Source organism: Pinus tabuliformis, chromosome 4_1, assembly GCF_031772625.1.
Source record: "Pinus tabuliformis cultivar Carrire ecotype Pingquan chromosome 4_1, CPIR1, whole genome shotgun sequence".
NCBI lineage: Eukaryota > Viridiplantae > Streptophyta > Pinopsida > Pinales > Pinaceae > Pinus > Pinus tabuliformis.
Genome location: NC_142303.1, coordinates 266,105,503 through 266,249,681, shown reverse-complemented (window position 1 = coordinate 266,249,681; position 144,179 = coordinate 266,105,503). Strand labels below are relative to the sequence as shown.

The window sequence follows — 144,179 nt, the reverse complement described above, 5'->3', positions numbered from 1 at the left end:
TACGTTCCCATCCATAGAACCATAATGTCTCATGACCAGAAAGTTCTTTTCACTATCACAGTTGAGTCCATTAATGAAATGTTGTAATTCCAACCAGGGCCAAACCTATCTCCACTCTCAATTGGACACCTGTTGGACCAGTATCTGAAGCTTAGCCCTACAAAATTGTCCTAGTTGTTCCAAACCTTCATTAGGGAGGAAAAATACATCCCTAAGGACCCCCCTCCATATGTAATAGCTATTTTCTCTTCATGGGGCCAGAACATTGTAGTTGTGATATCATGTGTGTTAAGTTACACCACAATTGAGTACATTGATGAAATCATCCTTGCTTTCATGTCCATCTATACTCCAGGACAACCACCTAAAACCATATATGACTTTGTCACATTCATAGCTGATATAATGCATGAGAAATTCACAAGAATGGGAAATGAGAGGGTGTTCAAATACTCTTATGTATTGTACCATCTATTTTTGTACTATCAGTCAGATAAGTTTCCTTTCACTCTCCAAAAGCTTGACACCAGGGGCCAGCCCAGATCTGTCATCTTTTGGACCCCACTTTTCCATGAGTTTAGATCACCTTATACATACTCTGACTTCATAGACTCTTTTGTGCATCCAATCATGACTATGCTCACTAGGAATCCTCCACCTAGGATAAGCCCAGAGATAAAGAGAGTCCTCCATCTTTCCAAGCAAACCAAAGTGGGTGATTGGTACCTTTACCAAAACCACACAAAAATCAGAATATATGGTTGCCTGCTTGCACCATATAAGTTGCCAAGATACCTCCCCATGAGGTTGTTTGCCTTAGAATATTACAGACAGATCATCAATGCAGATGAGGTCAACTTTTTCAATGCCAAGAAGAAGGCCAATTTCAAAATCAAAGACCAATTAGGTCCCTTCATATGCAATTCCAGAGAGGCAGGGAAAGAGGTAGACCTAATCTTGCAGAGAATGAAATTCCAAAGGATTTTTGTATGGAGATATGAACCTTTGGAATTCATTACCAAGAAAATGAAAAAGGTCAAGCTAGGACCTTTCATCCACCAACCCATACCAGAAATAGAGGCATATGCAAATTAAATAGAATGGGTGGAAAATACATTAGTAGACAGAGACAGCACAAGAGTAGATGTAGAAAATGCTCTGATTGATTTGGAAAAGGAGCATGATGAGATCTCTTTTCTACATGTACCAGAAGAGCAAGAAAGAGCCATCAGTACCCCTCCAATCATGCAGACTCCTCAAAATGAGGAGAAAATTCCAAAAAGAAATAGTCAGGGAGCTTCCACTTCAGGAATGGATACCTCTAATTTGCAACAGGAAACAAACAAGACCCAACAACTCAATCTCGCCTCTGAATAGGAATACATAGAAGAATCAACATAGGTTACCAACACATAGGTAGAAGGAAGTAGGCCCACTACTCCACCTAAAGGAATGCAAGAGCCTTCCACATCAGAGACTCAGATGTTGGAAAGGCAGCTTAGTGTAGAAGTATCTTCCTTCAGCAGGCCTGCTAACAAATACTAGGACATAAAAGATAGGTACAAGGAAATCAAAGCAAGAAATGAGAGGCTTAAGGGTCAAACATATGCGCAGTACCTAAAGATGACTCTCACAAATCAAACAAGACTAATGTCAGCCTTTAACATTAAAGATGGAAAGCCGCAGATGTCTTTCATCAAACCTATAGTACAGTAGCTCAAGGCAACATCTGATTTCAAAAGGGTTGATTTTGAAGTATTGGCAAGGGATATTCATCCCATAGACCAGATTGAACTGCTCAAACATGCTAGAGAAATGATATACTCCACCCTGACAAGTAAAGCCATAGCTGCTCATCAGCTACAAAACTCTTTAAACAACATCTCGGCACAATTTCAGTTAGAGAAGGCCTCCTCACAGGCCAAGGATACAAGGATCAAGTCCTTAGAGGACTTAGTAATTGAATTGGGACACGATCCCAAGGATATAAAAGCTACAGAGCAGCTTATAAAGAAGAAAAATGATGATATTGCTACAGTTAAAAGGCAATTAAAAATACCCCAGCTGCAACATCCTGAAACTCTAGAAGTCTTAGAGAGCCAAACTATACATGAGGAGTTGATGGACTTGGTCCTAAAGTTGAATGATCAATTAAAGGAGATAGAAAAGGAGTTGGACGCTTTAACTCAATTGAAGCAAAGCGACTTGGCCACAACTTCTAAAGATGTCATCCCTACAGCATCCACAACAGTCCCTTCTGCACTGGCAGCTTCACTGCCACCTACAGCTTCACCTGCCACAACATTGCCAGTCATAGCAGAATCTACAACAACAGGTGCATCAGGAGAGAAGGTAGCAGAATTAGTAAAAGCCATGGAAGAGATGTATATCCAGGCTACAGAAATGAACAGGCTAAGAGAAAAGGTGGCAAGTTTGGAAACTGACTACAAACATGCCTAACTTAAGCAAAAGGAAGAGGCACAAAAGGCCCAAAGAATGAGTGAAAGAATCAAAGTCTTAGAGAAAGACTTAACACTGGAGAAACCCCTTGGGCAAACCAAGGAAATGTTGTGGGCAAATATCATTAACTCCGTCCGGGATATTTGGCCATCAATTCAAGTTATTTTTTAGAAGATAGAAATAGTAAAGATAGCTACAAAAGCTATCCAAAAGGTCAAAGAAGAATTAGGAGACATTTTGGGTTGTGTTATATTCTTTCCACGACTAACCCAAGCAGTTAACCGGGGGGTTAGAGGGGGGGCGGAGCCCCCCTTCATTGCACCGATTTCGTAGTGGGGGGGTCAAAGGGGGTTTGAGGGGTGCAGGTAACCCCACTTTATGGGGTCCGGGGCAATGCCCTGGAAACTTTTGGTTTTGGAACCTATATTAGGTTGGGCAGACCTACTTATGGTTTTGTGCATGATTTTCGCACATGTTTTTTGGATGCAATGGTTTTTGGTCCATGGTTTTGGATGCGATGGTTTTCGGTCCATGGTATTGGATGCTTCAGCATGTATAAATATGTATTATAACATTGAAAGGAACATAATGAAAAATCAAGCTGGTAGTCCCAGTTTTGGGATTCGGGGGAAAATATCTGTGTATATGTGTTATGCTCTCGCATTGTTTATTTTATTTGTTTTAGAATTCATATACAGGTAATTTATGTACGTGATTAAAACCTACATTTGGTATCAGAGCTGTTTTGGCTTCAAGGGGACGCCTTTGTTGCTGAGGGGTTTCACTCAGGCCTGTGGTAGACCCTATTAAATGGGAGATCTGCGAGATCAATTCTGGTGGTGAAAGAAGATGGCCAGCAGTGGAAAGATAGAGATCGAGAAATTTAATGGTCAAAGTTTTGAGTTGTGGAAACTCAAGATGGAGGATCTGTTGGTGGATAAAGATCAGTGGATCGTGGTAGATCCCGGTACTAAACCAACGGGAGTGTCCGATGAAGAATGGAACAAGTTGGATTGGAAGGCAAAGAGCACAATACTATTGTGTGTCTCAGATTCAGTATTGCTAAATGTATCAGGGGAAGCTACAACAAAGTCTTTGTGGGACAAGTTAGGGACTTTGTACCAATCTAAGTCTATGGTGAATAAATTATTATTGCGGAAAAAGTTGTATAACCTGAGGATGAAATATGGAGACTCTGTGATAGAGCATCTGAACATATTTCATACTGTGGTAAGTCAGTTAGCATCTGTTGATATTAAAATTTCAAATGAATATAAGTGCATCAGTTTGTTGTGTTCTCTACTAGATTCGTGGGATAGTCTGGTTATTGCAATAGGTAGCAATTCAACTACCTTGTAGTTTGATGAAATAGTCTCATCCTTGCTAACGGAGGAGGTGAGACGGAAAAATATGGAGAGCTAGAATAGTGATGCCTTGTCTGTACGAGGTCAGTGTTAAGCATTGGAAAAGGTATGTAGTTACCACTTATTTCTCTATCTTTTCATTTAAATCATAACTTCTTTACATTCTAAGATGGTCATATGATAAAGGATTATGATAGAATTAATGGGACTTGCGATTGATGTAAAATGATTAATTATTGTCTTTTTCTATGCAGAAAGTGAAGAAAATGGAAAATCGCCACTTCAGAGGAAAAGACAAAGCAGGACCAACTGTTGTCCCTTTGACAGGAAACCGCATCCAGATGAGGAAATCAAGATCAGAGTGCATGGACCAGGAACAGGAAGAACAAACGCGGTATCAACGCAAGAGGATGAAAAGATAATTGAAGATTAAATATATGGTGAGTCCCTCAAGATCCTTTGATCTTGAGGGATCGCTACCTCAAGGCTATCTGTATTTTTGGTATTTCTGCCTGGCCATTATAAAAAGGGACAATGCTGCTAGCCCAAGTGGCAAATGTTATTGTTGATTTATAGAATTCACTGTTGTAATATGAACTTTGATCATCGACTCTCTTTAAAGAGCGATAGCTGTAACTTTTCTTTTATGATTAATACATAACTTCGTTGTTGTTCCGTCTTCTGATCCTGGAGTAACCACAACAGTGCGTCCCTGGTGGCTAAGGGCCCAGTCCTAGTGGATCACTTGTTTTCTATATCATTATTTTCTGATTACAGTCGTGTGTGGTTTGATTTACTTTACTTGCTTTATTTAGTAATCTTCTGTTCCTGAACATTTCTTGCTCTATTACATTGAATTCATAATTGAATACTAAGATTATTATTTGCAACTACAAATGTTATGTTGTTCATTATGAAACAATATCACATTGTCTAATTCGGATACTGCTATTCATTTACAGATTGATATTGTTGTTCATTTACAGATCGATGTTACTGTTCATTTACAGATTGATATTGTTGTTCATTTGGCTATGGTTTACTTACAACTGTGATTGTTGTTCATTCAATCACTATTCCATTACAACTGCAATTGTCGTTCCTTTATAATTGTGGTTAATACTCCTTATGTTAGAATAAGATTACTGATTCCATAGTCGTTGTGTGTTTACATTTGATTAAGTTTGTTGTTCAATATTCCGTAGACTTACTTAGGTTTGTTGTTCTTTCCTTAAATTTTTGTTCAATCCCTTTATTAGTCAAAGGTTGATGTTCAATTCCTTTTGGTTAAGATTGCTGCTTAATTCATTCCTCTAGATTAAGCCTTGTTGTTCGATATTTTCAATAGATTAGTTGTTGTTCCTTTTCTGTTAATTGAATTATCATTTCAATTATTTTCTTTGGTGTGAATAGAAAGATCTATAACTGTAGCGAACATTGACTACCGCTGTCTAGTTCCCAGATTGGAGATCTTGCCTTTGATTGATTTTCATTTACATTAGTTTACAGAGGAAAGAGTTATCATCACTGCATCCTTGACTGATGATTATTGTAGTTTCTTAAGTAAATGATTTAGTTACAAAGCATTTAAGTTTCTTGTCATTCCATTTAGAGTTTGTTTCCAGCATTCATTTACTTTGTAAAGCACTATACTGCAAGCATTACTCTTGAAAAAATTACCGCCTCAGACTGAGTACACTCTTAAGATAAAAAATCATACCTGGATTAATAATTAATGTAGGGTAAATAGAGGTTAAAAATACCCTTTTTATTGCTCAACATTTTGGCGTCGTTGCTGGGGAGAGTGTAGCCATTTGTTTCTTTTGAAGAGAGAGTAGTGTAAGTACCTACTAGGAGAGAGTTGGGTTTTAAAAATAGAAGGTAAGAACTTGCGTACGGAGCATGTAACAGCCCTGCTCCCCCACCCGCTTTCCTGTAGATTTGTTGTTATTTTGGGTAGAAATAAGTATTTGATTTGTGTGCATGACTAAGCAGAAAAAGCTTGAAAAGAATCTTAAACCACTACCCAAGCTTGATAAAGCTAAGGGGCCGGTGACCCTTGGCCAATCGACCTTTATAGATGAAATCCTTAAAAAAACAGAATCTCAGCCTTCAGTAGGACCTAAAAAAGCTGCTTCTAGACAACCTACTAGTTCCCTTCAAGCCATAGAATCACCATTTGTAGCCTTTGTTGAGGTGCATAGCCAAAAAAAGGAGCAATATTTTCAATAAATTGAGAATTTTATCCCAAAATCATTACAAGAAGGGAACCTTAGTAATCTTTGCGAAGGAAGAGGAGAAATAGGGGAAACTGGGGAACCAAGATCTCCTCTTGGAATAGTTCAACCATTAAGCAGCCCAAATAAGGGAAGTGCTATTAAAATTATCCATAAAAAAGTTGAAGAACCTGAATCCCCCCAGACATTAGTTCAGCAAGGAACTATCATCATCCCAGATAAAGGAAGTGTTGTTAAAGCCATCCCTGTTAAGGCCACTCCTGCTCCTTCTAGCCAACCTAGGAATACCCTCCTAGAAATCCCAGAAGGTTATTTGCACATATTTGACCAAATGGCCTAGAACCAGCATACCTCCCAAACCTCCACACTACAATATCCCATTGTAGATACTGTAGTTAATGCACCTATGAAGGCCATTCCTCCCCAGCATATCCCTACATTCCATGGCCTAACATCGGAAGATCCCGATGCATTTTTGTTTGAATTTGATGTGCTATGCAGGGGATACGACTATACCACCGATCCCCAAAAGCCAAAATTATTTCCCTCTACATTGAAAGGGGATGCTTTACGATGGTTTATGGGGTTAGGTGGAGGTGTTATAAATGATTGGGATCAGATGAAAGGTGCTTTCCTAAAAAAACATCAGGATTATTGTAGGTCTAGAGAATTAAAAGATGAAATATTTCAGATGGTAGCTAGACCTAATGAGACACTAGAAGAATATGTTGAACATTTTCAGTATAATCTTCAAAGATATCCTTATGCATCATTACCCTTACCTGACAATGTATTAAAAACAACATTAATTAAAGGCATGAGGGAACAATGGGTTGAAACACTAAATATTATGGGAAAAGGAGACATTTATCAAGAAAATTTTGTTGACATTATTGACTTATGTATCAGGAGTTCACGAGGCAGCACAAGGCTAAAACCAACGGAACATGACAGGTTCACAAGGGACAACAAGATCTCTGGAGAAGGAGTAACCCACACAAAAATCGGAAATTTACTGGAGAATTTCAAAACTGATATATTGGGGACTCTGAAAATGCAACTCAATATTATGCAAGTGAAATAGAAACAAGCAGAAGCAGAGAAAAACCTAGCAATATTCCGCCCCAGATGCAGAAAGAAACATAGCCACAAAGAGTGCCCACTAGATGCAGTTCAAGTCTACGTTATCTGTACAAAATATCACTCCACAGAGAACTGTCCCTCACTTACTAGTTTGAAAGCAGTATACAAAGAAGCAGAAGAAGAATCAGAACTGGTGCATCTACTTAATTAGCACCGTCAATGGCAACCGCAACAATCAGGTATGTCCTCTGATCCATCTTCTTCTTTCCAGCCTCTGCAATATCATGCTCAACAATAAAACAAAGTGGAAAAATCAACCTCCCTTCTCAAACTGGTCACAATAACGATTTCCTTCATCATCACCATGGTCGAATCAAACAAGCCAACCTAATTGGCCAAATTTTCCCTATGCTCCACCATATTGGCAAAACAATGCATATCCAACATAATGGTCCCCTCCCACTTCGCAGAGTCAAGCCTGGCAGACAAACTAGCAAAGACCAATGAATCAGCCAGCAAGAATCATTCCACTCCCTCAACCTACACTGCTAGCGCCATATGCACTACAACAAAATCCCCAGTCCAACTTAAGACTGCAACTCCCAGCCCAACCCAACCCAAACCCAAATAACAGACCAGTTCAATCTGTTCAAATAATCGAAACACCAGAACTAGAAACCGATCTAAGGGAGTGCAACGACCTTCAATTAAGGTATGGACGCATTATAGAAACTGAGGGAGACAAAAATGTTCAAGTTGAAAATCAGTTACCCATACAACAACCATTACAAGAAGAAGATGTGGTTAGACAACATACTCATTACCAAGCAACCACATCTTCTCCCCCATTCCCAAAACGATTAATCATACCACGCCCTATAGAACATCCTAACTTTGATATTCTGGGAGAACTAAAGAATTTGTATATAAAGATCCCACTCCTCCAAGCTATCCAAGATATCCCAATATATGCAAAAACCATCAAAGAGCTATGTATAAAAAAACCAAGGAGGAGAATAATAAATAACACAACAGTCCAAGTAGTTGGCACCCTATCTGATCTGTTATCAGGAAGAGAAGCACTTGTCAAATATGAAGACCCAGGAAATCCAATAGTGACAATGAAAATCAATGGACAAACCTTTTCAAATGCCCTAGTTGATTTAGGGGCTACAATTAATATTTTAACAACCACTACTTGTCAAAAACTAGGCATTACATCCGTAGAACTAACTTCCACCTTATTATAACTGGCTGAACGATCAGTAGTTAGGCCAGAAGGTACACTACACGATGTAATGGTATCAGTAGATTCTTAGGAATATCTTGCTGACTTTCTCATCATAAACCCCAAAAACCGACTCGATGGACACCCGTTAATTTTAGGCAGACCCTGGCTTGCCACTGCAGATGCTTACATTGGTTGTTGACAAGGCAGTATGACCATAATTAGATGGAGTAATATCGAGAATCTAGACCTATACCCTCCAGCCTAGCCAAGTGTAACAATAATAAAAACTAACAAACATCATGTATCATACCTCACAGAAAACATTAGATCCCCATTAACAATAGAAGATGCCATCGATTTTAAAGATCAAATGGAGGATGATGTTATTAACAACTTCATTAACCAATCTGAATCCATATCCCGTGTACAATGTCACATGATAGAGGCAACATTTGATAATGAACTAGAAGAAGGTCCTCTCAAAGACACTCATGATCAAACAATACTCACTACCTCTATTTCAAACAGAAAATCTATAGAGATTGAGCCAGGAAAAACCTTGAACATTAATAATAACCTAACTCTTGAACAAGAAGAAAAGTTGTTCCAACTACTAGAAAATATAAGGAAGCATTTGCATGGGATTATCCAGACATGAAGGGAATTGATCCCCAACTATGTACACACCACATTTATACAGAAAAAGATGTGAGACCCGTTCGCCAATCCCAACGGAGACTCAACCCTCACCTGAAAGATATTGTGAAAGCTGAATTACAAAAACTTTTAGATGTAAACTTTATTTATCCAATCTCTGATAGCAAGTGGGTCTCTCCACTAGTGGTGGTGCCAAAGAAGAATGGAAAGTGGAGGATTTGTGTAGATTATAGAGAATTAAACAAAGAAACCCAGAAAGGCCACTTTCCCCTTCCATTCATTGATCAGGTATTAGACAAATTAGCAGGAAATAAATTCTTTTATTTCTTGGATGGCTTCAGTGGATACAATCAGATTCAAATTGCCCCTGAAGACCAGGACAAAACTACTTTTACCTGTCTTTGAGAAACATTTGCCTACAGAGTCCTACCCTTTGGCCTATGCAATGCTCCTGCCACATTTCAGAGGGCCATCCTAAGCATCTTTTTAGATTTAATAAATGAATAGCTCGAAGTATACATGGATGATTTCACACCATATGAAGATGATTTCAAGCCAGCACTACACATTGGAAAAAGTGCTACAACGATGTATCGCCACCAAGCTCTGCTTGAGCCATGAAAAGTGTTATATGATGATGACCGAAGGGCTCATCCTAGGTCATTATATCTCAGCCTCTAGAATACAGGTAGATCCGGCCAAAATTCATATAATTTTGCTAATACCTACTCCTACCACACAGACAGAGGTACGCAGTTTTCTTGGATTTTCTGGTTATTATAGGAGATTTATAGAACATTTTTCTAAAATAGCTACACCTCTATACGCACTGACAGGGAATGTTGATTTTGTTTGGATAGATAAATGTGATCGTTCTTTTCATGATTTGAAAAAGCTCGTGTCAGAAACTCCAGTGCTTAGAGGCCCAAATTGGGACCTGCCATTTCAAATTTCATCAAACGCTTCAAACACAGCTATCGGAGCAGTCCTTGGGTAGGAAGAAGACAAAAAACCATATGCAATCTTTTATATCAGCAAGAATTTGTCTCCTACTGAGATAAACTATACTATTACTAAAAAAGAATTTTTAGTTGTAATACATGCTGTAAATAAATTTAGGCATTATATCATTGGATATCCTGTTGTTTTTTATACAGATCACTCTACCCTAAAATATTTAGCAAACAAACCTATTACAAATGGTAGAGTAACAAGAAGTTTTATTTTATTGCAGGAATTTGACATCACAATAAAAGATCGATCTGGGAAAGAGAAACCTGTAGCTGATTTTCTCTTACGAATGCCGAAGCCAGTGGATGCAGCAGCAGTTGAAGATCAATTTCCAAATGAACATTTATTTGTTGTTACTATCAAAACACCCTAGTATGCTGATGTTGCAAATTATTTAGTAGTAGGAAAATTACCAAAGCATCTAACCCCTAATGAACAAAAATAGATTGTGCAATGTAGTATCTGATTTTCTTGGATTGGGAGCTACCTATTTCATACAGGGACAGATATTCACATCAGAAGATGCGTCCATGAAGATGAAATATTTGACATTCTAAAAGCCTGTCATGATGGACCGTGTGGTGGACATTTCACAAATCGAAGAACTAGTCACAAGGTTCTACAAACAGGGTATTACTGGCCCACAATCTTTAAAGACGCTAAGAAATTTGTTCAAGCCTGTGACAGTTGTCAAAGAGAAAGACGCCCTGGACAGTCCAACGAAATTCTTTTAAACCCACAGTTAGTAATCAAACCATTTAAGCGTTGGGCGCTCAATTTTGTTGGTCCAATCAACCCATCATCAAACCAGAAAACATATATTCTAGTAGCAACAGGGTATGTTACCAAATGGGTTGAAGCAGAGGCACTTCCAAGAGCTACAGAGGACTCTGTGATTCATTTCCTGTTCCAATTATTATGCGATATGGCATCCCAAGGGACATAATCACGGACAGAGGACCATAGTTTGCAGGTAATAAAATTGCTGCAACATTAAACAATTATCACATTCAACACAAAATTACCACTCCGTATCACCCACAGGGAAATGGCCAAGTTGAGAGCACGAATAAAGTGATAGAGGCAATATTAACAAAAAACATTGCATCACACAAGCGTAATTGGGCTTCAAGATTGTCGGAAGCCTTGTGGGCATACTAAACAACATGGAGAAACACCACCGGTTATTCACCATATCAGCTAGTATTTGGAAAGGAACCCATCTTTCCAATAGAGTTCGAAATACAAACATTAAGAATAGCACAGGAGATCGGTCTGGATTTAAATGAGGCCCAGACTAACAGATTACAACAAATTAATGAGCTAGATGAAATTAGGCTCTTGGCTCTTCAACACACTAGATTAATCCAACAGCAGAGAGCAAAATGGCATGACGCCCTAATCAAAAAGAAAATCTTCCACGAAGGAGATTGGGCACTCCTATACGATTCTAAGTTTCATGATTTTACGGGAAAAATTCAAACTCGATGGCTTGGACCGTATGAAATCCAGAAAGTGCATGACAATGGCACCATTACTTTGACTACTATTGACAGATCTGGACATACCTTTAAACAAAATGGCCACCGAGTGCGACTGTACCATAAACTGCTTACTCGAGAATCCTTCTACTAGTAGCTCTGGGAAAATTTTGATATGCAGATCCTTGCCGAGGAAAATAATTCTTCCTCAGCATTGGTTCACTAAGTAATTTCACTGCTCTTACATTTTGTACATAACTTTTTCTTTTCTACTTGTATAAATTACTTTCTGTACAGAATTTTGCATTTCTGCATTTTTTTGCATTTTGTTGTTCCTTTCCGAAGGAATAGCATTTCTGTCGTTTTGTTGTTCCTTTTCGAAGGAACAACACTTTTGCATTTTGTTGTTCCTTTCCAAAGGAACAACATTTCCGCCTTTTTACTGTTCCTTTTCGAAGGAACAACACTTTTGCATTTTGTTGTTCCTTTCTGAAGGAACAAAATTTTCTCCTTTTTGTTGTTCCTTTCCAAAGGAACAAAACTTTCACATTTTGCTGTTCCTTTATGTTCCGAAGGAACAACACTTCCGCACTTTTACTGTTCCTTTCCAAAGGAACAACACTTTCGTTTTTGCTATTACTTTCTGAAGGAACAACATCTCTGCATTTTCGCTGTCCCTTTCTGAAGGAATAGCACTTTCACCTTTTGTTGTTCCTTTCCGAAGGAACAACACATCCGCATTTTTGCTATTCCTTTCCAAAGGAACAACACTTTTCATTTTTGTTGTTCCTTTCCAAAGGAACAAAATCTCCACGTTTCTATTGTCCCTTTCTGAAGGAACGGCACTTCCACCAGATTGTTTTGCCGTTCCTTTTAAAGGAACAACCCTCCTTTGCATTTTTTTCCTTTCTGTCGTTCCTTCCAAAGGAACAGCAGTTTCGAGTGTGTTTTTTCTTTTTCTTGTTGTTCCTCTTAAAGGAACCACAGTTTTTGCATACAGATGTTCTTTTGCAGTCCTTATAAAGGAACAATAGTTGTTCCATCTAAAGAACAACACTTTTTGAGTACATTTTTCTTTTTTTGTGTGTGTGTGGTTCATCATTTTGAGGATTTTTGTGAATGATGGTCATTTAAGGCATAGCAATACATTTATCCAAGAATACAAAAACTAGAGGATACTGAAATTAGAAAACCATAGAAAAATCGTTATCTTTAGAGAAATTGCTTTGAATCGATAAGATAAAAGAGGAAAGGACACAACTATTTATATCACTTTGTTGTCTTTACTTTCACGAAAACCATTTAATTGATTATTCTTATCATGTTGGTTCTTCCTTAAATCTTCATAATTCTCTTTGATCATTATTATTGAATAAGAATAAGGGCATATATTCTTCTATTGAGATGTTCAGACTTCTTCCACATTCCCTAGTCTTAAGTAGTGTTGAGCCACTCTCTGTATATAAATGGGAAAGTGCTATATAAAAGAAAAGAAAAAAAAGAAAAATACATATCTATATGATTACTAACATGATTTGTCAGATGAAGGATAAGGGGTCTCATCAAGGGCCATCCTACCATGATCATAAGGAATAAAGTGAAGTGGCATTCCCACTATGACCACCACACCAGGGATATGATCCAAGAGGCACATCAAAAAAATAAAAATTCCATGGCACAGGAGGTCTCATCATGAGCCGGCATGCCCACCTTTCACTCCTTCCTGGTGAATGGAATTTTGATTCATCTGGTTACCAAACCAGCACAATGGCCTCCATTCTGACATCGCACAACACTTTCCTAGGCATACACAAAGGATTATGGTTCCAAGGCTGAAATAAGCAACTCTATCAAGGTTATAGACACCTGTGGGCAACAGAGCTCTGTTGATGGTATTGAAGTCATATGTTTCATACACCAATAGTCATTATAAACCCTTCTTCTTATATCTTTATATTGATTTCAAATGAGATTATGTTACATAACCCTTTTGAACCTTTTATACATGAAAATCATTTATAAATCAATCATAATGGTTAAAGTGGATAATGACTGCATAAGAACTTTTACTTACATCAGCTGTCCTATCCTCTATTTTTCGCATCATATCACGACATTTCCATATTTATTAGAGATTTCCATCATAAGCATCGATTTCAGTAATCTGCTCATTTTTGTAAACATGTCATGGATCTATATGTGGTTCCTTTATTCTACTATACGATTGCAGTTCGTCATGTCGCTCCTTTATTTGCCGGTCGAGGATGGCCTATCACATTTCAGGGGGGGCACGGGTGATCTCCATAATTCACTGGCATATATGTCAACTCATTTTTGGAGGTATTATGACTCCATCAAAACTCGGGAATAGCAAGTTTAACGGTATTGTATTTCCCAATATGCACGGCTTGCTGTTCCAACGCCATTTCTGTTTTTTTGCTCTATAAAAATTAACAGTGAGCTAAAGTTTGAATAGCTTGCTGTTCCATCAACACCTCTATGTTTTTTAATAGTGAGTTAAAAATTTGAACAAGTTGTTGTTCCATCATTATCTCTGTGTTTTTTTAACAGTGTGCTAAGCTTGAACAAAATAGGAGGCAGATCAATTCGCAGTGAACCGCAGGTGTTAATGGTCTCTAACGCTGCACGCGAAATCTTAGTAAGGGCAAGATGGATTGCCTACCTTAACCGCCTATAGCAGTCTAATGAGATGGTGGCAATTGAATTTCTACAGAATCTACAGGAAGATCATTCCATGGTGAGGGTAAGACAAATAGCAGTAATAGATGAGATAATTGTTGAAGTGTCGAGACTACCAGCTGTTGGACTAGTATGGACCCTGAAAAATATGAGACTGCAAGACGCTATAACCATCTTCCGGGACGAAGGACAGAACCTTACTGTCAAAGGAAAAGGAGTCCTGTCAGTAACCCTTAGAGAGCCTTGGGCAGAATTGGCCAGAATTGTCCAAAGCTACATCACTTGAGATGGCAGAAAAGACATGGTAAGGCCACGCCATCTCAAACTGTTAGTTGTATAAAAACAAAAATGTGATGTGAATTTTCCCGCGTACTTAAATTTTTTTATTGCATGATGCTGCTCGAAGTATGAGAAAATATCACCATGTAGAATTAGTAGTAAGTCATCACGGTTTAATTCGGCTGATAGTCAGTTATAGTCTCGCCCAATAGCAGAGTAGTTGGGAAGAATTGATCTTCTCAATAGATGGGGGACTGGCCTTACCGGCCCCAAAATGAAAAAACATCGCTAGCACATCAATTAGACCACAGAAACGAAGATAATCTGTCAAATTGGGGATAAGAGAGGAATGTTTGGAAATTCCCAAGGAAACAGTAGCCAGCTTGTAGAAATACATGACTCAGAGGACGAGCAACCCCCACAACTTGAAGGAGGGGAAAATGAAGAAGAATTAGAAGAAAATGAAGAAGAGGAACCGGAAGAGGAAAATGAGCAATCCGGTCAGGAAGAAGGGGAGGAAGCAGAGCAACCCAGCGAAAGCCCATTGCAAAACCCTCTACAAGAAGATGAATTGGCCCAAATTTTGGCCAATATGGGTGAGTATGTCCAACCCCATATCCCACTCAACCCCGATATTGAGGCGAGACCATCGTAGGAACACTCTTCTCACAGTAAGAGTGCATCTAAGGATATGAGTGATGAGGAAGAAGAAGATGGACAATCCCAGGAACAATCTACTCATGATAAGAGTGTATCTGGGGAGATGGGTGATGAGGAGGAAGAAGAAGGACAATCTCAGGAACACTCTACTCACAGTCAGAGTACACCCAAAGAAATGCACGATGAAGAAGAAGTAGAAGAAGAAGCTGCCCGGGAGACAACAGATCAACCCAGGGTTTTCACCCCTAAAAAACCTAATCAGCAGGACAAAAACACTAAAGAAGTGTTCCAAGCAGGAAACATGGAAATTGGCCAAGGCGAGGGTACAATCCCTGAAGAACAAAACCCAAGCCCAAGAAAAGTAATAGCTATTCCTTCGAAGAAAACTAATGAAATCAAAAAGTTGCGAAAGGAACAGCAGAGACTGCTTAATGTAATTAAACAAATTCAATAACAAATAAGGGTCCTAAAAATGGGGAAAAGCTCAAAAAGAACCCCTGGAGCAAAGCATGCAGCCACCCAGGAAAAACCCCATAAGAAGAAGACTAAGAGGACTCAAGTCAAACTCGTTATTATTCAGGACCGCAAGGAATAGCGTGTGGTTGTTACAAATGCAGAAGCACAAACAGAAAACACACCAGTCTGTGATAAGGAAGTCCAGACAGAGGCATTGTCCTCTAGCATCACGACCAACCAGACAGTTCATGAGAAGGAAACACAGACTATAAAAACTAGATGTCACAATAAGGAGATCTAGGTAGATCTCCAGCCCAAAAATGTCATGATGGATAATGACCCGAGGATAGTGAAACTGCAAAAAGATCTGGCACAGGCCCAACAAATGATAGAAAAGCTCACAGAGGAAACTATTCCTCAGGAGAAATATCAAAAGTTACAATAGCAGGTAAAGAACATCAATGCATCGGAGAGCGAGGCCTTCGATGGATGGCGAAGGGCAGAGGAAAAAGTTAAAAAGGTAACCAATAGACTAGACACAGTTATGAATCAAACGGATACCTTATGTTCTTTGTATACTGATGTTCTAGCATGTAGGGCACCTACCAAAAACTATGCTTTATTTTTTATGGAAAGGTATTTACAATTGAAAATTAAGGCTGTCAAGGTAGGGTTGCCTATAGAGATAAAAACCATTGATGATTTCATAAACTGTTGTAAGCATTATGGGGTGAAAGTCCAATGATTGCTATGTGAGTTTTATTTGCATAATCTTGTGTTGGACGGTGAAACGGAAAAGAACCCTAGCCCTTTTGTGGGTGATATCCAGCTTCAGGCATTTATCTCTTTTGCTATTAACCAGACAAAGTGGCTTAAAGCCTACAATACCTTCTAGAGACAGGAGAACAGGTTAGATCTATGGGTAAGGGTTGAACCTAGAAACCCATTGCAACTGTGGAATAAACATAGAAGCTTAATGAGAACGAAGGGTGTGATCCAGACATTGGGACCTATTCACACAACAGTTGTCTGGAAAGGGGTAGAATACTGCCTAACCATCAAAGACCTTGCCATCGTAGTAGCAAAATTCTGATACCAGACCTCCAATCGAAATATCCAAAATAGAGAGCCATTCAATTATGAGAATTTTAAGCTAGCTATTGATCGCTTGGTTACCTATGGTGACCTCATCTTGGGAGAAGTCCCGTCTTGGTTAGGCTATAGGTTTCGAAGTCCAATCATCTGGTATCCTACACCAGGGTATAGAGCCTTATATGAATTTCCTGATGGTCAGACAGGGCATATTTTCGAAGTCTTAGCTAGAAATCATGGTTTTAGACCACTGACTGAAAATCATTCTCTAGCCTATTCCCTAACTACCTTGCATGTCAATTACAATGTTTTCATGAGGGCACGAAAAAGAGTAAGCAGGGGGTGTGTTGAGCATTGGAAAAGGTATGTAACTACCACTTGTTTCTCTATTTTTTCCTTTAAATCATAACTTCTTTACATTCTAAGATGGTCATATGATAAAGGATTATGATAGAATTAAGGGGATTTGTGATTAAAGTTAAATGATTAATTATTGTCCTTTTCTATGAAGAAAGTGAAGAAAATCGAAAATCGCCATTTCAAAGGAAAAGACAAAGCAGGATCAACTGTTGTCCCTTTGACAGGAAACTGCATCCAGATGACGAAATCAAGATCAGAGCGCATGGACTAGGAAAAGGAAGAAGAAACACGGTATCAGCGCAAGAGGACGAAAATATAACTGATGATTAAAGATATGGTAAATCCCTCTGGATCCTTTGATCCTGAGGGATCACTACCTCAAGGCTATTTGTATTTTTGGTATTTCTGCCTGGCCATTATAAAAAGGGACAGCGCTACTAGCCCAAGGGGCAAATGTTATTGTTGATTTATAGAATTCACTATTGTAATCTGAACTTTGATCATCAACTCTATTTAAAGAGTGATAGTTGTAACTTTGCTTTTATGATTAATGCATAACTTCGTTGTTGTTCTATCTTCTGATCCTGGAGTAACCGCAACAATGTGTCCCTGGTGGCTAAGGGCCCAACACTAGTGCATCACTTGCTTTCTGTATCATTATTTTCTAATTACAGTCTTGTGTGGTTTGATTTCCTTTACTTGCTTTATTTAGTAATCTTCTGTTCCTGAACATTTCTTGCTCTGTTATATTGAATTCGTAATTGAAAAGTAATATTATTATTTGCAACTGAAAATGTTATGTTGTTCATTATGAAACAATATCGCATTGTCTAATTTGGATATTACTGTTCATTTACAGATTGATATTGTTGTTCATTTACAGATCGATATTATTGTTCATTTACAGATTGATATTACTATTCTTTTAGCTACGATTTACTTACAATTTTGATTGATGTTCATTCAATCATTGTTCCATTACAACTGCAATTGCCATTCCTTTATAATTGTGGTTAGTACTCCTTATGTTAGAATAAGACTACTGATTCCATAGTCGTTGTGTGTTTACATTTGATTAAGTTTATGTTCAATATTTTGTAGACTTACATATGTTTGTTGTTCCTTCCTTAGATTATTGTTCAATCCCTTTATTAGTCAAAGGTTGTTGTTCAATTCCTTTTCGTTAAGATTGCTACTTAATTCATTCCTGTAGATTAAGCCTTGTTGTTCGATCTTCTCAATAGATTAGTTGTTATTCCTTTTCTGTTAATTGAATTTTCATTTCAAGTATTTGCTTTAGTGTGAATAGAAAGATCTACAACTGTTGTGAACATTGACTATTGTTGTCTAGTTCCCAGATTGGAGATCTTTCCTTCGATTGATTTTCATTTACATCACTTTACAGAGGAAAGAGGTATCATTACTGCATCCTTGACTGATGATTGCTATAGTTTCTTAAGTAAATGATTTAGTTACAAAGAATTTAATTTTCTTGTCATTACTTTTAGAGTTTGTTTCCAGCATTCATTTACTTTTGTAAAGCACTATATTGCAAGCATTACTCTTCAACAAGTGACTACCTCAGACTGAGTACACTTTGGAGATAAAAAATCGTACCTAGATTGATAATTAATGTAGGGTAAATAGAGGTTCAAAAGACCCTTTTTACTGCTCAATAGTCGGTCCCAGAACAAAAACAAAAATAAGTCATCGAGTGGGAGATCTAAATCTCCAGGAAAACCTGTAAAGGTGGTGTGCTAGAAATGCGGAAAGGAATGGAACTACAAAATGGACTGTAAATCTAAAGCTCCTGATAAAGGACAGGGATCTAATGATGCTCCTTCTGCAGAGGTGAAAACCACCTACGATGAAGGTGGGGATGTTTACTTGGCTTCTTCAAGTACACATGTAGATCATGAGGCATGGTTGATTGACTCAGGTGCATCCTTTCACTTCACTCCCCATAGAGAGTGGTTCTGTGAGTATGAGAAATACGATGGTGGTGATGTCTTCTTGGGGGATGATAGGAAGGCTAGAATCATTGGTCGTGGAAAAGTAAAGTTGAAGTTGCAAGCTAGAAGGGTTAGAACACTTTCGGGTGTTCTACATATTCCTGCATTGGCCAGAAATCTTATTTTTGTGAGCAAGTTGGATGATCCAGGTGTAAAAACAGTGTTCGAGAAGGATACATTCAAGATGGTTCATGGAGCACTGGTATTGATGCAGGGAGTTCAGATTGTAAATCTATACAAGCTGCAAGGTAGCACAGTTATTGATGGGTGCAACAGTTTTGTGGTTCCTGAAAGTGGAGCAGAAAATCTAGTGTTCTCTGGAGAGAAGACCATGTTGTGGCATCAAAGGCTTGGACATATTGGAGATAAGGGCCTTCAAATACTTCATGGTAAAGGTATGGTAGAAGGTATGAGTAATAGCTCTTTGGATTTTGATTTCTGTGAAAATTGTGTATATGGGAAGCAGAATCGGGTGAGTTTCCCCTCTGGTGGTAAGAGGGATAAACATATATTCGAGCTTGTGCATAGTGATGTGTTTGGACCTATGAAGGTTCCATCACTGGGTAAGTCTATGTACTATGTATCATTTATAGATGACTTCTCAAGGACTACATGGATATATTTCCTTAAGAAGAAATCTAAAGTCTTTGATAGGTTTAAATAATTCAAGGCTCTGGTGGAAAACCAGACAGAGAGGAAGATAAAGGTGCTCAGGATAGATAATGGTTGAGAGTTTTGCAGTAAGGAATTTGAAGAATTCTGTAAGAAGTGTGGTATAACATGGCAAAAGACTACTCCATATACACCTCAGCAAAATGGAGTTGTAGAAAGAATGAATAAGACGTTGATGGAAAGGGCAAGAAGCATGCTCAGTGATGCTTGGTTAGGACATGAATTCTGGAAAGAGACGGTGGAGATAGCATGTTACCTGGTCAATAGATCACCTTCATAAGCATTGGAGGATAAAACTCCACAAGAGGTACGGACTGGTAAGAAACCCTCTCTTTCACATCTGAGGGTATTTGGATGTGATGTGTATGTACATGTTCCAAAGGAGAAATGAACCAAGTTGGATAGTAAATCTAAAAAGTGCATCTTTATTGGGTATAAGGATGGTTTAAAGGATTATAAGCTTTGGAACCCATTAACAAGGAAGGTTGTGTACAGCCGAGATGTAGTGTTTAGAGAGGTGAAAGATGTTATTAAACGTGAAGTCCAACCAAAGGAACCTGAGAAGATAGAGTTTGAGCTAAAGGAGGAAGAATCAAACTCTACAGTAGAGGAGGAATCAGAAGATGAAGAGCCACAAACTTCGGGTGTGAGAAGATTAGCTAGGAAAGAAGGCAGCCAAAAAGATATAGTCCATCTACTTTCTATTCAAATTTTGCTTTATCTATTACTAATGATGATCCCAGAATTGTGAAGGAAGTAGTAGATTCAGAGGATGAAAAACTCTAGAAAGAGGCCATGGTTGATGAAATGGCATCTTTGCACAAAAATGAGGCTTGGGATCTAGTGGAGTTGTCGGCTGGAAGGAAACCCATTGGCAACACATGGTGTTCAAGAAGAAGACAAATGCAAAAGGAGAGGTGGAGAAATACAAAGCTCGGTTGGTAGCAAAAGGTTATTCCCAGGTGTCGGGTATTGATTTTGGTGATATTTTTTCTCCTGTTGCCAAGGTAACTTCTATTAGATTACTTTTATCTATTGCTTCTGCTTTTGATTTTGAGGTAGAACAGATGGATGTGAAGACATCATTTCTTCACGGGGATCTCGAAGAGAAAATCTACATGAAGTAACCTAAAGGCTTTACGGTGAAGGGTAAGAAATAACTGGTATGCAAGTTAAAGAAGTCTCTATATGGGTTAAAACAGTCACCAAGGATGTGGTATTAGAAATTTGATACATTTATATGGGGACTTGGCTTCACCAGAAGCAAAGTAGGTCACTGTGTGTATTTTAAATTAATTGGTGACCATGTTATTTATTTGGTCTTATATGTGGATGATATGTTGCTGGTTGGAAATGACAAAGAAATTATCCACGATCTGAAGACCCAATTGTCCTCCAAATTCGACATGAAAGATCTTGGTGCTGCAAACTATATTTTGGGCATGGAAATTAAAAGAGATCGGGCAAAGAGGAAGCTCTGGTTAAACCAAAGGAAGTATGTCGAGACAATATTGCAAAGATTTAATATGTAGGATAGTAAATTGGTGAAGGTTCCTATTCCTGTAGGTGTAAAGTTATCTGCTAAACAGTGTCCCAAGACACAAGAAGAGGAAGAGGACATGTCCCATGTTCCATATTGTTACACAAAAATATCGTCACCATGATTATTTGCAGTCAGTATGGGTCTATCATCACTTGTACTGTCCTCTTAATAAAGTCTCAGACCTCAGCTCTTCAAGTCAAGCTTTGAAAATGGGAGAAAGACATTGAAAATCAATGAAACTCTGGTTCCGCACTTTCTCTCACTGTTGCCTGCGGTCTCGCACCTTCTGTTTACAAAAATTGTGGACCTGCCCGCTCTGTCCCTAAAGGTGTGGGCACGGACCCCTGTAAAAGTCAAAAAGGCACAAGTTTATTCTAAAAAACTCACTTTGGGTTAACTCTAGATGATTCTATAAGGAATTTTGACGTGGATTTGCCGCTCTTAGGTGATTCATGCATCCCAAAAGAGAAGGAGCTAATCCCTCGATGATAGGAGCTATCCCTTTGAAGGAGGGCTTTATCCCTTTGAAGGAGGACCTAGTAGCCTCCCTCCATTGCACTATATATTCAGGCATTGGACTAGTTGCTAAAGAGGTTAGAAGCTGAACATTTTTTAGGGTAAATGCTGGTGAAATTAAGACTTCCTAGCTTAAGAGGAGAGATCACATACCTTTTTGGCTTCATTGGGAAGTGAGTGAAACTTGTCAAAGTAGAGGAGACTTCTTGCTGGACCCTGGGAGGAGCTTGTACAGCGTCAAGGCACAGGTTGTAAAGTTCTTCTTCTTTTGAATTAATACAATCAAACTCATTTTTCTCAAAAAGTATCTCATGTTATTTGTTTCATGAACTCCTTGACTTTCATGTTAAATATGTTTTATGATATTGGCTTTTCAGGTGCTATTTAATTTGTTTGCTTGTTTGTGTTCGCAGATTTGCGACAAAGGAGCTCATTTGGATCGAAGGAGCGAGGGCATCCACAAACTTGCGTTGGACCTAAGGTAGACCCTAAAAACACTTGTTTGCCTTTGTTTATTAAAGCATATTTAGAGAAAGATAGTGTCTGGTTGGTTTGCTTGTCATTAGGTCTTCTTTAGATTCTAGGAAGGTCTATCTTGTCCGCAAGATCAACTTATTCCGTGTGACAAAATGGCGACTCCACTGGGGACTTGATTTTTTTCCTTATTTTTACTTTGACCTGAGAAGCTGTGTTTTTATTTCTGTTTTTGGCTTGTTGTGTGTAAAATTGGGTAGAGTTTGTAGATCCAGGGTTATTTTTTGTTTTTCATAGCTTTGGGAGAGGACTGCACCCTAACCTTTTGACACAGTACGTACCTATCCGCACCTTTGTTTTTAGCACAGAGCGGGACCGCACCTGTGTTAACTGTGGGCCTGCGGACCCTGTCAAAATTTTGAAAAACCTAAGATTTCCTCTGTTAGTCAGCTTAGTTTTTGTTTAGAAATTGTTATCCACTTCCCAGACCTACATATAACTTGTCAAAAGCTTTCCTTAGGTTGATTTCATTAGTGTTAGGGTTTTAGGTGAAATTCCTAGGAGTTTTGCTTGTTGGGCTTGTTTTTCATTTTGGTTGTGTAGTGGCTCTGAGCTTAGAAGTTGTAGGGACTTCAGATCACCTTGGTGTCTACCAGCCTTCTTATGAGTCTGACCATTTGTGAAATCTCCCCTTGTTGAGGAATCCGCTTTGAGTTTTCTCTTTACAAAACTTAGAAAAGCTTGTGTTTAAAAGTTTGGATTTTCATTTTCAAAAAGAAAACAAAATTGGTTGTTCTTGACTGATTTGTGATTCTGCATAAATTGGTCCTTAGATTACATCTACCTAAGTAAAACATCCTTAAAAAAGACATCTTGTAGGCTTTGACTTCAAATAGGTTTTTATAGTTTATAGATCTCAAAGTTAGTTATTTCCATAGTTTTGAGTGTTTTATAAAAAATAAAAAAAAAATCTCTTTTGGAAAAAGTTTGTTTTTGTAGTGGTTGAGTGCTTTGAAACGAAAAAGGGAAATTTTTGTGAAATAACTTGTTGTCTCATTTTGAGTGCATTGGAAAGGACAAAAGCTCTTCTTTTAATTTGTTTCTTAAGAAGGATTTGTGTTTACAAAGCATTTGCATTTTCAAACTCTTTCTTAGTTTAGAAGTTCATCGAAAAGAAAAAGATTGTTTAAATCATCTTAGGTGCATTTTTAGTGATTTTGAGTCGAGTCTTCATACCACGAGTTTCATCTCCGCACCTTTTGACTTAAACAAAAACCAATAAAAAAATAACGCTTAAAGTAAAATTCATCTAGTAACATTCTTATTTCTAGGGCTCTGATACACCAACTTAGCTTAGGCTAGTGTCTTGGAGTAGGAGAGTAATTAACTCTCCAAGAGAGTAAAAACAAACAAGTAGCTGTATCTTGTGGTAGGGAAGAAATCCAATTGTTGCATTTATGCTCTGGGAAAGCTCCTCTTAAAGGAGAAGCACGAGATCGTGTCCGAACCAGTGTGGGAATCAATCCTTCCTCATTGGGAACGACGCCAGATATTCACGTATTAAAAACGGTAAACCTCAGATTAACCATTGTCGAGGAGCCTGGGGTCACTTGTTGGTAAACCTTGGATTATGTCAAGGAGCCTTCAAGGGGATTGAGCTTGCTACTCTGCCCTTGCGTGCATATCGGATCGTAGACTGTTCCCCCAGGTATATTTGTTTCAGTTGGTAACCTTAGTGGCCATATTCTTTAGGATTCTTCCTAAGGTGACAGTGGTGGGAAGATCCCACTGTACCTGGAGCAGACGTCGGCTAGACTCACTTGGATTTTCTGGGGGGTTCTCTTCACTCGAGACGGTTAAGTGGAGGAACTTGTGCCAGTCTATTCATTAAGCAAGTTGCCGAGGTAACTGTTCCAACTGCCATTTTTGTATTGAACTCTACGACATTGGATTTCATCACCAACTAGTGTTTTCAGTACAGAAAGTTAATGTTTGTGTTTGTTTGATTTCCTAGATTCTTTAGGCCTGTGATTCAAATTTGTTTGGTTCTTTAGAGGCTTTAGGTGGTTTTCATTGAGATTTTACTTTGTTTCCGTGTGAAGTAGTTAAAAGTTTTTAACCGTGGCTGAATTACCGAGGAAGTCCCGTAGACTTCGGGGCCAACCTCCTGAGTTTTCACCGAGCCAGCTTGAAGGCTTAAAAGTCCTCGTAACTCCTATAGACAGTAGAGTTGGATCACCTGAAGAAGGAGAGTCTTCTTTGGTGGTACATCCTGATTTTCAAGCGTTAGTAGCAGATTACAATCCACGGTCAGTGTCTGTTTCCGAAGTTACTGGTAGCTTTTCATCTACTAGTGATATAGGTGAGGAACCTGAAATATCCGAGCCTGAAAGTGAATTTGCTGCTACTCCGACATCGGGGTTTGCTTCTCCAGCTTCTAGTGGTCCTGGTTCACCTAGGGTAGAAAGAGTAATCACCCAAGATCTTCCTTCTGGACTTATAGCTATTGAAGAACTTGCTACTCCGGAAGAAGAAGTAGGCATCCCTGTCCCTGAAAATCAACCTATTATTGAACTAAGGGAGCGTGAATCAATTTTTTACAGTCTGCCTAGGAGCAATAATTGGTATCTTTCTTTGACTAATTTTTTAGAAAACCCAGGATTAAGTTTTTCACCACCTCGCGTTCCTTATCACCCAACACCTAGAGGTTATTATCCTCTGTTAAATATGTCAATACAGTCGTCCATGTTTACTCAATCGCCTGAATCCTTTTTGTACGGTGGTCCTTCTGTTCCCTCTGGGTATCAGTCACTTTCTGGTACTTTTTCGGGAGCATCTCCTCAACCCATTGATCAAGGGTTATTAACTGGAAGCAATGGTACTAAGCCGTTGAGCGTAGAAGACATTCTCATGATGTCAGGTTCTATTCCCAATCCTCAACCTCAAGGTGGCCAGTTACCGCCTAGGGGGCAACCTCAAGGTACCCAATTTGCATCTGGGGGGCAACCTCAAGGACAGTACATACCTACGGGACAGTACGTTCCTCAAGGTCAACCCCAGACTAAATATGTACCCCAAGGTCAACCCCAGTATCAATTTATACCTTAAGGTCAACCCCAGTATCAGTACGTGCCTCAAGGGTATCAACCTCAAGGTCAGTACTGGAACCAAGGTTTCCAACCACCCTCTGGTCAAACGTATGTTCAAGGAATAGGAAATGTACCATTAAATTATCAATCCTACCCTCAACCCGGTTATGGTCCTCAATATTCTCAACCTGTTATGGGTCAGTACCCCGGAATGAATATAGTGTGGGATCCATCGCAAACTCAACAGGTGTTGCAACCAAATGTACAGTTGTCATCTCAAACTGGACAAACCTTAGTTTCTGGTACACCCCAGGAACCAGTCCAGTCTAACATTCAAACTTTTGTACCTTCGGTAGTTTCTTAGCCTGGGCCTAGTACGCCTCGTACTCCGCCTCAAACGACTGCTACAACTGCCACAACATCTGTTCAATCTACCCCACCTACTTCCGGAGTATCGACAGCTCTGGTTTCTACTGTTCCTGTATCTACTCCTCAGACATCTTTACCACCGTCTGGATCTACGATTCAAACTTCGGTTCAGATGCCTGTAGGACAACCTGGTTCAAGTACGGTTGTCACAAGTCAACCACAATTTACTTATCAATCGTACCAGGGACAGTACCAATTCGGCCCTGTTGTGCAATAGCCAGTCTATCAGTATCAACCGTACCCTAGGTACACTTATCAACAACCTCAACAACCCCAGTACGGTCCGGTTAATCCTAGTTTTCCGGGAGGATACAATATCCCAAATGCAATTCCTATTCCTAGTTATCCTGGGTATCCTCCTCCTCGGACTGGTCTCATGACCCAGAATTTTAGTGACCCTAATCGTCAGTTACCGTTTATCGCAACTTTGGACTTACCTGACTTTTCGCGCCTAAAGAACAATCCCATTAATTATCTTCCGTTTTGGCCGCCAATGTCGAACAAGTTGCCTAGTGACATTCCTAAGTTCGAAGTTAAATCAGGAGAGGACTCGTCGAACCATGTGATGAGTTACCACCTCTGGTGTGCGTCTAACTCCATTTAAGATGATTCAATCCATCTTAGACTTTTCCAACGCACTCTAATTGGTCTCGCAACCAAGTGGTACATTGAGTTACCGCGAGGCACTTTTTATAATTTTAGTCAGTTAGCTACCTTGTTTTTAACTCATTTTCAGTTGCCAGTCCGATATGACAATGGCACGGAATTGTTAACTTCGTTAAAACAATAAACGTCCACTTACATTTCAGATCATATTCATGAGTGGAGACATCGACGGCGTTTAGTGAAGGTTTTTATTCCGGATCAGATCTTGGCTTAGTGGTTTGTAAAATCTTTGTTGCCAAAGATCACTGAAGATGTAGCTAAAGCCGGAGTTGTTACTGAGGAGCAAGTAATTGCTCAAGCACAGTACCTTGACTTGGTCTATACTCAGTTAGGTACATTACCGAGAAAATCCCCAATCTTCCCAAGCAAAATCAAATCGCTGCAACGCCTTCGGGATCTCATGCTGCTAATGGTATGATTGGTACAGTTAACACTAAAAGTAAGAAGAAGTCTTCCAAGAATTCTTCTCCTATCATAACCTTGCCTGATTTCCCGACAGGAGATTCTTCTGCGGAGATTTCCGCCGATATTCACGTTGTAGAGTCATCTACAGCCAAATCAAAATCCGGTGGGAAGAAGAAAGGAAAGAAGAAGAATAAAACGGACAAAAATTCAAAGGAGAAACCTGAAAAATCGAAATCCAATGATGAAAAGCGCAAACCTCATTATCCTTGTCTCATTTGTGATGATGAACATTTTACAAAAGATTGCCCTCATCATGCAGAGGTTGCGAAGATTGTCAAAGGTTCCCAAACTCCTACTGTTTTGAAGGATCCTTTTCCAGCTCAAGACAGTAAGATGATAGGTTCTTTCTCGAATTCCAATGAAGAACCCATACTGATGATGTCCCATGTTCGGATTGCGACTCGATCGCAACATTATGGTAGTAAAATTCCTGTTGATGGTAAAGAAGCAGAATCTTCTCATTCTAATCCATCAACCTCAGCTCCCGGTTCCGATCCACTACAGATCAAGAAACCTAATCCAGACTTGGTAATCAAACCGCCCGCCAAGGGTATACTTCGAAAGTCAGCTTTCAATCCACATGCGAGAGCGGCTCAGAACTATAACATTGTTGAGGATTTAGCTGTTTCACCCTCAGCAATGTCGGCTTTGGAAGTACTGCAATCATGTCCAGCACAGCGTAAATTACTTTTGTCGGCTAGGAGCTGTTGACATTCAGGACTCGAACCTAATAATTTTCAATCTAGAAAATAGTCCACCGCATTTACCTCATCAAATGGCTTTCCAGATTCCAGTGATAGTCAAAAACAGGTCTATTCATCGGACTGTAATTGATGAGGGAGCCTCAATGTGTATTATGTCGATACAGTGTTGGAGATTGCTTGGTTCTCCTTCGCTAAATCAATCCCCGATGATTCTAAAGGCCTTTGATGGCTGTGGGTTTCATCCTTTTGGCATTCTATAGGATTTGCCTATAGGGGTTGAAGGAAAAACCGTTAATCTAGATGTGGATGTGGTTGATGCCCCTCTAGATTACAACCTTCTCTTTTGTTGAAGTTGGTCTTACGCTATGACAGCGGTCGTTTCATCGGTCTTTCGGGTTATGAAGTTTCCTCATAATGGAAAGATTGTAACAATAGACCAGCTGGCTTACTTTTCATCCGACCCAGCCTCTTCTGAAAGTATTCAGCATGTCGGTAAAACGGCTATCCCGTATAAGGATGTTGGAGTAGGACTAGTTAAAGATGCCGGTTTACTGGGAACTTTTCCTTTTCCTTCAATCAACGCATCGTCTTCATTTGCATCCATTCATATGATTGCGTCAGACACCATTATTTATGATAATCCTTAGATCATTCCTTTTGAATCTGAGATAGACTCATTTGGGGATGTCATGCCTTTGAGTCCATATGAAATTGCATATGAGGCCGTGCAATCGTTTGCCGAGCCATTTTCAACCGAAAATGACTTCATGAATGTGGTCCGTGAGGAATCACTTTTCACATCCAGCTCGGATTTAATCACGTTTTCTGAACTTGTTCACTCTGATGAGCAAATTCGTGAAATCCTATGTGTAGATGATTTACCATAGGAAGATCTCCATCACAGATCTTCGTTTTTACCCGAGAATGATCGTTTTGAAAATGATTTTTCATCAATTTTTACGACTAAATATGTCAAGGAACCTCAAAATCCAATGAAACATCTCAATTCAGAGTTAAATTTGGGAAACATCTCTCGGACTATTCCTATTGATATTTCGGTTAAGCCTGGAATTGTTGAGAACATTCATATAGGTGCCTCGTGTACAAATGACGAAATTCAGATATATAAGGCCCTATTTCAAGAATTCCGCGACGTTTTTGCCTGGTCCTATGAGGAAATGCCAGGAATTGATCCCACGATTGTTGTTCATGAGATCAAGACTTACCCGGACACTAAACCCGTCCGACAACGTTTGCGTCAGATTCACCCAAGAAAAGCTGCTGCAATTAAAGCAGAAGTTGAAAAATTACTGAAAGCAGGTTTCATTTATTCGATCCCGTTAACGGATTGGGTATCGAATATTGTTCCGGTTAACAAAAAGCAGGGAACAATAAGAATATGCATCGACTATAGGGACATTAATCGAGCCTGTCCAAAGGACAATTACCCAACTCCCTATATCGATCAAGATTGTGCCAGCAGCGAAATATTCTCCTTCATGGATGGTTTTTCTGGATACAATCAAATCAACATTCTACCTACCGATCAACCAAAAACGGCTTTCATTTGTCCATGGGGGATATTTTCTTATTGCAAGTTACCTTTTGGGCTCAAGAATGCCAGAGAAACTTTTCAAAGGGCCATGTCTTATGCATTTCATGAAATCAATCACATTGTGCAACCTTATCTCGATGACTTGCCTGCTCATTAATTACATCGAGATGATCACCTCATCCATTTACGAGCAATCTTTATGAGGTGTAGACATTATCGGATTTGGTTGAACCCACACAAATGTGTCTTTTTTATAGAAACGGGTCAATTGTTGGGGTTTGAGTTTCGAAAGTTGGCATTCACGTCGATCCCTCGAAGGTCGAAGCTATTGTCAAATTGTCTCCTCCTTCAAGTCTTCGCCAACTCCAAAGTTTTCAAGGGAAAGCAAACTTTTTACGACGATTCATTCCTAGCTACGCCGAGGTTACAAAGGGTTTTACCCAGTTGTTGAAACGGAATACTCCATTCTATTGGGACAAGATAGCTCAACAATATTTTGATGCACTCAAACACGCGTTGACCCATGCACCGTTATTACATCCTCCCAACTACAACCAGGATTACTTCTTGTATCTCGCTACCTCTCATTCCACCATTGGAATGGTCTTAGTTCAGGAAGATGAATTCGGAACTGAACATGTGATATATTACCTTAGTCGAACTTTAAATCCAACTGAGCTAAAATACTCACATGTGGAGAAATCGGCATTGGCAACTGTTCAAGCTATCCAACATTTTCGTCACTACATTTTACTACGTAAAACTACAGTAATTTCGAATTGCAACCCTATGATCTACATTTTGACCAAGCAATTGCTAGGGGGCAAGTACTCTAAATGGATTTTTATCCTGCAGGAGTTCAACTTGGAATTTGAGAAATCTAAGTCTGAGAAATCTTTAGTCTTTGCAGAGTTAATGTGTGACTTCCCGCGTGCTGACACGGAAACTGTGGCGAAGGAGCCCATTGCGGACGAATCCTTGTTTCTAATCAGCACTTTAGATCCGTGGTATGGGGATATCATCATTTATCTCCAGACCCATTCCTTTCGGCCAGAAATTTCAAGGTCATAACGTCAGAAAATTCGATTCCAGTCCCAACAATTCAGGATTATTGGAGATACTCTTTATCGCCATGGGGCGGACTCTGTTTTTCGACGTTGCTTAACTCACGAGGAAGATGAAAGGGTTCTAGATGACTGTCACTCTAGAGCGTGTGGCGGTCATATGTCTGGGTATGCCACAGCCTAAAAGATATTGCGCACCGGCTACTTTTGGCCGTCTTTGTTTAAAGATTGTATTACGGCAGTCCGAAAATGCCACAACTGCCAAATATTTGATCGAAAGATGCACGCTCCACCTGCTCCTCTCCACCCTATAATTTCCATTGGTCCTTTTGCCAAATGGGGTATCAATTTTACTACATGTAACCCTCACTCGGCTGAGGGGCATGCGTATATCATCCTTGCGGTAGATTATTTTACCAAGTGGGCTGAGGCGATGCCTACATTTGAGGCAGACAGCAAGACAGCTGCAATTTTTGTGTTCAATCATATAATTGCTAGGTTTGGTGTCCCGCAAGCGATAATCAATGATCATGGGCGTCATTTTCGAAACATTATGATGACCGAACTTACAGGCCAGCTTGGTTTGCGTCACGATAGTTCAACTCCTTATTCTCCACAAGCTAATGGTCTGGCTGAATCCATCAAAAAAGTTTTAGTCATCATGATCCGACGAATCATTGGGATTCAGCGGTCGAATTGGCATAACATGCTATTTTCAGTGCTTTGGGCGTACCGAACTTCAGTGAAAACATCAACAGAGTTCACTCCTTTCGAACTAGTTTATGGTCTGGAAGCTGTGTTACCCATTGAATGCGAAATCCCGTCACTGCAAATGGCCATCGAGTTACTTCCAGCCACTTCCGAAGAGGAAAAGTGTTTGTTATACTTGGCTCAATTAGATGAGAATCGACGTGATGCTGCATTGGTGATCGAGACTCACGCAAAACGTATGAAAGCTCAGTATGATCGAATGTGACCCCTCGAAATTTTTCGGAAGGACATCTAGTCTTAGTTCACGATCAAGCTAATGATAAATTAGGCACTGGAAAATTCATTCCTATGTGGCATGGTCCCTATATTTTCAAGCGAAAGCTAGCAAAAGGGGCCTATGAATTGGTAGACTTTGACGGGGACTCTTTGGGTAAACCCAGAAATGGTCTTTACTTAAAGAGGTATTATGCTTAAAGAATGGGTATGGAGATTTTTAGTTAGGATAGTTTTTCTTTCTAGCTAGTGTGTTTTAGTTTAAACAGTGTGCTTAGCTTAGAGAGCATTTTTTTTTCATTATTCCTGCTTATCTTGGTTTTACTCTTGATATTGCAGATGTCGATGCCTCTCCAAACATACATTGGTTTTGCGATGGTGCTTGTCGTAATACACAGAACATTTCTTCCGTAGCTTGGGTTATCTATTCGCCCTCTGACGAGTTAGTATTTATGCATCGGGTAAGCCTCGATCAAACAACGAACAACATTGCCGAGTATAGTGCAGTGATTGAGTTATTATCTGAATCTATTTCATTTGGGATTCAAAGTTTGATAGTGAGGTTGGATTCTGAACTCGTTGTATTATAGCTTAATAGAGTGTATGCCATTAGAAATCCAGTGTTATTAAGATTATTTTTGAGAGTGCGTCTCTTGGAACGTGAATTTGATTATATTGAATATCAGCATATTCCAAGATATTTAAATACATTAGCAGATGCAATTGCTTCTCGAATGTTAAGTAGACATTTGCAATAATCATACATGTAAATTTAAAACCATTCCATAACATGATTTACAAGATAAGCCAGTAATAGTGATATATATATATAGGAGTGTGTCAAAAAATACATCGTCCTCGATCATAGGTTGAAAAAAACCTTATGATTGGCAAAAATGATAAGTACAAAAAACAAAAATGTCATATGTGCCCACAATAGGCGATCATCCTATCACTGGTGATGATCTTGATAAGAAACCACTGCACAGGCCACCTTGCAAAGGAACCTCCTAAAAGGTCCTGGGACCCCTATCACATAGCGCTGAAGTCGACGAGGAATGTCATCTATAGTGGTCTCTGGAATATCTCCTGTCAAGCGCTCGAGATGACCCTCCAACTCGGCCAAAACCTCTATTGATTCCTCTTGTGGGGCTGGCGCGGCTGCAACTGGTTGTTTCGTCTCGTAAGGCCAGAGAGCAGCTGGTCATTGTGGAACCACATCTACATTTGAAACTTTTGCTATCAGTTTTGGGACGATGGAAAAAAAAAAAAATTAAAATAGGAAAAATGTTGAAAATGATTTTACTTGAGTCATCCCACTGCTCTCCTGGTGGAAGAGCCATGTCTAGGTCACCACGAAAATCTACCCCAGCGTAAGGGAAGTCCTGAATAGAAAAGACCTAGTTTTCCAACCATTGGAAATACTCAGGTTTGAATCGAGCAACCTCTGTCCTCTCGTCCGGGTGACGGGCCATAACTGTGACCCATCGCATCAGTTTGGGCTCTCAAGGAAGCCCAGCTCCAACAGTAAGGTGCTGCGGGATCAACATGGGAACCCTCTCCAGGAAAAAACTCACAACCAAAGCCCCATAACCAAAGGTCTTTAGCTGTCCGTTCTTGGCCCTAGTGAGTTGGTCTTTCACATTGGCCAACACAGCATCGCACCAGTTGAAGATGGTGCCTCGAAAGCAATCAACTGCCATACGCATCCGGGATCCGGTGGCAATATGTAATGCGGCACTCCCGCAAAGTCTGGTGACAGTAAACGCGATCACCATGAGTTCAGGATGGGATATGGTTTTTATGTCTATCCCTTTGTCCCTAGCCTGGCTGTTGCAGAACTCTAGCCAGAGGCTATCAGCAGACTGGCCACCTGGCCTAGCGCCGAACAGAGTCAAGTCTTCGCCTTTCTTAGGCAAACCAGTCAAGAAATATATGTCCGCCAGCTCGATTTCGAGCTGGTGGCCACCAATGAAGAAGCACTGGTCCTATATGCTCCATTTGTCAACCAGCCACTGTAGGAAATCCACCTGAGCCCTCATGCCAGGAATGGCCCAGAATTTGTACAAGCCGCACGCCCTCAAAGCACCAAGTGAAGGCTGATGATTCCATGCGGCAGCATCCACGTCCTTATGCTCTCGTTCACGCCAATATAGCATGATGTACTCTCTGCATCAAGTAAAAAGATAAATTAAAATGCTAGAAATTATTTTGTTTGGTCCAATTTTGAGATTTTTTGGGTTAAAAACCCTTGTGGCGGGGACCGCACCCTCCGGGTTAGACACAGTGCGTGGGACCGCACCTTGTCTACATGGAAGGTGCGGACCCCTAACTTTTTCCCAATGGAGAAAAATTCGGGGTCCGCAGGCTAGCAGTGGTACACCTGCGGGCCCCCGCGCGCGGGTTTTAAGCCTAAAAACCCTCCAAAAAATGAAATGAATGACTAAAACAAAAAATGAAATGGTTAAAAATGAAGAGTAGGATGATGTGGATTACCTGGAGAAGACGGCGTTCGATTCTAACGGCTGGATTTTCCGCAATCTTCACGGGAAGTTTTCTGAACAAAAGCACTATTTTCTCACCCAAAACTCAAACAGTAAAAATGAATTGACAAAGGCTCTTTTTATAAGTTTTTTGAGTAAATAAATTGCAAATTTGTTTATGTTTCACTTTGAAAAGGCATTTTTGCGACATTTTTATCCATTTCAAACAGGTATGAGTAATGTTTACGTTTTGTTCAGGATAACGGATTATTCAGCCGAAATCTATCATTTTCGACGAAAAAACATTTAGAGTCACCTTTAAGCTCTTTTCTAACTCCTGAAACATGAAAAGATTGCCGAGTTTTTCTTTTAAACTTGTTAAAACGGAATTAAAAGACGGTCCACTTACAGCTCTTTTCTGACCGTAAAAACATGAAAAGATTGCCGGATTTTTGTCGTTTCAAATTCGATATTGGTTATAAAACAACGTGTCGTTGATCGCTTTTTTACTTTTTCGGGTCAAAGGCACTAATGACGAAAAGTACTCCTTGGTCATAAAAGATCAAGCGGTTCTCTCAAGCATTATTTTATACTTTTTCGGGCTTGGGAGACACAAATTTACGAAAAAGGTCAACCCTCGAGTTTTCTTAAGTTTTTTCAGATTCTCTAAAATTGAAAAACGTCGAGTTTCTCCTATACTGGACTCGTTAAAATTTCACAGTAAAGGACCTGTTCAATTACAAACAGGAACGAACCACTCCTTCTTAGGGTTCGAATTTAAACTAAGTTGGACTCATCCGAAGGATGAGCTTATAATCAAGCAAATGTTATACTCCTCAAGCTTGTCAAAAATAAACAGGTACTTGCCAGAAATGGTGGGGGAAAAGAGAGAAAAATGAGCCTGTTTGTCATATTTTGTAACCACTCTTGAACACGAAACTTTTATTCACCTGGGTTGGGAAATATTTTGCCTAACAGTTGATCAAACCACATTGAAAGTCTTCAGCCGGTTTCTGGGTATTAACTTTGGGTCAATTGTCACCAAGCCATCTGTCGTGTCGTTATGTGTTCAAGAGGTCACTACCAATAAGCCATTCATCTGCAAAATATTTGTCATCCATCTTGACCATCCCTGAGTCAGTCCTTGCAACTAAATTTCTTCAACTTGATCTATAATTTCGTGTTGTGGGCTTGCCTGCGACGGATCGCTTTCTATCGACTTCAGCTCATTATCTAGAAAGATAATCTAGAAATCGTCAGTACCTTGAGATCTGCATGCCTCAATGACAGGTTTCTCGCCTTTGACGACAGGTTGCATCATTGACCTTCGATCAAAGGACTCCGTGACATGTTCGACATCAACACATTTATTCGCATCTCATGGATTGTACTGCGTACTTGACATCACTGGTGGTTTCTATCACACTTGTTAACAGTTTACATCATTGACTGGAAATCAAGTGGTTTCTACCATGTTCGACATCAACACATTCATTCGCATGGATAGAATCGTACTATTTCGGGAAGTAGACATGAAGACCCTGGATCTAGTTTCCACAATCCAGGCTGCGAGGAATTTTGTATTCATTATATAATGGACTATTCATAAACAGATGGTTGCATCCGTACTGTGTCCACATGAGTCTATACTTGTGATGTTTTACAAGATCATTCCTGTGTCAGAGCAGTAGTTAGTCTTCTAAGTTAGTTTTGACCTGAGTATGGGAATGCCTACCTCAGCGATGATATGATCTCATATATATATCTTGCATTGAATGTTTTTACAGGCTCCAACCGGGTTCTCCACAAGATGATCCTCGAAATGATAAAGTACTTCACTCTTCCTAAATGATAAATGAAATCCTCATCTACTACAGACTTCGCACTTTAGGGGGCAATCTGTTACACAAAAATATCATCACCATGATTATTTGCAGTTAGTATGGGTCTATCATCACTTGTACTGTCCTCCTAAGCAAGTCTCAGACCTCAGCTCTTCAAGTCAAGCTTTGAAAATGGGAGAAAGACATTGAAAATCAATGAAACTCTGGTTCCGCACTTTCTCTCACTATTACCTGCGGTCCCGCACCTTCTGTTTACAAAAACTGCGGACCTATCCGCTCTGTCCCTAAAGGTGTGGGTGCGGACCCCTATGAAAGTCAAAAAGGCGCAAGTTTATTCTAAAAAACTCACTTTGGGTTAATTCTAGATGATTCTAGAAGGAATTTTGACGTAGATTTGCCGCTCTTAGGTGGTTCATGCATCCCAAAAGAGAAGGAGCTAATCCCTTGATGAGAGGAGCTATCCCTTTGAAGGAGGACCTAGTAACCTCCCTCCATTGCACTATAAATTCAGGCATTGGGCTGGTTGCTAAAGAGGTTAGAAGCTAAACATTTTTTAGGGTAAATGTTGGTGAAATTAAGACTTCCTAGTTGAGCTTAAGAGGAGAGATCACATACCTTTTTGGCTTCATTGGGAAGTGAGTGAAACTTGCCAAAGTAGAGGAGACTTCTTGCTGAACCCTGGGAGGAGCTTATACAGCGTTAAGGCACAGGTGCACCGAACACAGCATTCGGGAAGATTGACTGTTGTACGGGAAGTCCTTGGTTTTCATATGACTGCCAAGGTGTATATGCAGTTTTACGGATTTGTTTGGTAAACCTTTTTTCCTAGCTCTCCAGAGTAGTCACTTTTGATCCTTTTTAGACTCCTTAAATGAAAAGGCTCATCTGAGCATTTGTCACTTCGGGCTCACTAAACATTCGAAGGAGACTAGAGTCATCTTTTTGTCCTTTTCTCGACTCTTAAAACAAGAAAAGGTCAAGTTGTGTCCTTGCATCTTAAAATTTATTTGGCCGCGTTCACATTTACCCGATTAGATCTTGTTTGCGTTAGCTTGAGTAGGCTTCTTTTCGTTCTCGATGGCAACTTTTCCGGGGTTCACCAACCCAGGGATCCCCTCTGACGGGAACCCTGGTCATTTCGCTCCTTTTGGAAATGTTGGTGCTCCTTATATGGCAACGTTGTCCCTCCCAGGGTTAACTGTTGGGTTGCCGGTTTGGTTGTTCTCAACCTCTTTGGTCCCTACCGTCTCATCGTCTAGTCAATCTATCCCTCCACCTGAACAACATCATGTTGATTCTAAGGTGGATCTCTCCCCTTCTACTCCCACTTTGACGTCCTCATCTTGTACCTCACTTGGTGAAAGTCTAGATTCGAGTAACCAGGTGGCTAAGAAGAAGAAGAAGAAGACGAAGAAGAAGAAGGCTCCTAAGGAAAAGGTTACAAGTGCAGCTATCCCCTCGAGTACACCTAAAGTCGGGCCCCCTTCCGCTCCTCCGCGGAAGGTTAAGTTTCCTTGTCGATTATGCAAGGAGGACCATCTTCTTCGCGATTGTCCTGGCATTCCCAGGGTACTAGAAGTATCGTCTCGTGATCCGGCCCACCCCTCATCATCCAATGAGGCTCACGGCGATGTTGCCCTATCGACTGACAAAGGTAAGGAGAAAGGGAAGATTCGAATCCCCTGTATACTTTGTGAAGGCAATCATCCCCTTCACCTTTGACCGCTCATGGATAAAGCCTCTGGTGTTTTGGCAAGTCTTACAACTCCTTCACCTCAACTACCCATTGGATATCAACGTCTCTCTGCAACTGAAGATTGTTCCCCTGCTGACAAAGAGATTGATTCATATTCTTCTCTTGTCCAGCCTCCTCTTCCCGAACCTGGCTGTGCTCAGCCTGTTCCAGACCAACCATTGGTCGGAAAGAGTGTCGACTCAAGTTCACCACCCGTCGATCACTCTGTTTCGGAAGAGCATCACTCCCATGTTCTTCTCGTCTCCTCAGATTCTCCTTAGTCTGGAAATGACTCTCCTATCCCAGCTGCTCCCGAGAGTCCTGCTTCAGTTCCTTTAGAGCAGGGGGTCAATCATATGATTCCCCCACCAAGTAGTTCAGTCATTTCCTTCGACTAGAGTCGTTTGACTACCTCCCCCCTCCCATCCCATGTGCCTTTCTGGGTCATGGTACATGCCTATAATAAGGCGTTACTGTGGAGCACTGGAAAGGTATGTTTTTGACGAAAAATTTAGTGACTTTTCAGTAACAATTGTAACCCTTTTTGCATAATGAACTTAAATAAATAAAGAATTTTAATAGAATGTGTGAGAATTAGTATGGAAAGCTTAATCGCTGATAATTGTCATTTTTCTATGCAGGAAAAGGTGGAAACGAAGAGCTGCCGTCCAAAAGGGAAAGACAAAGGAGGAATAACTGTTGTCCCTCTAGAAGGAAACCGGATGCAAACGAGATCGAACAGATCGAAGCAGAATGACCCAGGGAAGAAAGAAGGGTTACCAATTCGGCGGAACAGGGAAAGAAAAGTAAAGGATTAATGGCTTGGCGAATCCCTCAGAATCTTTGATCCTGAGGGATCGATGTTTTGCTTATTTTTGTTACCTAGATACCTCCGCCGTTACTTTATAAAAAGGAACAAGCACCGTTAAGCAAAGGGACTTTTTTATGTAATCTTAAGTTTTAGACTAAACTTTGATCATCGACTCTCACTGAGACTTGGTTTGTTGTACGTTTGTTGATGCATTAATATAAAAGACTTGGTGTCTATTTCATCTCTGCGTCTGGAGTAATCTAAGGCGGTGTACCATTGGAAGCTAAGGGCCCGGCTCCAAAGGACACTTGCTTTTGTATCATTATAATTTGATTTCTGCGTGATTTGCTTATCTTTATTGCTCAGCAATCTAACATGCTTTTTATATGCTATTCCATGCTCTGTTCCGACTAATTCATTAATGGTTTCTTCAGGAGATTTATGTAGTGACTCTGTATCATATGAGTGAATCCTTTCAGAGTTGATTGCATGTTATCAGTCTAAGCCAGCTATTTCTGTTACCGAGCATTTGTACTGAATATTACTGTTATTGGATTCGTGTGAAATCCAAATCATTGGAATCCGAAAGTAATGTTGTTCTATTTAGAAACATAGTCATATCTTCTTTAACCATCAGATTGCTATATTAGCATGGTGTGTGTATATATGGTTGATGCTTGTTGTTCCATAATTTATCAGTAAAGTACATTCCATCCAATTTGCTTTAAGAGAGAAGATTGCTATTTTATTGCAGAATGTGAGTTTGGATCAATAGAGCAAGTTTAGTTCTGACTTGCGAGACTTAGTTTATTTGATTGCTGTTCTATTTCAGACTTGCTGTTCCATTCCCTGTTTGCTGTTCCATTTTACTTTCTGTCGTTCTATTTACTTGTAATTGTTGCTTTGATGTGAGAGAAGGTTAAGGCTGTAGAGAGCCTCAGCTGTCGCTGCCTAGCTCCTAGACCTATGGTCCATGCTCTAATTTCCTTTCCATCAGTTTCTAGAGGGATGGGTTATCGCTTCCGCACCCTTGACTGATAAGCTGCCTTGTGTGATTTTATGCCTTTAAAGTAATCTAGTCTAGCATCTGTTTACCCTTGTATTTTCTCAACACTGTACTACTAAGCATTACTCTGACGAATAGCCTCGGATTGAGATACTCTTTGCAATAACAAAGCGTTCCCGGATTGACTTATTAATGTGGCATAACTAGAGGTGAAAGAGACCCTTGTTACAGCTCTACATTTTGGCGTCGTTGCCAGGGAAAGAGTATAGCCATTTGTCTTTTACAGAGTAGTGTACGAGTCTGCTAGGGGAGAGTTGGATTTTAAAAACGGAAGGTAAGAACCTGCGTACGGAGCATGTAAAAGCCCTGCTCCACTGTCCGCTTTCCTGGCAGAATTGTGGGTTGAATAGGATCTGGTAGTTTATAGAGTGCATGACTAAGCAGAAAAAGCCAGAAAAAAATATCAAACCTCCATTCAAACCCGAAAAAGCCAAAGGGCTGGTGACCCTTGGCCGAAGAACCTTCATAGACGAAATCTATAAGAAAACTGAATCTCAGCCATCAGTAGGGCTCAGGAAAACCAATTCTAAAAAGCCTACTAGTTCCCTTCAGGCCGCAGGATCACCATCTGTAGCCTTCGCTGAGGTGCATAGTCAGACTGATGAACAGGACTTTCAAGAAATTGAAAATTCTATTCCAGAACGACTGCAGGAAGGGAATCCAAGCAATCTTTGTGAAGGAGAAGGGGAAACAGGGGAAGTTGAGGAGCCAAGATCTCCTCCTAGGATAATTCAGCCATTAAATAGCCTAGATAAAAGGAGCGCTACAAAAATCATTGTTGGGGGGATTAAATCTCCTCAAACAACAGGGACTTCTATTATTCCAGACAAAGGAAGTGCTATTAAAACAATCCCTGTCAAGGTCGTTCCTTCTCAGCCTAGGAATACCCTCCTAGAAATCCCGGAAGGTTATTGGCACATATTCGACCCTATGGCGCAGAATCAGCCAAATACTCAAACTTCTACATTACAATATCCTATAGTGGATTCCGCAGCAAATGCTCCTATGAAAGCAATTCCCCTTCAACATATTCCTACATTTCACGGACTTACATCAGAGGACCCTGATGCATTCTTATTTGAATTTGATGTGTTATGCAGGGGATATGATTACACTACTGACCCCCAGAAATTAAAACTGTTCCCCTCCACCTTGAAAGGGGCAGCTTTAAGATGGTTTATGGGTTTAGGTGGTGGAGTTATAAATAACTGGGAGCAAATGAAGGAATCTTTCCTAAACAAATATCAAGATTACTGTAGGTCTAGAGAACTGAAAGATGAAATATTTCAAATGATAGCTAGACCAAATGAAACATTAGAAGAATATGTAGAACGTTTTCAATATAATTTACAAAGATCTCCATATGCATCACTACCTCTGCCTGATAATGTGTTAAAAACAGCATTGATCAGAGGCATGAAGGAACAATGGATTGAAACATTAAATATCATGGGAAAAGGGGATATTTATCAAGAGAATTTTGCTGACATCATCGACTTATGTATCAGGAGCTCGAGAGGCAGCACAAGGATAAAACCAGCTCAAGAGAATTTTGCTGACATCATCGACTTATGTATTAGAAAATTTTAAAACTGATAGTCTGGGGACATTAACTACACAACTTGATATTGTGCAGGCTAAACAGAAGCAGATGGAGGCAGAACAGAATTTCGCAATCTTCTGCCCCCGATGTAGAAGAAAACATAGTCATAAGGAATGTCCACTAGATGCAGTTCAAACATGTGCTATCTGTACAAAAGACCACCTAACTGAGAGCTGCCCCTCACTTCCTGGATTGAAGGCAGTATATAAGGAAGCGGAAGAAGAGCCAGAATCAGCATACTTCATTAACCAGCGTCGCCAATGGCAACCAAGGCAATCTGGTATGTTTTCAGACCCAACTTCTTCTTTCCAGCCTCTGTAGTATAATACTCAGCAATATAGTATGTGGCAAAACCAATCTCAACCCCCATTTCTGAACTGGTCATCACAACCCTTTCCTTCTCCAAATCCGTGGATGAATCAGACAAGCAAATTTGGTTGGCCGAATTTTCCCTACGCTCCACCATATTGGCAGAATAACCCATATCCTCCACAATGGACCCCCCCTACTTCACAAGGTTCACCCTGGCAGACAAACTAGCCAAAATCGACATATCAGCCAACAGGAACTATTCTACTCCCTCAACCGACTCTGCCAGCTTTACAACAAAATCCCCAGTCTAATCTGAGACCGCAACTCCTAGCCCAACCCAATCCCAATCCAAATAATAGACCGGTCCAATCTCTCCAAATCATAGAATCATCAAAAATCGGACCTGATCTGAGGGAGTGCAATGATCTTCAGTTAAGATCTGGACGTATAATAGAAACAGAGGGAGATAAAACAGTTCACATTGAAGATCAGTTACCAACAGAACAGCCGTTACAACAAGAGGGTGTAAATAAGGAGCAGACTCATCAGCAAGCAAGTACATCCTCCCCTCCCTTCCCAGAACGATTAGTCATACCACGACCTGTACAATATCCAGACTTTGATATTCTGGGAGAGTTACAAAATCTGTACATAAGAATTCCTTTCCTCCAAGCCATTCAAGACATCCCTATATATGCAAAAACTATAAAAGAATTGTGCATAAAAAAATCAAGGAGGAATGCAACCACTAACCCAAGAGTCCAAGTAGTCGGCACTTTATCTGACCTGTTATCAGGAACACCCATTAAATATGAAGATCCGGGAAATCCAATCGTAACTGTTCAAATCTATGGTCAGACCTTGACTAATGCTTTAGTTGATCTAGGAGCTGCAATTAATATTTTGACAACTTCTACTTGCCAAAAGCTCGGCATTACATCGGTAGAACCCACTTCTACTTTGTTAGAATTGGCCGACCGATCTGTAGTTCGACCAGAAGGTACTCTATACGATTTCATGGTTTCTATAGATTCCTGCGAATACCCAACCGATTTCCTGGTAATTAATCCAAAAACCCGACTGGATGGACACCGCTAATTTTAGGTAGACCTTGGCTTGCTACCGCCGATGCTTACATTGGTTGCCGGCAGGGAAATATGACCATAACCAGAGGACCAGATATTAAAAATCTAGTTCTATACTCTCCAGTACAGCCAAGTCTGACAATGATAAAAACTAACCAGCACCCTGTATCATATCTTACTGACAATATCATATCACCATTGACTATACAGAAGGCCCTAGACTTTAAAGACCAAACAGAAGACGATGCTATCAATAACTTCATTAGTCAAACTGAATCTAGACCTCACACACAGTGTTTCATGATAGAAGCTGCATTCGATAGCGAACTAGAAGAAGATCCCTCGAAAGATGCGCATGACCAAACGATACCTGTGACTTATGTTGCCAATAGTAAAGTAGTGGAAATTGAACCGGGAAAAACTCTAAACATCAATGCCAACCTTACACAGGACCAAGAAATAAAACTCATCCATCTGTTACGGAAGTATCAAGAAGCATTTGCGTGGGATTACCCTGATATGAAAGGGATTGATCCCCAATTGTGCACCCACCATATTTATATAGAAAAAGATGCAAGACCTGTCCGTCAACCGCAAAGAAGACTCAACCCTCATCTAAAAGATGTTGTAAAAGCAGAACTTCAGAAACTTTTAGATGCTAATTTTATTTACCCTATTTCTGATAGTAAATGGGTCTCTCCGCTTGTGGTTGTACCCAAGAAGAATGGGAAATGGAGGATTTGTGTGGATTATAGGGAGTTAAACAAAGCCACACAAAAAGATCACTTCCCTCTCCCATTCATAGACCAAGTATTGGACACTTTAGCAGGAAAGAAATTCTTTTCTTTCCTGGATGGCTTCAGTGGATACAATCAGATCCAGATTGCCCCTGAGGACCAGGATAAGACTACCTTTACTTGTCCTTGGGGAACGTTTGCCTATAGAGTTCTACCCTTTTGCTTATGTAATGCTCTTGCCACATTCCAAAGGGTTGTTCTTAGCATCTTTGCAGAATTAATAAATGATGGACTTGAAGTGTACATGGATGACTTTACACCATATGGAGATGATTTTGACCCAGCTTTAGACACTCTAGAAAAAGTCCTACAGCGTTGCATTGCTACCAGGCTTTGCTTAAGCCACGAAAAATGTTATATGATGATGACTGAAGGGCTTATTCTAGGACACTTTGTCTCAGTAGCTGGCATTCAGGTAGATCTGGCCAAAATTCAAATACTTTTGCTTATCCCCACCCCCACTACTCAAACAGAGGTACGCAGTTTTCTTGGATTTTCTGGGTATTATAGACGATTTATAGAACATTATTCACACATTGCTGCACCTCTATATGCACTAACTGGTAATGTTGATTTCATGTGGACAGAAAAATTTGACCGCGCCTTCCAGGAATTAAAGAAGCTTGTATCAACAGCTCCAGTCCTTCGAGGACCAAACTGGAATTTACCATTCCAAATATCGTCTGGTGCCTCAGATACAGCAATCGGTGCAGTCCTTGGGCAAGAAGAGGATAAAAAACCATATGCTATTTATTATATCAGCAAAAATTTATCCCCTGCTGAATTGAATTACACTGTCACTGAAAAAGAATTCCTCGCTATAATACATACTGTCAATAAGTTTAGACATTATATTACAGGCTATCCCGTTATTTTATATACAGATCATTCTGCTATTAAATATTTAGCAAATAAGCCTGTTACAAATGCTAGAATAACTAGATGGTTGATCTTATTGCAGGAGTTCGATATCACAATCAAGGATCGACCCGGCAAGGAAAACCCTGTAGCTGATTTTCTCTCACGAATACCAAAATCAATTGAGGCAGCAGCAGTGGAAGACCAATTTCCGGATGAGCACCTGTTCGCCATTTCTGTTCAAACACCCTGGTATTCTGATTTTGCCAATTACCTTGCAGTAGGTAAGCTACCAAAACACTTAACCCCTAATGAACGTAAGCAGATTGTTCAGAAGAGTACTCGATTTTCATGGATTGGGGCCCATTTGTTCCACACAGGGGCAGACATGCAAATTAGGAGATGTATTCGAGAAGATGAAATTTTTGACATCTTAAAATCCTGTCATGACGGACCATGTGGGGGACACTTTGCTGAAAAAAGAACAGCACATAAAGTATTGCAGACAGGATACTACTGGCCTACAATTTTTAAGGATGCAAAGAAATTTGTCCAAGCCTGTGACAGCTGCCAGCGAGCAGGACGACCTGGTCAAGCCGACGAAATGCCTATGAGGCCACAATTAGTCATTGAACCATTCGAACGATGGGCTCTTGATTTCGTTGGACCCATCAACCCATCATCAAATCAGAGAACATATATCTTGGTAGCCACAGAATATGTCACTAAATGAGTTGAGGCCGAAGCATTGCCTAGAGCTACAGAAGATTCTGTAATACAGTTCTTGTTCCATTTGTTTGTACGTTATGGCCTTCCGAGAGAAATAATTACAGATGGAGGACCACAATTTGCCGGAAACAAATTAGCTGCAACACTTAACAATTATCACGTCCAGCATAAAATTACTACCCCATATCACTCGTAGGCGAATGGGCAAGTAGAAAGTAGCAATAAGGTAATAGAATCAATTTTAACAAAAACCATTGCTTCACATAGGCGTGATTGGGCCGCCCGACTACCTGAAGCACTCTGGGCTTATAGAACCACATGGAGAAGTACCACCAGTTATTCACCCTATCAATTAGTGTTTGGAAAACAACCTATTTTCCCCATAGAATTCGAAATCCAAACGTTACGAACTGCACAGGAAGTTGGCCTAGATTTAAGTGAGGCACAAATTAATCGATTACAACAGATTAATGAATTGGACGAAATAAGGCTCTCTGCATTACAGAATACAGCACTTATTCAACAACAGCGAGCTAAATGACATGATGCACTTATCAAGAACAAAGTCTTTCACGAAGGGGACTAGGCTCTGTTATATGACTCTGGTTTCAGGACTTCCCGGGGAAACTGCAAACTCGTTGGTTGGGACCATACGAAATCCAGAAAGTACATGATAATGGGACCCTTACTCTGATCACAATCGACGGTTCTGGATATGCATCCAAGGTAAATGGCCACCGAGTTCGTCTCCATCGCAGGCCACTCACTTGGGAATCCTTCTGTCAGCAGCTACGTCAAGACACTGATATGGAAATTTTAGGAGAGGAAGTAAAATCTTCCTCACCTGTAATTCAGTAAGGAATGCATTTTTTTTGACTTGTACATAAGTTCTTGTATATATGTTTTCTTAACATTTTTTTGATCTTTCTCTTTTTTTTAATTTTGATTTTTGCATTCAGCGTGTCTTTGCTATTCCTTTTCCAAAAGGAACAGCATTTGCTTATTTTTGTGTTTCTGTTGTTCCTTTTCAAAAGGAACAGCATTTCTGAGTTTTTGTTTTTCCTTTTCAAAAGGAACAGCATTTGTAATTTTCTGTTGTTCCTTTTCAAAAGGAACATCTTTTGTGAATTTTTGTCGTTCCTTTTCAAAAGGAACAGCATTTGTGCGTTTTTGCAATTCCCTTTCAAAAGGAACAACATTTGTGAGTTTTTGTTGTTCCTTTTCAAAAGGAACAGCATGTGTGAGTTTTTGTTGTTCCTTTTCAAAAGGAACAGCATATATGAGTTTTTTTTGTTGTTCCTTTTCAAAAGGAACAGCATTTGTGAGTTTTTGCTGTTCCTTTTCAAAAGGTTGTTCCTTTTCAAAAGGAACAGCATTTGTGAGTTTTTGCTGTTCCTTTGAAAAGGAACAGCATTTGTGAGTTTTTGCTGTTCCTTTTCAAAAGGAACAGCATTTGTGAGTTTTTGTTGTTCCTTTTCAAAAGGAACAGCATTTGAGAGTTTTTGCTGTTCCTTTTCAAAGGAGACGGCATTCATGATCTTCGGTTGTTCCTTATCAAAGAACGGCATCTCAACTATTTGTTTTGCATGGATTCTTCTCTCCTGTTCCTTTTTCAAAAAGAACACCATGGCCATGTTTTTGCTCTCTGTGATGATTTATATTGAGGATGATTTTAGCCATGTTCTCTCCAGTCTTTAAGATACAGCTATGCACTTATGCAATGAACATAAATTATGACATACCGAAGTCAGCAGATCATAGATCGCTATCTTTATAGGGCCTAGTATTGATAAGAGGACAAGAGGAGGGACATACTTACCTCTCATCTCCGTTGTCATTGACTTATTCCCATTGTTTTGATTGGTTATCTTTATCATGGCGATTTCCTTAAAAAATTTCTTTGATTATTACTTAGGGATAAGAGCAGAGGATTCATATCTTCCTGTTGGGATGATAAGACTTCTTCCACCATTCCCACTCTTAAGGAGTGCTGAACCACCCTTATGTGTAAATAAATAAGAAAAAAATGTTTTGCAAAAATAAAAAATGAATATGGATTGTCAAATACAGGATAGGGAGTCTCATCACGAGCCAGCCTACCATGATCATCAGGATGGAAGCAAAGTGGCATTCCTAGTATGGCCACCACACCAGCGATATGGTCCAAAAGGTACACTAAATAAACAGACCTTGGAACATGGGGTCTCATCACGAGCCGGCCTGTCCACGTTTCGCACCTTCCTTGTGAATGGAATTATGGCTACCTGGTTACCAAGCCAGCATAATGGCCTGCATTTCGACAAAATATTTTTCAAAATACACACAAAGGATCATGGTTCCGAGGGTGAAATAAACAACTCTTCCAAGGTTATGAACACTTGTCGGCAGCAGAGCTCTGTTAATGGTATCGAAGTCATAATGGTTACACCAATAGGTATGATATTAATACTTCTTTGTCTCTTATATCCTATAAATAATTCATATTTTATGTCCCAATGAATATATCGCATGAACACTCATTACCACCAATCATGGCAAAGGAACTGACAATGACCTCTAGAGACTTCGTACGATTGACAGACGTCCCATCCCCCGGCCTCGCATCATATTACGCAGGCTCTTATGTAAAACGCGATCCACCTTTTTGCCTCAATTTCGGTATTTCGTTGTCCATCTAAAACATGGCGTAATTTTATATGATGTTCCTTTATGACTGGTTACACGATGGCTGCTGCTCCTCTATTTGACGGCTGGGGCAGCCTATCACATCGCGGGGGGGGAAGGTAATCTCATTACTCCACGAGTTACGTGTCAGCACACCATTCGGGGTAGATAGTGTACGAAGGTATGGCATGGTTTAACGGTATGATAATTCTATTTTACGCAAAGTTTCCATCCACAATCCATTTTTGTTGCATACTCTGTTTTTTTTTTGCAACGATCACCCTCTCTGCGTCTCAAAACAACACAGGCAGTTGCTGTTCCATTGGAAATTCTTAGTGGAACCATGGGAGGAAAGGCAATCCGAAGCGAACCTCAGGAATTGACAGTCTCTGCTGCTGCCCGGGAGATCCTGGAAAAGGCTGGATGGCTGAATTATTTCAATCGCCTACAAGAATCAAACGAGACAGTGGCGTTGGAATTTCTGCAAAACTTGCAGGAGGACTACTCCATAGTAAGAGAAAGGCGGATAGCGGTCACTGATGATGTAATTGCAGAAGTCTCAGGACTACCAGCCACCGGACTTGTATGGATGCTGAGGAAAGAAAGACTACAAAAGATTATGGAGATTTTCCAGGATGAAGGCCAAAGCTTGACAGTTAAGGGGAAGGGAGTTCTGCCAGCAACGTTAGGAGAACCCTGGACCGAATTAGCAAAGATAGTGCAGAGCTACATTACTTGCGAAGGAAGGAAAGACGTGGTAAGACCACGTCATCTTAAACTCTTAGCTGTTTTGAAAGAAAAATGTTATGTAAATCTGCCTGCACTTTTAAATTTAGTATTGCATGATGCGGCCCGAAGCCTGAAAAAGGCACAGCATGTAGAAGCAGTTGTTAGCCACCATGGATTGATTTGATCGATAGTGAGCCATAGTCTCACTCAACAGCGGAGCAGCTAGGAGGAGCTCATTGCATTGATTGAGGGGGGATTGGCTGCACCATCCCCAAAACCTAAACATTCCTCTAGCACACCGGAACGATCAGAGAAATGCAGAGAATTGGCAGCATAAAAATGTGTTGCTCCAAAACGTAAACATTCTTCAAGTACACCGGAGCGACCAAAAAAACGCAGAGAATTGGTAGCAGAAAAACCTGTTTCTTGTACACCTGAACAACCTGAGAAACCAAGAAAATCAGCCCGGCTAGCTCGAATACGAGGGAGGCTGGAAAAGATTCGGGAAAGCACCAGCCAGCCAATCGAGATTACAGACGAACCTCCAGAACCAGAAGGAGGACCTTCCGAAGAAAATGCTGGACAATCTGGGGGCGAGGCTGAGCAAGCCGGAGAAGGAGGCGAGGAGGGAGAAGTGCACTCCGAAACAGAAACAGAAGTTGAACACTCCAAGGCAGTCACTGAGCAGGACAATCAGGAGGAGGAAGTAGTACAGCCAGAGAGCAGCCCGCTGCGAGACCCTGTGGGCGAAGATGAATTGGCCGCAATCCTGGCCAATATGGGGGAATATGGCCAACCCTCCAGCCCAGCAGGTCCTCCCGATGGACCTCCAGAGGAAGACATACCTGAGAAATCACATGCAGAAAAGGCAGGAGAAGAAAACCCGCCCGTTCATGAGGAAGAAATAAGGGACACCAATCGGGAACAATCTGTTCCCAAGGCACCAGAAGAAATTCTAGACGGAGTAGGAGCAGATTTAAGGGCCAGTCATAAGCCCTCTGCTGAGGCAAGGGAAATCAAGAAATTAAGGAGAAAACAGCAGAGGCTGCTGAACACTATAGCCCAGCTCCGACAGCAAATTCGGATTCTGAAAGCCAATCTGAGGATACAAAGGACCACAAGGAAAAGAAAAAGGGCCACTGCAGCAAAATCCCGTAGAACAAGAAGACGAAGGACTTACAGCCGCCCTGTTGGTCAAAACCCTGCTGGAAGACCTACTGCTGTTCCAAATGACATTGAAGAATACACTGTTGTTCCAAATGATGTTGAAGAACAGACTGCTATTCCAATTGACACTAAAGAACAGACGGTCGTTCCAAACGACGTTGAGGAACGGAGTGCTATCCCAATTGACACTGAAGAACGGACTGTCGTTCCAATTGAGGCAGAGGGACAGGATGATGTTCCATTAACAGGGGAACCACAGCAACCTTTCATTCGTGTTAAGAAAGAAAAGGAGAATAAAGAGATCCAAACAGAGGCACCACCCTCAGGGGTAATTCGGGTTCTGAACTCCAAACAGTATAACAAAAAGGTTCAGGTAAAACTCTCGGCCTCTACGGCTCTATGGAAAAAGGATCCGAAAACAAGAACCTTGCACAAGATGATGAAGCAAGCTCAGCAAGAAACTGAACAGCTGAGAGAACAAACAGTCCCTCGGGAGAAATATGAAGAGTTGCAACAGCAACTTCGGGATATGAGTCAGTCCGAGAGCCAGGCCTTCGAAGGCTGGCAAAAGGAGCAAGAAAAGGTTGCCAAGGTAACTCGTCGATTAGATATTGTTGTTAGGCAGATGGACACTGTGTGTTCTTTGTATAATGACGTTCTGGCCTGTAGGGCCCCTGCTAAAAACTATGCTTTATTTTTGCTTGAACGATATTTACGATTAAAGATAAAAGCTGTCAGGGCGGGTGCCCCTATACAAATCAATACTGTTAATGATTTTATAGATTGTTGCAAGCATTATGGAATTAAGGTTCAAAGATTATTGTGTGAATTTTACTTGCATAACCTCGTGCTAGACTAGGAAACTGATTTAAATCCTGGCCCTTTTGTTGGGGACATACAATTGCAAGCTTTCGTTTCATTCGGGGTTAATCAGCTAAAATGGCTCAGGGCTTATAACACTTTTCAGAGACAGGAAAATAGCCTAGACTTGTGGGTAAGAGCCGAGCTTAGAGACCCAGTGCTGTTATGGAGAGCACATAGGAACCTTATGAGAACCCCGGGTGTTATGGAGACATTAGGACCCATGCACGAGGACCTAATCCGACACAGTCTGGAATATTTTCTAACTATTAAAGACCTCGCCATCGATGCTGCAAAATTCTGATACCGGACTTCTAACCCAAACATCCAGCTCAGGGAACCGTTCAAATACGAAAATTTTGAGCTGGCTGCCAGCCGATTGAACCTTTATGGGGAGCGTATTTTGCAAGCAGGGCCATCCTGGTTAGGGTATCGATTTCGTAGTCCAATCATTTGGCACCCTGCACCCGGATATCAGGCCTTGTATGAAATGCCTGAAGGTCAAACAAATCAGTTCTTTGATGATCTAGTTGCTCATCACGGTTGTAGGCCTCCACACGAGGTTCCCTCTCCAGCCTATTCTCTTACCTCCTTGCATGTCAACTATAATGTTTTCACGAGGGCATGAAACAGGGTAAGCAGGGGGGTGTGTGGAGCACTGGAAAGGTATGTTTTTGACGAACAATTTAGTGACTTTTCAGTAACAATTTTAACCCTTTCTGCATAATGAACTTAAAGAAATAAAGAATTTTAATAGAATGTGTGAGAATTAGTATCGAAAGCTTAATCGTTGATAATTGTCATTTTTCTATGCAGGAAAAGGTGGAAACGAAGAGCTGTCGTCCAAAAGGGAAAGACAAAGGAGGAATAACTGTTGTCCCTCTAGAAGGAAACCAGATGCAAACGAGATCGAACAGATCGAAGCAGAATGACCCAGGGAAGAAAGAAGGGTTACCAATTCGGCAGAACAGGGAAAGAAAAGTAAAGGATTAACGGCTTGGCGAATCCCTCAGGATCTTTGATCCTGAGGGATCGTTGTTTTGCTTATTTTTGTTACCTAGATACCTCCGCCGTTACTTTTATAAAAAGGAACAGCACCGTTAAGCAAAGGGACTTTTTTTATGTAATCTTAAGTTTCAGACTAAACTTTGATCATCGACTCTCACTGAGACTTGGTTTGTTGTACGTTTGTTGATGCGTTAATATAAAAGACTTGGTGTCTATTTCATCTCTGCGTCTGGAGTAATCTAAGGCGGTGTACCGTTGGAAGCTAAGGGCCCGGCTCCGAAGGACACTTGCTTTTGTATCATTATAATTTGATTTCTGCGTGATTTGCTTATCTTTATTGCTCAGCAATCTAACATGCTTTTTATATGCTATTCCATGCTCTGTTCCAACTAATTCATTAATGGTTTCTTCAGGAGATTTATGTAGTGACTCTGTATCATATGAGTGAATCCTTTCAGAGTTGATTGCATGTTATCAGTCTAAGCCAGCTATTTCTGTTACCGAGCATTTGTACTGAATATTACTGTTATTGGATTCGTGTGAAATCCCAATCATTGGAATCCGGAAGTAATGTTGTTCTATTTGGAAACATAGTCATATCTTCTTTAACCATCAGATTGCTATATTAGCGTGGTGTGTGTATATATGGTTGATGCTTGCTGTTGTAGAAATCTCTGTTTTCCCACCCCGGTTTTCAGTTTCTCCTTATTTCCCCCATGTAGTTAAATGCCCATTCCCATAACCATACATTTAACAGACTGAAAAAAATAAATATTTCTGAAAACACAAATGAAATTTTTCAGAATGTTGGAAATTGCAGAATTAGAAATCAGCAATCAAAAACAACCATTAAAACACATTAAAACACTAATATTTTTTGTCAACTTGACCCTGGAAAAACCCCCTACAACTCTTGGGGAAAACCAGTTTGAGAGCTCTTCTTTATTTCTGAAAATTGCCTTTTTACAGTGAAAATTATTCAGCAAAAAAATCAGCAAGAAAATTTACAACTTATCTCCTTTCCCGTGCCTCACAGCAATCTGGAAATTACAGCAAACAGGACAGCAATAAATGTTGTACGGCCTCCGTTTTGTGTGCAGAAAAATCAGCAAACTGCTCCTCGATTTTTGTGCAAAAATCTGCCTTTCACTATGTGCTGAATCAGCTGTACAAATCTGCTCAACTGCTGCCTTGGAATGTGTGCCAAGCTGTTGTCTCCTTCTCCTCCCTGCTCAGAAATCTCTCTTGCTCTCTTGCTCTCCTTCTCCCAATCTGCTCATGAAAGAATGAATGACCTTTTCCTCCTTTTCCTCCTTTAATATAACTCCAAGTGACTTTTGGGTTATCCAAGTGACTTTTGGGTGATCTCTAAATCCAATGGCTGAAATAGATTTAGATCAATGGTTGAGATTAAATGCTCATTTAAATCTCACTTTCTATTTTTTAATTCACCCCACTTTAATAAAGACCCACTTAGTCATTTATTTCCAAAGTCACTTTTCCTTTCTAATTTTTCATTTACTTTAAAATTAGACTTAGTAACTTTATCACTTAAAGTCACTTTTAAATTAGATTTAACTTTATAAAATTATAAAGTCACTTTAGGAGAAAAATTAAATTCTTTTGGACACTTTTCCCTAGGCCAAAGATCAAAGCCTTAGGGAACCACCTGTCCTCCGGTACCAAATTTCAACACTCCCTCTTACCGAGGAAGGTGTTCCTCACCACACCCATCTTGTCTCTGAAGTAGACATGCTTGCCCCGTGGTAAGGCTTTGGTAAGGATATCTGCAACCTGCTCATCAGTGGAAATATACTCAAGCTTCACAGCTCCCTTCTGAACATAGTCTCTGATGAAATGATATCTGATCCCGATATGCTTTGACCTGTCATGAAATACTGGATTCTCCGTGAGTTTAATGCAACTTTGATTATCACAGTAAATCATTGAAGGTCTCAACGGCTGACCAAATAAGCCAAACAACATCTTGCGAAGCCAAATACCCTCACAACTAGCTAGACTAGCTGCCATATACTCTGCTTCCGCTGAACTCAGTGCTACTGACTGCTGCTTCCGGCTGAACCATGACACTACTGCTGAACCCAACCCAAAACAACACCCTGAAGTGCTCTTCCTATCAGAAGCACAACCTGCCCAATCAGAATCAGTGTACCCTGCCAATCTTACTCCATCTCCCTGCCTGTAGTCCAGACCATAATCCATTGTCCCCTGCAAGTACCGCAAAATGTGTTTTGCAGCCACCCAGTGAACCTTCCTAGGCTCACACATAAACTGACTCATCGTGTTGACTGCAAAACAGATATCTGGTCTAGTATTGACCAAATACATCAAGGAACCAATCAGCTGCCTGTACAATGTGGGATCCACCAACTCAGAATCCGAAGCATGAAGCTTCTTCCAGTTGGTGATCATCGGTGTCGACATGGGTCTACAATCCTCCATGTGGAATCTGTTAAGGATGTCCACAATATACTTCCCCTGCCCCAGGAAGAAATGCCCCTCCTCCTGCCACACCTCCAAACCCAAAAAGTAATGCATCAAGCCGATGTCCTTCATCTCAAACTCCGCCGCAAGATCTCTCTTGCAGTGCTCTATGAGTCTCTCTGCACCTGTAATGATCAAGTCATCCACATACATCACCAGAATGAGAGGCTCCTCACCAATCACAATAAAGTAAAGGTTCGGATCTGCCTCACTCTTTGTGAAACCCATCCCCTGCAAGTATGCATCTATCTTGGAGTACCATGCTCTGGGAGCTTGCTTCAGGCCATAAAGGGCCTTCTTCAATCTACACACATGGGACTCCTTCCCATGCACCTCAAAGCCCAGTGGCTGCTCAATGTACACCTCCTCCTGTATGAAGCCATTGAGAAATGCGGTCTTCACATCCATCTGGTGGATCTTCCAACCCATCTCTGCTGCTATCGATATAATGGAGCGGATCGAAGTATATCGAGCCACGGGAGCGAAGGTCTCCTCATAATCAATTCCCTCTACCTGGGAGAACCCTCTAGCCACAAACCTCGCTTTGAATTTCTCAATGCTGCCATCTGCAGCATGCTTTACCTTGTAAAGCCATCTGGAAGTAACCACGGATTTGCCCTCAGGCCTCGGCACCACCTCCCAAACATCATTCTTCATGATAGAAGAATACTCCTCCTGCATGGCCTCTCTCCAGACCTGCTGGCTAGCTGCCTCCTCATAGCTAGAAGGCTCAGAGTCAAGGATGCTGGTAATCATCGCCATATAGCTACAAAACCTCTCAGGTGGTCTACTCTCTCTGACCGGCCTCTTCGACTCAGCAACAGATGTGGCATCTCTCAAGGTGTCCTGAAGCCACTTGGGCTTCCTCTTCCCTGAGCATGCTTCTCCCACCGGAGAATGAAACTCCTCCTCCTCATCATCATCAGTAGCCTGAACTCCTGACTGTCTGTCTGCTGTCCTCCTGCCTGCACCTGAACCTGTAGAAGCTGAGGTACCGTGTGAACTGTCCATCAGTGGACTCCCTAGTGAACTGCTCTGTGAACTGCTCTGCATGCTGCCAGGAGCACCACCCCTCTGGCTCGATGAGCCACTGCTCACTGACGGACCTGACATCCTCATAAATGTACCTCTTGATCCTCTTGATCCCTGCCCACTGGATCCCTGCGACTGACTCAACTGCTGCTGAGGGTCTGGCTGATCCAGATACTCTAACTCCCGTGACCTCCTAAAGGCCCTGTCCTCCTCAAACTTCACATCCCATCTGACAACAACTCTCCTCTGTGCAGGAATGTAAATCTGAAAGGCCTTTGAGGTCTCACTGTAGCCCACAAAGATACCCTTCTCTGCGGTGGGCTGTAGTTTGGTCCTCTTCTCCTTGGGTATATAGGAGTATGTAATGCATCCAAAGATATGAAGATGACCAAGATCAGGCTTCTTCCCAGAGAAAGCCTCCTCCGGAGTCATGTGCCCCAAGGCACGATGCGGACTCCTGTTTTGCAAGTAAACAGCTGTGTTGCAGGCCTCTGCCCACAAGAAAAATGGCAACCCCTGATCATGTATCATGGCTTTGGCAGCCCCTATGATGGATCTGTTCTTCCTCTCCGCAACCCCGTTCTGCTGGGGGTTATAAGGAACAGTGAACTCCCTCCTAATGCCTGCCTCCGCACAATAGTCAACAAACTCTCCAAGGGTGTACTCTCCTCCATTGTCCGACCTCAAGGACTTGATCTTTCAACCTGTCTGAGTCTCCACAAGAGCTCTGAACTCCTGAAACCGCTTGAAGACCTCACTCTTGGTCTTCAAAAAATAAATCCAGGTCCTCCTGGAGTGATCATCAATGAATAACACATAGTACTCATATCCACTCAAGGAAACATGAGACATCCGACCACTCACATCGGAATGAATCAAATCAAGTATTCCCGTCGCTCTGCTGTCACTGCTGGGAAAAGGGGATTTGGCAAACTTGCCCATCGCACAACCTCTGCAAGTATCAAAGTGATCAGTACTGAAATCTGGCACACCTGTAGTGATCTCCCGCAATGTCCTCAAGGCTCCATGATACATATGTCCCATCCTGCGGTGCCAAATCTCACACAGCTCAGAACTGCTAGCTCTGTTGTCGGTACTACTGCTCAATGCCAAAAGGGGTTGGAATGCAAACTTGTACACCTTTGCATGGCGTACACCTATCACTCTAGCTGAATCAGCTGGAGTGCCCCTGGGATACATCAACACCTGTTCTCCCCTGAACAGTACCTCATATCCTCTGTCCTCCAAAGTTGAGACGGATATGAGGTTCTTCCTCATCCCTGGCACATAAAGAACCTCTTACACCTTCAAGGGAGGTTTGGACTCCCTCTGAAATGTCACTGTCCCCACCCCGACTGCTCTAACAACTCTGTCATCACCGAGTACTACCTCGATATCAGTGCCACTCTATGAAAGCTCTGAGAAGTACTCACGGACTCCTGTCATGTGACGTGAAGCCCCACTATCCACATACCAGATACCTATAGATGCTCCGCTAATCGAGGGAAAAGCATGCTCCCTCTGAACCTGTGTGGCAGGTGATCCTGCACTAGAGGACTCACATGTAGTGAACGCAAACTCCCGGTCAAAACGACCAGCAAAGTCCTCAATCTCTTCTGAAGCTGCCACGTCCTGGTTCTTCCCCTTCTTCTTCTTCTTCTCCGGACACACAACTGCATAGTGTCCCATCTTTTGACAATTCCAACACTTCACCTTGGAATAGTCCTTCTGTGTGTTCCCCTGTTTACCTTTACCTTTGCCTTTGCCCCCACCACTGCTTGTGGAAGCCTGCTTCTTCCCTTTGCCTTTCTTGCCTCCTGCCACCAGTGCTACGTCCTCATCCTGCTCAACTGGCTTGGCTGCCCCAAGCTGTCCTTTCCTGATCTCTGTCTCAATGCAATCATCCCAAAACCTCTCCCATGTGGGAAGGGTCTCACGTGCACAAACCCCATCAGCAAAGTTCAACCATGAACGGGGGAGGCCATTCACTGCAATACGCACCAACTCAGTGGATGGAATGACCTCTCCAATCGCTGCCAACTCATCTCTCACATTGGTAATCTTTGTGAGATATCCAGCTGCACTATCATTCCCCATCTTAATGTTCTTCAGCTTCTCCTTCAGGACCATCTTTTGGTTCTCATTGGTACTCTGGTAGAGATTGGACAATGTTGTCCACATCTCATGGGCATTTCTCTTTCCTCTCACGTGAGGAATGCAATGGTCTTTGATTCCATCTAGAATCAGCCTCTTACCCTTATTGTTCTTCTTTTTATACTCAGCCAACTGAGTAACATCAGTGGGCACAACAACAGGGTTCTGTGCGGTATGCACCATGATATCCCAGACTTCTGCCTCCTCAAAGATACTCTGCATTCTCTCCTTCCAAACGTTGTAATTTATATGCCCATCCAGCCTATCCTCCACCCTCAATCCCAATGACACCCTGTTGTCCTAAAACTGAAAAATAGCACTGCTGTAGTAAAGATAAAACTGTTGTTTATGAAAAAATCAGCTTGCTGGAATTTTCTGAGTGAAAAAACAACAACTGTAATTTTTCCTTTTTGCTGTCTCAAACTACCCTTCAGCACTCAGCTCTGATACCATGTAGAAATCTCTGTTTTCCCACCCCGGTTTTCAGTTTCTCCTTATTTCTCCCATGTAGTTAAATGCCCATTCCATAACCATACATTTTACAGACTGAAAAAAATAAATATTGCTGAAAACACAAATTCTGGAAATTTTTCAGAATGCTGGAAATTGCAGAATTAAAAATCAGCAATCAAAAACAGCCATTAAAACACATTAAAACACTGATATTTTTGGTCAACTTGACCCTGGAAAAACCCCCTACAACTCTTGGGGAAAACCAGTTTGAGAGCTCTTCTTTATTTATGAAAATTGCCTTTTTACAGTGAGAATTATTCAGCAAAAAAATCAGCAAGCAAATTTACAACTTATCTCCTTTCCCGTGCCTCACAGCAATCTGGAAATTACAGCAAACAGGACAGCAATAAATGTTGTACGGCCTCCGTTTTGTGTGCAGAAAAATCAGCAAAATGCTCCTCGATTTTTGTGCAAAAATCTGCCTTTCACTATGTGTTGAATCAGCTGTACAAATCTGCTCAACTGCTGCCTTGGAATGTGTGCCAAGCTGCTGTCTCCTTCTCCTCCCTGCTCAGAAATCTCTCTTGCTCTCTTGCTCTCCTTCTCCCAATCTGCTCATGAAAGAATGAATGACCTTTTCCTCATTTTCCTCCTTTAATATAACTCCAAGTGACTTTTGGGTGATCCAAGTGACTTTTGGGTGATCTCTAAATCCAATGGTTGAAATAGATTTAGATCAATGGTTGAGATTAAATGCTCATTTAAATCTCACTTTCTATTTTTTAATTCACCCCACTTTAATAAAGACCCACTTAGTCATTTATTTACAAAGTCACTTTTCCTTTCTAATTTTTCATTTACTTTAAAATTAGACTTAGTAACTTTATCACTTAAAGTCACTTTTAAATTAGATTTAACTTTATAAAATTATAAAGTCAGTTTAGGAGAAAAATTAAATTCTTTTGGACACTTTTCCCTAGGCCAAAGATCAAAGCCTTAGGGAACCACCTGTCCTCCGGTACCAAATTTCAACAGTTGTTCCATAATTTATCAGTAAAGTACATTCCATCCAATTTGCTTTAAGAGAGAAGATTGCTATTTTATTGCAGAATGTGAGTTTGGCTCAATAGAGCAAGTTTAGTTCTGACTCGCGAGACTTAGTTTATTTGATTGCTGTTCCATTTACTGTTGTTCTATTTCAGACTTGCTGTTCCATTTCCTGTTTGCTGTTCCATTTTACTTTCTACCGTTCTATTTACTTGCAATTGCTGCTTTGGTGTGAGAGAAGGTCTAAGGCTGTAGAGAGCCTCAGCTGTCGCTGCCTAGCTCCCAGACCTATGGTCCATGCTCTAATTTCCTTTCCATCAGTTTCTAGAGGGATGGGTTATCGCTTCCGCACCCTTGACTGATAAGCTACCTTGTGTGATTTTATGCCTTTAAAGTAATCTAGTCTAGCATCCATTTACCCTTGTATTTTCTGAACATTGTACTACTAAGCATTACTCTGACGAATAGCCTCGAATTGAGATACTCTTTGCAATAACAAAGCGTTCCCGGATTGACTTATTAATGTGGCATAACTAGAGGTGAAAGAGACCCTTGTTACAGCTCTACAGTTACCTGGCACTGTGTTGGATGAGGGAGCATCGGTTAGTCTTATGCCTGCCACTACTTGGCAAGCCTTGGGTTCCCCGCAGCTTGTGCCAGCCACACCGAATCTGACGGATTTTGACGGAAGAACTAGTCAACCATTAGGGATCCTTCCACAGCTCCCTATTACTTTGGGAGGCAAGACCGTCTATATAGACGTATCGGTTACCCAAGGTGCTTTAGACTTCAGTCTTCTCCTTGGCCGTGACTATGTTTATGCCATGGGGGCCTTGGTCTCTTCACTTTTCCACGTGGTGTGATTTCGGCACGATGGAAGAACCGTGACGATAGATCAATTATCGTTCATCCATCCCCGGGTGCCTCCTGCGCAGCTGTCATCCCCTCCTGGTTTTCATCCACCAGTTGCATCTGCCCCACCACAGATCAACTACGTGGCCACCTATCCTGTGCCTGGATCCAGTGATGTTGTCGTCATGCATAGTGTCCTGGAGGCATTGGGCCCTGACTTCCAAGATGTTGGCCTTCCATCAGGAGTGGCACTCTTGGGAGCCTCAACTTCTTATCCATTATGGTGAAGTTCCAACGAAGCACAGTTCCTTGTCTTGTGTCAAGCTCGTTAAAAAAATGAAACAAAGAGTCCCGAGCATAGTTCTTGATCTTGTGTCAAGCTCGTTAAAAAATGAAACAATTTCCCCTTTCCAATCGCGTCTTTCCATTAAGATCTCGTAAAGCTTCATTCCATCCACTTTGTTGAATGCAATGAAGCTTGGGGGGCATGTACCTCATCCTGCACCATTGCACTGGGGGCATGCACATTTCCAACAAGCAGAGTCCTTCTTGGTTCAAGCTTGTGTCCCGAGGATAGTTTTGATCTTGTGGCGACCTCGTTAAAAAACAAAACAATGTGTCCCGAGGATAGTTTTGATCTTGTGGCGACCTCGTTAAAAAACGAAACAAGGTGGTCGAGCATAGTTCCTAATCTTGTGACAAGCTCATTTAAAAAATGAAACAAGGGTTATGAGGATAGTTCTTTTACTGTGTCAACCTCATTAAAAAATGAAACAACTCCTCCTTTTCCAAATCGAGTCTTTGATTAAGATCTCGTAAAATATAAGTCGAGTCTTTCATAGATCTCGAGAGTGAACCTTCATTCCATCCACTTTGTTGAATGCAATGAAGCTTGGGGGGCATGTACCTCATTTTGCGTCATTATGCCTAGGGACATGCGAACTCATAACAAGCATAGTTTTTCGTTTCAAGCTTGTGTAAACACGAAACCGAATCCAAGCAAAGTTCTCCATGGTTCAAGCTTGTGTAAAAATGAACCCATACTCGATTTACATCTCGTGATTTCCATTTTTATCCGTTGAATTCTACTAGATGAGCCTTGGTTGTTTTCATTCCATCGCCGCCATCTCTTTGGTCGATCATATGCTTTCACTTGGTTGTTTTTCCTTTCCTGAGGAACCGCAGCAATGAGTGGTTTTATTAGCCAGCCTCTTGACCATTACATGTTTTGAGCAGTTCCACCATTTCCGGAACCAGTTGCTACCCTTTATACCACTCGTTCCTCTAGGATGAGTCACCTTTAAGCTCTTTTCTGACTCGTAAAATATGAAAAGATTGCCGAGTATTTTCCCTTTTTGACTCATTAAAGAGAATAAAAATGGAGGTCTACTTTTAGCTCTTTTCTGACCGTCTAAATATGAAAAGATTGCTGAGTTATTCCTCTTGACTCGTTAAACGTAAATAAGAGGTGGTCGTCTTTAAACCCTTTTCTGACCATGTAAAGACAAAAAAATCGTCGGACCCTTGTCGTTTCAGGTTCATTAACGGCTACGAAACGACGTGATTTCGATCGTTTTTTTACTTTTTCAGGTCGATGTCACTACATATGAAAATTACTCCTCGACCGTAATGATCGGGCGGTTCTTTCGAGCATTGTTTTATACTTTTTCGGGCTCACGAGACACAACTTTACGAAAAATGACACCCCTGGAGTTTTCTTTTCTGCTGTCTTTTCAAACACTTTAAACATGAAAAGACCCCGAGTTTTTCCTTTGTCAGGCTCGTTAAAACCTGATGACATTGGATCCCGTCGGAATGACGCCTCACAAGCATATGCTATCCCCGTCAAGCTTGTTAAAAATAACTGGGGTACTCGCCAGAAATGGTGGGGAAAATGGACCCATAATTATTGTCGTGTCAGCAGTATGTCGCTCTTGAACATGGCACTTGTCTGCATTTGTGTCTGGGTGGGGACATCTCATCTTGTTTTTACACTTGCCTCTGTGGGTTTGGGTGATCCTATTTGACCTCTCATCTGCTCATTGCCTTGTCACCATGACCTCTGCTCATTTGATGTCAAATACTGCCAAGTCCACTGTCGTGCCGCCAATATGTTCAAGAGAAGTTGACCTCTGCAGAATTACAACCCTCCTCTGATACCTCACATAATTCTGATTCACCACAACATTCTTCCTCTGTCTCGTGTCAATGATGTGGGAAACATTATGGCCCACCTTTGATCAAGGTCACTTCCTATCGACTTCAGCTCATTATCCAGGAAGCTGATCTAGAGACTCCCTTCCGGTGCCTTAGAGCCTGCATGCCTCAATGGTAGGTTCTTCGTGTTCGATGAGATGTTTTCATCATTGGCCTCCAATCGAATGATTCTACGGGTGTTCGACGCCAGCTCACTCATTCGCACGTCGTAGATTGTACCTATAGTACCTTGAGGGCCATTGTCATTATTGGTGGTACCTCTCGCGTCTGTTAACAGTTTTCACTATTGGCTGGTGATCGGACGATGTTCATGCATGTTCGACTCCAACTCATGTATTCACATGTTTGAACTTGTACTTTTTTAAGGTCGAGATGGAGCGCAAGACCCTGTATTTTGTTTGTTGGAATCCAGGTTGCGATTTGTGGCTTATTATGATCATTACATGACTCATTCACTGGATGGCTGCGACCATGCCTGAGTCTATTTTATCGATCCTCACTGGATGGTTGTGCCCATACCTTGGATCTAGATTCTTGTGTGCTCTGTTATGGATGGTTGTGCCCATACCGCATATATCATGTACTTGAGATATCAGTTGTACTTCTTTACGTAGGTTCTTCGGCGGTAGTGTTTTTAGTTACGCATGTTCTTGTATTTCACCCCTTTCTCTCCCTCGGGCCTCATGCTTTAGGGGGCATCTGTTACACAGTAATTTGTCACCATTTGTCACCGTCTCCCGCACACTGGAGGACTCATTCCGGGACCTGTGAGAAGTGACACAACCTGAAACCACTTGCATCATATTCCTCTAAGTATGAGCTTCATATGCCCTGAAGACATCTCCTGCAAAATACCCATGAAAACAACTCTTTTTGCATTAGCGCGGGTCCACAGTGTACTGCCCGCGCCAATGGGGGAAATCCTCTAAAGAAGGCGCGCCATTGGCTCTCTGTCTCAGAGTCGCACTCGCGCCAGCCGAATTGAGTAAGGTTTTTAACCAACAAGCTTCCGAAGGTTCTCCTTAACCCATTCACCAACTGAATTTATGTTGAGCTAGGATGGTTTGGCTTCGAATCTCCATAGAAGGGAAGTGGTTTGCCACCTTTCATGGAAGTTTCCAAGTGATAAAGCCAATCCCATGAATAATATGGTTGATCCTATCTCTTTCCTCTCTATCTATAAAAGATTGTCTCTATGCCTTGAGCAAGCTAGTTCCAGTTCCAGCATAGTGCTAAGATAGCGAGAATTCCAGGAGTTCAAGAGATTGAAGTTGCAAGAGCCTTCTTTGCATCCATAGGACCAAATCTAAGTGAGGAGATTCTTGTCACCAAAGAGAGAGAGGCTTGTTTCCCATCCCAACAAGATTTGCAAGACCTGTGTAGCTGACTACCCAACCAAAGGAGGATTTGACGTCAGAACTATGGTTGTATTCTTCTTTGTTATTTATCAATAATAGATGACTATCATTATGGTTCCACTCTCATTGTTTTATGATTGATTTTGAGTTATATCTTTTCTGGCTGATATATAATTGCATCTATTGGATTTTATGCTTGTATTCGTGTTGTTCTTTGCATGTGCAGGTGTCCAATCACGGAGATCGTGGGGATCGTGACCAGCCGAGGCAAAGGAACAAGAGCAACGTCTATTCTACGAACATTAGCGTTGGAATCCAAGTAGGTTCTCATTATCCACTTTTTACTTGCAATTAGGAACTTGCGTGATAGCATTGTTTGATTGTTGCTAGACCCGGTCTGGGCTAGTAGGGATCGTCTCTGTCCGCAGAGAGGATTTACCTCCACAACAATTTGGTGACTCCGCTGGGGAGTTAGCTTGTTGTTCAATTTGTAAACTTTAGACAGAGACTGAATTACAGCCAGATAACCTTCGAAACGCTATTTCTTTGCATTAGCGAAGTAGATCAATGCCACTTCAGTCAATCTCCGGTTTGGTTTACGAACTAAACAACTTGGAGTTTGTCTTGTCTCTTTGGTTTCTCTTGTTTTGATTGCTTAGATAGCTTTCTGGGTTGGATGCTCTGTTGTCTCTTGCTGCCTGGTCTGTCTGGATACTATCGACCAAGCCTTGGACTGCTTGTTTTTATTTTTAAGCTAGCAACTTGATTGGCGCTCTTTTTTGCATAACAGTCGCGCCAATTGGTGCCACTTTCCAGTGTACAGCCCGCGCCAATCCTCAATTGGCGCTAGTTTTCTGCCTGACAGTCGTGCCAGGCCTATGAACTTTTCCAATTTGCTTGTTTGCAGCCTTCCAAGCTTGGGTTTTGTGTCTAGCTACACCTTTTTCAATCACTTAAGTGTTTCAGAGTCTTGTTTGACTGGTTTTGAGTTTTTTTGGCAAATTCTTAATTTGATTTCCTTTGATCATTACTTGGAGGTTTGTCTCAGTCTTTTCACAATTTTGCATCTTTTTCTTTTGTTTTTGCAAAAAAAATTCCCCCTCATTTGCCGGGGGGGGCTAAATTGTGTATGAGTGTTAATCGCCTTTGAGTGTTTTTAGTTTATGATTTTTGGAACTCACACCCATTTTTCTTGATTTGCACTTTGTAGGAATTTACAGGGTAAGTTCCTTAGAAAGAACACCAAAAGGACACCGCTCACAACCAGATCACAGATCAATACACCAGTATTTTTGATGTGGTTAAAACCCTCAAAGAGGGAAACAGTCCACGGCCTGCACCAACGTGGCTACTACAGGCAATTTATTAATCAAAGAATGAAAATTTACATAAGCTTCTCTCATGCACGGATTACCCGAACAATGACCCTCCATGCACTTTAAATAGAACTCATGGACCAATCGGGTGTCAAGCCACGGGTCAAGTGTCAGTAATACCGAGGAGAGAATGAACCGTTGGATCACTACATATCGTGACCGTCGGATTGTAAGTTACAAAATGTACAACGGTAAAGAAACACACTTTACCTAACTCTATACCTAACTCTAAACTAGACCAAGTTGAACTTAACTATATCCTATGTGTCAGAATATCCTAACATCCCCCCTTAAGAACAACTTGGGATAGGATTGAAGGATTTACAAATATGACACAATAGGAGAAGGAAGGAGGCACTAGAGCCTATCCCCCCTTAGTGACAACTTCCTGAACTCCAAGCATATATCGAAGTTTAGTGAACTTCGCCTCTGTGAGAGCCTTTGTGAAGATGTCTGCAACCTGATCATCTGTTGAACAATATTGCACTTCAAGAACATGGTCATGAATGAGCTTTCTGATGAAGTGCATGTGTAGTTCAATGTGTTTGCTGCGCTGATGCTGGACTGGATCTTTGCATAGCTGAATGGCACTTTGATTATCACACCAAAGTGTGGTTGGATGCTGCTGCTCAAAGCCAAACTCTGATAGGATCTGACGAAGCCACAAGGCTTCCTTACTAGCTTCCACGGCACCACGATACTCTGCTTCTGCTGATGAAAGAGAAATGGAAGCCTGTTTCTTACAAGCCCATGTAATAGGTCCTGAACCAAGAGTGAAGACATAACCGGCAATAGACTTCCGATCATCAGGGTCACCAGCCCAATCAGAATCAGTGAAACCAACTAATAGAGGAGCTGCTTTGGCACTGTAATGAATCCCAAACTGTATTGTACCTCGAACATAACGAAGTATTCTTTTAGCTGCTTTCCAATGACTTTCACGGGGGTTTTGCATAAAACGAGCAACAAGGCCAACAGCAAAGGAAAGGTCAGGACGAGTATGGGTTAAATACAAGAGTTTTCCTACAAGTTGACGGTATAAGGTAGCATCAACTTCAGGAGAAGTACAAGAGACTGAAAGTTTGACTCCAGACTGAAAGGGAGAAGGGGCTGGCTTACAGTCTTCCATGTGAAAATGACGAAGAATATCACAAGCATACTTGGACTGGGAAAGGAAAATACCCTCCTTGGATTGCAAGACTTGAAGACCGAGAAAATAGTGTAAGTGTCCTAAGTCTGTCATTTCAAATTTCTTTTTAAGGCTGGACTTCACATGGTTTATAATGTTGGGATCACTACCAGTAAGAATAAGATCATCAACATAAAGAACAAGGATGATAAGAGAGTTGCCCACTTTCTTGGTGTAGACAGTATTGTCAGAATAACACCTAGAAAAGCCAGATTCTAAAAGAAAGCTATCCATTTTGGCATACCAAGCCCGAGGAGCTTGCTTGAGACCATAAAGGGATTTCTTAAGTCGACAAACAAGGCTGGAGTCTGTTTGTATGAAGCCAATGGGTTGTTCCATATAGATTTCTTCCTGCAAGTCCCCATGCAAGAAGGCAGATTTAACATCCATCTGATGGACTTCCCATTTTAAAGAGGCAGCAAGGGAAAGAACAAGGCGGATAGAGTTCATTTTGGCAACAGGGGAGAAGGTTTCAGTGTAGTCAATGCCTTCAACCTGTGAAAAGCCCTTAGCAACAAGACGAGTTTTATGTTTATCAACTTTCCCATCTGGTCCATACTTGGTTCTGTAAACCCATTTACATCTAACAAGTTTGCGTCCCTTTGGTAGAGGAACAAGATCCCATGTATCATTTGCCAACAATGAATGATATTATTCATTCATAGCTGCTTCCCAATGTGGATGGCCTGAAGCTTCTGCAAAAGTGTCAGGATCATGATTTACTGGAGCTTGAGCCAGTAAAGAAGAGGCTCTTTCAAACTGAGAACGTGTACGTCGTTGATTTGTAGGATCACCGGCAAGATCACCTGCTGCATCCCGAGTAGCACGGACCCATCTTGGAAGTTGAGGATCCTGAGAAGGTGGGGGAGGATTATCATCCTCACTTTCATCATCTGAAGAAGAAATTTTTTCAAAAGTAGAAGAGATAGGAAGAGGTGGCACATCCGCCGGACTAGGCTCGCAGGCCGATTTATTTTCATCAAATTTTACATCTCTTCTAATGATAACATTTTTGGACTTAAATGGAATAAGTCTATAACCTTTTACATCTTCAGAATATCCAACAAAAGTACATTTCTCACTCTTAGGTTCTAAAGCTTTATGTTTTTCATATGGAATATGGGCCCATGCTTCACTTCCAAAAACACGAAAGTGACTTACATCTGGTTTAATGGAACTCCAAGCTTCTTCTGGAGTGATATTCTCTAGAACCTTAGTAGGAGTGCGATTGATTATATAATTTGCACAATTAATTGCTTCGGCCCAAAAACTAAGACTGAGTCCTTTAGATTGCAGCATACAATTAGCCATTTCCTTTAAGGTGCAATTTTTTCTTTCAGCTACACCATTTTGTTGTGGAGTGTATGGAACAGTATGTTGCATTTGAATTCCATTTTCAGTGCAAAAGTTGATGAATGTGTTTTTAACATATTCTCCACCATTATCAGTTCTTAGCTTAAGAATTTGATGTCCAGATTGTTTTTCAACAAAGGCTTTGAAGGCCAAAAAAGTGTTAAATACTTCGCTCTTGAGTTTTAAGAAGTATACCCAAGTGCGTCTGGAGAAATCATCAATGAAAGTTAAGAAATACTTGCAGCCAGAGAATGAAGCAACAGGAAGTGGACCACATAAATCACTGTGCACAAGCTGTAAAGGGGCTGAGGCGTGCCAAGAGGCACGTTTGTCAAAACTGTCCCGATGATGTTTTCCGAGTACACATCCGGAACAAACACCATCTCTGCAAGATACCATAGGAAGACCTGTCACCATATTTTCTTTACATAGATGCTGAAGGGAGCGATAGTTTAAGTGACCAAATCGCTCATGCCAAAGTTTGCTCACTTCATCATTATGAGCAACAAATACTGAGTGAAGATTTGATGACCCAAAGTTGTGAAACTTATACAACCTTGTGGAATCATCAGCAATACCAGTAGCTAGAATCTGTTTAGGATCTCTTAGATCCTTGATTACAACATCATGAGGTGAAAATTCAACAATTTTACCTTCACCTGAATGAGTTATCTGATATACAGATAGAAGGTTGCAGGATAAGGTTGGAACACATAATACATCATTAAACTGACCATTGTCTAGATGAACAGTTCCAGTCCCGACAACATTAAGAGATCTATCATCACCAACATATATATTTTTGGTGTTACAATCATTTAAAGAAGAAAACATGGCTTGGTTTTTGGCCATGTGATAAGAGGCTCCAGAATCAATGAGCCACTCATGAGAAGGAGAGGAAGAAGATACATTTAATGCATAACCAGACTGAGATGATTGACAACGACATGCAGAAAGTGTCATTCCGGAAGTTGAAGTTGAAGTATGCTCCACATGGATGTTATGTTTCTTCATTGCGGCTTCCAAGGCTTCCATCTTCTTAAAGCATTTAGATTCTAAGTGGCCATCTCGATTACAAAAGTTACAATGTCTATCAGTCTTCTTCCATTTCTTTTTATTGGTCTTATCATTTTGCTGAAATGATCTTTCATTTTGAGGCTGAGTTGGTTTAGGACCATTCTTTTGAGGATATGACTTCTTAGGATTCTTTGAATTTGGTTGTTGCTGGGCGGCTAACGCTTTCGTGGAAGAGTTTCCAAGATTAAGAAGACCAAGGTGTAAGAGTTTTTCTTGTTCTCTTATTAAAGAATCACAAAAAGAGTCAAAGGAAGGGGCCTTGTAGTCTTTTCCTTGACAAATGAAAGCTTCCCTTGTAGAATGGAAGGTGGAAACAAATACAGAGTAGGCTAGTCCCAACTTAGTAAGGATGGAATAAATAAGGTTACTATCTTCTTTATTAACCTTAACACCTTCCAAAAGATATCTAAGGGTCTTGAATTTGAACAAGAAATCTTCAATGCAAGAAAAATTATTAGGATCTAATGCAAGCAACTCATTTTCAAGTTGATGGGCTCTAATTTCATTTTTAATCCCAAAAACTTTAGTGAGTTTTTCCAATGCTTCATGAGGAGTCTCAAGTTCTGCAATATGGAATCTAAGATCAGGAGAAATAGACATCCCTATCAAACCACGTGCTTGATCTTGTCTATTTTCCCATTTTGCAGCCTTGTCTTCATCTTTTGGTTTCTTCTCTTGGTCTGTGGCTATTCTGTAGAGACCTTTACTTCTAAGTAAATCTTCCATGTAGGCTATCCATTGGAAGTAGTTAGTGCTGTCAAGAATGACTTGGCATGGACTTTCCATTTTTTTTTTTTAAAACTAAAGCTGAAGATGCAGAAAGTAAGTGTTCCAATGGATAGATCTCGAAAAATTAGGCTGTTTTAAAAAAAACGGCTCTGAAAAAGGCTTCTGGGTGAAGAAGTTATGGCTTTTTGAAAAAAATTTGTTGAAGTTGCCGGCAAAGTGCGCGAATGTGCGGGAATGAAAAAATCCGCCCCCACAAAATGGAGACTTGAACCCAAGACCTCTACTCTCTTAAAATAGCTTTGAACCAGTTGATCTATACAAAAAATTTGAGAGAGAGAGAGAGGGGGGGGGCCTTGGTTTGCGTGCTTGCCTTGAGAAAGCTCTTTTTCCCTACAAAACACAAAACACAAAACCCAACACGAATATGCAAAGAAAATCGAACCTTGCGGCTCGAAGTTAGCTTTAGCCAAAAAACTAGATATTTTAAAAAAAATCTCAAGGTTAGCTTTAGCCGAAAAACTAAATATTTTTCTCAATGTTTCTGATTTTCCGAGATCACACTAAGGTGCAGGGAAAAGAGCATACGCATGAGAAAAATCCTTCCTTTCTGTTTCTGATTTGCCCAGATCGCACAGAGTCGCAGGGCAAAGAGCATACGCAGAAATGAAAGGTATAGATCCGGTTAAAAAAAGGGCTAAATAAACCGAAACCGAAATAAGCAGAGAGAAAATAACAGTAAACTGCAAAAACACTGTATACCTCCCGATCTGAAAAATGACGCAGCTAGGGCTACCGGAAACCTTTTCGCGTGAAACGAAAGGGGTTCCTCACTGGAACAGATGCTCCGAACGCAACAGAGTAGTCCTCTCGGCCCGAAAGCAGTCAGAAACAGCAGATCTAGGAAACGACAGCCGCATGCAGTTCTACCGGCTTCAGATTTGGATCAACAACGGACGCGGCCCTCAAATAGCTCTGATACCATGTAGGAATTTACAGGGTAAGTTCCTTAGAAAGAACACCAAAAGGACACCGCTCACAACCAGATCACAGATCAATACACCAGTATTTTTGACGTGGTTAAAACCCTCAAAGAGGGAAACAGTCCACGGCCTGCGCCAACGTGGCTACTACAGGCAATTTATTAATCAAAGAATGAAAATTTACATAAGCTTCTCTCATGCACGGATTACCCGAACAATGACCCTCCATGCGCTTTAAATAGAACTCATCGACCAATCGGGTGTCAAGCCACGGATCAAGTGTCGGTAATACCGAGGAGAGAATGAACCGTCGGATCACTACATATCGTGACCGTCGGATTGTAAGTTACAAAATGTACAACGGTAAAGAAACACACTTTACCTAACTCTATACCTAACTCTAAACTAGACCAAGTTGAACTTAATTATATCCTATGTGTCGGAATATCCTAACACACTTGATTGGTTCTTAGATTACATTAGAATCGTCGTGTGTTTGAGAATTCTCTTGCATAGATCACACTTGCATAATTAGAATTCTCATTTTCAGGATATGAATGAAAAGTGTGCATAGATTACATTTGCATACTTTGGGTGTTTGCCATTTTCCACCGATTTCACATTTTAACCCTAGGGCATCTAGTGGCTTTGTGCATCGAGCCTTCGTTAGGAGTTTTGGGCTTCTGTTGGTCCAGTCAAATTTTTGGTTACTCTCTTGCACTTGTTCAGTGATTGTTAAACTTTTTATTGTGTTATTCGAGTGATTCTCTTCTTTTTGCTTGGATTTTGCTTGGCTTTGTTTTGGGCTTAGATTACATGGCCCATTGAGGTCTTTGAGATCTTCTCTTGGTTCTGAAGGACTGCCTTGGTATTTACGGACTTGATTGTATTTTCATTGAGTGAAATTTGTCTTTTTACTCTTTGTTATTGTTTCTCAAAATTTGTTTAGTGCATTTTGCCATCAAAAAAGAAACAAACAATCTCTTTTGCTTTGCATTAGTTAATGGAAAATAAAGCTTTTCGTTGTTATTAGCGATTAGTAACTTTAGAGAAAAGTTTTGTTAATTGCCATTAGCTGCATTAGAGTTATTTTTTATTGTTTTATGGTCATTTTTGTTTGTGTGAAAGCTCTCAACCCTCTCGTAGTTAGAATTCATCGAACGAAATGATATATTTTGGCATATAGCTTGCATTTAGGGAATTGTGAGGGATTACATACGGTAGGACCTGGAAATCAAAACCTAATCAAAGATCAACCGTAAAATGAACTAAATGAACTTAAAAACGCGTTGGAACATAACGCTCACTGTTTAGAGGTCTGGGCTAGAAACGTGCTCTGGCGTCGTTAAACCTAGTCACTTTTGTTTCACTTAAGGTTGGGTGATTCCTCCTCCGTGATGCAACAAGTGGTCTAGCATGGACTTGAACTCCCACGTACCATCGAGTATATGGGGAGACCCCACTAGGTCATCATCCTTTATCCACAGGAAGCCGTGTCTGCCGCCTTACAAGCCGTAACGCACCGAACACAGCATTCGGGAAGATTGGCTGCCGTACGGGAAGTCCTTGGTTTTCATATGACTGCCAAGGTGTATATGCAGATTTACAGATTTGTTTGGTAAATCTTTTTTCATGCTCACAGCCCTTCAAGAGGATCCAACCCTTCAGCAACTGGAAATCGAATCTCAGGAGCTTCAGGAAGCCTATGATAAGATCAAAGGAACTGTGTTGACTGTCATTATTACGCAGCGCTTGGCTAAGATAAGGGAGGCCCAAGACCTAAAGATCCAAGCTGACACCGCCCGGAAGAAGGCAGTTGAGATTAAAGCCCGTCTCCAGCCATGGTTGGACGAGTCATTTACAGTTTAGTCCACCATAGAGTGCAAGGTAGTCCATATACAAAGCGAGTATGCCACCATTGAGAAAGCAGCGCCCGAGACTGAGTTGACGGCCACTCGCGTGGAAATGATGCAATGAATGACGAAAGAATTTGGTACTGGTACAAGCAAAGCACAGAGGCTGCTAACAGCCCTACACAAGAAGATTATTGTGCCAGCCGAGTGACTCAGGACAAGTCACGATGATTGTGTTGGGGGACTGCTGGGTAGCGGAAGCCTCGTGCAACGGTTAGGGGGCTCGAGCCCAAAGTTTTGGGTAAAGATAGGGTAAAGACTCTCATGAAAGCGCGAAGTGTGAATTATAATAGGTTGAGTCAAAGGGTAGTCCGCCTGAAAATAATGTAAAGTAATGTAAATATAGTTAGCCCACTCAGGGATCGCGGGCTAAGGAAAGGTATAAATAGAGCGAGGCTCTATGGGTAGAGATAGCTAAGTTTTTATGGTTGATCTGGAATATGAAATGTAATGGGTTTTCGAAGAAAATAGTCTGAAAGCATCTGTAAGTCCGAGTTGAGGGTTGGGTTAGTTGATACAGGCTCTGTAGCTGTGTGCACAGGGGCCTGGAAAGTTCGCAGCTGTGTGCGCGGACCCCTGCAGCTGAGTGCGCAAGGCGGATCTGGATGTATTGGGGATAAGTGGAAATAAAGATAAGTTTCTCTCAAAATTATGTGTTCCTTCTGAGCTATCGCAAATCTAACTTTTATAATCTCTGTTTAATTAATCTGCTTATTGTATGAATGTATGTGAATCTGTGTTCATTTTAAATGCGTGAATCAGTTACGTTGGTTAAATGTTGGATTAAAGACCCTGTCGAACAGACCTGATTTATAATCGCATCCTCCAATAGAATAGCGCACAAATATAAAGGTAGAATCAATCTAGATCTGTGCGAATACCGAGCAACGCAGAGCTATAGACTGGTGCACGAAACCTCCAGACCACATCTAGACATCCCTAGGGTGCGGAAGCCTGGTTCTAGCACCCTCCCCTACTACCTCAGGTGAGACCTTAGTCCGTGCTCAAAGAAAGATTAGGGGGCTCGAAGCCTGAAGTTTTGGGTAAAGATAGAGTAAAGACTCTGATGGAAGCACGGAGCACGAATTATAATAGGTTGAGTCAAAAGGTAGTCTGCCTGAAAATAATGTAAAGAAATGTAAATAGAGTCGACCCACTCAAGGATCACAAGCCAAGGAAAGGTATAAATAGAGCGAGGCTCTATGGGTAGAGATAGCTAAGTTTTGGAGGTTGATCTTGAATATAAAATGTAATGGGTTTTTGAAGAAAAGTCTGAAAGCATCTGTAAGTCTGAGTCAAGGGTTGGGGTAGTAGATAGAGGCTCTACAGCTGTGTGCGCAAAGGCCTGGAAAGACCGCAGTTGTGTGCGCGGACCCCTGCAGCTGAGTGGGAGGATTTGGATGTATTGGGGATAAGTGGAAATAAAGATAAGTTTCTTTTGAAATTTTTGTGTTCCTTCTGAGTTATCGCGAATATGACTTTTATAATATATGTTTAATTAATCTAGTTATTATATGAATGTATGCGAATCTGGGTTCATTTTAAATACGTGAATCGGTTAAATGTTTGCTTAAATACCTTCTTGAAGAGATCTGATTTATAACCGCATCCTCCAATAGAATAGCACATTTATAGAAAGGTAAAATAAATCTCGATCTGTGCAAATACCGAGTAGCACGGAGCAGTAGAAGGGTGCGCGAGTCCCCTAAACCTCATCTTGACATCCCAAGGGTGCGGAAACCTGGTTCCAGCATCCTCCCCTACTACCTCAGGTGAGACCTCAGTCTGCGCTCTACGGGTTGTTGGTGCAAGGGCCGGTAGCTGACCTGGGCACGACACGAGAATATTGGCACTATACATCAGAACAAAGCAGCAAGCATTCGGCTCCCAAACAACCCATGAGTACCATGGACAGATGTTGAGCACAATTCACGAAAGAAATGCAACTGAATCTAGAAGAGCCAGAGGGCGTGAGTTGGGCACCTGGGGTTCTGAAATCCCCACACACACCACGAAAGAAGAATACTAAGCAAAAGACAGGAACAGTCTGAGCCTCACCACGGTTCACCAAACAATCTGCAGCCGATAAAGGCAAAGTTGTTTCCACCGAAACTGATGAGGATGAGGATGCTCTCTAGGAGCTTCTTGACCAGATAGATGCATAGGTCGACAAAGAAGTGGATGCATTCCAACTCCCATCATTACCTCCATATCTCTCTCCATCGCGAGGGCAACCAAGCTATCTAAGGACATAGACTTTGCAAAGGTTGAGCTTCATGCCCCGCTTCTTCCAGATGACAGAAGGTTCGAAGGCTTGCCATTGGGACGTGTTCCGAGCCTCAAGTTTGAAGATTGGGATCTGGCTAACAGCGATAAGTTTCCTAAGTTGGCCAAAGACATGTTATTGTCGCGGGCATGGCTACTAGGTGTGGAGAAGGTGGGCATCCTCAACCTCGGATGGCTACCTCACTACCACCGCGTGACTATTACCACATTTGTGATCCGAAAACTACTCCGTCTTGTACATGATGGATTCTTGTGGTTGGAAGAGTAGATCCCGATCACAACTGAACTAATCCACCAAATAATGCACCTACCGCTAAAAGGAAATGACCCCACTAACACAGCAGGAACCAACAGTGAGGTAGTCCTTGCCGAAACAACAAAGACGCGATACCAGCTGGAGAAAGGTAAGCGTGGATATGTCATAGCCAACATCAACGATCGAGCCATCCGAGTGGCTACCCAGCTCCTTGCTGGTAAACTCATGAGGAAGTGTCACGTAGACGAGGTACCCACTTTTGTCATTGTGTTAGCCGAGCAGTGTGCCGAAGGGGTTCAGTTCAATTGGACAAAGTTCTTATGCAACGAGTTCCTGACCAACTGTCAAGAAGCATATGAAAGAGGTAAGACATTTCATTATGCATGGTTGCTTTTGTCAATGCTCTTGGTTACAGGAGAACTTCCGTAAGATAGCTAGTTCCCCAGCATTACAGATGACCTCCCTAAGGCAGTACGATATATGGCACTACGCGGTACAAGGGATGCGACAAGGGTTTCTGCAATCCGAGCATTTTGGACCTCTATGGAAGGAAAGATAAGGATAAGGATTGCTCGATGACCATGAATATCTCCCACGATCTACAATAATTTCCAGAGCACAACCGAGTTTAAAGCTGACATCCATCACTTGTACATCTGAGCATGGAAGGATCCGGAATGATCCTGGGTCACACTCCCGTTCATGGCAACGGATGAGGCAATTTACGCAGTTTTGGCAGCATGGACACTCGAATGGCACACTCCAGATAAGGCCGTCCTTGACCAACTTGCCGTGCAATAGCAAAAGAAGGACTGACAGCAATGGCTCATGCACATGGCAGAAAAGGCACGTCGGGAACAACAAATGGCTTTGCAGCAAGAGGCTCCCAAGAACCCGCCAGCAGAAGAAACCATGGTAGAGAAGGTATTGGAGTCAGACCAGAAAATAGAGATGTAGGACCATGCGGACCAGGTCAAGTCGTCTCGCAGACAGGAGTCACCAACTGCCTGGAAAAAGTCTAAAATAGCGTAGGTTTTGGAGAAAGAATTCACATCGAGTCCTACCACTACCAGTGCATTGCCCGCTCTAATTACAGAGCAAACAATTGTGTTGGGGGAGATCAGGATGCAATTAGAGGCATTACAGGCTTGCTCTCTGGGAAGGGTCCACATCGTCAGCAATACAGCTGTAGCTGAGAATATGGTGCGCGCGCCCGCACCGAACACTGCACTGTTGTTAGCCGATGCTATCCTAGTCAAAGGCACCGGTGACAAGCATAGTTGGGAGTTAAATCTAGCTGCCCTACCCAGTGGGTTACTCTACCAACTACAAGAAGGACTCACTAATGAACTATGGGCTAGGGAAAGTCATGCCCTTCACACTTTAATGGAGAAAAAAGCCGAGTTAGAACAGGTCAATCTTCAGCACGCTGCCTTGGTCGAATGTTATCGAGACGTTGAACAAGCCGTGACAAAAGCATGCAACACGGTTCTAGCATTAGCTATCCCCGTGGACCTTCCAACCATTACCAAGGTTCAACACATGGCCGCAGAAGTCCACACGGCCCAAGAGGTGGCCACAAAAGCACAGGGGGAGCTTACTCTACAAATAGCAGAGCTCAGACTCCAAGCGTAGAAACCCTTGGTAGATCGTGAATAACGTTGTGCAAAAATTCAAGCAGGCATGGAAGCAATGAGGTGTGTTGTCCGTGAATATTCAGGGCTCTTAGATCAGTCTATTGGTATACTTACATCTCTCTAGGAGGACCCCACCATATCGCATGTGGAAGTTGAGGCGCACGCACTACAGCAGGCCTATGATACAGCTCGCAGAGATGCAGAAATGGTCGTTGTCACACAGAAGCTGGCCAAATTCTGTGTCTCTCTAAAAATTTTGTGTTCCTTCTGAGCTATCGCGAATCTAACTTTTATAAACTTTTTTTAATTAATCTGCTTATTGTATGAATGTATGTGAATCTGGGTTCATTTTCAATGCATGAATCAGTTACGTTGGTTAAATGTTGGCTTAAAGAACCTGTTGAACAGACCTGATTTATAAATGCATCCTCCAATAGAATAGCGCACTAATAGAAAGGTAGAATCAATCTGGATCTGTGCGAATACCAAGCAGCGCAGAGCTGCTGACTAGTGCATAAAACCTCCAGACCACATCTAGACATCCCTAGGGTGTAGAAGCTTGGTTCCATCACCCTCCCCTACTACTGCCGGTGAGACCTCAGTCGAAGGGTGAGATTCTACGCAAATATTGATGTCTAGAGTAATGCGGAGCGGAAGGGTTTATCGAGGAGCAGGAGGAGTAGAGAACAACCCTCTAATTTCTATATCATGGGAGAGAGAGAAGGATCTTGCTAGGTTCTCGCCAGGAAGTGTAGTCCGATTGATTAAAGAGCGCTTCCCACTGATACCACCTCTGTCTACACTGCCACCTGCTTCACCCACATCGAGTCCATCCACACCAACACCAACCCCACCCCCTCCACCACCAAAAGCCAGGATGGTGACCGCAGTCAAGTTACTGACATTTCAGGGTGTAGGGAATGAACATCCAAGTCAGTTCTAGTTTGTGATAAAATCTGTATGGGACACGCAAGGCATAACAGATGAAAACATCAAAAAGGCTACATTGGTTAGTGCACTAAGGACCACGCGCTGACATGGTACATAAAATACTCAACCGACCATCCGAATGAGGGAATAGTGGCAATCCAAGATGCGCTAAATAAAGAGTTTGGCCGACCAAAGTCTGAAACCCAGTTGGTCATTGGGTTCAAGGAGATAGCAATGTTGCCTCGTGAAACTTTGTGGGATCTGGACCAAAGTTTAAAGAGTACTATTCGCGAAGCTAACATGACTTTGATAGATGGGCAGCATTGCACGTGGTTTGTGGCGTCATTGACACCCCATTTGAGGACGGCTTTGTCACAATAAAATATCTCAACCCAATTCAAGGCACTAGAGACAGCAAAGAGGTGACACACGGCCCCAATACCGGACCCAGGGTTGGGAGTTCAGCAAATCCACACGTAACTTCAAAACTTAAGTTTGGAAATGCAAATCTTGAAGCAAGTAAGAATGTCCCGGCCAGAGGTATGTCCAGAGGTAGGCTGCATTAAATGTAAGAGCCAAGCGCACGACAAGGACCATTGCCTTGTCTTCACAAATTATCTTGTGGGAGGAGGCCCGATGCCGTTAAAAGTGGAGGTACAAGCAAGACCATGTGACGTGCCTGCACTCTAGTGCGCGATTTGCCAGGTGTGAGGGAAGCATGCAACAGATAACTGCTACCTATTACAAAAGTATACCCGGACCTCACAACAGTTGCAGTGCGACTTTTGTCAATCAGTGGGACACGATGAGCGAATGTGTCGAAGTTATGACTTAATGCTAGAAAGAACCCCAGCCTACCGAGTGCAAACTGAAATGCGGGGAGGATTTCAAGGACGCGGCCAGGGAAGAAGATTGGGGCCCAAACGAGGCTTCTGACGGTTAATTTGTTATAATTGTGGTGGACCGGGACACTATGCTCGCAACTGCACTAACCCAACTAGGATCTCGTGCCCCTACTGTGAGCAGTTTGATCATGAATTGGTAGACTGTCCAACCTTAATTGCCCAATTGAGCAAAAAGGGAGTACTCCAATCTCCACCAACCCAGAATATCCAAATGATGTGTGCAGAACCTCGTGAAGAGGACCCTAGTATAAATATGGTACTAAGAAGCGGTGCAATTGTAGGAGGGAGTGAAGGCAGGAAGAGGTGACACACACCTATGAAGGAAAATAACACTGAGCCAAAACAGGGGAGGACGGGGCCAAGAGAAGTTCAGTAGACCTTCGCCGAAGCTTCTACCCTAGGTAGGAGGGATCAAATGGAGCCAGGAGTGGACCCCTCCATGATTACTACCTTTCTTGAAGCCTTCATGAAATTGGTGTGCGATCGTAAGGTTGTTCAAGGGTTTCAAGCACTGACCACCAAGTGCGCCGAATCCAGTGAGCCCCAGGTCGTCTGGAAGATAGGAAGACATGCTCTACACATTGGATGGGAGATGAGACTGACAAAGCAAATTGATGACTATGAAATGGATCAAGTCATCCTAGATTTAGGCTCGGATGCAAACGTACCGCCTAAACAAACCTGGGAGTGTATGGGCAAGCCCGCACTGCAATGGTCACCAATTCAATTATGAATGGCCAACCAACAAAAGATCTTACCAATGCGCCGATTACAAGGAGTGATGGTGGATATTAATGGTGTAAGTACCTAGACTGATTTCGAAGTCATAGAGATTGTTGATGACAGAAATCCTTACCCTGCATTGCTCGGAATTGATTGGGCCATAGACATGAAAGGGATCATTAACTTAAAAAGACGCAACATGACATTCGAAAAGAAGTCACTACGAGGAGTAGTTTCATTGGACCTAACAGAAGGGGAACGCTACACCGAACCCGTACTCGATAGGGACAGTGACGATGAACTGGATTGCATTTATTAGATAACAGCACAAGACCAATATCGGATGCATTCCGTCGATAATAGAAGAACCTTGTGGGAACGTAATAGCACCTGCACCGTGGATTCCGAGGAGGAGGCAGAGCGATGGCAAAATCGATTGCAGGAAGTTACGACACTCAACTGTAATATGGTGACCCCGTCAGTACGGCGTGGAACGATAGAAGAAATACCACGCCCAGAAAAGAGTGGCACGACAATGGAAGCGCAGCTCATCCCGCCCGACACATTATGCGTAATACAGGGGCAGTACAGTGTGTCAAAAGACATGTTGCGCGCACCTAAAAAGGAGTCGCAAAAGCTAAGATATAGGCGGTGGTTTCGATTTCGGATTAGAGGACGTATGCGACGGCCACGATGGCATAAAGCAGTAGTTCGAAAGATGCGGGTGCACATTGGATGACTGACAACTCAACCGGATCTATGCGGGGGGACCATCTCTCTATAGCCCAACTGACCACTACAGGTGTAGCTCACTCCATTGGTGACGACGTCCATGACAGAGTTCAGCAACTTTGGGTAGCCATTCTCCATAGAAAACTATGACATGGTGAGTTAGAAGAAACTGGGGCCCAACTCCGCTCACAAAGTATGAAGCTGGACAAAGTGATTGCAAAGCTGCAGTTAGAAGTTTCCTACCTGAATTACGGAAAATAATTACCAAAGGAAACCGACATGGTTGGCTCTCCTACCCTACTACAAGCAGTGACCCCACTAGCATGGTTGCGATTGCACCCGAGAGAACAGGGATGCGCACACCATACTTCAGTGGTAGAATCAAGGGAACGTATAGGGTGCTCGCGACCCAGGCTAGTCGGGAAACGAAAGACACGCATTAGGGGTTCGACAACCTAACTATCCATAGGAGGCCCAGTCCCAGTGCCCCATGCAGTTGGAAGAGGGCGCGGGACGATAAACCAGGCTACTGTGAAGTTGCACGAAAAAACCGCATCTGCGTCCCTTGGGATTTGCTACTGCAAAGGAAATATGGAAAGCGACCGTTGCAAGTACTGTTCATGATATGATGACTCATTTAAAGCACTATGAAGCTGGCAGCAGGAAATTAAGGCAAAAGAATAACCACCAAAATCACATTTATGAGCTACCGCAAGGGCAAGCAGCCAATTTTGAATGTCAAACCGTATATAATCATAGTCAGGTTCACACCACCATGCCTTACCATCTTGCAAGAAAACCACCCTGCATCAAAAGCATGATGAGTGACGACCAATTCGAAAATAGTTCATGGTTTCGAGAATTACCCAAGTATTACCAAGACACAATTCTGAAGGTGCAAAATCCTACCGCAAACAGCCACGCCGCAGACCACCAAGCTCCCCAAATCTCCCCAGATGCTACGAACCAAGAAGGATCCCCAAAGCCCAGACCCAGTAAGAAATTCGCTCCGACACCTGCAATCTGGAAAATTCACGATGGAGGAGAAAGCTAAAACTGTTATAATTGAAAGCGAGGAAGAAGATGAGGGTCCTCCCACATACGTCGAAGAAGCCCTCCCTGAAGAAGATCCCATACAGCCAGTACAACAACCTAAGTATGTGCCACCAAGCAAAGGGAAGGAGAAGGTACCTGCAAACCTAGATGAAGTCAACCCTGTAATCATTACCCCGTCGCTACCAAAAGTTGTTCTAGTGGAAAAATTGGTGGTTCACTGTGTTGCGACAATGAAGGTCAAAGATTGGGACCTTGAATATATAGTAAAATTTCCCCACCTGGTGATGAACACACCAATGGACGGGAAGATAAAAGGGACGGTGACAACCCTACAGCCAAAGGAGTGGCTATGAAAGGTGGACAAAGCTACATTGCTCTGTCTCTTGACGATTCCTCACTTTCTTCGACCCCTTATCACCATGTTGGTCATAAAGAAGTTGCTCTGTTTAGTTCATGAGGACATATTATGGGTTGGTGAACCCGTCAATATCACAGTTGAACTTGTCCATCGGGTTTCGTACCTTCCCTGCGACGGAAGAGACCCTTGGGAGATTACTGATAAAGGTAATGATTTCACGATGATAGAGTGACTAAAAAACAAGTATCAGCTCTCCAAGGGACAGCGAGGGTACATCATTGACAGTATCTCAGACAACGCAGTCCGCGTTAACACTTAGTTTCTAGCATGGAAAGTAATGAGGAAATGTCGTGGCACTAAGGTCCCCGCCGTAGTTATTGTCCTTGCTGAGGAATGCACAGTTGGCATATGGTTCAATTGGTCGCAATTCCTTTGTGAAGAGCTTCAGACCAATTGCCGCGACGTGCAGGAGGAGGGCAAGACATTCCATTATGCATGGTTGCTCATGTCCATCATGCTGGTCACCACTGACTTACCTGAGGAAAGCCAGTTTCCAGTCTTAGACCCGGAATGGCCTGAAGCCACTCGATATGCTTCCCTTTCGGCAATAAGGGACGCGGGACGAATTCGCAATATCAAAATCTTTTGGATATTGATGGACGTGAATGTGTGTTAGTGGATTAATGAGTTACCCCGCTTGACTGACGAGATCTATGAAAGCATGAAGCACATTGTCGAATTTAAAGCAGACATGCATCATGTCTACATCAGGGTACGAAAGGACCCAACCCAAGCATGGACCTCACACTGATTTATTACTTTCTACCCCCAAAACCGTTATGCAGGACCTCTGCTACCCAACATTCCCCCAACACAATCATCTTGACTCGTCCCGAGTCACTCGCCAGCATGGCTAGACACTCCGCCTTGGCTTCACGGTTTGCCTCCCTTTGAGTGACACTCATCGTCCTGCTACTCCTTCATTGTCTCCTGCAACACTTTCTCTTGCTTTAGTGTTTCTACCACGGCTTGCAACCGATGATTCTCATTCTACTCTGCTCGGTTAACATAGAACACCCTCTCATAGGATTTTAGCTTGAGCGGGGGAGCTGCATACGGGACTGCCTTTTTTCGTGAATCTGTGCTATCAGCATGGGGCAATCTAGCAGCTCATGATCAAATTGCTCACAACAAGGACATGATACTCAGGTTGGATTGGTACAATCCCGTGCATAATGTCCTAGTCCTCCACAGTTGTAACAGATTAGCTGCCTGCGACCCCTTCCTGGTCCCATTCCACCCCGTCCTCAACCGCGTCCCGGGAACCCACCGCGCACAATCGTCGTGGCTGGATCCTGACCTCGCACCTCAGTCTGCATTCTATAGGCAGGTGCCTGGTCCATCAACATTCGATAGCTACGACAATCTCTTTCTTCATGACCCACCAATCTACAAAAGTTGCAAAAGAGCTGCTAGGGGGTCTCGTTGTATTTTGGCAATAGATGACATTTATCAATGTTTTGTTTTCCTCCTACTTGACAGCTTGTGCACCAGAGCAGGGCGATCACGCTCAGCCCTGCCTGTACCTCTGGTCGCAACGGTGTCAGTCCCCCCGTTACCACAAAATTCACCGAGACCCGATAATGATCTTTATCATGTCCTTGGCTCATGCACTTTATACACCATAATTCCTCCTGGACTTCTGAGCACGGTGTCTATTCTTGTTTTAACTTCTGTATTTCAAAACAAAAATTTTGGACCTGCACTTAGATTTGCTGAGCTCCCAACCCTGGGACCTATACCAGGGTTTCATGTAGCCGCATTGCTGCCTCCAGCGCATCCGCTTGGGTTGAGATCTTCTGTTGTGACAAAGCCGACTTCAGATATGGAGTTAGTGATGCGATGAACCAAGCGCGGTGTTGTGCATCCGTCAGGTTCATGTTTGCCTCGCGAATGGTGCTTTTCAACCTTTGATCCAAATCCCACGAGGTCTCACCAGGCATCATCATGATCTCTTTGAATCCTACGACTGACTGCATTTCTGACTTTGGCCGGCTAAGCTCCTTTTTTAATTCAGTATGGATGTCTGCTATCCCTGCCGTTGGGTTAATGCTTAAATACTTCATGTACCATGTTAATGCTCGGTCCTATAGTGCGCTGACTAAGATGGCTTTCCTGATATTATCATCCGTGATTTGTTGTGCATTCCATACTAATGTTAGCACAAACCAAAATTGTTTCGGGTCTTCGCCTCCTGCTTCTTTGAATACCGGTAACTGAATTGCATTCGCTATAGTTATCCTTGATCTACTACCGTCCCTGATCCTTTCGATTTTTCAACCTTCGTTTCTATAGAGTCCATGCATTCCACACCAGACACCCCTTAGGCAGATCCCGGTCCCGGCAATGGAACCATTTGTTGGCTTATATGGGCCTGACCCAGGTTCGGAAGAATTACTTAGCCAAACAAATCCCGCAGTTACCAGGCCCTTGTGGCAACAACCCACGGAGCGTGGACTGAGGTCTCACCCGAGGTAGCAAGGGAGGGCGTTGGAACCAGGTTTATGCACCCTTGGGATGTCAAGATGTGGTTTAGGGGACTCGCGCACCCTTCTACTGCTTCGTGCTGCTCTGCAGTTGTGCAGATCCAGACCCGGAGTAACTTCCACTTTCTATTATCGTGCTGATTACTAATCTAATCTAATTAATGGAGTGTATCAGATCTTCTTAGCAGGGTCTTTAAGCAAACATTTACCAGGTTTAACCATTCGCGCATTTAAAATGAACCCAGATTCGCATACATTCATCACATTCACATTTAAACAGATATATATAGATAAATCATAAAGTCAAATGTGCGATAACACAGAATCACGGAAGAAACTTATCTTTATTATTATTTCTCACCAATACATCCAGATCTACCCTACGCACTCAGCTGCAGGGGTCCACGCACATAGCTACGGACTCTTCCAGGCCTCTGCGCACACAGCTGCAGAGCCTCTATCCCCTACCCAACCCCTCGACTCGGACTTATAGACGCTTTCAGATTATTCTCCTCAGCAACCCATTACAATTTAGATTCGAAATCATATCCCCAAAAATAATTGTCTTTCCCTCATAGAGTCACGCTCTATTTATACCTTCCTATAGTCCACGGACCGACTTACTTCCTATTACTTTACATTATTTCTTGGGCGGATAACCCTTTGACTCGACCTTTTATATTTCGCACTCCGCATACTTCGGAGTTTTTACAATAGTTTAATCCTACTTTTTGGGCTTTTTGCCCGCAAAACCGTTACGCGGGACCTCCGCTACCCAACACTAAGTTAAGGAATTCTTGGTTGCTCCTTAGTCTAGATAGTTTCCCTCTGATCTATAGTAAAGGAATCTTAATTGCCCTTTGCTCATGATTAACCTATGTTCCTCATCTTAATCCTGGTCTAAGAAATCTTAAGTGCTCTCTCACCCTGGTTAGGATCATTTCATCCATTCGGCCTAAATACCTGTACTGCACTCTGCTAGCTTGCCCTTTGAACACTCCCTTTAATGAGTTAATCCCAGTTTTGCTGCCCTTCTTTGACTCCATATCCCAATGGTCTAGAGACCTCATTCTATCCATATGTTTTAAGGATTCCACCATCCAACCTTCAATACAAATCAAAACCCCTTAAACTTTAAGAACTAGCCTAAAATCCCAGCAAACAAAGCTAAATCATATAGAGAGAGACCTCTCTGAGTCATAGGTTGGCTAGAGCCTATACTTAAAAGATTGGTTTGTGGTTACCTCAGTGTTTTCCTTCTTCTGATAACTTCTAGGGAAAAATACTGAGTGATAACAGGTTGAACGGACAACTTCCAGGGAAATCTAAATGGTACTCTAGAGAGAAGGTGGAGGAAAAAGTTCCTCACCTCATTCAATAGAATATTTTTGGGACAAAAATCCTTCCAAAATGGGGAGGTGTGATCTAGATCATATCATTATAATTTTTTTCATCCATACTGATGCTTTTAGAGTGGAAAAAGTGGAGGAATAATCTCTCAGGACCATTTTTACCTGCGAGACCTAGTTTGGAAAATTTGGGTATGAAACCTTTCGGGAGCATCTTGAGGCATGAAACGACATTTTTGGGGGGTAAAAATTTGTCACTTTAGCGCCGCACCTTTTTTTTATATTATTCACACATATACCTTTCCTATGGTACAAGAATCGTGTCAATCAAAGTTTATATGTGAAAGTTATGCCACTCAAAAGTTGACCTTCTTGTTTTCACCACCATAATTCTAGAGGATGCCAGTAAACACCCAATATTCATGAAAAATGGGATAGCCACATGAAGATGATGAAGTAAACTCTAGAAGAGTTTATATTGTAATTATGCTTAAGAGATGAGGTAGTCAAACCTAACCACCAGTAGGCTATCGAGTTGTGTTATAACCGGGCCACTAGGAGGAAATGAGGTTGCATTCTTCGTCGAGGTAGTTGCCTCGCTATCCTCCTTTAGACCATTGGCTATGATATTCTTGCATTTGAAATATAGATACCTGGAACCTTATTGATAGGCAACGACCCTAGGTTGTCATATGAAGTCACACCTGCTTCAATAGGTCTGGAAAATACCTTTTTCCTTTTGTTGGTAACTTCTTCAGAAGCGCCTCTGATCTCATTGCTTCCATTACAAACCTGAATTTAAATTTTCCAAGCCACACATTCCCATTGGGGTCGACTCCATACGCAGTCGCATCAATTTAGATTCGCATCTGGTTTTGGCACTCTTTTCTTGGTCGATTGGGTCTCAGATTGTTGAAGTTGTAAAAAGCTTATACAAAGTATGTGCGCCGAATTCAGGAGTAGATTTTTTCTTCCAGATGATAATACTATAGTGAAACATCGGTCAACATTTTGTTTACTAACAATTCATATTTTTCTATTCATAATTGTAGATTGATAGACAATGTATTTGAGCATGCTTTTCCAAAGAAAAATTGTTTTTCCAAACAATTGTGAGTTGAAAAACCATGTGGTGATGTAATATAATGCGAGCTATATTTAAAGTTTCAAGGTGTTGAATCTGTGTGGAAACCGACCATGTGAAGTTAAAATCAACGTCTGGACTCCATCCATCAAGCAAAAAAATCAACGATTTGATTCATTGTCTGAAATGTGCGACCATTTCTGATGGAGGTATAGTTCCATTATGTTCCGAATAGGAGGCATATCTAATGACAAGTTGTTGAGAATGCCTTTGACGTCTCTATATTGAATGTTTCAGTTTTAAAGCCATGTTGAATTCCTATAGCGAGAACAGCGACATTTAGTTCAGTGTAGGAAGTTTATACATCCACTAGTTTCAAATTAATACTTCGATCTGGTTTGTGCTTTGGAATGCGTTGAAGATTTATGTATATGTTGGTTCAAATATATTACTCCGTTTTGATTTACATGTGCATTGGTTTTATATGATTTAGTGCTTTATATGCAGTATTGAAGGCTTATATATGCATTGAACCTTAAAGTATATGTGTTGAACCATTGGTATGTGAATTGAATACCATACTTTTTGTCTATTGTTGATTGAATGGTACATGTTATTGTATTGGAGTATGGTACATAGATATATAATAAAGCTTCCAAGGTCTATAGAATAGAGTGATTCTTTATAGAGGTGCCATTTTTTATTTAATACAGCAAATGGTGTTGGTCGAAGCTTGAAACAAATATCAGAGTCATTTATATTTATATATATTGATATCGAAAGACAACGTTGTTTTTTAATTTATTTTGAAGAAAATTGAAAATTGTTTTATGAGTTCTCCCTTCAGCCAAAACTTGGTGCAAATCAGAATTGGGTAAGCTTCTAATATCTTTGAAACTAAGTTAAATAAGTGCATCAATTAAAGAATTTGATTTGTTGATAAAATGAGCATACTTTTTGTAGTTTTAGAGTTACTAAATATTCTAATGCATTTTACTATTGACAAATCCACTCGCACAAATATTCAAACCTGTCTGTAAAATGCACAAGACAAAATTGTTTTTTGCATGCTTGAATATTAGTTACAAGAGGAGCTACAACAACGTAGTCACCATTCTAAACTTATTTCTTTCCAGAACAATCCACTTTATGAGTATGAATTTAACCCCCACCTTCTTCCAACAAGTGATAAAATCAATGAACATGAGGTTAATTCAGATGAAGTGCTCATTTTAGGAGCATATTCGCATGCAGATGCATAAATTTAGTCTACACTTCCCAAGCCCATCATTAGACCTCAGGAAGAGCATGTCAGCAACAATAACATAACCAATCTTGTATACAACAAAGAGGTTTCCTTTCATATTCCATACTTCTCCAAGCCCATTCAATTTTAGAGTGTTGGATTTCTTTAAGATGGTTCATATTCACTTGTTCTAGATTATGCTCATTTTCCACCATAGATTGTCAAATTCCAACATTGTGACAGAGTCGGCCATGTCAAATATCACTATTTTGATCTTCATCCATATGAGCATTGTGTTCAGCACAATCATCATTCAAATAGATTATTTAGAAACAAGTCTTCTGCAAGAACGAATATCAATCTTGGATGGATTGCTTCTTCGCAATGAGCTTCAACAGCCAAGAAGATATTTCACTCATATCACAAGATTTGTTCTCGATTATTGAAAAGTATTGCAGTTCAGATATCTTCATCTTCTCACCTTGTATCTGACAAGGGGAGAATTTATGATCATATACAAGCCTCAAAGAAAAATCAAGCAAGCATGAGCCACATCCTAAACCTACTTCCTAAGCCTACAGCTAGAATCAGCCATACCCAAATTCACAGTGGTAGCCAGAGATAGGTAAGCCCATGAGCATGCCTTTTGGTTGGTGTCCCCCCTTAAAACCACCATAGGTTGAGACCTCCCTTTTCAGGTTGAGGTTCTCTCTTTTTCTGCAGGTTGATGGTCTCCCTCTTCAAAACATTAGGGACACTTCCTATAATAGAAGACTAACAACTTCTTTCCATATTTAAAAGAGTTTTGTGAACTCCACTTAGTAGTCTAGGTTGATACCCAAATGGTATCCCTTTGAAAACAAGAAGGAACACTTCCTCTTGCAGAAAACTTCAACTTCTTTCCAGATTTGGAAGAGTTACAGGAACTACACTAAGAATTCTAGTGTTGGTGGTCATCCTTAAACCACCGTCGATTGAGATATTGAGTTCTCCCAACTATACCTCATTTCAGAGAACACAAGCAGCCAACTATAAGGCATTGATTTTTTGATTGGGTCAATGGTTATCAAAGGAGAATATCTAACATGGAGTGAAAAAACATGGAAGAGAAAAGGATTTGTATTTGAAGTAATTTTGTATACCACTATACAAACTTAGTTGTTGGTACAAACCTCTAACTACAAGCAATTTCCACAAACTCATCAAAGGTATGATACTTCCTACCTAATCATGAAACTGAGAAGTTAATGGAACCCATTAGTATTAGAGGTGACCCTGATGGCCTATTGGAATGACCATAAGTACTCAAATATGTGGAATGCTTGTTATTTTCTATTTTTTATGTGGTGTGTGGTATGTTTTTTTTTCGATTAACATATACTTGACTCCTATTTAAAATTAATTAATAATCCTAACTTTCTTGTCCCTTGTTGTTCCTAGGTTAACCAGTGAATCATAGGAAGTTGAAGGTTCACTAATAAGACAAATAGTGTTTTTAAACACTGCCCAAATGATTCTTGGAAATATATGCTTGGGATGGCTTTAATTTTATAGTCCTTCTTGCACATACATTTATCTATTATTGCTTATTGGACTCTAGATTTTTTGAATGCTAATGCATCATTGAACAAATGAAGCAAAGAGTATTTTATTGCATAAAATATCATAATTACAACATAATATTTTCTCATTAGAAAATTTTCCTCTCCCTCAACTTCAAGGGAAGCTAGGTATTTATACAATATTTTCATTATCTAAATTGAGCAAGAGGATGAATGGACAACTATCAGGACTAGGTTGTTCATCCATGTACAATGATTCTTTCATAAATTGTAAAAACATTGGTCAAATGCTGACTCAGATCAGCTGAATGATAGTTGGCAAGTTTGTCTTAATTCCTTCATCATCTTCCTACATGAGTAATGCTTCCTGATCAGATAGCGAGAGAAATTATTTTTGTGCTAGTAAGAACAATTCAGAGTTGTAGCCATGGGAGTTGTAGCATGGGAAAATATACGAATTGCAACAAAGAAATGGAAGTCTAAGAGTTTCAACAACTTCAATACATCGATGGCTTCGATATGAGATTTTATATTTTCTTCTTGGTGTTGTTGATGAATCCTTTGCTTTTATTTTACTTCCTGAGATACATATGTGTTCCTAATTGCAATCAAGATTTTATCCTCATGAGATGCAGATATGCTTCCAACATTTGCCAAGATTTAAGGGATTTCTTGAAGTAGCGTTTCCTCTCTATCCCAACAAGCTCCTTAGCCTCCTTTTTTCTGCCTGGTAGGTCCTATCAGCACATGGATTATCATATTGGTGGAATTTTATAATAATAAAAAAAAAATGCTTTAAAGAGATAAATGAAATTTTCTAAAGAAAAACCCATCATGTACTCAGACACAACATGCTCCTAATATCCTGTCACCAAGTTATATGTTTGTCATGAATGAAAACTTAATTGCAGAAAATAAATAAGAGAAAAAAAATTATCAAATCTCTAAGCTAATTAACATATCCCCAACAATAGTGCTAGAAATGCCGGTCAATTTATTTGCTTAAATATTTGACATTAAATTATCAACTATGAGTTTGTAAACTTAGAGATCCTACACTATATGTCTAGGGCAAAAATAGTCTTCCTAACTCATCATTATGAAATGGAAACAAAACCAAGCAACACACAAGCGAAGGCTACAAAGGACTTATCTACTATTCAGAAGGCTTAAAGTCAAGGTTCAGCCCCATATTTATTGAGACCTAGCCCACAACAATAGCTATCTAAGACCACTCATGTAGAAAGTAAATATATGAGTTGTGTGCCAAATGGGGTTGCACATGAAGCCCCTGATTGACATGACACATGTACGTCACACTAGTTGAATTAAATGGTTAAAACACTAGGAGGGTTACAGTGTGTATATTGTTTCAATTCAGAAGATGATCTAAATTCTACCTAACAAAATTAAAATCAAAGCCAAAAGGAACACATTATATAGAAAGTAAGCTCTAGGAAGATATCATCAAATCCCAAGAGACAATCTTCCACACAACTTAAGCTGATTGTTCCTATCTAATTCAAAGAAACACTTAAAGCCCCATCTTCAGAAGAACTCACTTCAATGTGATGACAAGGGAAAATGCTACAATTCTAACATAGTTCTAAGTGTTGTCTTGCTATCTAGGGAATCAATAAAAATCCCTCTCACAGGTTGCACTACCTTCTCTGGATGAACAGGGTGTAATATCCCTAGTGAAAATTCCATGTAATAAAAGTTAATAAAGGAAAAAAGATAACCATGGTTGATGGGACACTTATTCCAAGTTGAATGTTGGGCAAGACATCCTAGTGTGGGTGTTCATTTGTTTTATTATGGCTAAGAAAATTGACAAAGGATTTGAAAAGGAAACATGGAATTTTTGGCATTTATTTATGAAAATAATGGAAAATAGGAGAAAAGAAAGTGAAAGGTCACAGGTTTCATGTGAGGAGAAAAATGAAGGAAAATAATAGAAAATGAAGAAAATAGAGGCCTAATTGATAAAAAGGATTTTGAGGATCAATTGGTACATTTTTTCAGTTTGGTTTTAGAGCTCTCTCATTATTCTCTCTCTCTCTCTCACTCTTGGACACTTCAATTTTTCTTAGAGCACTTTGGCATTGGATCGAGAATGGAAAAGAAGTTAAGAGGAAGGAAGGAGCAAGAAAGGAGGAGTAGGATCAAGCAGCTAAAGCAGGATTCTTTGCAGGTATTGATTTGCATGTGTGTTTTCCTCGCTAGATTTCACATGCATGGTATTACATGTGGTTCTTTGTTGTCATGGCATGGGTTTTTCCAAGTGTGACAGTATTTTCATCCTAGCATTTCCATTTTTTAATAGCCATGGCGTGATGGGGTTCTCATGTTTTGGTTGAGCTGGATTACTGGATGGATTCGAAGTTGATTGAGGTGGATATCCGAAAGGAAGAACACATGGCCTAGTGATCCCTAAACCAGATTGTGGATTGTGGTAATTCCATTAGCCTAGTGACCCCTAAACCGAACTATGGGTTACGATAAAGCCAGATATTGTGTGCCCTGGTGGGACTAGGATGTTGTACATTGGACAAACCAACACTCCCTGTGTGTTTTGCGACATGGACTAACTGCCTCTCGTGGATTCTTATCCCTAGTGACGTGATCATTACCTAACACCTGCGGTTTTTGGTCTAACGACAATTGTGATTCCCAACAAGTGGTATCAGAGTGTAGGTCACGAGTTTGATACACATCCAACTCATGTTGGGTGGGAGATTGTTGGACATTGGATAAACCAATGCTCCCCATGTGTTTCGTGACATCGACTAACCGCCTCTCATGGATCCTTATCTTTGGCGATGTGATCGTTGACTAACGTCTGTGGGTTTTGGTCTAACGAAAATCATGATTCCCAACATAGGAATTTTCGACTGATTAATGGCGGGATATATGGTAAAGCCTAGAGGTGGTTCCCCTTGATTAGGCCTAGGAATCCTTGTAGGTGAATGGTGGGATATTAACGGTAAAGACTAGAGGGTGGAGTTTCAGTTTAGCGAGTGATCCGGTGTGGATTGCGGTAAAGCCTGAGAGGCTAGGAGATAGAAAAATTCCTCACAGTTTATGTGGAGAAATCTGGCGGCATCCATGCTTGTTGTAGCCTAGTGATTTGTTGGAGATCATGGTAAATCATGTTATTACATGTTTATTGTGTTGGCCTAGTGATCCAGTGTGGATTGCAGTAAAGCCTGGTTTCTATTTATGACGGTGAGGTGGTTTAGCCTCGGGATGCCCTAGTTGGTTATTCTAGTTTGAGTCCCATATTCATGCTTAGAATATGGCACGAGGGTGATTGGTTGAAGAGTGATTTGGCTCATCCAATCTATGGTCAGGTGGAATGTGGTAGTCCCATCTCAGGTTGGCTTTTTCATTACTAATAAGAGGTTCTTTCCTTGACATATTATGTGTAAATTTATTGGTTTATATGTGGATTCTATGGTTGATGTATCCTTGATATTTATGTTCTTATTATGCTAGCTATGACAGTGATGATGTATGGCTCTCCTCATGTTTTCATTTTTAAATGAATGAACAATGTATCTATGACCTAATAGATTATAATGCAGTTAAGGATATAAGGGAACAATGCTTCTTAGCGATTCTCAGGTAAGTATGAGACCCTTATGCTCAGATCTATTATTAAAACCTGTAGATTACATCTTTGTAGCATGTTTGACGAAATGTCTGTCATGGCTAGTAGGGGTTCAGCCTAGACCTTGTCAATGTTTTTGCAAATGCATCATTGTTATGTTAAGTAAATTCATTTATGAACCTGTCATTGAGTTTTGGGCAGTGACTTGGGCTCTGGGCCTAAAAATGTGGCACAAATATCAGAGTCACAGGCATAGGTCTGAGGAGAAAATTCCCTAAATGCATGCATACCCATGTTATGGGAGTGTCTGGAGCCTCCTAGATGCACCTTGTCCATATCAAGGTAGCATTTGGGGGTTTAATGGTCTAAAAACTCAGTGGGACCCATGGGTTGCTTACCTGAGTGGTTGGGATGGCTCGTGGGAGTTCTTTTGCTGATGTGGAAGGTCTATATGGTGTGTTTCTATCGATTTTACTTCCTTAAGGTGACTTAGGAGGTTGAATCCCATTGTAGTGGCATCTCGTCACATATTTACTCTGGTTGGATGGTTACGTGGATAGATGTGGAATGAGTGTGTTACATAGGGAATTCATGCTACAAGAATAAGTTGTAATGTCATATCAACCCTTTAGGAAGTTATCTCTTTCAAACAAGCCAAATAATGTAAAGAGTGAATAAGGGGAAAAGAATTCTAAATTCCATTAAGATCATTAGGGTGCCTACAGAGCCCCTATTGACATAGGTCTGTCACACTCGCTAAACCAAATGATTAGACAATCAAGAGGGTTACAATGCTTAGTATTTCCCTTAAATTACCGATCTCATTCCTGCGAACAACACAACTATGAGCAATCAAACCATTTAATGATTAGAGAAAGAAATAAACAGTGCACCCAAGTAGACAACCTATTGTTATAAATTCAAAGAAGTTGCATCCTATCTATAAAAATGAAAGAAAGAAAATAATATATATTACATAACAGAAAGGAAAGGAATGGGGGTAGTGTGGGCCGAGTTGGTGGGCCCTCCCAACTAGTGTAATGCTACCTAAGAGGATAAAAAATCAATGTTAATTGATTCCACTAATGATCTCGTACACCAACAATCAACTCTTTTTTATTAAGGAAATATATTCAAAAACACATAATGAAAGAAGCTCCAATGATTAACAATATTTTCATTATAGAGATGAATAATGATTTTGCAACCTAGCTACTCTATACAACCCTTTCTACAACCTCCACCTCTATTCAGTATCCATACATTAATACAAAATACCAATGGGGAAAATTGAAACCAATTCCCACAAACATGGACTATCAGAAATGTGGACAGTTTGAAAGATATTGTCTCTACTTGTTTTTGGTAGAAATTGGTTGGAGAAAAACTCAAGATCTAATTACATATGATTCATATAACATAAAATTATATAATAATAGATTGATTAAATTCTTTGTTGGTTGGATGCTCTATCTGGGATGTGTATGGAAACGACAACAATAAGGAAACTCCACCTAAAAGAATTATGTGTGTCTACCAATCCACACACTTTTTGGAGACTTTATTTGCAATTCACCTAATTGGGGATGTTTATTACAAAACTGTAACAACCTTGGTCAAAATTCCATGTAAAAGTTAATAAAGGAAAAAATAAGACCAAGGTCATGGGACACGTATTCCAAGCTAAAAGGTGGGAAAAACACCCTAGTGGGTGTCACTTTGGTTTATTATGGCTAAGGAAAATGGAAAAGGCAATGGCAAAGGCATTGAAAAAGAAAGTGGCATTAATTGGCACATTTATTTATGAAAATAATAGATATTAGGAGAAAAGGAAGGCGAAAGGTCACATGTTACATGTGAGGAGGAAAATAAAGGAAAATAATGGAAAATGAAGAAAATAGAGGCCCCATTGATAAAAAGGCTTCTAAGGATCAATGGGTAGGCTTGGTCAGTGTAAGCTTTGGTCAATTTAGTTTTGGAGATATCATTCTATTCTCTCTCTCTCATACTCTTGGACATTTAGAGTTTTCCAGGAGCACTCTTGGAGAGTGTGGCATACTTGGATGCTTGGAGCAAGAAGGAAAAGGAAGAGCAGGAAAGTGTAAGAGGAAGTCAGGATCAGCAACTACAACGTGTTTTTCTTGCAGGTACAGAGTTGCATGTATGTTTTCCTCACTAGTTTTGGCATGCATGGCATATGCATGTGGTTTATTGGTCATGATCTATCATGGGCATGGAGGATTGCCTGGATTGATAGTAGATTTCTCTAGCCTTTTCATTTTCAGGATAGCCATGTTGTTATGGGTTCATTTTTTTGTTTTTATGGTTGCTTCTCATGTTTCCTTTAACTTGGGTTGAGTTACTAGTTCCTGGAAGCCTTAGTTGGAAAAACACTCTAGGAGCCTTGTAACAACTTGGGTTGAGTTCTAGTCCTAGAAGCCTTGGTTGGACAAACACTTTGGAAGCCTGACAACATCTGTGGGTTGAGTTACTAGTCCTAGAAGCCTTGGTTGGAACAAACTCTCTAGAGCCTTGGAAGGCTTGGGTAGAGACCAATCTGATGATGCTTTGTGATGTCCAACGGTGAGGTGGAATCATTGTTTGATGGGTTGAGGTGGTTTGGCCTCTGGAATCCTTGTTTCAATTTCAATGAATTGTTCCACGAGATCCTACATTCATTCTTGGAATATGGAACGGGGGTGATTGGCTGAAGAGATATTTGGCTCTGCCAATCTATAGTCAGGTGGAACGTGGTAGTCCCATACCGAGTTGACTTTTTCATTCATTAATAAGAGGTTCTTTCCTTGGTGTCTTATGTGTAAATGTATTGGTTTATATGTGGATTCTATGGATGATGTATCCTTGATATTATTGTTATTATTATGTTGGTTATAAGCATGTATTATAATAGTGATGATGTATGGCTCTCATCATTTTTTTACTTATAAATGAATGAACAATGTATATATGACCTAATAGATGATAGTTCAGCTAATGATATAAGGTAACAGTTCTTTTTAGCGATTCTCAGATAAGTATGAGACCCCTATGCTCAGATCTCTTTTTTAAACCTAGATTTCATATTGATGACATGTTTGACGAAATGACTTTCATGTCTAGTAGGGGTCCAGTCTAGTCCTTGTCAATTATTTTGAAATGGTATCATTGTTATATAGTGTAAATTCATTTCTAAATGTGTCATTGAGTTCTAGGCAATGACCTAGGCTCTGGGCTTGAAAAAGTGGCAAAAATGCCAGAGGCGCAGGCATAGTGCTGAGGAGAAAAGTCCCTAGACATACCTATGTCTTGTTGTGGGAGCTGCTGGAGCCTCCCAGATGCACCCTTGTCCATATCAAGGGAGCGTCTAAGGGTTTGATGCACTAAAAATTTAGTTGGTCCTAGGGGTTGGTTACCTGAGTGGTTGGGATGGCTCTTAGGAGTTTTGTCGCTGATGTCAAATTTTTGTGTTGTGGTTTTTTGTTGATTCCACTTCCTTAAGGTCACCTAGGAGGTTGAATCCCATTATAGTGGCCTCTCGTCGCATATTTACCTTCGTTGACCGGTTACTTGGGTAGATGTGGGATGAGGGTGTTACAAAGTGGTATCGGAGCGGGTTACGTTCTCTATGGGTGGTTTTTGGTTTCTGTTCTCCTTGTGTGATATTTGATACCACAGAGTGGTATCAAAGCATGGTACAACCCTTGGACTAGATGGGCAGAATGTGTTTGTCATGCATGCATGTAGGTTGTACATGTGCTTGTTATGTATGATAGTGGTTATTGTCACAGTTATGTTTCCATATAGGAGTTGATGGTGTTGTTGTCAGGATGTGTTTTTCATGAATGTATGTCGATTGTATATGCATCCTTTATGCATGTTAGTGTCTATATGTTGTTATGCATACATTTTCATGGTTATGGTTATGCATATATGGTAGGTTAAGCATGCATTATGAAGTCATTGTATGAAATTATATCATCGTGATGTTATTGGTATGTTATGATGATAATGAGTTGGTTGAGATAAAGCAGGAGATGCAGACCATCAAAGTGAAGTTGTAGCACTGGACCTCGAGGAAAAAGCATGTCTTCATACAAGTTTATATGTTGGGCATGTAGGTTTGTAGGTTAAGGATTGTTATATGAATTATGGTTATGTGTATGTCTTTCATTCTATTGATGTTATGGTTACATACATGATAGATGCTAGTTGATTAGTGCAGTGATATGCACATGTTGGATAGTCATGAATGATAGTAACATGTGGTTGTATGAATTGTTTTTGTTGTTTTATGTTAGTTAACTTGATGATTATGTTATATGTCATTGATGAATATGTTATATGTTAACTTGTAGTTAGCTTGATGATTATGTCATATGTTGTTGATGAACATGTTATATGTTAACTTATTATTGTTATATGTTAGTTAACTTGATGATTAGGGTTATAGCATTAATATTTGATGTTATATGTATCATGCTAAATTGGCTTGGCTTATGCAGATGGTTAGGCTTGTGAAATTCAGGTATGAGTCGACTTATTTGTGACATTGTGTTGTACTAATCTAGATTGATCGTACATATGTGATTGTTATGCATGAATGAAAAATGTTTATGAGCTTCTGATGTGAATGTGTTTGTTAGTTACTGTTATGGATATCATGATCCTATTTGTGTTTGAAATCATGTGTTTTGAAGTTATATCGGACTAACTAGATTGATTGTGTTTGGAGAGAGTTGTGGTACCCAACAGGTGACGTAAGGTCTGGATGAATCTCAATGCATGTATAAGGGTAGCTAAAGGCAAGTGTATGACAACAAAAAGGTAACAGAAAGGGTAAAGTAAATGGATTTGAGGTTTCAAATGCTTTGACTATGTTGGGAACTATTGTTCTCAATATTATGCATGTTGTGCATGAATAAAGGAAGTTCTCTTAACCTTGGCCTTATGATATCTAGTAATTATGTTGTGATAATGATTGCTTTATGCTAATGTTTATATGCATATATGTATGTACGAATGTTATTATCTGACAAGGTCATCAGGGATCATGATTGTTTTATGTTGATGTTTACATGTATACATATATGTATGTATGTCATTGTCTAACAGGGTCACCAAGGATCATTCTTATGGAGGAATGATTACGTATGCAGGTGAATGGCATGAAGAGGTTCCTAGTTTATGAGGAATCTAGTGGGAAGAGTAGTCATGACAAATACATGAGGTCAATATCATGTGGATGAATTGATATTGTATGCTTGTATTATGCCTATGTTTATGTTATGACAAGGAACGTTGAATGATACAACAATGGAATGAAAACAACGTGTTTTGTGGCATGCTAGGATAAGGATGAATGGCGGAGAGACATTGGAAGTAAGATTGCTTGGTAGAGGCGGTATGGTTTTAGATGTGTAGTGTTATTGTTGTGTATATGTTATGCATGTGTATATTCAGTGATTGTACCTATGGTGATGTGTAATGCTATATATGTAATATTGTGTACATATGATGTTGTATGCATGTTGTATATATGGTGGTGTGTATATTACATATGCAGTGTTGGGTATAGATGGTGTTATGTACATGTTGGATATGCGATGTTGTGTATATATCATATTGTGTACATGTTGGATATGCAGTGTTGTGTACAAGTGGTATTGTGTACACATTGTACACATGGTGCGGTGTACATATGACGCTATGTACATGTTGTATATGTAGTGCTATGTACATATGGTGTTGTGTGCATGATTGTACATGTGGTGTTGTGTGCAGGTCATGCATGTGGGGCTGTGTACATGTGGTGTTGTGTACATGTCGTGCATGTGGTGTTGCGTATATGTGGTATTGTGTACACATTGTATAGGTGGTGCAATATACATATGAAGCTATGTACGCATTGTGCAAGTGGTGTCATGTACATGTGATATTGTGTACACGTTGTGCAGGTGGTGTTGTGTACATATGGTACTGTGTACATGTTGTACATATGGTACTGGTGTACATGTGGTATTGTGCGCACGTCATACATGTTGTGTTTGCGGTCATGCGGTACTATGTATGTACATTGTGTAGTCGTGGTATCGTGACATGTATTAGTTGTGTTGTACTCTGTGTATGTATATCTATTGTGTTGTACATTGGGTGTAGGTGTATGTATTGTGTTGTGGTGAACACCGGATGTAGAAGTATGTATTGTGTTGTGTTGTACACTAGGTGTAGGTGTATGTGTTGTATGTCAGGTGCAGGTGCATGTATTGCATGGTGTTGTATGTCATATGTGGTTATATGTGTGTGATTTACACTGTGTATGTGCACATGATTGAGGAGAACACATTGGGTGTTTGTCCGGTGTCGAAACTAATCTGGAGTGCATACGGGATAAGGACAAAGGTAAAAGATAAGGATTCATTAAAGGATAAGCATCAGTATTTTATTTCAGTTTTATTATGCATGTGATTTATGATTTTGGTATGTGATGATTACATGTGATCTATGATTCTGGTTTATGATGGTTACATGTGATTTATGATTTTGATCTATAATGGTTGTGTTTTGAGCTAACCTAATGTGATATGTCTATACATGATGATTTGGTCATGGATGCTATTAACTTGTTGTGATAGGAAGTGAAGAGAATTGCAAGTGTACCTTATTGATGGGCCACCAATGAGATATGATTTGAAGTTATTTCAATTTATTTTGAATCTAATGGAAATTATGTGTTTGGTACAAGAAAGCATGGAATGCCTGGCTGGGAGGTCGAAACTGACATCAAACATTAGCAACAACAACAAAAGAAATTAAAACAGGCAGCAATATGTTAGTAAATCATAATTCAAGATCAGGGCCATTGTGGGACACTGGTATCCAATAATGTCTATTGATTTTCATGAGCATGCTATGACCAATATGATGTTTTTAAGGAAGGGATGTGCCTTGGTTTCTGGACCTTCCGATGTGAGGAAACCTTGCTAAGGGATGGAATTCCTGCGATGGGGGTGCCAGCAGAACTTGGAAGGTGTGTGACTGCACGGAAGGGAGTGACCAGATTTCCCGAGGGGTTGTGTAACAGAGAAGGGGAGGTCGAAAATGGGTTTGTTTTGGTCATTAGCATTTCCAGATGGAATCAGATGCACATTGGGAGTGCACCCTGGAACAATTAGCCAGTGATTGTTCATTGATAGGACAAGTGGCGCAAGATTGTAGCGCTGGACATTGGATGCAACTTTGACTTTGACAGTGGATTTTGGACTTCCTGGGAAGGAGGTGAATCTTGGTACTGCTTTTGAGGGTGGAGGTGTGAGCCTTTGGATTCCCTTGTTGATTGATACGGGAATCATATCATTTTATTTGTTGGTAGAGAAAATGTGTATATGTGTATATGTGTATATTATTGTAAATATTGTATCGAGCCGGTTTATAAAGCTCCATATACAGTATGGTTATTTGTTCGTTGAAGCAAATGTGTATAATTATATGTGGTTGTTATTGTAAATATCGTAATGAGCTATGTTATAAAGCTCTAGTAAACAATATGATTGTCATATCTTCAGCAATGATCATTGTAAATACTGCAACGAGCTGTGTTATAAAGCTCCATGGGCAGTATGTTTTTCTTTCAACAATCTTGTTGGTTGTAGGTGTCATTGAACACCGAGGACGGTGTTCCCCCAAGGGGGAGGGTTTTGTAGCAACCTTGGTCAAAATTCCATGTAAAAGTTAATAAAGGCAAAAATAATACCAAGGTCATGGAACACATACTCCAAGTTGAATGGTGGGAAAAACACCCTAGTAGTTGTCACTTCGATTTATTATGGCTAAGGAAATTGGCATTAATTAAAACATTTATTTACGAAAATAATGAAAATTAGGAGAAAAGGAAGGTGAAAGGTCACAAGTTGCATGTGAAGAGAAAAATGAAGGAAAATAATGGAAAATGAAGAAAATAGAGGCCTCATTGATAAAAAGTCTTATGAGGATTAGTGGTCAGGCTTAGTCAATGTAAGCTTTGGTCAGTTTAGTTTTGGACCTCTCATTTTATTCTCTCTCTCATACTCTTGGACGTTTAGAGTTTTCTTGGAGCACTCTTGGAGAGTGTGGCATAATTGGATGATTGGAGCAATAAGAAAAAGAAAGAGTAGGAAAGCGAAAGAGGACATCGATATCAACCGCTACAACAGGTTTTTCTTGCAGGTACCGAGTTGCATGTATGTTTTCCTCACTAGTTTTGGCATTCATGGCATATGCATGTGGTTTATTGGTCATGATATGTCATTGGCATGGAGAATTGCCTAAATTGACAATGGATTTGCCTAGCCTTACCATTTCTAGGATAGCCATGGTGTTGTAAGTTCATTTCTTTGTTTTTCTAGTTGGTTCTCATTTTTCCTTTAGCTTGGGTTGCGTTACTAGTTCATGGAATTCTTGGTTGGACAAATGCTTTGGAAGCCCTGTAACAACTTGGGTTGAATTACTATTCCTGGAAGCCTTGGTTGGACAAATTCTCTAAAAGCCCTTGGGGGGGTTGACGTACTAGTCCTGGAAGCCCTGGTTGGACAAACGCTCTCGAAGCTCGATGACAGTTGTGGGTTCAATTACTAGTCCTGGAAGCCTTGGTTGGAACAAACGCTCTCGAGCCCTGGAAAGCTTGGGTAGAGACCAATCTGATGATGGTTTGTGATGTCCAACCATGAGTTGGAATCACTATTTGATGGGATGAGGTGGCTTGGCCTCTGGAAGCCCTGATTTGGTTTTGATGGATTCTTCCATGAAATTCCAAATTCATGCTTGGAATATGGCACCCTTGTCCATATCAAGGGAGTGTCTAGAGATTTGATGCACTAAAACTTCAGCTGGTCTCAGGGGTGGGTTACCTGAATGGTTAGGATGGATCCTGGGTGTTGTTTTGTTGATGTGGAAGGTTTATGTTGTGGGTTTTCATCAATTACACTTCTTTAAGGCCACCTAGGAGGTTGAATCACATTCTAGTGGCCTCTTGTCGCATGTTTACCATAGTTGGTCGGTTACTTGGGTAGAAGTGGGATGAGGGTGTTACAAAAACTCATGTTGTATAATTTCTATATTCTTCTTCATTGCTCTAGAAATCACATTGGAAGTTTGTTACTCATTTATTCCTAACACGTTTGATTGAAATGTTGATCCTGAGCTAGAGGCTTGTGGAACCGAATTGGGTAATAATTGATTAACATATCTTCATGTCAACGACCCTAGGAACAAAACCCATGTTTTGCAATTTCTCATGGATTTATGTAGGTATGCAAATCTTGGAGGTTGGTTACAAGGACTTCATAGGATTTACAAAATCTGAACTAAGGAAAACCATCATTGTAAAACCAACCAAAATCCTCCCTGATCCATTAAAAATAAATCAAATTAACAACAAATAATTATTGTAATCATTCGTAATCTTGTCACGGTATACTCATGAAGAAACATAGTAGGAAGGATAATGAACATGTGATGTGATGAGCTAAAATAATTGAAAATGGATGTTTTAAGTGGTGAAAGAGATGAGTAAATGGAAACTCAACATTTATTTAGTGGACTAACACATTGGCACTCTGTTTTTTGCAGGGTATATATGTGCATTGGTTGCCACAAAAGCTAAGGAATGGGGTGATGATGGTTGGCACTCCGTTTTTTGCAGGGTATATATGTGCATTGGTTGCCACAAAAGCTAAGGAGAGGGCCTCATCCTCATTCACTATACTTAGTTGTGCGGTACATTGCATGAACAAACAACATCGATTGTAGCATTGATGGTTGAACATACAAACCCACAACCCATTGTTAAATTGTAGCAAGAAAATGCTTCATTTGACTTGTAACTTAGTCAAATGGAGAAACTCAAATTTCCACTTCAACAGGTTGAGTTGTCAGACATTTAGCAGGAGTGACATGGCCAAGTCACTTAGTTAAGTTGGTTTTAGATTGTGGGCATGAAATAGAGTTGTACAAGAGTTGAATCCTAAGATCTAGCTGTCTAGTGGAGTTATATTTAGTGAAACTCAATTATCTGAGCTCTAGTCTAAAATAAAGACAATATGAGCTCAGTTGAGTAGTTGTAACTATTGTTAACTCGCCAATCTCTCAATTAACAAGTCATTTTACTAAATATATCCCTAGTCATAAATGCAATTCAAGTTGAGTAGTGGAGTGGAGGAAAAAGGCATAATTGTAAATCATTATTGTATACTAATGAGTGTATAGAGTTTGCATTAGTGAGTGTATAGAGTTTGCATTGAGAAGGTGATCCATTTCTCTTGGAATTTGTGCAAGGAAATATGAGCTTCTCTATTTTGTTAGAGCAAGAATTGCGCAATGAAAGAGGAGCAAGCAAGAGGCATACTTTGCCTAAGTATTTATCATAGCAAAATCAAGAAGAGGAGATCAATGTTGTAGTGCAAGTTGAGCTTCAAGGATTGAAATTGTCATTGTAACAAATCATTGTTCTCATCCAATTTAATACAAACAGAAGAGGGGTTTTTCCCAATTAGGTTCTCAAGTAAAAACTATGTTCATTGTGATTGAATGATTGAATGTGTTTTTATTGTCAATTTTCCTTCCGCAAAATTTACTATAAGAAATTTGTGTTTGTTGTATCTGAATTCATTGAGTAGCAAGGAAGAACATGTTTAGGGCAAAGATGTTGGAGAACTCTAGCATAGGCACATGGGACACCTACACCATGGAGAAAATCCAATGTTTCATGATAAGTCCAAGCATCTAGACATTAGGTATCATCACTAGAGAGATTGTGTGCAGATGAAGATTAACATGTTACAGTGCATTCCTATAAAGGAATGTAGTACAACAATAGTACAACAATACCCTAACTAGGAGCAGTAGTACAACAATATTGCAACAACGATTGTGTAGTGTGTTGGGTCAAAGTTTTGACACAGTCAACCCTAATCCTATATAGACTTGGAGCTGCATAGCATGATGTACAATGCAGCATATGATGGTGCAGCATGGTGTAGATCAATGTTGTTGGACATTAGCAATGGGACAGCATGTTAATGATGGGCATATAGCCAGTAGTTAAGGTAGTATGGTAGCATGATTAAATTAGTGTGGCAGCATGACAGAAGTAATGATGTACCATGGTGTAGATGAGTGTTTCTGGACATGGTGCAACATTGGTACAACAATGGTACATGATGCAATATAGTGATGGGTACAATCATGATTATTGAAGCATGATGAAATGCAGCATAGTGATGATGGGTGCAGCATGGTGCAACACAGTGAGGTGCAGCATGATGATGAGATGCAACACAATGATAGGTGCAGCATGGTGATGGAGTCACCTTAGAGAATCAATTGAAGCAACTTGTCTTCAATTGAGTTCAGCTACCTCATGTATCATCTTCTTAGAGATGATCTATGCTCCTATTTAGATAAGTCAAAGTGTTGACTTCTATTGTATATGTACTATCTCTGTCTCTCTCTCTGTTGAACTATTGAAGAACATATAAGAAGAATTGATCAAGGGTTTCCCCACATTGGGGTTTGTCCCTGGATAGTGCCACATCTTGTGTCCTCTTGTCTTGGATTTTCTTCTGCGATTTATGTTTATGTTCTATCTGCAATTTACTATTATGTTGATTTCATTGCTAATTTGGAAAAGATATTGAGCTAACTATGAAAATTGAAACAAATTGCTCTAAGCATAAAACTTACCTAAAATTAACAATGTCGCAAGTTGATAATCAACAATCCTTGAGAGACTGTTATAAAGGAATTGCGGGGAAAAAGTGTCAATAGTGTAAACTATTAGGAGAACGTCTTGAAGCATTTACAAAGGAATTCAGCTGCAAAACCAGAAGAGGGCAAGCCTTTTCTCTCTCCTCCAGAGGGCCACGTGGCTGAATACCATTGGTCCCGATAAAGCCATGTGGCGTTTGACGTCATCATGACATGGAAGTACGGAGGAAACGCGACATGAAGATCTGGCATTTTTAAGGGTCCAAAGAGGCAAAAATAGGGCAACAAGTGTCAACACTCACAAGGTGACATGTGGCAAAGGATGATGTCATCTCGGAAATCAAAGATTAAAGGATGAGGAAAATCATTGTATCAAGTTTAAAACTTTGATTTAAAAACTATGATTGAAGGGCTCCGATTCAGGGGCTGGCATGTAGTCATAAGGAGTCAAAGAACCAAGGGCTAAGCTTAGAGGGTGATCGACGATCAACGATTGAAAACAGTGCGATATCAACATCTTATAGAGGAGCATTTCAAGGTTTCTTCCAATATGCATATCGGGGAAACACCCGATATTGTGGGCCCAAAGCAAGGTGGACAGATGCCATAAGGCGGGTCACATGAATATGTGTGCTTTATGTATCAAAACCAATGGTTGGGTGGAGAATTTTAATAAAGGATATATATGTTAAACGCTTTCGCACGGGCCCTCCCTCATTCCCTCTCCATGTGGACCAAGCCACGTCACTAATCGAAGATCACAAGTTTTGGAGGTGCGACCAAATACAATGTTATGAAATCACCGATTGCTGATTTCTGACATTCAACTCGGCCCAGGCGTATATGTGTTGTGGTCTTATGAGTTATACATTTAGATCGTTGTAATGTAGTAATGCTTCAAAGAATCGGCCCCCATTCCATCCAAGGGTTTAAGCCCATAAAGGCTTTGGCCCTGAGTCCCGAGGCCTCTATCATGCAGTTTCCACCTATGCCCCTAGGGCTAAGGCATAAGGGGCCAAAGGAGATCATCATTCACATTTTTGCAGAGTTTATTTAGTTTAAAAGCTCGATATCAGAGCTTTGATACATTTGTATGATTGTTTCACAGGGCATGTTGGGTTCCAGAATTCTACACCTAAGGGGTCCAAATTCTATGATTCCACTTTTGGTTCTATTTTCCTGTTCATGAGGGACTTGAGATATGTATTGCTCAATGTAATGGACTGGTGAATTGGGTTCATTTTGAGGATTAATGAAACTCTTTGGTGATTCTAATCAGAGCACTGTGTAGTATTTTTTTCTCTATATATCACTTCATGTATGTTCTTTCTCCCTCTAAAATAGTGTAATGAAGTTGGGTTTCACTCTTATTCATGGTTGTATGTTTGTTGCTAAGTAGTGAGAAGTACCTGTGTAGTTACATATTTACTTATGTTATTTGATAGCCTGCAGTACCTATAATGCGCACACATTTACTGTGTTGTTGTTTGGTGATAAATGTATCCATGATGCATATAGTTTGTAACCTTAATTAGCGCTCCATTGTTTCTAACATTCCACCTCTTCAGTCTTCCATACTTCTTCGAAACATTGTTGCTTAGGATTCTATCTTGTTTCCAACCCTATGCATCGAATTCCCTCCTCTCTTTTCTCCAATATTAAACTGCTTATTGTTGTGTGATGGCCACCAGAACCAGACATTTCTCTTTGAGATTAGTCTGATTTACCCCCTATGCATTTAGATCCATGTACTGGCTTGATCTCACCTTGATGAAAGACTATTGAACCAGACCCCCTTTATTATCTTTTCAAACTACGTGATAATTGAAGTGCAACAGAAAGCCCTACTCATAATATCCAAAATCACTCCTCTTTAAGATGTCCTAGGTACTGGTCTACAATCAACTCAAAGGTTGTCTCTAGGAAGATTTCATATCTCCTGAAGCACTTGTACTAAAAGTGCTATAAAAAGCGACAACATCTTTCTGGAACCATTGTAGGGGAAAAATCAAAATAATTTTCCCTGGGCATGACAAATTTTACATTCCCTCTATCAGGTGAGCAAGGGAAGTGTGGGTTGAAGATATCTCACCTTGGAAACTCCATTGTCTGAATTTCATTATAAACATCCCGGCAACTCCACTGTCTATATCTTTATTTGATCATCTTGGCTTTCAAGAGGCCTCATACTCGCTCTAGTGCTAAATAGCTGAAAATTTCCCCTACCTTTGAACTTGAGATCACTCACCTAAAGGGGTTTTCAAAATGGCTATTCCTACATTCCTGGCCAACAAATTTTCCCCACTGGAATTTTCTTCTATTGTTGGTTATCCCAATCATGTCCCTTCATTTCATGAATGGAATACCTATTTTCCTAGATTCATTGGAAACACAAATAGAATTTGCCTAGGTATTGTTTTTTAATATGCACAAATGAAATGATTCATGTACTCTTTAGAAGAAGATGTTAGAGTTTGTTACAGAACAATACCTCGTGGCAACATATCTTCCTAAAAAGTTTTCATATAGCATTCAACCATTATTGCAAAAGATTATATCCATCGAATGCTCTGTTTGAAGATTTTTGTGCACATTTTAATGTTGAAAATATTCCTCACTTAGGTGAATTGATACCCTATACATAAGTAGGAGTTGTATATAAATAAGCTCACTAGCTGAGCATTTAATTTCCAGCTGTTAGAATTTATATTTATGTATTTCAGTTTGATGAGGAAAGGACTTTCCAAATAAAGTTCCATGGAGATTTTTTGGTTGTATAGACTCATTATATTTTTTACTCCATGCCCAATAGATAGAAGGCTGCTAGTCTGCAGGTTCTTAGCACGTTGCTAGCAAGGCATTGTCCCTAGTTGGAGCCAATGTTGTCACAAAAAGTGTTCCAGCTATAAAAAAGAGTGGAAAGGAAAAGAGAGGTTTTCAGCCATCTTCCAAGCCATATAATCACACAAATCCCAAATCGGACCCTATCCAAAGGAAGTTTTTTGAACAAGATTTCCAACAGTATGTGGAAGTCCTAGAATGGGCTTCTAGATCAAAAGTTAGAGCAAGTTGAAGTTCTGCCTCTCAAAACCAGAAGACAAGGGAAAACATGAAAAAATCTAAGTTTGAGTTCATGTCCATCTGTCACGTGTCCAATCAACAATCGGTGATTGGAAGTGGAGGCATATGATACATCAGAGATGAGAGATCCTTGGCAGCGATGAGGCGAATCAGAGCTTTGGGGTGAAATTAGTGATCACAAATTGCAACAGCGTTGGGCATGTCGCAAGTCAGAAATTGACAATCCTTGAGGGACCACTATATAGGAATTGTGGGGAAAAAGTGTCGATAGTGTAAACTACCGAGAGAATTCCTTAAAGCATTTACAAAGGAATTCAGCTGCAAAACCAGAAGAGGGCGGACCTTTTCTCTCTCCTCCAGAGGGCCACGTTTCTGAATACCATTGGTATCGATAAAACCATGTGGCATTTGACGTAATCATGATGTGGCAATACAGAGGACACATGGCATAGCAAAATCAAGAAGAGGAGATCAATGTTGTAGTGCAGGTTGAGCTTCAAGGATTGAAATTGTCATTGTAACAAATCATTGTTCTCATCCAATTTAATACAAACAGAAGAGGGGTTTTTCCCAATTAGGTTCTCAAGTAAAAACTATGTTCATTGTGATTGAATGATTGCATGTGTTTATATTGTCAATTTTCCTTCCGCAAAATTTACTATAAGAAATTTGTGTTTGTTGTATCTGAATTCATTAGTCGCTACAAATTTCGAGTCATTTCTACATGGTATCAAAGCTATTGAAAACTATACAGAAACTAGGTTCCTAATTATCTCTCAAAGAAATTTCGAATAACAAAGTTTGCGGTGCAGGTATTTCTTCAATGAAAGAACAATGCCTTTCAACGGATTGAGGCTTGAGTGTGCATATTCCAAAACCAACAACATCAGATGCACAACAAGTAACTCAGTGGAAGAAAGACACAGCAAAATCCAGGAGGATTATCTTAGAGGGAGTCAAAATACATGTGGTTTCGAATTTGCATGGAAAGAGCTTCAATTTTCTATGTGGAAAACCCTCACAGACCTATTCTAAAGCCACAGTGATTTCGGGAAGTTGCCATTGAAAGATAATCTCGAGAATATTTGAATGAATAAAAATGAAACTATTGTTCAATACCTATCTAGATTCACTCAGGTCAGAGATGAACTTGGAGGAAAGTCAAAAACCAACCAGGACCATGGCAAGAAGAAATACATTAGTAAAATTAAATGCTTTCACTGCCATGAGTATGGACAGTATGCAACCAAGTGTCCACACAAGAAATCCAGTGAGAAGCCCGCAACACGAACAGGAGGAGATGCTCTCAAATCACAATTCGTGTTGAATTTAACTCTCATTGCTTGCATGGCAAGTACTGTACGAGGTAGTGTATGGTACTTAAACTCTAGTACTTCATTACATATGAAAATAAATAAGGATTTCTTCAAAATCTTAGAGGAGGACCTACAATTACACATATAGAGCTTGGAGATGATGGAAGGTATAGTACCAAAGGGATTGGCACAATCACCTTTAAGAGGGAGTCGGACTCCCATACTCACCTAAAGAATGTAATGTATGTGCCTAGTCCGAAGAAAAATCTAGTTTTTGTAGTTGTACTTGAAGATAGAAGATATGATGTGTTTAGTAATGGGAAGGCATATTTGAAGCATGTGCTACTAGACAAGTAAAACAAATTGGTGTTAGAGTTAAAAATCTCTACAAGCTACAGGTGGATGAATGCACTACATTGAGTAGCAAGGAAGAACATGTTTAGGACAGAGAGGTTGGAGAACTCTAGAATAGGCGCATGGGACACCTACACCATGGAGAAAATCCAATGTTTCATGATAAGTCCAAGCATCTAGACATTAGGTATCATCACTAGAGAGATTGTGTGGAGATGAGGATTAATATGTTACAGTACATTCCTATAAAGGAATGTAGGATGCAAACATTTTGACAAAGGCTTTGTCAAGAGGCAAGTTGAGTTCCACAGGAGCAGGATAGAGGTTGTTCATAACCCTTTTCTTGCTAAGAGGGAGTGTTAAATTGTAGCAAGAAAATGTTTCATTTGACTTGTACCTTAGTCATTTGGATTTCTTGGTTCTTGTTTTTGGGTTGGTTATTCTAATTTTTGGTTTCATGATGCAATGTTTAGGTTGTAATTGGGTACTATATTATACAATTTCCTTAAACACAATGATTGTGTTGATGACATTATTTTGGTTATTTTTTACAATTTTAATCCAAATTTAAAAATAAAACCATTAAAATGCTTACCTAAACTCCAAAAAATTATGGAAGTAAGAATTTTGCTCAATTCTACCAAAAAATGTAATTTACTATCCCAATTTGGTAAATGGTGGGGTCATGGGTGCATAAATAAAATTTCTTATCAAGAATGTGTGCACATCCACGAGTCATGCTGGGTGGGGGCTTGTCCAGCATAAGCACTAAATAACAAAAGTATTTGTGTTCCTAAAAATGTGCATGCTTTGTGCAAGCACATGTTCCTTATGGCTCCATTGCCACTTTTAGGGCCATTGTATTCAAGTGCCCACCCTCATATGCCCCCATATCAATTAAGTGATTGACATGTTTGAAACTCCATTGCACATAAGAGAGATTCTACAAACAAAAAAAATAATAAACTTGATAAAAAGATGTCATTGTATTCAAGTGCCCACCCTCATATTCCCCCATATCAATTAAGTGATTAACATGTTGGAAACTCCATTGCACATAAGAGGGATTTTACAAACAAAAAAATAATAAACTTGATAAAAAGATGCCATTGTATTCAAGTGCCCACCCTCATATGCCCCCACATCAATTAAGTGATTGACATGTTTGAAACTCCTTTGCACATAAGAGAGATTTTACAAACAAAAAAAATAATAAACTTGATAAAAAGGTATTAATTTCTCATATTAATGTAATTTTCAGATTGATACTTGCTAATACATGTTAAAATAAAAAATATGATGATAATAGATAAAGAAAAAAATATCCTTAACCTAATTACAAAATAGTTTGGTTCACTCTTTTACTCGTGTGTATCATATATGTGTATCATATATAATTAATTACTATTGGTACTTTTAATATCTCATCTTAGAAATCAATAAGAGTCTGAGAATACGAAGTTTGTAACAAGGAAGTAAATAATTCAAATAGTTACTACCATCTTTTCATAAACTGAACTAAAATGATGCCACCTTTTCATATATTTTATTTTTTTGTATGCAGACCAAGAGAATGCTCAAATCAAATAAGAGATCATTCAGCACAATTTGATTTTAGACCTATTCCCCACTGCAAATAACAATGATCAAATGGTATGCAAATATGCAAATAACAATGATCAGAAGTTAACAAATCTAAAGATTGATATAATGTATATAATGTACGAAATGAATCACATCACATTCATTATGAAACTGATACATTGCCGGGCAGAGAGAAGCAAGGACAAATACTCACGCAAGTGCATGGCTCATAGTCCGCTACTGGATCTGACCTATTCCCCACTGCAAATAACAATGATCAGAAGGTATGCAAATATGCAAATAACAATGATCAGAAGTTAATAAATCTGAAGATTGATAATAACTAACCATAGTAATGGTAAGTAAATCAATACAGTATAGCTATGTGAAAATGTATATAATGTACCCAAGATTTGGAGCATTCATTGTGAAACTGATTGCCGGGCAGAGAGAAGCAAGGACAAATACTCCGCAATTGCCTGGCCTTCTTCTTCAACCTCGATGTCATAGTCTGCTACTAGATCTCCCCTCACGTTATTTACAATATCTTCTTCCATCTCCTTATCTCGCCCTTTCACTTGTCCTTCCAAGGTTGCACTTTGAGGCTGTCTTTCTTCCTCAGAAGCTGCAGAACCTACCTCTGCACGGCCCTGGCTAGAAGCACTCGAACCCGCGCCTGCGCCTACATTTTGGAGTTGTTGAAGAAGCCTGCCTATTGCTTCTTCCCTTGTACCTCCATGTAATAAGGCACTCGAACCAACGACTGCATTTTGGAGTTGATGAAGAAGCCTGCCTACTGCTTCTTCACTTGTACCTCCATGTAATAAGGCACTCGAACCTGCTGCGCCTGCATCTTGGAGTTGTTGAAGAAGCCTGCCTATTGCTTCTTCCCTTGTACCTCCATGTAATAAGGCTCTTGATATCATTTCTGCAATTTCCTCTTTTCTCCTGTTTCTTCTTCTGAGTCTGGACTCGAGACTAGCCTGTAGAGCAGAATTAGATGCAGGATTCGTTAACTCATCCAAAGTCTTTTCAAAATCATTCTCATTCCTACGGAGCGCTTCTGCTGCTAGAGTTCTCTCATACCCAATTGAAGCAAGTCCGGTCAGTTTCGTCATGTCTACAGCCTTTCCCAGTGGCGTCCTGCCATAAGATTTTTGCTCCCTCACCTCTCTGTAATGTTGTTTATTTTCCTCCTTTTTCTTTGCAATTCTTTCCCTTTCTTCGATGGCAAATTCTATTGCACGCCCAACATCTTGGCTACACATTATTAAAGCCCTTTTCGACTGTTTCGTTGTAAAACCCATATTCACAAGTGTTGCCAGAGATTCATCTGAGACTTGAAACTGTCGATATTTGGCTTGAGCTGATGTTAGTGCCTTGTAAGACTCTTCCAATAATCCCATGTGGTAAGCCACAACACCTTCCAGAAGCTCCAGTCGCATGTATGTTGCAGTTTCTGGACAAAACCCTAACCCTCCTTGTAGAACCCTAGCTCTCTCCATATTTGCACCATACCAAAGTTGAAGCCGTTTGCGCGCCTCTTTCAACCGCATTCCAGCCATAGTCAAACAGGATATGTCACGCAGCATGAAATAACACCACACTGTGTCTATTTGCAGTAGCACTGCATTGACCACCCTCTCCATTACCTTTGGATCACAAATGGAGAGGGCCTCCTCTCCCATGCCAAGAACATCAAGCGCATCCCTATATTTTCCCATTTTAATCAGACGCCGCCCGTTTGAATGAAGCATCAAACCCGAAAGCAGGGCCCTCTGATCTGTCTCAGAGCCAATTTTCAATTTTTCTCCACTCGTCTCCAGTTCAATGAGAAAGTCATCCTCTGGAAAAGAGGAATTATCAGTATGTCTCTTGGCCATTGCATCTACTGCGGCTTTTATACGAGCAAGTCGATTTTGGGCATCGACCTCATCCTTTACAGCCTTTGCTTCATTCGCATCAACTTTACTTATCAGAATTCTTGAATTTGCCCTCAATCCCACCTCTCTGAGCTTTTTATCCGCTAATTCCTCTTTCAGAATTTTCCCGCCAGAGATGACCTTTAAATTCTGTGGCGAACACAGCGAAGTCTTGGCAAGCTCTGCTCTCAACATGCCTACACTCCACTCCAAATCCACCTCAATTACTCCCGACCATAACCCGCTCACCTTCAGCTTTGTAGTGGGAACGTTGCTGCCACTCGAACTCGAACCTGAGCCTTCCATGTTTACAAAACCAAAAGAATTTGAAATTAAGAGTACAGATTTGGACACAGTTAGCTCTAGCTGGCTTCAACCTGTGCAGCTAATTAGCTCAAGTGTATGGTATGGAAGTGAAATGGAGAACTGTTTATATACCTTACCTTTGACATGAGCAGCTGGTCGGCTTCGTGAATTAGATTTATAAACTTACAATAATTCATTATTATTTTTAACCATTCTTATTGGGTGAACACTATTTCCACCTCCATAGAAATACCCCTCCTTACGTCAACATGCAACATGGGATGACGTAAGGAGGAGGGGTGTCTGGGCTGTAAAGGACGGGCATTTATGTTTCTATGGAGGTGGAAATAGCCCTCGCCATTCTTATTGTGTTAAAAAGTGTGAATTTACGTTGTAACAAAGTCAAAGACGGGCATTTATGTTTCTATGGAGGTGGAAATAGCCCTCGCCATTCTTATTGTGTTAAAAAGTGTGAATTTATGTTGTAACAAAGTCAACAACTTCCAAACTGGCATCATCATTTTCAGGGTGGCCATTAGTTTATGAGATTGACTTTTAAAGGTGCAGTAATTAGGTCCTACATCTCTTTTCCAATTTAATCGGAGGGAAACGAACTTAGACCAAGACTCTAATACCATATAAAAGTTTGACATCATTATCTAATTTTGGTTAATAAATTTCTAAACTGCTATATCATTTTGAGTGGGTGATTAGTCTCGTGTTTCTAGGATTGTAACTAGTCTACATCACTGGTTCCTAGACAGGATTTAGATATATCTCAAAAGTAATTTTAATCTTTTTGCTTATAGATTGAAATAAAAAAAGGTTATAAAATTAAATTTAAACAAAATATTTTGATAGTGAAATGAGAGATAGTTTTGGCCATATGGTATTTGATGAGCCATGGTATTGTAACAAAGCCTATAATATCTATGGTAAATTGAGCGTGAATATACATAGATAAAAATATGGTTATATTGTTTGTTTATTGTAAGCATTAAAGTTTTATATACTAATTAATTATATTTAAATATGGTTACAAAATTATTATTTTAAATTATAAGTTAAAATGGATGTTAAGTTATAGCTCTTATATGTTATATATTTTAATGTGAATATTGTGGTTTTCTTTTATCTAAAAGATTATTTGTAATTTTATTAATAAAAACAAAACTACAATATAACAAATTGAATTTTATTATTTTTATTACTTTTAACTTTGTACGGACATACAACAGCTCTATGAGCTCTATATTACTTTTAAGGTTGTGGACCTTTGACATCAACGTTTTTCTTTTTGTATGTTATATGCTTTTACAAAAAGAAAATCACTACCATCCACATAATAACCATTGATAATAAATTTAAAAAAAATATAATGTTCATCATAAATAAAATATTTAAATAACAACCTTTTTTATAGAGAGAAATTAAAATTTTAGGGAAAAAAAAGTTATATTATTGGGTAGATATTCACTTTTTATAATCTAACATAAGTAAGAAAAAAATCTGGATTTGGCATTTTTTATTTAGAAAAATATTAATAAACAAAAATTATAATGTAATATTTCAATGTCAACTATATAAATAGTGTGGATAATGGTTGAGAACATGTGTTTCCTTGTTAAAGGTTATAGGTTCAAATGCAGTATAACCTATCTCAAGATATTTGATCCCTCTTTGTGCTTGATACATCCCCATATTTTTATTTTTATTACTATTATTATTTTATTTTTTATGATTTTTTATTAATATTAAGAGATATTTGATCCCTTGGGCTTGATACGTCCTCATATTTTTATTATTTCTTTTTTACTATTATTTTTAGATTTAATAAGATATGACCTACATAAAGCACCTCTCAGTGCAATTTTTTTTTTTTTTTTCAAACATTTTAATCTAAGAAACTGGATTCGTCCTATAGGCCCCACGAATCCCGAATCCATCGTGTCCGACGCGATTCTCTCCAGATTCGTGTCCAAAACCCATGACACGTCGTGTCCTTTTTTGACACGTCAAATCCGACTACGTGTCACGATTTTCTCAGCATGTCACGATTTTGGGAATCGTGTCCTGTTTTCCAGGACTCGTTAGGCAGTAAAAATGACCTGCGCGGGTATGAAAAGGCCGCATTTGGTCATTACATCCATGCATATTTTCATTTGGCAAGCGTTTTGGCAACTTATTGATCAAGTCTAGGCCCTAGTATTGATATGCCATTCATGGTAATGTTAAATTCTTAAAGTAAAAGTGACATTCTCCTTAATCTTCATTTTCATCCTTTTACTTAAATTTTTAACATTACCATGAAATGACTCAGGATGTTTGAGAGTAGAATTTTATATTTCATTCAAAATCTAGCAGACTTATCAGTTTTTCAGGATTTTAGGATTGGGGAATTGCAATGTTTCCATTTAATTTTGTCATGTATTAGGGTATGGAACTCGTATTTAATCAAGAGCACCAAACCAAGGGCTTCTGAAAATGTCGCTCCTGCTCCCAAGTAACACTGTTCCTGATGATATGGGTCTGGACACCAGTGTTGAGTTGGCATTGGCCAACATGGATCTCAATTATCCAGTACTAGAGCCTGCTAGATTTGATGACTTAGAGGGGTCATCCTCCACACCAGCAGATGCAAAGGCGACTATGGATATAGGGGAGGAGGAGGATGCAGAGGAGAGCAGTGGGGACCATGACGATGAGGATATTGATGCTGATTTTGATGCTGATTGATGCCTTGAGGCTTGTATACCTGTAGTTGTTTTATATTTTCTATTTCTATTTGCCATTGGCATTGCACCAGCACTACCTATGTAACACATTTTGATTTGATGACTTAATGAGAAAACTACAATTGTCAGTGTGTTTATCTTACTATCTTGTAGTTGTAAGTTGTCTTTCAGTTATGAATTATGAATCATGATTTATGTGACCAGTACCATTGACATGTATTTGAATTTTGTATGTATTATGCATGCTAATAGCTATAGATGAAGATCTATGTTTGAAATCAATATATTTGTATCATTAATTAAAATTTCTGTAAGAAATATTTAATTTTTAATATATATATATATATATATATATATAACAAATCCTACATGTCCCGTTCCGGGGGGTCAACGTGTCCGAATCCAACACCACGAATCCCGAATCCCCGTGTCAGGTGACTTAGATTTTAATGGTGTTTTGTTCCATATATGTACTTCCTTCCATGTTAAACATAGAGTTGACACATGGCTTTTAAAAATATAGTAGTAAAAAAATTTATTTCATTGTAAACCTTAATTAAAATACTTCAATATCAACTTTATATAAGGAACGTAAGTCATTGAAAGTAAAAGAACTATCATCCTTAAAAAATTTCAAGGATGTGCATATGAGGGATATTTTTAATTCCCTATATGATCAACATGGAGTTGGAACACATATATAAAGTAATTAATTTAGTAAACTAGCATATTTCCATCTTAACTTGAATTCTATCTTTTAATATTCTTTCCAGCGTTATTATTAATCTCCCTTGTTCATCCAAAACAGTTAGTGTTGTGTGTATAGTAGTTGTCGATCCCAAATTTTTCTTCAAACATTAAACATGGAAGACATCATGTAAGACATCTTGAACACCAAGTATGTTGTTCCCTTAAGGGGGAGGGCATTGTAACATTCCCAACAATTAACCCCATTTATATTTTAATTGTACTTAATTATGCCATTGGTCCATGTATGGGCATGTAAATGGGAAAAATACATAGAATAATTGTAATTATAATTTAAATACTTGTTCATGAAGTGGTGAAGCCTTGATACTACTATAAAGGATAAATATTTTCAACCTTTCCTAGTAAAATATCTAATGGGAAGGTGCAAAAATAAATGATCTGAATTGGATCCTTAAACATTTTCATGACTCTTTCAAATTATGTCAGATCAAATCTTATAAATAATGAGCTTATCATAAATGACCTCTGGACAATGGTAACTATGGCCAGCACGGAACAATGAGGACCCTCGGTCAAAGTGCACTGTCCGTTGGCCCATGGAGACCGCACATGGATGCAAATTGGCAATCGAAAGCCTAGATCCAGAAACAGAGGCAGTTTCTGATACGCGATTAGCGCAAGTGTATCGCAGGGCAAAACCCTCAGAGAAGGAAAGCCCCGAGCACTCGGTCACGAGGAAAAAAGGTAAAACCGTGCGGAAAACGTCATAAGGCGGGTCCCGCACCCAAAACTGGCAGGATATCGCATGCACTTCAAGCGATAAGCAGGTTTGGCCGAGTTCAGCGCGATGCCATACACCGGGCGACGTATGTCCAGTGGATGAGAGAGAAAACCGCTTCCATAGAGTGAGTAACGGTCGAGCAACTTACCCACATGATATAGATAGAGACCGTAGGATTTTGAGGCTCCAGATCAATGGCGGAGAATCAACCCGATGGATGACCGGATTTGACGAGGGAATAGACTGAGGCACATAAAGATTTGAGGTCCGCCATGACCGATGAGATGGCAAAAGAATCAGTTTCGCGGGGAAATCCTGGAGTAAAGGAAATAACGACCATTCAAAAGAAAACTGACACTCAGTCTATAAGGCAACAAGTGGCCACCTCTCAATGTAGTGTTACACAGCGATGGCGACGTAGAGGAGGGGGGTTCCAGCGGACAGAGGCAGGCGATCCAAAGAGCCGGGAAGAGGAAACGAATAGTCAGGGAGCATATTAGCTTTAAGCCACGAACAAACAAAGAACAGGGGGGAACATAAGTAGAGAAGGAAGTGAATTGCAGAGAACAGAGAAGCCGAGCTGACCTGCAGAGAAAAGGCAGCATCGAGCAGATAGAATAGAGAGAGTCTAAGAGTCTGTGAACTCTAGTGAAGGCTTGAGAGGTTCAAGCAACGCCTCTGTGTATACATGTCTCGTATTGAGTACCAAATTGGGCTTATACCATTGAGACTAGTGAGGTCGAGATTTAGTAAGGGGGAGTCTGTGTACTCTAGAGGCTTGGGGGATCCAAGTACCACCCTACTGATGATCATCTGTTAAAAGAGACTCAAATTGAGCTCCTTATTGTAAAATCTTTGCTTTAAGACACAATAGAAAGGCCACCACTGAAGGCTAGACCAGGAGACATAGCCCAGGAGGATTGGGTGAACTCCTTATTAAATTTGTTGTGTTTTTGTATTTTCTTATTGTGTTTCTCTTACTATTTCAAGTGTCTGTGTATTCCGCAATCTTATCGATCCGTTGCTTAAAATAACATAGACACACCCCAGCACATGAGTCTATAATTCCTTCATTATTTAAGTGAGATCATTCACGAGTGATTTATAGATCAAGTGGTATCAAAGCTCCTAGGTTGTTTAAGGTTAGACAAGCTTGTGTTGGATTTTTCTATTGAATGCTAACTGGATCAAAGCTTAAATTAGGAGAAGGAGAGCTGGTCAAAACTAACCCAGAGATTGGAAGAGTCTATCCTTGGAAGAAAATGTCAGAAGAAATTCCCTTGGGGCCAGACCCTTAATTTATAGATAGTTTCCTGGCCATGAGGTCCATGGTAGAGGAAATGTATAAGGACTTTAGGAAACATAGATGAGGATTCATCAGGCTCCAAACAAGATAAAGGAGGAGAATAATCTCTCCTCAATGACCACTCAAAAGGACAAGGGAAAGAAGAAAGCTTTCTCACACATCCTAATAGCCCTGAACATAAAAAGAAGGCATCTTTGATTAAATTAGATGTTAAATTTGATTTACCAATATATGATGGAGAGTTGAATGCAGAGAAGCTAGATAATTGGATCAGACAAATTGATGTGTATTGCAGAGTGTAGAGTATTGACTCAGACAAGTGTAAGATTTAGCTAGTCGGCCTACGTCTCGGAGGCACTTCCTTGGTATGGTGGGAAGGCAGGACACAAGTTGACATGAAGAAACATAGTGAGATCTTTCTGTCTAGAGTGAATTTGTTTCTACAATAAAAATACAGCTCTATCGACTAGCTTACATGCAGCAAGCCATGATGAGCTGGCAAACTCTTCGCCAATTGAAAGGGCAAAGTGTAAAGGGTTACACTCAAGAATTTAGGAAGAGAGCTTTGATTCTAGGAATTTCATTAGACTCACCTGAGACTCTGTTGAAGTACATAGGGGGTCTACACAGCTACATGAGGCACACTATCCTCATGTTTAATCCCACTAGTATAGATGAGGTATATGTTCAAGCTACGCATCTAGAAGCTAGAGGAAAGAATGGGAACCCAGAAGTTGGGGGATCATCCAAACCCATTGCAAACAAGAATAAGGAGAAAAGAAAACAGAAATGGAAAGAAAGGAAGGCCAATACTACACAAAAGACAAAGTCTTCATACACTCACTGTAAAAAAGGATGGGCATGATGATGAGCACTATTGGATTCTACATCCGGAGCTGAGACCCAAGAAGTTCAAGGGCAAGAAGAAGAAGATTGGTGCAGATATTCAAAAAGATTTGGGGTCGAACTTAGGAGATGAAATAACCATTGCAGCTACAGGTATAAAAGGTAAAAATTCTGAAGCATCTACTAGTAATTTTGAACAATCTATTAACGATGAAGAAAATAAGAGAAAAAGACATGAGCTTTTCCATATTTCAGTTGTTTCCAAACATCAAAAGATTGATACTTTGTTTGATAGTGGTTCACAAGTAAATTTAATTTCTGAAGCAATTGTAAAGAAGTTGGGATTACTGACTACACCTCACAAGAAACCATACCCATTAGGTTGGTTAAGTGATAAAGCACAACTACAAGTGACTAGACAATGTAAACTTAAGTTTTCTTTTGGATCTACATTTGTAAATGAGGTTGAGTTAGATATAATTCCTCTAGATATATGTGGAATTGTTTTAGGAAGTCCTTACTTGTATGATAGAAAAGCTATTTTCTATAGATCTGATAAGAAGTATCTACTCGTTAAAGATGGAATCGAATACTTTGTAAGAGCTCATAAGCTTAAGAATAATTATACTCTCATAAACTCAAGGTAGATGAAACGAATTGTAAATTCATGCAAACAAATTTTACTGATAGTTGTAAAGGAAAAGAAACCTGATAAAACCAATGTATTTGAGGACTGTGATGCTAAACAACAAGTTGATTTAAAAAAAGTTGTTTTAGAGTATGATATCTTGTTTCAAGAACCTAAAGGTCTGCCACCCAAAAAGGAAATAGTGCAGGATATTAATTTGCAGCAAGATGCTCCATTGCCTAACATTGGGATGTACAGGTTGTCTGCTTTAGAGAATGCAAAAATCAAGAAGCAGGTGCAGGAGTTTCTCGAGAAGGGGTTCATCAGGCCTAGCACATCACCATGTGGGTCACCAATCGTTTTGGTGAGAAATAACGATGGCTCATGGAGAATGTGCATTGATTTCCGAGCACTGAATAAGATAACGATCAAAAATCGTTATCCCCTTCCTCGCATAGATGATCTACTAGATTAGTTAAAGGAAGCTGTTTATTTTTCCAAGTTAGACTTGCATAGTGGATATCATCAGGTCAGAGTTGTAGAACAAGATGCATGGAAGACTACTTTCAAAACAAAGCAAGGATTGTATGAGTGGTTGGTTATGCCTTTTGGCTTAACTAATGCTCCTACTACTTTCACGAGAATAATGAATGATGTACTCAGACCTTTTTTTGATGATTTTGTTATTGTATATCTGGATGACATTTTTATATTTAGCAAAACGTGGGAAGAACATTTAAAGCATGTTAAGAAAACACTATATTTTTTGAAAATTGAAAAACTTTATGTTAAACTCTCAAAATGTGAATTTGGCAAAACATCTTTGAATTATTTGGGACATATAGTAGGGGGTGGTGAATTGAAGATAGATCCCTCTAAAGTTGCAGTCATTATAAACTGACCTAAACCCAAATCTGCTATAAAAGTGAGAAGCTTCTTAGGAGCAGCACAATATTGGAGAAAGTTCATTTCTAACTTTTCCTTAATTGCAACTCCCTTACATGCTTTGACAGGATTGAACAAGGTGTTTCAGTGGGGAGGCAAACAGCAGAAAGCCTTCGACACCTTGAAAGAAAAGATTAGTACAACACCAGTACTAGCACTACCCGATCTTCAAAGACCATTTGAGATCCTAATAGATGCCAGTGACTATGCCATGGGAGCAGTGTTGATACAGCATGGTAAACCCATATGTTTACATTCTAAGACATTTAATTTTGCAGTAGTTAACTATCCAACATATGATAAAGAATTGTATGCATTAGTACAGAGTGTGAAAAAGTGGAAACATTACTTAATGGGCAAAGAGACAGTCATACATACTAATCATCAACCACTTCAATATCTACACTCCCAAACTAAGTTGCAGCAATCAAGACACTATAGGTGGATGGGTTTTCTACAGCAATTTCATTTAGTCATCAGATATAAAAAGGGCATACACAATAAAGTTGCAGATATGTTGTCTAGACCTATTATAAATGCATCCACTATACTTAAGCATAATTTAGTACTGCATGAGAGCTATATTGAACAATATGCTCAAGATATAGATTTCAAAGATGTATATGCAACTTTAAGTCAAGGAAAATGAGTAGAAGAATTGGATTATCACATTAAGGACCAACTCTTGTATCATTGTGGGAAGTTATGCATTCTGCAAACTGAAAGAGTAAATATGATTCGGGAAGTACACACTTCTCTAATATTAGGTCACTTTGGGGTAAGTAAAACAGTTGCACAGCTGCAAAGGTTTTGTTATTGGCAAAAAATGAATGAGACAATTTCTAGATATGTAAGAGGGTATACCATGTGCGCTAAAAACAAGCCCAGCAATAGAAAACTAGGCTTGTACACTCCACTGCCAGTTCCTTCTCATCCTTAGGAAAGTATTTCCAGGGACTTTGTTGGAGGACTCCCTAAATCTAGGAAAGGTCATGACTATTTATATGTTGTTGTGGATAGGTTCAACAAAATGTGTATTTTGATACCTTGTAATAAACATATTACAGCTGAACAAACTGCAAAGTTGTTCTTTCAGCATGTATGGGTTCATTTTGGATTACCGACTTCCATTGTATCTGATCGAGACACTCGATTTGTTGGGAAGTTTTGGTCGAGTCTTTGGGAACTGATGGACACCAGACTGAAGAAAAGCACGGCCTTTCATCCACAGACAGATGGCCAGGCAGAAGTTGTCAACAAGATAGTGATCCAGTTGCTCAGAGGCTATTACAACAAGCATCCCAAACTTTGGGATGAACATTTGTGTTTTGTGCAGCATGCTTACAACCGAGCAAAACATTCTTCTACACAGAGATCTCCTTTTGAGACCTATTTTGGTTTCACACCAAGGTCTCCCTTGGATTTTGTCTTTGGCAAAGACATAGCAGTTGATGGACACAGTGATGTGGAAAAGGCAACCAAGTTCATTGAACAAATCCAAGAGATTCACTAGGCAGTACAGGAACAGCTAGAAAAGAGCCAAACCAAATAGAAGGCAAGGCATGACAAGCATCGGATGGAACATAGTTTCCAAGTGGATGATCAAGTTTGGTTGTATATCAGCAAAGACAAAATGCAATGTGAAGGTAAAAAGCTAAAGCCAATAAGGTATGGACCTTTCAAGATACTTGAGAAAATTGGTGAGAATGCTTTTCGCCTTAATTTACCAGCTTACATGCACATCTACTCAGTCGTTAATGCAGACAACTTGAGACTATTTGAACCTTCATTAATTGAAGATCCCGAAGAGCAAAGTCAATTGCCTTCTATTGATGACTTGTTACCTGAATATCTCAATGAATCGCATGAAGACACAATTCTGGACAAGAAGGTGAGGACGTCGCGTAGGGGAGATGTTGAGTACCTCAGGATTGGACTCAAGTGTAGAAATTTCACTTTTAGAACAAACCGATATATGTAATGTCCTAAATCATAATACTTGTTCTACTTCTACAAAACATTAAGCAGAAGCATAATCGAATTCATGAGCAACATCAAGTAGAAACATGCATAATTGATCAAGAGAAATCAATCACACATAACACATAATGTATCACTGGGGAAAGCACCAGCATAAAACCCCAACGTTGTATTATCAATCAAGTGGAAATCCTCTGCAACATACAAAAAGAATCAGCTCAATAGCTATCTTGCTCTCTCTGTAATCAGAAGACCCTAATGATCTTCAATCAGAAGATGAAAATCATGGACTACCTAGGCCTCAGTATATAGGCCACAAGTCCTCCAATCTCCTATAATAGATCCTTCTCCATGCAAGGAATACTTACTAGAAATATCCAAGCATCTAATAGTACATTGTCCCACATCTGATCTCAGCTGGGTCTCTGACAGAACTGACATGCAACAGTTATCCATGAGTGAATCCTTAGTAATCTAAAATAATAGTTGTCACATGCATGCAAGCATTAACAAACTATATTTTATTATTTTAACAACTTGTTAAAATAATCTAACTGGACTTGACTAGTTAGAACTAAGTCAACTGATTCTCTCATTATAGAACTCATACTTATTCCCTCAATCAGTGGAGGAAATTAAAGATAAATTCCTCAATCAGTGGGACAACTCATGTGCATGCTCACAAAGACTTAAAATTCGAATTTCCTTAACTAATTAACTCAACTGAATTAATTAATTAATATTTCCAACTACTTTTAAAACCAAAATTAATTTTACTTCCTATAGATAGACTAGGGACTGCTATAAATAGGAAGGGACCTAGAAATGCTATTTTTAGAATTTTCTATTTTTAGTAGTTTCACCTCTCACCCAATGTGGCCAATGACCTCACTGGCCAAACTGCTATTTTTAGCAAGTCTATTTTTATCACATTCTAAATTTAACATTTCTTGTTGCACATTTTTCAACACTCCCTCTCAACAAGAAAGGCTTTCTCTCGAACCCGATCATGTAACTCTAGAATGTTCTGCATGCAACACATCTACCCGGTCCACTTGCTCCAGCAACACTTGGAACAAAAACACTCCCAACTGACCACTTTGTTGGGCTAGGAACATACTCTGATGCTAAAGCTCTACCTACTGCTGACAAGTGCTCCCTCTCCGACATCTGTGCTACTGCAACATCTCCATGAATCTCACACCATTGCACACCTCTCTATGCCACCTAGCACTATGCAAAACACTTGTGCCTCTCGCATTGCTGCAGCCTGCTAGCTATGCGTTGTCCTAGGATTCCTTGCACGGTCACTCTCTCTGCCGCTCCATCCGCATTTCTCTCTACCCAATCAGTCAGCTCCTGCTACTCCACATCGGGGCTCCTGTAGCAAGGTCTCATTCAAGAGGTTGGGTACCTCAAGGATCTTGCCCCTCCTCCTTAGGACGATCACTCTATATCGCCCCACCTCCTACCTGGAGATATGGTTGCATGTGATCCCTTAGCCCACCTGGCTCGAAGTTTCCCCCTACTGGAGGTCTCTACATGAGTAGATGTCTCTACTTGATCTCCACTCAGCTTCCCCTGTTGTGGCTACTCCACAACCTCCTGAAGTTGCTGCACCAGTCGTGGCTCCTCCACAATTGTTTGAGACTTCTTCTGACTTTACATGTTGAGAGGTAATATACCCTCCCTCTCAACCACCAAGTCTCTAACCTTTTCCTTGCTCCTCAAGGCTTTGCATGCATCTTGTACCTCAAGTGCATACAGGTTCTTGGCTAACACACCAATCTATTTCCACTTTCCCACTATCACGAAATTTTCTAGAAAAGGAGCTGATTTTAAATCAGTGATATCTCCCTCACCCGAACTCCGATTCAACGGATTTTTTTATTTATTTTGGGTATTTTTATGCAAGGAATCCAAATATTCTATTTATTTCTGAAAATTTTGTACATAAATTTTCATATCTTCTCTGCAAACTCTCGACCCAAAACTCAAAACTTTGAAATATCCTCTTAGTATATTGTTCTTGCTTGATCACCTGTGCTTTGATACCATGTAGAAATTTCACTTGTAGAACAAACTGATATATGCAATGCCCTAAAGCATAATACTTGTTCTACTTCTACAAAACATTAAGCGGAAGCATAATTGAATTCATGAGCAACATCAAATAGAAACATGCATAACTGATCAAGAGAAATAAATCACACATAACACATAATATATCACTGGGGAAAGCACCAGCATAAAACCCCAACACTGTACTATCAATCAAGTGGAAATCCTCTTCAACATACAAAAAGAATCAGCTCAATAGCTATCTTGCTCTCTCTGTAATCAGAAGATCCTAATGATCTTCAATCAGAAGATGAAAATCATGGACTACCTAGGCCTCAATATATAGGCCACAAGTCCTCCAATCTCCTATAATAGATCCTTCTCCATGCAAGGAATACTTACTAGAAATATCCAAGCATCTGATAGTACATTGTCCCACATCTTATCTCAACTGGGTCTCTGACAGAACTGACATGCAACAGTTATCCATGAGTGAATCCTCAGTTATCTAAAATAATAGTTGTCACATGCATGCAAGCATTAACAAACCATATTTTATTATTTTAACAACTTGTTAAAATAATCTAACTGGACTTGACTAGTTAGAACTAAGTCAATTGATTCTCTCATTATAGAACTCATACTTATTCCCTCAATCAGTGGAGGAAATTAAGGATAAATTCCTCAATCAGTGGGACAACTCATGTGCATGCTCACAAAGACTTCAAATTCGAATTTCCACTAATTAACTCAACTAAATTAATTAATTAACATTTCCAACTACTGTTAAGTCCAAAATTAATTTTACTTCCTATAGATAGACTAGGGACTGCTACAAATAGGAAGGGACCCAGAAATGCTATTTTTAGAACTTTCTGTTTTTAGCAGTTTCACCTCTCACCCAATGTGGCCAATAACCTCACTGGCCAAACTGCTATTTTTAGACATGATATTTTTAGCACATTCTAAATTTAACATTTCTTATTGCACATTTTTCAACATCAAGGGTTCAAAGCCAAGCAGTGCAAAATGGATAGAGATTGGACAAGTGAGATAGTTATACCCTCACTTAGTCGATTCTTGAAAACCAACTTTTGGTGGTCCAAAAGCTTTTTCAGTGGGAACGCCGTGATCCGAATTGGATCCTTAAACATTTTCATGACTGTTTCAAATTATGTCAGATCAAATCTTATGAATAACAAGCTTATCAGAAATGACCTTTAGATAATGGCAATTGTGGCCAGCATGGAACAACGAGGATCCTTGGTCAAAGCGCGCTAACCGTTGGCCCATGGAGACTGCACATGGATGCAAATTGGCAGTCAGAAGCCTAGATCCAGAAACAGAGGCAGTTTCTGATATGGGAAAAATCCTCAGAGAAAGAAAGCCCCGAGTGCTCGGTCACGAGGAAAACAGGGAAACTGTGCGAAAAACGTCAGAAGGCAGGTCCTGCGCCCAAAACCGGCAGGATATCGCATGCAATTCGAGTGGTAATCGGGCTTGGCCAAGTTCAGGGTGATGCAATACACCGGGCGACACGTGTCCAGCGGATGAGAGAGAAAACAGCTTACATCACGTGAGTAATGGTCGAGCAACTTACCCGCATGATATAGACGGAGACCGTAGGATCTGGAGGCTCCAAATCAACGAAGGAGAATCAACTCGATGGATGACCAGATTTGACGGGGGAATACACTGAGGCACACAAATATTTGAGGTCCGCCATGACCAATGAGCTGGTAGAAGAATCAGTTTCATGGGCAAATCCTGGAGTGATGGAAATAACGACCGTTCAAAATAAAACTGACACTCAGTCCGTAAGGAAACAAGTGGCCACCTCTTTGTGCAGCGTTACACAACAATGACGACGTAGACCAGGGGAATTCCAACGGACAGAGGGAGGCAATCTAGAGAGCCGGGAAGAGGAAACGAACAGTTAGGGAGCAGATTGGCTTTAAGCCATGAACAAACAAAGAACACAGGGGAACAGAAGTAGCGAAGGAAGTGAATTGCAGAGAACAGAGAAGCCAAGTTGACCTGCAAAGTAAAGGCAACATCGAGCAGACAGAACAAAGAGAGTCCAAGAGTCTGTGAACTCCAATGAAGGCTTGAGAGGTTCAAGCAACGCCTTTGTGCATACCTGTCCAGTATTGAGTACCAAGTTGGGCTCATGCCATTAAGACTAGTGAGGTTGAGATTCAGTAAGGGGGAGTCTGTATACTCTAGAGGCTTGGGGGATCTAAGTACCACCCTACTGATCATCATCTGTTAAGAGAGACTCAAATTGATCTCCTTATTGTAAAATCTCTACTTTAAGACACAATAGAAAGGCCACCACTAAAGGCTGGACCAGGAGACATAGCCCAGGAGGATTGGGTGAACTCCTTATTAAATTTGTTGTGTTTTTGTATTTGCTTACTGTGTTTCTCTTACTATTTCAAGTGTCTGTGTATTTCGCAATCTTATCGATCCGTTGCTTAAAATAACATAGACACACCCCAGCGCATGAGTCTGTAATACCTTCATTAATTAACTAAGATCATTCACGAGTGATTTTCAGATCAATAAATGCCAACAATTATGAGAGAATTGGCAAGTAGTACCAATTGGTCAAGAGGTATGGACAACATACCATTAGAAAACTTCACTATAATTTTTAATCTAACCAAGCATGGAGAGATCTAACATGTAATCCCATCAAGGGAAGCAAATCGAGGAATTTGAATATGAAATATAAGGAAAGATAGAGAAAAACAAAGAAGAAGGAGACAAACACTAGTAATATTCTCGTCCGTGAGGAAAAAAGAGAAGATCTAAGTGCAAGAGTGAGGAGAAAAAAAGAGAGAGAATTCAAATGGGAATGAAAGATAAGAGCGTAGATCGATGTATGGTGTGGGGGAAGACATAGAGAAGAAGGGAGAAAAAGAAGAAAATCTAAGGTGGGCTTCAAGTTGACGTAATTTTTGTGGAGGGTATCAGTGACTAAGTCCTATCCTATTATAGAGGGCTAAATTCATGTTGAATATCATCTATGTATGCATGAAAATATCAAATGGAAGCATCAAGGTACTCCATATTAAGAGAAGGGATCCTTTCATGTTATATGGGTCCAAAGTGGCCATTTGATGTGAAGAGTGTTGGGAGATAGGAACCTGACAAAGCCATCAAGGAACTCTTGGTTGAGTGTGTTATCACCTTCTGCAAAATGTATTTCGACTGTAAAAAAGAGTGTAAAGGAGAAGAGAGGTTTGCAACCAACTTCCAAGCCATAGAAGCACACAAAGCCCAAATTAGATCATCTACAAAGGAAAATTCTATGAACAAACTTTCCCACGATATGTGGAAGTCCCAGAATGGACTTCTAGATTATAAGCTAGAGAAAGTTGAAGTTTTGGCTCTCAAAACCAGAAGACAAAGGGAAAACTTGAAAAATTATAAGTTTGAGTTCGTGTCCATCTGCCACGTGTCCAATCAGCAATCAACAATCGAAAGTGGAGGCATATGTTATATCTAAGATCGGAGGTCCCTAGGAGCGATGAGGCAAATCAAAGATTTGGGGTGAAATCAGTGATTGCAAATTGCAACGGTGTTGGGCATTTCTGTTAAAATTGGCAACTAGGGCCAAACTCCATGTGGGTCATCTTATTTATGGCAACTGATATTTTTCTTGCATCCTTGTCACGCCCCCAAGCAAGCAATAGTCTTTCAACCGCTCTTAGCGAGGTGCGGCACCACCGAACACTTTCTTTTCACCAATACTTATGTTCGTGGACTATGCCTAACCACTTACTCCTACTTAGTTTGTGTTTTGCAACCAAGTATTATTATGTTATCCTTTATACCAATGAACACCCATACACATTCATTAACATCAGCAATTATAAACGGGAACACAATTGCACAGTATAAAAAAAGGGGCAACTCCCTGAACAATGAGTCTGCCTGATAATATATTATACAATATTTTACAAGTTACAAGCTTTACATGTATACTTGGAAACTCCAAGTTTCATACTTAGCTAAATTTACAATCTTCGGCAAACTCGGTTGCCCAGCTCGTCGACGCCTCCGCACGGTGGCCACATGACTCACCAACCCTTCATTCACCTCATCACACGATCGTGTTGTTTGCCCAACTTGGGTACGCCTCCAAGTCACCACACACGGGCGCCTCTGCCCGAGACACACCTCCGTTCACAATCTCAACACTTCAACAAGACACCATGCACACTTGCACGATGGGCGGGCGCTCACGCGAGTCACCCAAGAACCTGTGCCAAGTTGTCGCACAAATCGGGTGCCACACACCCGTGCACGCCTCACTCCAACCAGCGGGTGACCCTGCCCGCGCCCTTCACCCACAATCGAGAAGCTATCTACCTCCATGTGACCTTGACCAAGGACGGGTGCATCTCCTAAACTGCACCTTCTACTTGTGCGTCCACCCTCTTAGATCTGCGCACTTCTCTTTTGATCGAAGTTGTTGTACGATGGTTGAATGCTCTCCAAATGCCATCCAGACATTACTTGTTTATACTAGTCGTAGGGTGAGGTCGTGGCTTGCCCAGTCGACCTCCCCATGGCCACACTTCATCGCAAACGCCCTTAACTTCAAGTCGACCTTTGTTTCTAAGTTTGGTCAGCCTCCATATGTTTACCACCATGTCACCACGCATATAACTCGTCCTCGCTCCCTTCCTTGTGCGCATTATAACACATAACCATCGCACATGAAGTCGTGAGCTGCTCTTCCATCGTTCGTTCTCTTCCAACCGCACACCCTCCGCGGTCGCACTTCAGGTGGAGCCGCAGGTCGTTACATCCTCCTCCACCTGAAATTGTTGTCGTCCTCAACAACATACCATCCTGGTAGCCATCCACCAAGATCATCATCAATATCTGTCTCATCCTCGGTCCATGATGTCAACTTCTCCACATACTACAAACATCCCTGCAACATATGTAGAACTTCATCTCCACCATGTGTCTTCCTCATCCTGTGAACTGTCCTGCTCGTCTGCCTGATGCTAGCATCTCTCCGTGCACTTCCAGACCCCATGTTTGAACTAGTTGGGTAGCTAATCCAACTGTCATGCTCAAGCCATGAGAGTGAACAGCCTTATGCCTTCATCAGTCTACCTCGGATTCCTGCCACATCTCGGATTCACCAAGAATCTCACCCATGCTCACGTTCATGGAAACTCCATCCCATCTGCAACATGTCATGATGCTTGATGCCAAGACATCCCTGCACCATTTTCCATACCTGCTCAACCTGTTTTAAGGACTCACTGCCATGAGTAGCTAACAATGAGCCCCATCTTCTATGTCATCTAAGAAGATGTGGAGGGAGTAGAGCCTGAAGGCTCACCCTCACTAATAAGCTCAATCCACCTGTCAAAATCTTCTATCTCCATCCTATGTAGATAAGTGACTTGATCCTCCCCCCAGACATTCGGCCTCACATATGCCTCATCATCATCATCATCATCATCCTCAACCACTTCTAGCCTTCTTGACAAATCTAAGATACTATCTTAAAGTGTCCTGATGATCAATGACTGTTCGGTAAGCTTTGTCTCAACCGTAGACAATCGCTTACTCATGTCTTCCATCTGCTTCTTTTCCTCCATTTGCATCACTGCCAACTTACAATCAGGCCTTGTCACTCCAATGGTTGGAACACCAATGGGTACATCTTCCCTTCCATCGTAAATGTACAACTTCCTCAAATGTCGAACGATCATAGCATCAAACTGTTTCATGAATTCCATTCTAAGTACAGCTTCATAGTCATCAATCCGCACTATAGTGAAGTCGACCTTCCCTGTCCACTCACCTAGTGTTGTGTCCACCTTTTCAGCTACACCAAGAACATTGTCAGGAGGAGAATTGACTGTCTTCATCTGTGCCTTCACCGGTACAAATTTCAGCCCAATTATTCTCGCAGTATCTTCACCCATGAAGTTGTGATAAGCCCCACTATCCACCATAGTGAGTATATCAGCATCCCCAACCTTCATCCAAACATACTCCAACTTATTCCTCTCAGGATCCCTCTGAGAGACCACCTCTATAGCAGCAACAGCACCAAGTATCTGCATCATCCCCACAGAAGCTTCTTCATTCCTCGTATTAGATTGTGCAATCGCAGCCACTTTCGGTTTAGAAGGACAATTCTTCACCGTATGTGGTCCAGCACATATCCAACACTTCAAGGCCTTCTTCGTCTCCGAATTATCATCTGATTTCGAAGCATCATCCTTCTTCTTCTCTTTCGGCTTATCAGACTTCTTCTTCCTATCATCAAAAGTCTCATCATAATGCTCCACCAACCTATCCACAGCAGCAAAATCTTCCTCAAGCGTTCTAATCCTCTGCCCCTTCACTTCATTGCGTGCCCAAGGCTTCAACCCAATAATGAAATTGAACACCTTTTCCCTCTCCGCCATGTCAGGAAGTTCCAGAACCGCACTTGCAAACTCCCGCTGATATGTCTTAAGGTTCCCTGTTTGCTTTATGAACTTAATTTTCATCCTTACTTCCCATGTTTCATCCTAAGGACTGAAATGGGTCTGCAAAGCTTTCTTCATCTCATCCCATGAAGTAATGTCACCAGCACTACCATTGGCAATCTAATCCATCCGTCTTCGCCACCACATCTTAGCATCCTTTGTCAAGAACTGAGCAGCTACCTTGACCTTCGTCTCATCATCAGATAGACCCAATCGTTCCAAGTACTGCTCCATGTCCCATAGAAAGTTTCCAAGAGTCTTTGCACTCCTTGTACCATCGTAAGATTCCGCTTCCTTGACTTTCACATGAGGCACTCCTCCACCTGAGTTATGCCTCATGGCCTTCTTCAACACTGCGATCTCATCTCTGGGTTCGTCAAGAGATTTTCACAAGCCCACAATCTCTACAAGACCTTGGTCTCTTGCCTCTTCAACCTCCTTGACACTTACTTCAAGTTGTGTACACATAAGATCAGTGTACTCGTGTTGAGTCCAGAGTTCATCGAGCTCTTCCTTCATCTTCGAATTGGCCTCTTGATCCCTATTGATCAAGTCCATCTTCTTAGTCCAGAAAGCTTCCAAGTCCTCCATCCTTTCCAACACTTTTTCCATAAGTTCCATAGTAGCATCCTGCACACCGTGACTAGACCCAGCCTGAGATTCAGCTGCCATTGCTAACATATTCCTTCCTCTTTGCGATCTTGTTTCGACCATCCAACAGCTTCACCAAGATGCCTGCAACCTGAACCAGCTCTTGTTCCACTTATATGTGAAACAACTTCCTTCACCTGCAAGTACCTGCTTCACTGTCTTCAACTATCAAGCTTCTTCAAACCTGAATCAGCTTCAATATCTGTACTTCGTCACGAGAAACCCTGCTCTGATAAGCTCTTCATCAAGCTCTGATACCACCTGTCATGCCCCCAAGCTGGCGGTAGTCTTCCAACCGCTCTTAGCGAGGTTCGACACCACCGAACACTTTCTTTTCACCAATATTTATGTTCGTGGACTACGCCTAACCACTTACTCCTACTTAGTATGTGTTTCACAACCAAGTATTATTATGTTATCCTTTCTACCAATGAACACCCATACATATTCATTAACATCAGCAATTATAAACGAGAACACAATTGCACAGTATAAAGGGAGGGGAAACTCCCTGAACAATGAGTCTGCCCGATAATATATTATATAATATTTTACAAGTTACAAGCTTTGCAAGTATACTTGGAAACTCCAAGTTTCATACTTAGCCAAATTTACAATCTTCGGTAAACTCGGTTGCCCAGCTCGTCGGCGCCTCGCACGGTCACCGCACAACTCACCAACCCTTCAGTCACCTCGTCACACGATCGTGTTGTTTGCCCAACTTGGGCGCGCCTCCAAGTAGCCACACACGGGCGCCTCTGCCCGAGACACACCTCCGTTCGCAATCTCAACACTTCACCAAGACACTGTGCACACTTGCACGACGGGCGGGCGCTCACCTGAGTCAACCAAGAACCCGTGCCAAGTCATCGCACAAATCGGGTGCCACACACCCGTGCACGCCTCACTCCAACTGGCGGGCAACCTTGCCCGCGTCCTTCACCCAAAACCTAGAAGCGATCTACCTCCGTGCGGCCTTGCCCAAGGACGGGCGCATCTCCTAAACTGTGCCTTCTACTTGTGCATCCACCCTCTTAGATCTGCGCACTTCTCTTTTGAGTGAATTTTTTGTACGATGGTTGAATGCTCTCCAAATGCCATCCATGCATTACTTGTTTATACCAATCGTAGGGCGAGGTCGTGGCTTGCCCAGCCGACCTCCCCATGCCCACACTTCATCGCAAATGCCCTTAACTTCAAGTCGGCCCGTGTTTCGAAGTGTGGTCAGCCTCCATATGTTTACCACCATGCCACCACGCATATAACTCATCCTCGCTCCCTTCCTTGTGGACATTATAACACATAACCGTCGCACATGAAGTCGTGAGCTGCTCTTCCATCGTTCATTCTCTTCCAACCGCACGCCAACTGCGGTCGCACTTCGGGTGGAGCTGCAGGTCGTTACACTTCTCATTGAGAGGTGTAGGATTGATCTAAAGATCATCTGATTCCGATAAGTAGTGGAGATATGAATTTATTTGTGTTATTGGACAATTCGTCAAGGTCGTCCACCAACCAAATAACCCCCATGTGTGCTCAACGTTTTAGTATAAAACGAGGTGACTTGATAGTAACTTGTACACACACTTAACTCTTGATTTCTCTCCACGTGTTTTGGGTTTTAGTGGAAGAGAATTCTAAGAGGAGGAAGCCCTAAATGCAGGTCTAGAAGGAGACCTTATTCGTAGTAAAAGAAGGATGCCCTAGCCGCAAGTCTTGTGAAGGTTTGGCCGCAATTCAAAGGGAGATCTAGCACGGTGAAGGAGGCCTAACAGTTGTCCCTAAACGCATTCTGATCATACCCTAGATTCCCTAATCTATACTTTGTTTGAGACAACCCTTAGACGCTGGAAAAGAGATACCCTGACCACAGTAAAGAGGCTCCCTGATTCGTTGTCTAAAGGATGCCCTAACCAACAAAGAAGGTAGGGACAACGTGGGTGTCTTAGGGCTGTTGGATCCTCTTGGTGACTTCGTGCAGGGTTTTTCTATGCTACAGCCAAGCTGAGTTTGAAGAAGGGAGCACGCAGGTCTGTGAGGGCAAAAAGAGGTAAGGTATGACTATTTTGGAGGGATGTCAGGGTGCTGCAGAGATCTATGGTAGGTCGCAGGCCTAGCCACTCCAAAACAGGGCGACTTGTAGGCTTGAGAGGTTGCCATATGCCCAGAACAACAACATATGGAGGAACCACTTTACCTTGACTAGGGCGCAGTTATTTGGAGGTTGTTTGTGTGGGTTGATAAGGATTGTTGCAGCGTGCACATACCCTAACTAGGAGCAGTAGTACAACAATATTGCAACAACGATTGTGTAGTGTGTTGGGTCAAAGTTTTGACACAGTCAACCCTAATCCTATATAGACTTGGAGCTGCATAGCATGATGTACAATGCAGCATATGATGGTGCAGCATGGTGTAGATCAATGTTGTTGGACATTGGAGCAGCAATGGGACAACATGTTAATGATGGGCATATAGCTAGTAGTTAAGGTAGTATGGTAGCATGATTAAAGTAGTGTGGCAGCATGACAGAAGTAATGATGTAGCATGGTGTAGATGAGTGTTTCTGGACATGGTGCAACATTGGTACAGCAATGGTACATGATGCAATATAGTGATGGGTACAATCATGATTATTGAAGCATGATGAAATGCAGCATAGTGATTATGGGTGCAGCATGGTGCAACACAGTGAGGTGCAGCATGATGATGAGATGCAACACAATGATAGGTGCAGCATGGTGATGGAGTCACCTTAGAGAGTCAATTGAAGCAACTTGTCTTCAATTGAGTTCAGCTACCTCATGTATCATCTTCTTAGAGATGATCTATGCTCCTATTTAGATAAGTCAAAGTGTTGACTTCTATTGTATATGTACTATCTCTGTCTCTCTCTCTGTTGAACTATTGAAGAACATATAAGAAGAATTGATCAAGGGTTTCCCCACATTGGGGTTTGTCCCTGGCTAGTGCCACATCTTGTGTCCTCTTGTCTTGGATTTTCTTCTGCGATTTATGTTTATGTTCTATCTGCAATTTACTATTATGTTGATGTCATTGCTAATTTGGAAAAGATATTGAGCTAACTATGAAAATTGAAACAAATTGCTCTAAGCATAGAACTTACCTAAAATTAACAATGTCGCAAGTTGATAATCAACAATCCTCGAGAGACTGTTATAAAGGAATTGCGGGGAAAAAGTGTCAATAGTGTAAACTATTAGGAGAACGTCTTGAAGCATTTACAAAGGAATTCAGCTGCAAAACCAGAAGAGGGCAAGCCTTTTCTCTCTCCTCCAGAGGGCCACGTGGTTGAATACCATTGGTCCCGATAAAGCCATGTGGCGTTTGACGTCATCATGACATGGAAGTACGGAGGAAACGTGACATGAAGATCTGGCATTTTTAAGGGTCCAAAGAGGCAAAAATAGGGCGACAAGTGTCAACACTCACAAGGTGACATGTGGCAAAGGATGATGTCATCTCGCAAATCAAAGATTAAAGGATGAGGAAAATCATTGTATCAAGTTTAAAACTTGGATTTAAAAACTATGATTGAAGGGCTCCGATTCAGGGGCTGGCATGTAGTCATAAGGAGTCAAAGAACCAAGGGCTAAGCTTAGAGGGTGATCAACGATCAACGATTGAAAACAGTGCGATATCAACATCTTATAGAGGAGCATTTCAAGGTTTCTTCCAATATGCATATCGGGGAAACACCCGATATTGTGGGCCCAAAGCAAGGTGGACAGATGCCATAAGGCGGGTCACATGAATATGTGTGCTTTATGTATCAAAACCAATGGTTGGGTGGAGAATTTTAATAAAGGATATATATGTTAAACGCTTTCGCGCGGGCCCTCCCTCATTCCCTCTCCATGTGGACCAAGCCACGTCACTAATCGAAGATCGCAAGTTTTGGAGGTGCCACCAAATACAATGTTATGAAATCACCGATTGTTGATTTCTGACATTCAACTCGGCCCAGGCGTATATGTGTTGTGGTCTTATGAGTTATACATTTAGATCGTTGTAATGTAGTAATGCTTCAAAGAATCGGACCCCATTCCATCCAAGGGTTTAAGCCCATAAAGGCTTTGGCCCTGAGTCCCGAGGCCTCTATCATGCAGTTTCCACCTATGCCCCTAGGGCTAAGGCATAAGGGGCCAAAGGAGATCATCATTCACATTTTTGCAGATTTTATTTAGTTTAAAAGCTCGATATCAGAGATTTGATACATTTGTATGATTGTTTCACAGGGCATGTTGGGTTCCAGAATTCTACACCTAAGGGGTCCAAATTCTATGATTCCACTTTTGGTTCTATTTTCCTGTTCATGAGGGACTTGAGATATGTATTGCTCAATGTAATGGACTGGTGAATTGGGCTCATTTTGAGGATTAATGAAACTCTTTGGTGATTCTAATAAGAGCACTGCGTAGTATGTTTTTCTCCTCTATATATCACTTCATGTATGTTCTTTCTCCCTCTGAAATAGTGTAATGAAGTTGGGTTTCACTCTTATTCATGGTTGTATGTTTGTTGCTAAGTAGTGAGAAGTACCTATGTAGTTACAGATTTACTTGTGTTATTTGATAGCCTGCAGTACCTATAATGCGCACACATTTACTGTGTTGTTGTTTGGTGATAAATGTATCCATGATGCATATAGTTTGTAACCTTAATTAGCGCTCCATTGTTTCTGACATTCCACCTCTTCAGTCTTCCATACTTCATCAGAACATTGTTGGTTAGGATTCTATCTTGTTTCCAACCCTATGCATCGAATTCCCTCCTCTCTTTTCTCCAATATTAAACTGCTTATTGTTGTGTGATGGCCACCAGAACCAGACATTTCTCTTTGAGATTAGTCTGATTTACCCCCTATGCATTTAGATCCATGTACTGGCTTGATCTCACCTTGATGAAAGACTATTGAACCAGACCCCCTTTATTATCTTTTCAAACTACGTGATAATTGAAGTGCAGTAGAAAACCCTACTCATAATATCCAAAATCACTCCTCTCTTTAAGATGTCCTAGGTACTGGTCTACAATCAACTCAAATGTTGTCTCTAGGAAGATTTCATATCTCCTGAAGCACTTGTACTAAAAGTGCTGGAAAAAGCGACAACATCTTTCTGGCACCATTGTAGGGGAACGAATCAAAATAATTTTCCCTGGGCATGACAAATTTTTACATTCCCTCTATCAGGTGAGCAAGGGAAGTGTGGGTTGAAGATATCTCACCTTGGAAACTCCATTGTCTGAATTTCATTATAAACATCCCGGCAACTCCACTATCTATATCTTTATTTGATCATCCTGGCTTTCAAGAGGCCTCATACTCGCTCTAGTGCTAAATAGCTGAAAATTTCCCCTACCTTTGAACTTGATATCACTCACCTAAAGGGGTTTTCAAAATGGGTATTCCTACATTCCTGGCCAACAAATTTTCCCCACTGGAATTTTCTTCTATTGTTGGTTATCCCAATCATGTCCCTTCATTTCATGAATGGAATACCTATTTTCCTAGATTCATTGGAAACACAAATAGAATTTTCCTAGGTATTGTTTTTTAATATGCACAAATGAAATGATTCATGTACTCTTTAGAAGAAGATGTTAGAGTTTGTTAGAGAACAATACCTCGTGGCAACATATCTTCCTAAAAAAGTTTTCATATAGCATTCAACTATTATTGCAAAAGATTATATCCATCGAATACTCTGTTTGAATATTTTTGTGCACATTTTAATGTTGAAAATATTCCTCACTTAGGTGAATTGATACCCTATACATAAGTAGGAGTTGTATATAAATAAGCTCACTAGCTGAGCATTTAACTTCCAGATGTTAGAATTTATATTTATGTATTTCAGTTTGATGAGGAAAGGACTTTCCAAATAAAATTCCATGGAGATTTTTTGGTTGTATAGACTCATTATATTTTTGACTCCATGCCCAATAGATAGAAGGCTGCTAGTCTGCAGGTTCTTAGCACGTTGCTAGCAAGGCATTGTCCGTACTTGGAGCCAATGTTGTCACAAAAAGTGTTCCAGCTATAAAAAAGAGTGGAAAGGAGAAGAGAGGTCTTCAGCCATCTTCCAAGCCATATAATCACACAAATCCCAAATCGGACCCTATCCAAAGGAAAGTTTTTTGAACAAGATTTCCATCAGTATGTGGAAGTCCTATAATGGGCTTGTAGATCAAAAGTTAGAGCAAGTTGAAGTTCTACCTCTCAAAACCAGAAGACAAGTGAAAACATGAAAAAACCTAAGTTTGAGTTCATGTCCATCTGTCACGTGTCCAATCAACAATCGATGATTGGAAGTCGAGGCATATGATACATCAGAGATGAGAGATCCTTGGCAGTGATGAGGCGAATTAGAGGTTTGGGGTGAAATCAGTGATCACAAATTGCAACAGCGTTGGGCATGTCGCAAGTCGGCAATTGACAATCCTTGAGGGACCACTATATAGGAATTGTGGGGAAAAAGTGTCGATAGTGTAAACTATCGAGAGAATTCCTTAAAGCATTTACAAAGAAATTCAGCTGCAAAACCAGAAGAGGGCGGACCTTTTCTCTCTCCTCCAGAGGGCCACGTTTCTGAATACCATTGGTATCGATAAAACCATGTGGCATTTGACGTAATCATGATGTGGCAATACAGAGAACACGTGGCATAGCAAAATCAAGAAGAGGAGATCAATGTTTTAGTGCAGGTTGAGCTTCAAGGATTGAAATTGTCATTGTAACAAATCATTGTTCTCATCCAATTTAATACAAATAGAAGAGGGGTTTTTCCCAGTTAGGTTCTCAAGTAAAAACTATGTTCATTGTGATTGAATGATTGCATGTGTTTATATTGTCAATTTTCCTTCCGCAAAATTTACTATAAGAAATTTGTGTTTGTTGTATCTGAATTCATTAGTCGCTACAAATTTCGAGTCATTTCTACATGGTATCAAAGCTATTGAAAACTATACAGAAACTAGGCTCCTAATTATCTCTCAAAGAAATTTCGAATAACAAAGTTTGTGGTGCAGGTATTTCTTCAATGAAAGAACAATGCCTTTCAATGGATTGAGGCTTGAGTGTGCATATTCCAAAACCAACAACATCAGATGCACAACAACTAACTCAGTGGAAGAAAGACACAGCAAAATCCAGGAGGATTATCTTAGAGGGAGTCAAAATACATGTGGTTTCGAATTTGCATGGAAAGAGCTTCAATTTTCTATGTGGAAAACCCTCACAGACCTATTCTAAAGCCACAGTGATTTCGGGAAGTTGCCATTGAAAGATAATCTCGAGAATACTCGAATGAATAAAAATGAAACTATTGTTCAATACCTATCTAGATTCACTCAGGTCAGAGATGAACTTGGAGGAAAGTCAAAAACCAACCAGGACCATGGCAAGAAGAAATGCGTTAGTAAAATTAAATGCTTTCACTGCCATGAGTATGGACAGTATGCAACCAAGTGTCCACACAAGAAATCCAGTGAGAAGCCCGCAACACGAACGGGAGGAGATGCTCTCACATCACAATTCGAGTTGAATTGAACTCTCATTGCTTGCATGGCAAGTACTGTACGAGGTAGTGTATGGTACTTAAACTCTAGTACTTCATTACATATGAAAATAAATAAGGATTTCTTCAAAATCTTAGAGGAGGACCTATAATTACACATATAGAGCTTGGAGATGATGGAAGGTATAGTACCAAAGGGATTGGCACAATCACCTTTAAGAGGGAGTCGGACTCCCATATTCACCTAAAGAATGTAATGTATGTGCCTAGTCCGAAGAAAAATCTAGTTTTTGTAGTTGTACTTGAAGATAGAAGATATGATGTGTTTAGTAATGGGAAGGCATATTTGAAGCATGTGCTACTAGACAAGTAAAAAAAATTGTTGTTAGAGTTAAAAATCTCTACAAGCTACAGGTGGATGAATGCACTACATTGAGTAGCAAGGAAGAACATGTTTAGGGCAGAGATGTTGGAGAACTCTAGAATAGGTGCATGGGACACCTACACCATGGAGAAAATCCAATGTTTCATGATAAGTCCAAGCATCTAGACATTAGGTATCATCACTAGAGAGATTGTGTGGAGATGAGGATTAATATGTTACAGTACATTCCTATAAAGGAATGTAGGATGCAAACATTTTGACAAAGGCTTTGTCAAGAGGCAAGTTGAGTTCCACAGGAGTAGGATTGAGGTTGTTCATAACCCTTTTCTTGCTAAGAGGGAGTGTTAAATTGTAGCAAGAAAATGTTTCATTTGACTTGTACCTTAGTCATTTGGATTTCTTGGTTCTTGTTTTTGGGTTGGTTATTCTGATTTTTGGTTTCATGATGCTATGTTTAGGTTGTAATTGGGTACTATATTATACAATTTCCTTAAAAACAATGATTGTGTTGATGACATTATTTTGGTTATTTTTTACAATTTTAATCCAAATTTAAAAATAAAAACCATTAAAATTCTTACCTAAACTCCAAAAAAATGGAAGTAAGAATTTTGTTATGGAAGTAAGAATTTTTCTCAATTCTACCAAAAAATGTAATTTACTATCCCAATTTGGTAAATGATGGGGTCATGGATGCATAAATAAAATTTCTTATCAAGAATGTGTGCACATCCATGAGTCATGTTGGGTGGGGGCTTAAGCACTGAAGAACAAAAGTATTTGTGTTACTAAAAATGTGCATGCTGTGTGCAAGCACATGTTCCTTATGGCTCCATTGCCACTTTTAAGGCCATTGTATTCAAGTGCCCACCCTCATATGCCCCCATATCAATTAAGTGATTGACATGTTTGAAACTCCATTGCACATAAGAGAGATTTTACAAACAAAAAAAATAATAAACTTGATAAAAATATGCCATTGTATTCAAGTGCCCACCCTCATATGCCTCCATATCAGTTAAGTGATTGACATGTTGGAAACTCCATTGCACATAAGAGGGATTTTAAAAACAAAAAAAATAATAAACTTGATAAAAATATGCCATTGTATTCAAGTGCCCACCCTCATATGCCTCCATATCAGTTAAGTGATTGACATGTTGGAAACTCCATTGCACATAAGAGAGATTTTACAAACAAAAAAATAATAAACTTGATGAAAAGATATTAATTTCTCAAATTAATGTAATTTTCAGATTGATACCTGCTAATACATGTTAAAATAAAAAATATGATGATAAGAGATAAAGGAAAAAACATCCTTGACCTACTTACAAAATAGTTTGGTTCACTGTTTTACTTGTGTATATCATATATAATTAATTACTATTGGTACTTTTAATATCTCATCTTAGAAATCAATGAGAGTCGGAGAATATGAAGTTTGTAACAAGGAAGTAAATAATTCAAATAGTTACTACCATCTTTTCATAAACTGAACTAAAATGATGCCACCTTTTCATATATTTTATTTTTTTGTCTGCAGACCAAGACAATTCTCAAATCAAATAAGAGATCATTCAGCACAATTTGATTAAGGTAAGGAAACTGGATTTTAGACCTATTCCCCACTGCAAATAACAATGATCAAATGGTACACAAATATGCAAATAACAATGATCAGAAGTTAATAAATCTGAAGATTGATAATAACTAACCATAGTAATGGTAATTAAATCAATACAGTACAACTATGTGAAAATGTATATAATGTACGAAATGAATCACATCACATTCATATATACATATATTTCAATCCTAAACAGGTACCCAAGATTTGGAGCATTCATTGTGAAACTGATTGCCGGGCAGAGAGAAGCAAGGACAAATACTCCGCAATTGCCTGGCCTTCTTCTTCGACCTCGATGTCATAGTCTGCTACTGGATCTCCACTCAAGTTATTTACAATATCTTCTTCCATCTCCTTATCTCGCCCTTCAATGTTTCTACCAGATCTTGCAACCGATGATTCTCATTCTGCTCTGCTCGATTAACACAGAACACCCCCTCATAGGATTTTAGCTCGAGCGGGGGAGCCGCATACGGGGCTGCCTTTTTTCGCGAATCTGTGCTATCACCATGGGGCAATCTGGCAGCTCATGATCAAATTTCTCACAATAAGGATATGATACTCAGGTTGGATTGGTACAATCTCGTGCATAATGTCCTGTTCCTCCACAGTTGTAACAGATTAGCTGCCCGCGACCCCTTCCTGGTCCCATTCCACCCCATCCTCAACTGCGTCCCGGGAACCCACCCCGCGCAATTGCCGCGGCTGGATCTTGACCTCACACCTCATTATGCATTTTGTAGGCAGGTGCCTTGTCCATCAACATTCAGTAGCTACGACAATCTATTTCTTCTTGACCCACCGATCTAAAAAAGTTGCAAAAGAGCTACTGGGGGGTCTAGTTGTATTTTGGCAATAGATTACAGTTATCAGTGTTGTGTTTTCCTCCTACCTAACAGATTGTGCACCAGAGCAGTGTGATCGCGCTCAGCCCTACCTGTACCTCTGGTCGCAACAGTGTCGGTCCCCCCATTACCACAAAATTAACCGAGACCAGATAATGATCTTTATCGTGTCCTTGGCTCCTACACTTTATACACCATACTTCCTCCTAGACTTCTAAGCGCGGTGTCTGTTCTTGTTTTACTTTTGTATTTCCAAACACAAATTTTGGACCTGCACTTGGATTTGTTGAACTCCCAACCCTGGGACCTGTACCGGGGTTTCATATAGCCGCATTGCTACCTCCAGCGCATCCGCTTGGGTTCAGATCTTCTGTTGTGACAAAACCGACTTCAGATATGTCGTTAGTGATGCAATGAACCAAACGCAGTGTTGTGCATCCATCAGGGTCATGTTGGCCTCGCGAATGGTGCTTTTCAACCTTTGATCCAAATCCCACGGGTTCTCGCCAGGCATCATCGTGATCTCTTTGAATCATACGACTAACTGCATTTCTGACTTTGGCCGGCTAAACTCCTTTTTTAATTCAGTATGGATGTCTGCTATCCCCGCCGTTGGGTTAATGCTTGAATACTTCATGTAACATGTTAGTGCTCGATCCTATAGTGCACTAACTAAGATGGCTTTCCTGATATTATCATCCATGATTTGTTGTGCATTCCATACTGATGTTAGCGCAAACCAAAATTGTTCCGGATCTTCGCCTCCTACTCCTTTGAATACCAGTAACTGAATTGTGTTTGCCATAATTATCCTTAATCTACTACTGTCCCTGATCCTTTCGATTTTTCAACCTTCTTTTCTCTAGAGTCCATGTGTTCCACACCAGCACCCCTTAGGCAGATCCCGGTCCCGACAACGAAACCATTTGTTGGCTTATATGGGCCTGACCCAGGTTCGGAAGAATTACTTAGCCAAACAAATCCCGCAGCTACTGGCCCTTGCGGCAACAACCCATGGAGCGTGCATTGAGGTCTCACCCGAGGTAGCAGGGGAGGGTGTTGGAACTAGGTTTCTGCACCCTTGGGATGTCAAGATGTGGTTTAGGGGACTCGCACACCCTTCTACTGCTTCGCGCTACTCTGCAATCGTGCAGATCCGAACCCGGAGTAACTTCCACTTTCTATTACTGTGTTGATTATTGATCTAATCTAATTAATGGAGGGTATCAGATCTTCTTAGCAAGGTCTTTAAGCAAACATTTACCAGGTTTAACCATTCGCGCATTTAAAATGAACCCAGATTCGCATACATTCATCACATTCGCATTTAAATAGATATATATAGATAAATCATAAAGTCAGATGCACGATAACACAGATTCACAGAAGCAACTTATCTTTATTATTATTTCTCACCAATACATCCAGATCTACCCTGCGCACTCAGCTGCAGGGGTCCGCGCACACAGCTACGGACTCTTCCAGGCCTCTACGCACACAGCCGCAGAGCCTTTATCCCCTACCAAACCCCTCGACTCGGACTTATAGATGCTTTCAGATTATTCTCCTTAGCAACCCATTACAATTCAGATCCGAAATCATATCCCCAAAAAGAACTGCCTTTCCCTCATAGAGTTGCGCTGTATTTATACCTTCCTGTGGTCTGCAGACAGACTCACTTCCTATTACTTTACATTATTTCTTGGGTGGACAACCTTTTGACTCAACCTAAATTTATATTTCACACTCTGCATACTTCGGAGTTTTTACAATAATTTAATCCTACTTTTTGGGCTTTTTTCCCCCAAAACCGTTACGTGGGACCTCCATGACCCAACACTAAGTTAAGGAATTCTTGGTTGCTCCTTAGTCTAGATAGTTTCCCTCTGATCTATAGTAAAGGAATCTTAGTTGCCCTTTGCTCATGATTAACCTATGTTTCATCTTAATCCCGATCTGAGAATTCTTAGCTGCTCTCTCACCCTGGTTAGTATCATTTCATCCATTCGGACCAAATACCTGTACTTCACTCTGCTAGCTTGCCCTTTGAACATTCCCTTTAATGAGTTAATCCCAGTTTTGTTGCCCTTCTTTGACTCCATAGCCCAATGGTCTAGAGACCTCATTCTATCCATATGTTTTAAGGATTCCAGCATCCAACCTTCAATACAAATCAAAACCCCCTGAACTTTAAGAACTAGCCTAAAATCCCAGCAAACAAGGCTAAATCATATAGAGAGAGAGCCCTCTCTAAGTCATAGGTTGGCTAGAGCCTATACTTAAAAGACTGGTTTGTGGTTTACCTCAGTCTTTTCCTTCTTCTGATAACTTCTAGGGAAAAATACTGAGTGATAACAGGTTGAATGGACAACTTCTAGGGAAATCTAAATGGTACTCCAGAGAGAAGGTGGAAGAAAAAGTTCCTCACCTCATTCAATAGAATATTTTTGGGACAAAAATCCTTCCAAAATGGGGAGGTGTGATCTATATCAGATCATTATAAATTTTTTCATTCATACCGTTGCTTTTAGAGTGGAAAAAGTGGAGGAATAATTTCTCAGGACCATTTTTACCTGCGAGACCTAGTTTGGCAAATTGGGGTCTGAAACCTTTCGAGAGCATCTTGAGGCATGAAATGACATTTTTGGGGGTAAAAATTTGTGACTTTAGCACTGCACCATTTTTTGATATTATTCACACATAGACCTTTCCTATGGTACAAGAATCGCGTCAATCAAAGTTTATATGTGAAAGTTATGCCACTTAGAAGTTGACCTTCTTGTTTTCACCACCATAATTCTAG

The 144,179-nt window shown here is 40.5% G+C and overlaps 1 protein-coding gene across 1 annotated transcript; it reads right to left on the bottom strand.

Annotated features, from left to right (window-relative positions):
- Window positions 1-109,688: 109,688 nt before the first annotated feature.
- LOC149175294 (uncharacterized) lies at window positions 109,689-111,895 on the bottom strand. Its single transcript, XM_089422801.1, has 2 exons — window positions 109,995-111,895; window positions 109,689-109,849 (listed from the first exon to the last, which is right to left on the bottom strand). The coding sequence occupies exon 1, from the start codon at window positions 111,814-111,816 to the stop codon at window positions 110,011-110,013; it is 1,806 nt and encodes a 601-aa protein (XP_089278927.1). The 5' UTR covers window positions 111,817-111,895; the 3' UTR covers window positions 109,689-109,849; window positions 109,995-110,010.
- Window positions 111,896-144,179: the final 32,284 nt, after the last annotated feature.

Coding starts and splice junctions, on each gene's coding strand:
- LOC149175294 (XM_089422801.1), bottom strand. CDS start 111,816: ATGGAAGGCTCAGGTTCGAGTTCGAGTGGCAGCAACGTTCCCACTACA.